The sequence below is a fragment of the Acanthaster planci genome, linkage group LG10, assembly GCF_054643075.1.
Source record: "Acanthaster planci isolate LZ-2023a linkage group LG10, COTS_SCS, whole genome shotgun sequence".
Lineage (NCBI taxonomy): Eukaryota > Metazoa > Echinodermata > Asteroidea > Valvatida > Acanthasteridae > Acanthaster > Acanthaster planci.
The window spans coordinates 8,175,400-8,318,954 of record NC_141786.1 but is presented as its reverse complement, the minus strand read 5'-3'; the positions used below and the strand labels follow the sequence as shown (position 1 = coordinate 8,318,954).

At 42.1% G+C, this 143,555-nt stretch overlaps 9 protein-coding genes across 25 annotated transcripts in view; 6 read left to right on the top strand and 3 right to left on the bottom strand.

Annotated features, from left to right (window-relative positions):
* The window catches only part of LOC147797731 (uncharacterized), a 13,780-nt gene extending 9,503 nt beyond the window's left edge, over window positions 1–4,277 (top strand). Inside the window, exon 4 of the mRNA XM_087142226.1 lies at window positions 915–4,277. Within this exon, the coding sequence (XP_086998352.1) occupies window positions 915–1,195 (281 nt within the window). The 3' untranslated portion in view covers window positions 1,196–4,277. The remainder of the gene's footprint in view (window positions 1–914) is intronic.
* A 26,924-nt stretch (window positions 4,278–31,201) lies between these two features.
* LOC110985963 (retinoschisin-like) lies at window positions 31,202–43,419 on the bottom strand. The gene is made up of 5 exons (XM_022247491.2): window positions 43,115–43,419; window positions 37,273–37,482; window positions 35,913–36,047; window positions 35,306–35,511; window positions 31,202–33,549 (listed from the first exon to the last, which is right to left on the bottom strand). The coding sequence occupies exons 1-5, from the start codon at window positions 43,170–43,172 to the stop codon at window positions 33,406–33,408; spliced, it is 753 nt and encodes a 250-aa protein (XP_022103183.2). The 5' UTR covers window positions 43,173–43,419; the 3' UTR covers window positions 31,202–33,405.
* A 3,088-nt stretch (window positions 43,420–46,507) lies between these two features.
* On the top strand, window positions 46,508–58,383 carry LOC110985967 (acid-sensing ion channel 1C-like). The gene is made up of 8 exons (XM_022247495.2): window positions 46,508–47,130; window positions 48,114–48,672; window positions 51,389–51,487; window positions 52,490–52,640; window positions 53,605–53,661; window positions 54,574–54,724; window positions 55,995–56,086; window positions 57,106–58,383. The coding sequence occupies exons 1-8, from the start codon at window positions 47,021–47,023 to the stop codon at window positions 57,234–57,236; spliced, it is 1,350 nt and encodes a 449-aa protein (XP_022103187.2). The 5' UTR covers window positions 46,508–47,020; the 3' UTR covers window positions 57,237–58,383.
* A 1,185-nt stretch (window positions 58,384–59,568) lies between these two features.
* On the top strand, window positions 59,569–78,556 carry LOC110985965 (protein maelstrom homolog). Of its 7 annotated transcripts, none has more exons than XR_015426820.1 (14): window positions 61,205–61,496; window positions 64,070–64,186; window positions 65,261–65,345; window positions 65,843–66,034; window positions 68,371–68,501; window positions 69,129–69,183; window positions 69,655–69,799; window positions 70,335–70,403; window positions 71,628–71,874; window positions 72,227–72,293; window positions 73,501–73,593; window positions 74,477–74,581; window positions 75,660–77,306; window positions 77,459–78,556. XR_015426820.1 is itself a non-coding variant. In XM_087142512.1 (13 exons), the coding sequence occupies exons 2-13, from the start codon at window positions 64,160–64,162 to the stop codon at window positions 75,761–75,763; spliced, it is 1,320 nt and encodes a 439-aa protein (XP_086998638.1). In that variant the 5' UTR covers window positions 59,569–59,629; window positions 64,070–64,159; the 3' UTR covers window positions 75,764–78,556. The 7 variants fall into 7 exon arrangements, 5 of the variants coding, with proteins under 5 accessions (XP_086998638.1, XP_086998635.1, XP_086998634.1 ...); XR_015426819.1 differs by having other exon boundaries at window positions 75,660–77,414; XM_087142512.1 differs by lacking the exon at window positions 61,205–61,496 and adding an exon at window positions 59,569–59,629 and having other exon boundaries at window positions 75,660–78,556.
* A 3,130-nt stretch (window positions 78,557–81,686) lies between these two features.
* Window positions 81,687–87,232, top strand: LOC110985956 (transmembrane protein 218-like). The gene is made up of 4 exons (XM_087142332.1): window positions 81,687–81,776; window positions 83,136–83,315; window positions 84,310–84,406; window positions 85,782–87,232. Exons 2-4 carry the CDS (start codon window positions 83,209–83,211, stop codon window positions 85,920–85,922), a joined length of 345 nt encoding a protein of 114 aa, XP_086998458.1. The 5' UTR covers window positions 81,687–81,776; window positions 83,136–83,208; the 3' UTR covers window positions 85,923–87,232.
* cfap91 (cilia and flagella associated protein 91) lies at window positions 87,233–106,818 on the bottom strand. 2 transcript variants are annotated; one of them, XM_022247464.2, is made up of 18 exons: window positions 106,602–106,818; window positions 105,083–105,159; window positions 103,992–104,149; window positions 102,944–103,090; window positions 101,819–102,003; window positions 101,110–101,287; window positions 100,674–100,831; window positions 99,746–99,928; window positions 98,258–98,398; window positions 97,019–97,206; window positions 96,170–96,316; window positions 94,753–94,974; window positions 93,695–93,843; window positions 92,857–92,948; window positions 91,866–92,051; window positions 91,060–91,259; window positions 89,771–89,843; window positions 88,674–88,814 (listed from the first exon to the last, which is right to left on the bottom strand). In XM_022247464.2, exons 1-17 carry the CDS (start codon window positions 106,666–106,668, stop codon window positions 89,811–89,813), a joined length of 2,511 nt encoding a protein of 836 aa, XP_022103156.2. In that variant the 5' UTR covers window positions 106,669–106,818; the 3' UTR covers window positions 88,674–88,814; window positions 89,771–89,810. The 2 variants fall into 2 exon arrangements, with proteins under 2 accessions (XP_022103155.2, XP_022103156.2); XM_022247463.2 differs by lacking the exon at window positions 89,771–89,843 and having other exon boundaries at window positions 87,233–88,814.
* A 2,494-nt stretch (window positions 106,819–109,312) lies between these two features.
* On the top strand, window positions 109,313–114,999 carry LOC110985975 (uncharacterized). 2 transcript variants are annotated; one of them, XM_022247517.2, is made up of 2 exons: window positions 109,313–109,512; window positions 110,608–114,999. In XM_022247517.2, exon 2 carries the CDS (start codon window positions 110,645–110,647, stop codon window positions 111,191–111,193), a length of 549 nt encoding a protein of 182 aa, XP_022103209.1. In that variant the 5' UTR covers window positions 109,313–109,512; window positions 110,608–110,644; the 3' UTR covers window positions 111,194–114,999. The 2 variants fall into 2 exon arrangements, with proteins under 2 accessions (XP_022103209.1, XP_022103208.1); XM_022247516.2 differs by having other exon boundaries at window positions 109,315–109,508.
* Window positions 115,000–119,636: 4,637 nt separating this feature from the next.
* LOC110985958 (uncharacterized) lies at window positions 119,637–142,428 on the top strand. Of its 3 annotated transcripts, none has more exons than XM_022247467.2 (4): window positions 119,637–119,839; window positions 123,266–123,345; window positions 125,306–125,402; window positions 129,298–142,428. In XM_022247467.2, the coding sequence occupies exon 4, from the start codon at window positions 129,404–129,406 to the stop codon at window positions 137,747–137,749; it is 8,346 nt and encodes a 2,781-aa protein (XP_022103159.2). In that variant the 5' UTR covers window positions 119,637–119,839; window positions 123,266–123,345; window positions 125,306–125,402; window positions 129,298–129,403; the 3' UTR covers window positions 137,750–142,428. The 3 variants fall into 3 exon arrangements, with proteins under 3 accessions (XP_022103159.2, XP_022103163.2, XP_022103160.2); XM_022247471.2 differs by lacking the exon at window positions 119,637–119,839 and adding an exon at window positions 119,905–120,065; XM_022247468.2 differs by lacking the exon at window positions 119,637–119,839 and adding an exon at window positions 120,114–120,534.
* Window positions 142,429–143,172: 744 nt separating this feature from the next.
* The window catches only part of dnah8 (dynein axonemal heavy chain 8), a 133,200-nt gene continuing 132,817 nt past the window's right edge, over window positions 143,173–143,555 (bottom strand). For all 7 annotated transcript variants that reach the window (XM_087142386.1, XM_087142390.1, XM_087142388.1 and 4 more), the window contains one exon: window positions 143,173–143,555. This exon is cut by the window's right edge and continues 679 nt beyond it. The gene's annotated coding sequence lies outside the window, so the exon portion shown is untranslated.

The window sequence follows — 143,555 nt, the reverse complement described above, 5'->3', positions numbered from 1 at the left end:
TAATTCCTGTTTTTGCCTTTTCGGTTCTTTTTTGAGATCTAACGATCTTATGCTGTTAACCCTCTTCTGTTTTCAAACTAAAAGTGTAATCAAAAGTTGTAAATGGCAAAATTTTGAAAATTGGCTCAAAAAGATGCCAAACTTTGTTACATGTGAGAGTATATGATTTTCGATACTTTAACGGAGATACACAATGGCAAAAAATGGCTTGGAATTTTGGATTTTGAGGAAAAGATTGGCCGCGTGCTTACACCTGCAGTTTTAGAATAGTCAGAATCCTTCCATCTCTGTCCTGAGTGTTGTGTTCTCTGCATATGCATTTAGTATCATAAGGGGGCGTTATAAAGCCCGGCTCACTGCGCACAGACGGTAAACAGGAGAGACCTTGCACTTTGGTATTTTCGTCACCATGGTTCCACAAAGGGACGCCATGTTAAAAGTTGCCTCTTTCTGGTGGTTTGCTTCTTCCTCTTGTTATCTAGCTTTAATATCCTAATTCCTTATAACACTATTCTGCCGTGCTTCCGGGGACCGGCATACCACTGTTTGCATTTGGCGTGTATTTAATGGAAGGGATACGGAAAATGGCTGGAGTAGGATCACAGATATTTTTCCCCTGCAAAAGAAGGGACTCCAACTCTGTTACATCCCCAGCCACACCTGCGTCAACATGGATACACTATTCGTCTGAAAGGGGGGAAAAGTAGGCCAACCGTTTTGACGAAGAGACAGGATTTATTCTTGTTTGCATATGGCGATCCAAAGATGTGTCCCAGTGAAGACAATCAATTAAAATTGAGCTCAGCAAGCGTATCGTAGCAAGGCTGTTTGGATGGGGGACGTAAAAAAGGCAAATCAGCATCCTTGCTGAAATGGCACATTTTAACTTGAATATTTTTCTTCGTCGCAATCAGACAAAGAGAAGACCACAGAGGTGAACGATGTGCTTCGTGGCTGTGATTGGGTGCCGTCTGAAACGCCCGAAAACCAATGCTTCACGGCCAGCGTCGATGGTGTGCCTCTGGATGAAGATTCCTTCACCGTAGGATCGGTCACGGAAACCTTCGACACCTACACGCTTTGCGTCTGTAACCATGACAGCTGTAACGGGGTTGACTTGGTGCGGCCGCCCGTGTGCCTGCTTCCGTTCGTTGTGGCTTCTGCAGCCGTGCTGACTATCGTAGACTCAGTCTAACGTAAAAAAAAATAAAACACTCAAAGGGTCCTGGCGATTACCTTTCCTTACATTATGCATTTTTATGCATCTTTATTCTCCTCTCCGCTGTGTGACATGACATGCCTTTTGGATCACAATCATGTATTGAAAGTGCACTTTTCGTACTTGTGAAATTTGTTCATACTCTTTAACAATCGAGGGACTGTTGTTGTGACATCAAGCATAGAAGACATGGTTGATTTGTCACAGACACAATAAACACTCACACGCAAGTGGGTGTCAGTTCGTGAAAAACACGCTATCCACAACTTCCGTTTTACGAAATAATACCCGGTACTGCGCGCGCAAGTCCTGACACTGACGCAAACTGGAATAAGTTACGTTTTCACGGACTGACACCCAAGCAAGTTGTGGCGGTGAAGTACGGAGAAAAAGCTTTCAACGATGTACTTGTGGCCTTAAACAAAATTTAAGTAGAAACTGTTTTAACCCGTGAAATTAAGATCATTGTTAGTTTATGAAAACCAAAACGTACGGAGAGCCCGCTGGAAGTGTTGCAAAATACGAAAATAACCCGATTGTCTAGATACGAGCACATGCGGCGCACTCTGCTTAACCGGGTGGCTGTTTGTGGCGTCGGTGACGATTTTTGGTTTTCTATTGAAATTATAAAAACCAAACGTTACTCCTTGCAAATATCTCCTTTGTGAATGTGATGCTTATAAGTTTACCGATGTGCCCTAATCATTACATGATAATGAATCAACCAAAAAAGGTAATTTAGTCCTGCAGTTTGAAAACCTTTTAGCATATTTGTGTACGAATCACTGCAGCATCAAAGTTTCCTCCAGGGATGAGGGTCCAGTTTTGGTTATGAAAATATTCATTAACAAAAACACGAACACAAAGGTAGCAAAATGCCTAACAAAACCAAAAGTTGAATTTCAGGTTAATAGACACAGTTATTGAAGGGTCGTGTAAAAACTGAGTGCGTGTTGCAACCTCTAAACGAAGCTAAAGAGAACCCGAAGTCCCAGATATGATCTTGCATTGCTGGTTTTCCATTTTTTGCGGACAAACTATATAAATGTGTAGAAACTTAGTAAAATAGTAGTTGATAGGTACTGCACTTGTGCCCGTTTTCGTGAAGCCGAAGCTGGTTAGAATTTTTGTATTGTTTGTGTAATCTTGCTAACACTCTCTAGAATTGGAAGAAGCTTAACATTCCGTGTTCCAATCTTTAACGCCAGTGTTGAGTGTTCAGTTTTTTCAGCAAGGTTTTGAAACATTTTTTTGTTAAATCATAACGTCAGAGTGGAACGCAAAATTCTTCTTTGAATTTAGTTATTGCTAAGTCGAAATGATAAGTGGTCGATCTCTTCAACACTTCATTCATTTAATTTCTTCAGATTTGAATGGGACTTCATCTCACCCGTGCGTAATGTAAGGACTGGGTTAATATTTGTTCGATTGATTTCAAGAATGTTTCTTTTAAAATTCATACAAACATTTTGTAGGATACGGTCAGCGAAGACAACGACATTCAGGTTGCCAATGACTTCCTATGAATGAAAGCGCAATTGAATGTGTTCGTTAAGTTACGTGGACGAGCGTAAGAGTTTAAGAGACCCCCCACTCTGTATTATTGCTTTTGTTGAATAATAATGAGCCAGCTCGGTATCTCTTAAAAGCAAGGTCATTTGGGAAAATGCACGCGCGGTCTGAACGCATTTAATTTTGGGCATGCGCTGCTGTGATACTGAGCTGGTTCTTTGCAGACGTTATCAAAAGGTCAATACGGTGCATTCACATGTACACCACCATTTGTCTAAAGTAAAGTTCTATACTGTTGTGATTTATCATCAAAACATTATTGCTTGTACAGGTATGTGACATAGCAATAGAAACAGTTTGCCAGGCTTTTGGGCGATAGTTTCGTCGGGGCTACAATGCCTATCCGCCTATCAGAAGTACCCCCTCATCGGTTGAAAGGAGCCACTGTGTTGGTTTGAAGTGTTCATTTTGTTGGTAGTGATGTGACCATAACGCGTTCATTTCACAGTCGTTCGTGAATCAGCGAAGTTCAGTTCCGACCATAGGAGTCTCCATTGCTAAGAAAATCGCTTCATCTATTGGTCCAGCTCCAGGCTTATAGAGATTGCGCATTATACTTTTAAATCGACCGGAATTTGAGTTTGGTTTTCGAAATGGAAAGAGAAACGTATGGTGTGATTTCAGCGCTAGATTTCATCAAACACCGCACCCCATAAAGCCCAACAGTTATATGAAGGAGTGCCAATTGTAGGTGTCGAACAAGCAGGCAAAATTTTGAATGTTCTCTGAACGGGCGCAAGCATTTTGCAATTCACCAGCGCAGGGAGGAAGAGGCCTGTAACCCGCGCGTTTACCACTTGTCTGCGAGCGTTGTGCCGCGCCATTACATTAATTTTGGATGCGATCTTGCAGCTACCTGTAGCCGCTCTCTGTTGCGACCCAGGATACATTACCACGCATACACAATTTTTGTCCTTTTAGGCTTACTGGTTTGATACACCAGCTGCTATTAACAATTGAATATAAATGTCCAACTCACGTGATAAATGCACCTACACCGCAAAATTGCCAGGGATAATATAAATCTGAGGTACATTTCAGATAAAAGCGCCAATCACAAAACAACGAATTTGGTTGTGCCAGCCCGAATGGTTGCTTGGAGGCCTGTTGTTTTTCATAAAAATGAAATTTATTCCACCCCAAACAATCGAGTCGGCTCAAGTTGGTGTCAGGTTTGGTTTTTTGAAGTTTCTCCCTTTCCTTCAGGTAAAACTCTTATTTATCCCCCAAATTAAAACTTGTCTGGTCCCCCAAACGAGTGCCATGTTATTTTTTTCAAAATTTGATGCCGTAAAGGCTGGCACTAATCGAGTTACGAATTACTTACATTTTTCTCTCCATTTCGAATGCTAAGCTATTTGATGGTCATGAACATTTTTAATTTTTTGCTCTAACACATGTGCAGAAATTTAGCAAGCTTCTTAATATCTGTATGTCATGCATAAATAAAACAAGATTGAACAATTGCCAGCATGTCTTAATTGTACTTGGTATGTCTTCGGTCTTATTTTTTTCTGTCCTGTAAAGTGAAAGAGCCTTCCCTTTTTTCCTTGAAGTACACCAATCTCTTTTTGTCACTATTTTTCTTATGTTAGTCTGTTTTCACGAGAAACGAAACAAACAACGTTAGTGGAAGACAAAGGAAGCAACGAAACTGAAAATTGATGGCCATTCATTTAATCGACGAGATGACTCCGGCACAATGGTTTAAAGGTTTCGATGTCACAGAAGATTTTGCAATGCATTGATCTCACCAAAATATAGCGGCTACCACTGCTCGGAGTGGAGTTTACAGAGAACGGCGTGCTGGCCGAGCTTTGAAGATCGCCTTCAGTGGGTTTTTTTTTGGGGGGGGGGCGCTCGAAACGCAATTTTTGCGGCGCACTGCTCCACTTTCTGCAGCCAAAATGAAGTCACTGCAGTGCAGAAAACAAAGATATAATTTTGACGTAATCGACTGCTCAAAACCGTATCTGGGTGTATTTTCAACGCATTGCTCGTTTTTTTCCCTATCAGTGTTCATTTGCAATTTTTCTTTTCTGGAGGCCTTCTTTTCAGTCAAATAGACCGTTTTCGAAGCTCATTTGAATCACACATCTCACAGCTTTTCTTTGAAATTGAACCATCGGTGCCAACACCCTACCTGGGACAGAGGAAGAAAGTTCAATATCGTCGGCTTGTGAACTTAATGGCTGTGTTGCCACGAAAGAGTAACCCACCTCTCTAAGAGTTTACCAGGACGTTCACCACAACTATACGTTTTGAAAATAGAGATTGGGTGGTTGCACTTCATTAACTTATTGCTTAGGTTTAATTCTAACCCAAATGACGGTTTAAAAAGCCATTACCCAAATTGGGATGGTTCAACACTATTTGTGACATTGAAATTTGATTATATTTTGTTTTAATTAAGCATTCTGTTAAGATTCATTCGTTTTGTGATTTAGAATGAACCAGACATTAACTTAATTCTCCATTTTTTTTAAACACAGTCCCTTAAATTTAAAGCAGGCAAGTTTATGGCTTTGCGAGTGCTGTTTATCCCCAATTATGTGCGACAGCAAGGTTTATAGATTAACTTGTCCTCGTCCCCAGTTTTACCTCCAATTTATTTTTAAACACAGTCTCTTAAATTTAAAAATATAGACAAGAATATAATATAAAATCTGTGCTTTGGAATATGTGAAAGTAAATTTGTATTGAACACATAATTGAACTGTAAAAAGAAACAGATATATCTGTACTGTATTTAACTCGAGCCTGTTCTCTACACGCAACGATTTTTTAAAAACTATTTCCAATGGCATCCACGTTCCTTCACATTGTTCAACAGAGCCACTATGATTTCGCAGCGCATTGAGGAATACCTCTCCAAGTAAAGGGCTTCGCGGATAGGTTACTTTTTGGACTGGACCTGTGTAAGCTCGAAGAGTTAAGTTGGTGTCAAATCAAACACTTTCGTGCTTTACCCGACAGTGAACGCGGGCGAGTAATCGATCACACTGTAGTGTAGAGAGCCGCTATCGACGAAAATAGAACATGACGTAAATAACCTCTGCAGTACAGCTATTTGAGAATCAGTGGAATTATATGTGCACATTTTAACATGTCGGTATAATGCACCCGTCCTCTGCAAAGTGACGACAACCATTAAAAAAATCAGAAAAATTTCAATTTTTTTTTAAATTGTGCGGCGACATCAGAAAAAAAAGCAATTCATGCATACAGAAACGTGTAAACAACGGCAAAGCTTCGACCGAATTAAGACCTTTGTCGTAAATGAATCCCTCCAGATTTGGCCAGTTAAAATTGGGGGCCCTCTACTGGGCCTAACGATTTATCAAGACAAATCGATATTTTTGAATCTGTGTGCAGGACTATGCTGAATGGAAATATGACAGCAAACAGAGACGTGTTTTGGTATTTTGGTAAGTGTTAATCTTTGGTCGCTGTTCATGTGGACCTTGTCTCGATATTGGGAAAGCTTCAAGCGAAAGTGACATACATGGTTCTAGCTAGATAGAAGTGAAAAGATCTTATGTACCGTATACACAAATCTACTTGCTGCTTCTCTGAGTTACCTGTTTGAATAATAAAAACTTCCATTTTATTATTATTATTATTATTATTATTAAATTCAATTTATATAGCGCTCATTTTATAAAAAAATGTTCAGGGGTGCTTAGCAATATTTAAAAACAAATACCTATTAGAACAACTATTTACAAAGACCCAAAATAATTAAAATAAACACAATTTAACATTGATTTAAAAGTTTAAACCAAACATGGCTGTCTGGGACAACATTTAATGTTGACGACCATTCTTTCTTTGTATGTGTATTTTGCTACGTGATGCACCATCGTAGCGTTTTAGTCAAGCATACGCAGAAACATTCTGCACAGTAGAGTTAATGGTTTTATACGAACAACGAAAAGCAACTTCTATGAAATGGCCAAATGCTTAAGGTCGCGGTTTTCACATCGTTGGTCGGTGGGTTCGAATCCCACTGGTGGCCTTTTTATTTTCCCGAAGCTTGCTGTCAGTCAGTTGCTATAAGAGACGTTAAATTCACCCCGTCAAATACCTTCAGTACCTTAGCCTACCGGGTAAGCTCTTCTGTTGGGACTGTCCGTGAAGTCCAGGTGAGCGCCTTAGTACAGGTTCGAGACGTATGGCCGACTCGGCGGCCAGGGCTTAGGGGCTTGTCTCGTTTCCTCCCTTGCATGGTCGCTCGAACCCTTTTGGGGGTTAAATGGATGGGCAGGGAGGAAGTGCGGTGGGCCGGGACCCCGAGACCCAGAAGAGTCCTATATGGAAGCCGGTAACTGCGATTCTTGCGAATTTCAGGAGTCCGTGCGCCTGAATGCTTGGTCAACACCGCATAACTTTTGAATTTCCCCCCCCCCCCCACCAAATTTTTTTCCACTTCCCTGGGCGCATAACCGACAAGGCAATTTTCTAGGTTTTTAATACAGTGAGCTAAAGGGTTTATGCTGATTTACTTCATTTATAATCTTAATTTTCTACATTTTCGACAATAAAAGGGATCTCAACCGTGTTTGGGTTTCATTTCTTCTAAGTGGTTATGGTTCAGAAGTAACAGATCCAGGGGTGGCACAGTCGTTTGCAATAAAGTAATAACGTACATATTACGGACAGCTTTGTTTTTGATCGTAATTGCAATCACTCAAGTTGAGAAACCGCTCAGAAGTATCTTTCCTCATGCAGGTTTAATGATTTTAATGAGGAATCTTCTATTTTATTCTAAAAACGTACAAGTATCGATGAAATTCCTTTTTTCCAAGTAAGCGCCATTATTATTATTATTATTAAATTCAATTTATATAGCGCTTATTTCATAAAATATGTTCAGGAGTGCTTAACAATATTAAAACAAATACCTATTAGAACTATTTACAAAGACCCTAAATAAGTAAAATAAACACAATTTAACATTGATTTAAAGGTTTAAACCAAACATGGTGAGACTTCCACACGCGGCCAGCACCAACTCTCCCTCCAACGAGCCATTGTGCGTCCAAGACTCATCCTTGTGCCCGAAAACTGGAAGCAATCTCCAAGAGAACACCCAGATTCTCCCAGACAGGTCCAACAAAATTAAATACGACAAAATTACAATCAAAATTAACAACCACCCAGAGCCTAGAAATTAATAATATGCTTTCTTATAAAGATATGCTTTTAACCTTGATTTAAAAGTAATGACACTGGTAGCACTTCTAATATTACATGGAAGCTTATTCCAGAGATGTGGCGCACAATACTCAAATGCTCGATCTCCGAGGGTAGCCTTAGCCCAACCTGATGGATAATTGAGGAGGACACCATCACTGGAACTACAAAGATGGTAACGGTTCCGAGGCCTTACGGAGACAAGCTGAGTTAAGTATTGAGGAGCTAAATCATGTAAGACTTTGTATGTCATCAACAAAATTTTCAATTCAATTCTATATAAAACCGGAAGCCAATGTAAATCAATAAGGAGAGGAGTAATTTGACAAAATGTCGGTGTCTTGTCGACGAGTCGTGCACAAGCATTCTGTACCCTCTGGAGCTGATTAATATGAGTACTGGGTAAGCCATAAAACAAACTATTACAATAATCCAATCTACTTGAGATAAATGCATGAATCAGTGTCTCAGTACACTGGTCTAGCTACACGCATGAACTCTTTCATAAAAATTGTGTTAATAACACGCCATTTTTTATCTTTTTTGGGGGGCTGTTTCTTTCGTTTTCTTTACTTATACAAAATGATAGCCGAAGGTATAATCAGGACCCCAATAGTTCTGCTAAAACATGTTCTGTGATGTGGTGGATCTGATCTGTGGTGTAGTTCTTCAGACACATTTCAATGCCTTGTGAATGGTGCCTCTTACAGGAAATTCCTTCTCTATAAAGATGTAGTTGAAAAGTGAGCACTTTTCCTGCCAAGTTATAATTCATTTTAAAAACGTGGACCTTAAAGTTGTCGTATTTTCAGTTGTGTGAAATGCTAATGTGAATACATCAGTGCGCTTCTTCCTATCAATACTATCTTGCATCGCGGGTTTCACCAGGGGTAGCAATACAGTTGTGCCCATGAAGATGGAAGTTCTCGTAGCATGAACATAAAAAAGGCAATAAAACACCCTTTGAAAATCCTGACAGTTGACAGAAGTTGACAATAAGGTTAGGTTAGACAGAAAGGTGCTCTTTGACGGTTTACATTAAAAGAAATTGTTGTAGCTATCCTTTAAGGTCCACATTGTAAAAATAAATTACAACTTGACAGGAAAAGTGCTCACTTTTCAACTACATCTTTATAGAGAAGGAATTCCTGTAAGAGGCACCATTCACAAGGCATGGATATGTGTCTGAAGAACTGCACCACAGATCAGGGGTGCTCTGGAGCTGATTAATATGAGTACTGGGTAAGTCATAAAACAAACTATTACAATAATCCAATCTACTTGAGATAAATGCATGAATCAGTGTCTCAGTACATTCCTCGGAGAGATATTTCCGAATGTGCCTAATATTATGCAGATAATAGAATGCGCTACCACAAACCTTAGTAATATGAGTTTTCATAGACATATTAGCATCAAACCAGGTACCTAAGTAACGAGCTGTAGCCAAGAGTGAAATGACAGATTCCCCAACACGAATACCTATGGGAGGGGTGCTATCTGGTGGGCGTGCGCATGAGCAGGCACACTAGGACAGTCTGCGCTCGGATCTCTGCTGGTGTAATTGCTATTTAGATTTCAGCAGTCGACAGGCCAACAGCGGAGGTGACGGCAAACATGATGAATTTAAAGAAAAAGAAACACAACTTAAGTTAATTGTTCCTTCGAGGTGAATGGCAGGAATTATACATGTATAATCTGAATGTATTGAAATGGCACAGTTTGGCCCTAAAATGATGAAATTGGAAATGACTGGAAAAACTCATCCTTCCAAATTGATTAATGGCCAAGAAAATTAAATTCACACTGTGGACTTCCTCCTGATGGAAATAACAAAGAGTTCACCCTATTGTCATTATCCAATTCTAAAATTACACGTATATTGGAATAAAGACTATAAATCAATATCCCTCAAGTACTGGGAAAATTACTCTCTAATTACTGTGTACCTTAGAGATAGAATCTAATATAATTGAAGTCCATTCATTCCAAACAATTTCAAAATTAAAGCAATAATCATCTCCAATAAGCAAGGGATTTACATGTCACTTAATTCTCAAGTAAATGTGCCCGTCTCATTAATTCACATGTCACAATTTGCCCATCATGTGCCTGTACATGTACATGCAAGTAATGTACACTTATGCGAAACCAGTAACTTCCTTCAATTAAATGATCGAAACTACGTAACCCCACATAACTTCTCCACCATAGATCCTACTCATATGTATGTATGTATATGCAAACCACACTTGTCTGAGCACACTGCTATAAGGCCGCCATTGTTTTACCGCCCGAGGATAACAAAACCATTTGCCCAATTTACCCATAAAATAATGTATTTAAACCCTTCCCACGATGTCTAATAATTCCTCCACTCCCCAGGAAACCCATTGGATGATTTACAAGAAGTTTACAAGCCCAAGTAGAGTGAAATTTACCTATTTAAATTTTAGCAGTAGACAGGCCAACAGCGGAGGTGACGGCAAACATGAGGAATGCCCCTGCCACCGCATGATGGCGCTGTTGCTATACACCAGCATACTCACAATTATATGTACGATATGCACGACATCCCTCACTTACCATCCAAAGTTACCTTGGATATTTGTTGACGAGTGCCAATAATGATAAATTCCGTTTTATTGTCATTCAAAAATAATCCATTATTAAACATCCATTGTTTGACATCAAGCCTCCATAGCTAACAGGGCAAATTCCTGACTACCAGTTTCATCTGGACAAAATGATAAATACAACTGAGTAGCGTCAGCATAGCAATGGATTCTTGGGTGATGAGCATTGACGATGTCGAACAACTGACTAGTGTACAAGATAAACAATAAAGGACCTAAACATGACCCTTGAGGAACACCCCATTCAAGATTACGTTTACTAGATGGTTTACCATTGACCAAAAGCCTTTGAGATCTACCACTCAAATATGAGTTCAACAAGATGAGGACTGTGCCAATAATTCCACAACGTGACTGGAGTAAACTCAAAAGAACATCATGATCTAATGTGTCTAAAGCTGCACTCAAATCCAATAACACCAGAAGTGTAACGTGTTTCCTGTTCACGGCCATCAACAAATCTTTTTGATGTAGTAACTTGAGCAAATTTCATTCCCATGTTCAAGCCTGATGAAAGAGGAAACCACCACTGGCTTGCCTGAAAACTATTGGCCAATTCAAATATTTTGACTAGTGGGCCGGCTGTAATGTGGTATTACAAGACAGGAGAGTGATGGGCTGTTTGGCCAAATTTTGAAAGTCAAATTTCTTTTTGGTCCAGCATAGAGTCCGAGTTTCAAAACATGAGTACTGTACTGCGTCCCCTCCCCTTCAAGAGCAAACCCTGTATGCGAGTTTCGAGCCTATAGTTAGCTAAACCTAACCATAATCAACAGAAATGAACCCTATAGTTTGCAGTCGCTAGTCACAAGTGATTATTTCCGGCAGTTGAAGAAGATGGAAATTCACAGACGTTAGCCTCATGGCCAAACTACACAGTTATGCACTATCAGCCCCACCCGAGGTCATAGGCCCATAACCAGGATGAGAGACAACCTTTTCCAATTGCTCACGGTTTTTTTTTTTTTTTTTTTGGAGGGGGTAATAAAGGATGCAGGCCAGTATAAATAGGCCGAAAACTGCTCGCACGGGCCAATTGTTTTATGGCTTACCCAGTACTCATATTAATCAGCTCCAGAGGGTACAGAATGCTTGTGCACGACTCGTCTACAAGACACCAAAATTTTATCGAATTACTCCTCTTCTTATTGATTTACATTGGCTTCCGGTTTTATATAGAATTGAATTTAAAATTTGTTGATGACATACAACGTCTTACATGATGTAGCTCCTCAATACTTAACTCAGCTTGTCTCCGTAAGGCCTCGGAACCGTTACCATCTTCGTAGTTCCAGTGATGGCGTCCTCCTCAATTATCCATCAGGTCGGGCTAAGGCTACCTTCGGAGATCGAGCATTTGAGTATTGAGTATCTCTGGAATAAGCTTCCATGTAATATTAGAACTGCTACCAGTGTCATTACTTTTAAATCAAGGTTAAAAACATATCTTTTTAAGAAAGCATATTATTAATTTCTAGGCTCTGGGTGGTTGTTAATTTTGACTGTAATTTTGTCGTCTTTAATTTTGTTGGACCTGTCTGGGAGAATCTGGGTGTTCTCTTGGAGATTGCTTCCAGTTTTCGGGCACAAGGATGAGTCTTGGACGCACAATGGCTCTTTGGAGGGAGAGTTGGTGCTGGCCGCGTGTGGAAGTCTCACCATGTTTGGTTTAAACCTTTAAATCAATGTTAAATTGTGTTTATTTTACTTATTTAGGGTCTTTGTCAATAGTTGTTCTAATAGGTATTTTTTTAATATTGTTAAGCACTCCTGAACATTTTTTAATGAAATGAGCGCCATATAAATTGAATTTGAAAATAATAATAATATTAATGGCGCTTACTTGGAAAAAAGGAATTTCATCTATACTTGTACGTTTTTAGAATAAAATAGAAGATTCCTCATTAAAATCATTAAACCTGCATGAGGAAAGATACTTCTGAGCGGTTTCTCAACTTGAGTGATTGCCATTACGATCAAAAACAAAGCTGTCCGTTATATGTACGTTATTACTTTATTGCAAACGACTGTGCCACCCCTGGATCTGTTACTTCTGAACCATAACCACTTAGAAGAAATGAAACCCAAACACGGTTGAGATCCCTTTTATTGTCGAAAATGTAGAAAATTAAGATTATAAATGAACTAAATCAGCATAAACCCTTTAGCTCACTGTATTCAAACCTAGAAAATTGCGGTGTGGGTTATGCGCCCAGGGAAGTGAAAAAAATTTGGTGAGGGGGAAAAAAATTCAAAAGTTATGCGGTGTTGACCAAGCATTCAGGCGCACGGACTCCTGAAATTCGCAAGAATCGCAGTTACCGGCTTCCATATAGGACTCTTCTGGGTCTCGGGGTCCCGGCCCACCGCACTTCCTCCCTGCCCATCCATTTAACCCCCAAAAGGGTTCGAGCGACCATGCAAGGGAGGAAACGAGACAAGCCCCTAAGCCCTGGCCGCCGAGTCGGCCATACGTCTCGAACCTGTACTAAGGCGCTCACCTGGACTTCACGGACAGTCCCAACAGAAGAGCTTACCCGGTAGGCTAAGGTACTGAAGGTATTTGACGGGGTGAATTTAACGTCTCTTATAGCAACTGACTGACAGCAAGCTTCGGGAAAATAAAAAGCCACCAGTGGGATTCGAACCCACCGACCAACGACGTGAAAACCGCGACCTTAACCATTTGGCCATTTCATAGACGTTGCTTTTCGCTGTTCGTATAAAACCATTAACTCTACTGTGCAGAATGTTTCTGCGTATGCTTCTTGACTAAAACGCTACGATGGTGCATCACGTAGCAAAATACACATACAAAGAAACAATGGTCGTCAACATGAAATGTTCTCCCTGACTTCTTCTTCTTTAGTAGTTTTGAATGCGCGCATTAATATGGGCAAGTCCCTGGACCACGTCTGGACACCAGTCTAGCTACACGCATGAACTCTTTCATAAAAATTGTGTTAATAACACGCCATTTTTTATCTTTTGGGGGGGGGCTGTTTCTTTCGTTTTCTTTACTTATACAAAATGATAGCCGAAGGTTGAATCAGGACCCCAATAGTTCTGCTAAAACATGTTATGTGATGTGGTGGATCTGATCTGTGGTGTAGTTCTTCAGACACATTTCCCTGCCTTGTGAATGGTGCCTCTTACAGGAAATTCCTTCTCTATAAAGATGTAGTTGAAAAGTGAGCACTTTTCCTGCCAAGTTATAATTCATTTTAAAAACGTGGACCTTAAAGTTGTCGTATTTTCAGTTGTGTGAAATGCTAATGTGAATACATCAGTGCGCTTCTTCCTATCAATACTATCTTGCATCGCGGGTTTCACCAGGGGTAGCAATACAGTTGTGCCCATGAAGATGGAAGTTCTCGTAGCATGAACATAAAAAAGGCAATAAAACACCCTTTGAAAATCCTGACAGTTGACAGAAGTTGACAATAAGGTTAGGTTAGACAGAAAGGTGCTCTTTGACGGTTTACATTAAAAGAAATTGTTGTAGCTATCCTTTAAGGTCCACATTGTAAAAATGAATTACAATTTGACAGGAAAAGTGCTCACTTTTCAACTACATCTTTATAGAGAAGGAATTCCTGTAAGAGGCACCATTCACAAGGCATGGATATGTGTCTGAAGAACTACACCACAGATCAGGGGTGCTCTGGAGCCGATTAATATGAGTACTGGGTAAGTCATAAAACAAACTATTACAATAATCCAATCTACTTGAGATAAATGCATGAATCAGTGTCTCAGTACATTCCTCGGAGAGATATTTCCGAACGTGCCTAATATTATGCAGATAATAGAATGCGTTACCACAAACTTTAGTAATATGAGTTTTCATAGACATATTAACATCAAACCAGGTACCTAAGCTACGAGCTGTAGTCAAGAGTGAAATGACAGATTCCCCAACACGAATACTTGTGGGAGGGGTGCTATCTGGTGGGGGAGCGCATGAGCAGGCACACCAGGACAGTCTGCGCTCGGATCTCTGCTGGTGTTATTGCTATTTAGATTTTAGCAGTAGACAAGCCAACAGCGGAGGTGACGGCAAACATGATGAATTTAAAGAAAAAGAAACACAACTTAAGTTAATTGTTCCTTCTAGGTGAATGGCAGGAATTATACCTGTATAATCTGAATGTATTGAAATGGCATAGTTTGACCCTAAAATGGTGAAATTGGAAATGTCTGGAAAAAGTTTATCTACTCATCCTTCCAAATTGATTAATGGCCAAGAAAATTAAATTCACACTGTGGACTTCCTCCTGATGGAAATAACAAAGAGTTCACCCTATTGTCATTATCCAATTCTAAAATTACACGTACATTGGAATAAAGACTATAAATCAATAATCTCAAGTACTGGGAAAATTACTCTCTACTTACTGTGTACCTTAGAGATAGAATCTAATATAATTGAAGTCCATTCGTTCCAAACAATTTCAAAATTAAAGCAATAATCATCTCCAATAAGCAAGGGATTTACATGTCACTTAATCCTCAAGTACATGTGCCCGTCTCATTAATTTACATGTCACAATTTGCCCATCATGTGCCTGTACATGTACATGCAAGTAATGTACACTTATGCGAAACCAGTAACTTCCTTCAATTAAATGATCGAAACTACATAACCCCACATAATTTCTCCACCATAGATCCTACTCATATGTATGTATGTATATGCAAACCACACTTGTCTGAGCACACTGCTATAAGGCCGCCATTGTTTTACCGCCCGAGGATAACAAAACCATTTGCCCAATTTACCCATAAAATAATGTATTTAAACCCTTCCCACGATGTCTAATAATTCCTCCACTCCCCAGGAAACCCATTGGATGATTTACAAGAAATTTACAAGCCCAAGTAGAGTGAAATTTACCTATTTAAATTTTAGCAGTAGACAGGCCAACAGCGGAGGTGACGGCAAACATGAGGAATGCCCCTGCCACCGCATGATGGCGCTGTTGCTACACACCAGCATACTCACAATTATATGTACGATATGCATGACATCCCTCACTTACCATCCAAAGTTACCTTGGATATTTGTTGACGAGTGCCAATAATGATAAATTCCGTTTTATTGTCATTCAAAAATAATCCATTATTAAACATCCATTGTTTGACATCAAGCCTCCATAGCTAACAGGGCAAATTCCTGACTACCAGTTTCATCTGGACAAAATGATAAATACAACTGAGTAGCGTCAGCATAGCAATGGATTCTTGGGTGATGAGCATTGACGATGTCGAACAACTGACTAGTGTACAAGATAAACAATAAAGGACCTAAACATGACCCTTGAGGAACACCCCATTCAAGATTACGTTTACTAGATGGTTTACCATTGACCAAAAGCCTTTGAGATCTACCACTCAAATATGAGTTCAACAAGATGAGGACAGTGCCAATAATTCCACAACGTGACTGGAGTAAACTCAAAAGAACATCATGATCTAATGTGTCTAAAGCTGCACTCAAATCCAATAACACCAGAAGTGTAACGTGTTTCCTGTTCACGGCCATCAACAAATCTTTTTGATGTAGTAACTTGAGCAAATTTCATTCCCATGTTCAAGCCTGATGAAAGAGGAAACCACCACTGGCTTGCCTGAAAACTATTGGCCAATTCAAATATTTTGACTAGTGGGCCGGCTGTAATGTGGTATTACAACCCAGGAGAGTGATGGGCTGTTTGGCCAAATTTTGAAAGTCAAATTTCTTTTTGGTCCAGCATAGGGTCCGAGTTTCAAAACATGAGTACTGTACTGCGTCCCCTCCCCTTCAAGAGCAAACCCTGTATGCGAGTTTCGAGCCTATAGTTAGCTAAACCTAACCATAATCAACAGAAATGAACCCTATAGTTTGCAGTCGCTAGTAACAAGTGATTATTTCCGGCAGTTGAAGAAGATGGAAATTCACAGACGTTGGCCTCATGGCCAAACTACACAGTTATGCACTATCAGCCCCACCCGAGGTCATAGGCCCATAACCAGGATGAGAGACAACCTTTTCCAATTGCTCACGGTTTTTTTTCTTTTTTTGGAGAGGGTAGTAAAGGATGCAGGCCAGTATAAATAGGCCGAAAACTGCTCGCACGGGCCAATTGTTTTATGGCTTACCCAGTACTCATATTAATCAGCTCCAGAGGGTACAGAATGCTTGTGCACGACTCGTCTACAAGACACCAAAATTTTATCGAATTACTCCTCTTCTTATTGATTTACATTGGCTTCCGGTTTTATATAGAATTGAATTTAAAATTTGTTGATGACATACAACGTCTTACATGATGTAGCTCCTCAATACTTAACTCAGCTTGTCTCCGTAAGGCCTCGGAACCGTTACCATCTTCGTAGTTCCAGTGATGGCGTCCTCCTCAATTATCCATCAGGTTGGGCTAAGGCTACCTTCGGAGATCGAGCATTTGAGTATTGAGTATCTCTGGAATAAGCTTCCATGTAATATTAGAACTGCTACCAGTGTCATTACTTTTAAATCAAGGTTAAAAACATATCTTTTTAAGAAAGCATATTATTAATTTCTAGGCTCTGGGTGGTTGTTAATTTTGACTGTAATTTTGTCGTCTTTAATTTTGTTGGACCTGTCTGGGAGAATCTGGGTGTTCTCTTGGAGATTGCTTCCAGTTTTCGGGCACAAGGATGAGTCTTGGACGCACAATGGCTCGTTGGAGGGAGAGTTGGTGCTGGCCGCGTGTGGAAGTCTCACCATGTTTGGTTTAAACCTTTAAATCAATGTTAAATTGTGTTTATTTTACTTATTTAGGGTCTTTGTAAATAGTTGTTCTAATAGGTATTTTTTTAATATTGTTAAGCACTCCTGAACATTTTTTAATGAAATGAGCGCCATATAAATTGAATTTGAAAATAATAATAATATTAATGGCGCTTACTTGGAAAAAAGGAATTTCATCTATACTTGTACGTTTTTAGAATAAAATAGACGATTCCTCATTAAAATCATTAAACCTGCATGAGGAAAGATACTTCTGAGCGGTTTCTCAACTTGAGTGATTGCCATTACGATCAAAAACAAAGCTGTCCGTTATATGTACGTTATTACTTTATTGCAAACGACTGTGCCACCCCTGGATCTGTTACTTCTGAACCATAACCACTTAGAAGAAATGAAACCCAAACACGGTTGAGATCCCTTTTATTGTCGAAAATGTAGAAAATTAAGATTATAAATGAACTAAATCAGCATAAACCCTTTAGCTCACTGTATTCAAACCTAGAAAATTGCCTTGTGGGTTATGCGCCCAGGGAAGTGGAAAAAAATTTGGTGAGGGGAAAAAAATTCAAAAGTTATGCGGTGTTGACCAAGCATTCAGGCGCACGGACTCCTGAAATTCGCAAGAATCGCAGTTACCGGCTTCCATATAGGACTCTTCTGGGTCTCGGGGTCCCGGCCCACCGCACTTCCTCCCTGCCCATCCATTTAACCCCCAAAAGGGTTCGAGCGACCATGCAAGGGAGGAAACGAGACAAGCCCCTAAGCCCTGGCCGCCGAGTCGGCCATACGTCTCGAACCTGTACTAAGGCGCTCACCTGGACTTCACGGACAGTCCCAACAGAAGAGCTTACCCGGTAGGCTAAGGTACTGAAGGTATTTGACGGGGTGAATTTAACGTCTCTTATAGCAACTGACTGACAGCAAGCTTCGGGAAAATAAAAAGCCACCAGTGGGATTCGAACCCACCGACCAACGACGTGAAAACCGCGACCTTAACCATTTGGCCATTTCATAGACGTTGCTTTTCGCTGTTCGTATAAAACCATTAACTCTACTGTGCAGAATGTTTCTGCGTATGCTTCTTGACTAAAACGCTACGATGGTGCATCACGTAGCAAAATACACATACAAAGAAACAATGGTCGTCAACATGAAATGTTCTCCCTGACTTCTTCTTCTTTAGTAGTTTTGAATGCGCGCATTAATATGGGCAAGTCCCTGGACCACGTCTGGACACCAGTCTAGCTACACGCATGAACTCTTTCATAAAAATTGTGTTAATAACACGCCATTTTTTATCTTTTTGGGGGGCTGTTTCTTTCGTTTTCTTTACTTATACAAAATGATAGCCGAAGGTTGAATCAGGACCCCAATAGTTCTGCTAAACATGTTATGTGATGTGGTGGATCTGATCTGTGGTGTAGTTCTTCAGACACATTTCCCTGCCTTGTGAATGGTGCCTCTTACAGGAAATTCCTTCTCTATAAAGATGTAGTTGAAAAGTGAGCACTTTTCCTGCCAAGTTATAATTCATTTTAAAAACGTGGACCTTAAAGTTGTCGTATTTTCAGTTGTGTGAAATGCTAATGTGAATACATCAGTGCGCTTCTTCCTATCAATACTATCTTGCATCGCGGGTTTCACCAGGGGTAGCAATACAGTTGTGCCCATGAAGATGGAAGTTCTCGTAGCATGAACATAAAAAAGGCAATAAAACACCCTTTGAAAATCCTGACAGTTGACAGAAGTTGACAATAAGGTTAGGTTAGACAGAAAGGTGCTCTTTGACGGTTTACATTAAAAGAAATTGTTGTAGCTATCCTTTAAGGTCCACATTGTAAAAATGAATTACAATTTGACAGGAAAAGTGCTCACTTTTCAACTACATCTTTATAGAGAAGGAATTCCTGTAAGAGGCACCATTCACAAGGCATGGATATGTGTCTGAAGAACTACACCACAGATCAGGGGTGCTCTGGAGCCGATTAATATGAGTACTGGGTAAGTCATAAAACAAACTATTACAATAATCCAATCTACTTGAGATAAATGCATGAATCAGTGTCTCAGTACATTCCTCGGAGAGATATTTCCGAATGTGCCTAATATTATGCAGATAATAGAATGCGTTACCACAAACTTTAGTAATATGAGTTTTCATAGACATATTAACATCAAACCAGGTACCTAAGCTACGAGCTGTAGTCAAGAGTGAAATGACAGATTCCCCAACACGAATACTTGTGGGAGGGGTGCTATCTGGTGGGGGAGCGCATGAGCAGGCACACCAGGACAGTCTGCGCTCGGATCTCTGCTGGTGTTATTGCTATTTAGATTTTAGCAGTAGACAAGCCAACAGCGGAGGTGACGGCAAACATGATGAATTTAAAGAAAAAGAAACACAACTTAAGTTAATTGTTCCTTCTAGGTGAATGGCAGGAATTATACCTGTATAATCTGAATGTATTGAAATGGCATAGTTTGACCCTAAAATGGTGAAATTGGAAATGTCTGGAAAAAGTTTATCTACTCATCCTTCCAAATTGATTAATGGCCAAGAAAATTAAATTCACACTGTGGACTTCCTCCTGATGGAAATAACAAAGAGTTCACCCTATTGTCATTATCCAATTCTAAAATTACACGTACATTGGAATAAAGACTATAAATCAATATCCCTCAAGTACTGGGAAAATTACTCTCTACTTACTGTGTACCTTAGAGATAGAATCTAATATAATTGAAGTCCATTCGTTCCAAACAATTTCAAAATTAAAGCAATAATCATCTCCAATAAGCAAGGGATTTACATGTCACTTAATCCTCAAGTACATGTGCCCGTCTCATTAATTTACATGTCACAATTTGCCCATCATGTGCCTGTACATGTACATGCAAGTAATGTACACTTATGCGAAACCAGTAACTTCCTTCAATTAAATGATCGAAACTACATAACCCCACATAATTTCTCCACCATAGATCCTACTCATATGTATGTATGTATATGCAAACCACACTTGTCTGAGCACACTGCTATAAGGCCGCCATTGTTTTACCGCCCGAGGATAACAAAACCATTTGCCCAATTTACCCATAAAATAATGTATTTAAACCCTTCCCACGATGTCTAATAATTCCTCCACTCCCCAGGAAACCCATTAGATGATTTACAAGAAATTTACAAGCCCAAGTAGAGTGAAATTTACCTATTTAAATTTTAGCAGTAGACAGGCCAACAGCGGAGGTGACGGCAAACATGAGGAATGCCCCTGCCACCGCATGATGGCGCTGTTGCTACACACCAGCATACTCACAATTATATGTACGATATGCATGACATCCCTCACTTACCATCCAAAGTTACCTTGGATATTTGTTGACGAGTGCCAATAATGATAAATTCCGTTTTATTGTCATTCAAAAATAATCCATTATTAAACATCCATTGTTTGACATCAAGCCTCCATAGCTGACAGGGCAAATTCCTGACTACCAGTTTCATCTGGACAAAATGATAAATTCAACTGAGTAGCGTCAGCATAGCAATGGATTCTTGGGTGATGAGCATTGACAAACAACTGACTAGTGTACAAGATAAGCAATAAAGGACCTAAACATGACCCTTGAGGAACACCCCATTCAAGAATACGTTTACTAGATGGTTTACCATTGACCAAAAGCCTTTGAGATCTACCACTCAAATATGAGTTCAACAAGATGAGGGCAGTGCCAATAATTCCACAACGTGACTGGAGTAAACTCAAAAGAACATCATGATCTAATGTGTCTAAAGCTGCACTCAAATCCAATAACACCAGAAGTGTAACGTGTTTCCTGTTCACGGCCATCAACAAATCTTTTTGATGTAGTAACTTGAGCAAATTTTATTCCCATGTTCAAGCCTGATGAAAGGGGAAACCACCACTGGCTTGCCTGAAAACTATTGGCCAATTCAAATATTTTGACTAGTGGGTGTAATGTGGTATTACAAGACAGGAGAGTGATGGGCTGTTTGGCCAAATTTTAAAAGTCAAATTTCTTTTTGGTCCAGCATAGAGTCCGAGTTTCAAAACATGAGTACTGTACTGCGTCCCCTCCCCTTCAAGAGCAAACCCTGTATGCGAGTTTCGAGCCTATAGTTAGCTAAACCTAACCATAATCAACAGAAATGAACCCTATAGTTTGCAGTCGCTAGTCACAAGTGATTATTTCCGGCAGTTGAAGAAGATGGAAATTCACAGACGTTAGCCTCATGGCCAAACTACACAGTTATGCACTATCAGCCCCACCCGAGGTCATAGGCCCATAACCTGGATGAGAGACAACCTTTTCCAATTGCTCACGGTTTTTTTTTTTTTTGGAGGGGGTAATAAAGGATGCAGGCCAGTATAAATAGGCCGAAAACTGCTCGCACGGGCCAATTGTTTTATGGCTTACCCAGTACTCATATTAATCAGCTCCAGAGGGTACAGAATGCTTGTGCACGACTCGTCTACAAGACACCGAAATTTTATCGAATTACTCCTCTTCTTATTGATTTACATTGGCTTCCGGTTTTATATAGAATTGAATTTAAAATTTGTTGATGACATACAAAGTCTTACATGATTTAGCTCCTCAATACTTAACTCAGCTTGTTTTCGTAAGGCCTCGGAACCGTTACCATCTTCGTAGTTCCAGTGATGGCGTCCTCCTCAATTATCCATCAGGTCGGGCTAAGGCTACCTTCGGAGATCGAGCATTTGAGTATTGAGTATCTCTGGAATAAGCTTCCATGTAATATTAGAACTGCTACCAGTGTCATTACTTTTAAATCAAGGTTAAAAACATATCTTTTTAAGAAAGCATATTATTAATTTCTAGGCTCTGGGTGGTTGTTAATTTTGATTGTAATTTTGTCGTCTTTAATTTTGTTGGACCTGTCTGGGAGAATCTGGGTGTTCTCTTGGAGATTGCTTCCAGTTTTCGGGCACAAGGATGAGTCTTGGACGCACAATGGCTCTTTGGAGGGAGAGTTGGTGCTGGCCGCGTGTGGAAGTCTCACCATGTTTGGTTTAAACCTTTAAATCAATGTTAAATTGTGTTTATTTTACTTATTTAGGGTCTTTGTAAATAGTTGTTCTAATAGGTATTTTTTTAATATTGTTAAGCACTCCTGAACATTTTTTAATGAAATGAGCGCCACATAAATTGAATTTGAAAATAATAATAATATTAATGGCGCTTACTTGGAAAAAAGGAATTTCATCTATACGTGTACGTTTTTAGAATAAAATAGACGATTCCTCATTAAAATCATAAAACCTGCATGAGGAAAGATACTTCTGAGCGGTTTCTCAACTTGAGTGATTGCCATTACGATCAAAAACAAAGCTGTCCGTTATATGTACGTTATTACTTTATTGCAAACGACTGTGCCACCCCTGGATCTGTTACTTCTGAACCATAACCACTTTGAAGAAATGAAACCCAAACACGGTTGAGATCCCTTTTATTGTCGAAAATGTAGAAAATTAAGATTATAAATGAACTAAATCAGCATCAACCCTTTAGCTCACTGTATTCAAACCTAGAAAATTGCGGTGTGGGTTATGCGCCCAGGGAAGTGAAAAAAATTTGGTGAGGGGGAAAAAAATTCAAAAGTTATGCGGTGTTGACCAAGCAAGACTGGTTTCCAGACGTGGTCTATGGACTTGCCCATATTAATGCGCACATTCAAAACTACTGAATGAGAAGCTGTCAGGGAGAACATTTAATGTTGACGACCATTGTTTCGTTGTATATGTATTTTGCTACGTGATGCACCATCGTAGCGTTTTAGTCAAGAAGCATACGCAGAAACATTCTGCACAGTAGAGTTAATGGTTTTGTTATCTCCTTAATACGAACAGCGAAAAGCAACGTCTATGAAATGGCCAAATGGTTAATCATATGAAAGGAATTATGGATCATTTAGCGGGAGCTTTTTGCGCGCTTTTTGAATTACGAACAGCTTGTTATCGTTCCTTCAATGAAGCCTTCTTGATGACATTTCGATGGAAATTATTAACCGCCGGATGTAAGTTTTTGGACTTGTTAAAACAACCCCACGTACATTTTGTTTCTTTGAAACTTGTGATCTTGACAGGTAGAATTCTGGCACACTATAAAGGTTCTTACCAAGGCATTGTGTTTTAGATAGTAAATGCAAGCGCATTTGATTGTAAATTTTCAAAATAACTCATTTCGTTACAGTCAATCTTTGATTTCCTGAATTTGGTCTAATAGAAGGAGGCACTCTTGAGACAGTCTCTTGGCAGATCGAAGCATGAAGGACATGCCATAAGGGGCTTTTTGATATTCAACGAAAAGATAATTATTGTCCCTTCCTTCCCAAATCGTGTAAAAAGCTCCAAATGTTTGCCTCATCCTCCAAGGGAAGAGGGAACGACACAAATTACCACATTATATTCCTACGAAAAGACATATCCTCCACAGCATCATCCACCCATGGAAGCAAAAATTACACTATGCAAATAAAACACTGCCTCATGAGATGCAGCATCTTGGCGTGGTTCGGTTTGGTTTGGTTCAGTTTGGGGCGCGTTCCTGTGGTGTAAAATGAAATTATTTCAAGGGCCGCTACGGAGACAGGAAGAGAGTTGAAGTCACGCGAATGCTTCTGCTAATAAATTCACGTTTAGGCGGGGTTTTTTGCTAGTTGCAAGTCGTCGACACCTCTTGTAGAGGGTATTCAAGATGAAATCAGCCCACTCCACCAGTGTTATCAAACTCATGCCACAAAGCAGTCCCAGATACCCGCCCACGTCACCTGTAAAAAAGTTACAAAATATCTCAACTATTCCGAATGGATGAAGGCCGGTGTGGCAAGTGCTTTTCTTGCCTGCTCTATTTATGCGACTTGAAGGACTCAAATCCCGCTAGGTTGGCCAGTAGATTAGGGTTTTCCTCGATTATTAATCTCGGTTTTCTTCCAGCCTCAGGAAATTAGCATTTCTTAATCCTTAATATTCACCTTAGAAAGAACTGGCGCCTTCGCTAATGAGCGATCACGTGGTGTGCCCGTCGTCTACAGTCGATTGTTCTTTTCAGAACCCAACTCGCTCTCAAAACAGAGTTACATATTGCGACCACAAACCGTCAATCCTATTATCTGGTCCACCAAGCTTTTGGTATGTAGAGGAAAAATCGTAAATTCAGGTTTGTAATAATCTAACAACCGACAGTTTAAACTTCTTAATCGCAGACAAGAACATACACGTAAAACCCGGGAGTTAGATAACGAAAAGGCCACGCACTTGAACGAAGAGCCAACCACTGTAGAAACCGGAAAGAGCAAACACAATTAAGGTTGGACAAAACTTGACTTACAAGGCGTACTTACTTTGAACGTTGTCGAATGTGTACGCCATCTTCTGCTCTATTTCCATGTACATTATTTCATCGAAATAAATATACACGTCCATGTAGTTCTTTCTGTAAAAAGTAAAAGTAAACACGTTTCTCTTATGAAGTGCAAACAATAACCGTGTCTATAGCTTCGCCTGGCTACAACACAAAGCCGTCAGCTTCGGGCTCCAAGCACTTTCTGTGAACGAATGCACTGTTTCAAGCCGCAACCAAGTGATCCTCATTGTTTTGGGTCCAGTTAAGACACAATGTTCTGGAGATGAGTCAGGTGAAAGATTTCAAATTGGTTTTCTTTTTTTTTACCAATCATGTTTCTTGTGATATACGCTGTAAGCAATCAATATTTTTTTTATATTGTTGTCTAGATGCTTTATTACTTTCATTATTGTTATTTGTAGGGGTAGTTTTATAACCGAAAATGGGTCATTAGGGAAACATTCCCATAAGAACGTGCACAATTTTTTTCCAACTGTACTGTCCCATAATTCAATATTCCTTAATCCGATCTTAACCAAACTTTGCATGTTTTCATTTTAGACCCTAATCTATTATCTCTCAAAATTTGGACGGTAAAATTCGGCTTCATGAGATGCAAAATGCCAAATTGAATAAATCCATTTAGTCCCCAAACAACTTCTACCAAGAACAGTGCGTGGTACCAGAAAAGTTCAAAAACTATTGTAGTTGGCTGTCGAGGACCAGCCTCTATTGAAACTGGTGCCACTCGGGTTTCAGCAGCTCCGTACAAAGTGAAGAGCTGGAGGTTAGTTTTGGCTCCAAAACTCGATTTGGATTTTGTGTACAAAACCGCAAGGGGCATAAACCGTGCGGAAGCAGGGAGCACCGATAGTGTTGATCTGGCTGAGCACGTGTAGGTGTGTGTGCGTTTGGAACATTTCTTCGAAATCCAGTCATGGGCCTATGGATGTTTTTCACGTGACGTAACATGACGGGCAAAGGCATTTCAGGAAGCATATCTTTTCCGTGGAGGCTCGCACATTTTCGAATCTCTGTTATTCTGTTGGCAATTTTATGTTAATGTTAGAATGTTGAGAGACCCACGGTGCGCTCCTTTTCGCGCACATCTCGGTAAATTGAACGCTTACTGTCAAAATCAAGTGACCGAGGATCCTCTACAGATGACCAAATTGGTGAAATACCGTAAGGATGTGCGTTTGCACTCAGGCACACGTTACGTCACTGATCAATCAATTTGTGAAGCTCGATCAAACTCTTTCCTGCACAAACGTACCTGATAAAATCCTCTGTCACATTGCTGTGGGCTTGCATTTCGGGGGTCGCATGTGCAGCCGGCCAGTAAGCCACCGAAATCTTGCTCTCGTACGTTGAGGAAGCCCAATCGTGGCCCTTTCCAACCGATGAGGGGGTGCTTCTGCTCAACAGAATCTGACGCAACAGCATAATTATTTGAAGCGTCCGTGAAGGTATTTACAGCAGTCGATATAAGCCATTAAAACTACAGCCAAAATGCCCACTAGTCATTGTCTTGAAATCATGTTTTCTTTTGTGTCACCGTAAAATACTGTAGTGTGTCCTGTCTATGGACTCTGACGCTGACAAGAACCACTCAGTCAGGCTCAAATCTCCGTTCCGGGCAAAACTGCTCTGTTTATTTTCACGAAGCCAAAAAAAAGCTGTCTCACACACACACAAGCTCCAGACACGAGGTGTCTAGACGGGGACTGCGCAAGCGCAAGGCGGGAAAGCCGCAGGCCGTTCGCATACCAGCGCGGGCAGCCAGCCAGCTCCATGCGGGTCCGAGCTGGCGCCCCCACCGGCCGAACCCGCCGGAGCTACAATACTTCGTAAGTCATTATCTGAGATTTCACTATATGTTTTGGTAAAAGTCCAATTGATTTAGTCACTTCTATGATTGTAAAATGTCTAACGATATTACTGATTTCCTCACATCCGTTTATGTGCTCATGTACTCAAACATCATGTACTTTCACAGTACTGAAAAAACGGAGTCGGGGAAATTCAAAATGGCCGTTTCCATTTGCCTGACTTTACACTGCTTTGGACCAAAGTGAATATTTCTCAGACTGTAGAACCTACCGGTATGCAAAATTTTACACTTAGAAACGTATTTTTCACGTTTTTCTAGTAGTTACACAAGAAATTCTCCTCTCCAATTCTCAGAAGGTTCAAAGCACATTGTCTTCGCCCTTGTCAGAAGGTATTATATATGAATATTCATGGGATGAAAAAACTATTTTTAAACTATATAACAGGCATATATTTAGCTCATTCACAACTTCTTTCTTTTTTTCAGAATTTAGGAGAGTTTAGCGTTTTCCTTTCTTTTTACTGGGAGTTAAAAATTAAATTTTAGCTTTGGTTCAAAAATAAACAAGATAAACTATTGCTTTTCGGATGGCTGAGACTCTTAGAAGGGCACTTTTCTATTTATCTTTCTTCCCATTGCCTGTAGAAAAACCAAAAATGTAGCCTGATCCCCTAAATCGGCCATAAAAGATTACAAACGAGATTCCAAACTGTTTGCCTCTCACGAAATAAGTTTCTCCCTCCCACGAAGATTTCGTCCTAGATCCCCCTTGCTAGCTACTGGAGGGAGAAAGTTTTGGTTTTTTATTCAATGACTGGAATTCTGTTGACAATTATCTCATTAGGCTCCACAGGAGATACAAATTGCCCCGATTAATTGCTTTCTGTTTTGGTTTTGCCAGCTGTCTTTTGTGTGCAAAAGCTTATAAAGACCGGGTGATATCTAGCCTCAAAATCAGTTCTACATTGGTCATCATCTTGAAGAAGAGGGAACGCGCTCTTGTTTTACCGCTAGCTGTGGCTACTGTCGGTGAGTAGGATGGTTTGTATTCGTTAACATTTAACAAAGTCTACCTTTTAATACAGACTTGGGAATACACGATCACCTCCCCTTTTATTGGAGAAATGAACTTCCCAACTGCAATAGAGTCATTCGTCTGATTTCTGAAGAGAGGAAAGACAGTTTGGCTGTAGTCTTTTCAAGATGAGGGTTCCAAATTTGTTCCCTAGACTCCGTTCACAAAGTAAGGCATTCTGGACGGACATGAACAGGATGGGGAACCCAAGGTAAAACTCTACCTTGAATGGAGTTATTGGGCCAACTGTCAGCACCTTAGCTGAAGTGCACTCTCAGTGCAAAGGAGAGACAGGCTGGTTGTAAAACTGAACTCATGCACGCACACACGAAGACTATGCACCATCCATAAAAACGCGTGTGCGCGAGCTATTGCTGAAAGGCGCCTTTCCATATTCTCGTCAGTACTTGCGCTAAGCGTATCCGTCAAAATCGCTCCCAAGGCTATTTTGATGGCCAAACGCAACACGCACGTGTGCCTTTTTAATGGAGTCGATTTTTGTGTCCGTGAAAGTGAAAGGCATGAACGCATTGCGTATGCAACGCTCCCAAAAACGTACAAATGAAAAGGTGTCTTCAGACGGTTGGGCTAAAGCTGTTAGAGATGGTTTAGAAGGAGAAATAGGATGAAATGAGGATAACAATCAGGAGAAAAGAAAATACAGCATGTTGTCCCAAACTGTTGATGTAAGACTCAATTTCCCCCAGTAAGACTATTCATAACTGCTTAACCTTCTCGTCATAATTTACCACTTGAAGAGTGTCAACACTCTCAAAGAAATTACTTCTTCGTTTGGTCTGCAAACGCAGTTGTTGCTCAACCCGAACAACAGGCTACATGCAACCAAACTGAGCTGAGCTTCACAGATCCATGTACTATTCAGTACATTGTACATACTATCATGTTCCCACAGGTTAAAAATGCTTTCCTTGCAATAACACTGGTTTGTTCTCAGCAGTGCATGCAGCATTTGGTGTCGAGGGCAATTTCCAAAAACGAATGTGGCTTCGAACTCCTTCAACATGATGCTGAGGAAAAAAAAATCAAAAGCCTTACTCACGGTTCCAACATCTGTGCTTTTATTTGCTGGTGTTGGTTTCTTAGTTTTGGTACGAATATTTCAAACGCGTACAAGGGCAAGTGAAAACCTCCATGTTTGACTAGTTTAGAACATTCATTACCATCACTCCACATCGTGGTATATTACTGTTGTGACATCACAGGAAAAAGGTCTATAGGAGCATCCCAGGCGCCGAATATTTAGAGAAGTTTAAAGGTAGCTTTTGGAGAAACATTGTCAGCGTAGACCTTGTCTGATAATAGCGTATCTGAGGAGAATGTAGGCCTATGTGTTAGGCCTATATTTTCAGTTGGAAAACACGCAGCACACCCATGAAACATCTTCTGGACCGTGCAGCATTCTATGTAGTCGACAGCAGGTGGGAGATTGTAAGAGGTGGGTCGGTTGCTGTTTTCCATTCCCAAAACCCTCTCCCCAAAACCTTCTCCCAACGTTGCAAACACGTGTATAGCTAAAACCCTCTTTGCCAACCAGCCTCTGGCATGACATATGTGAAGCTTTTGTCGAGCAGTTAAAGTCCAATGTCCTTGTGTCTCCAGACTGCATGGTCGACTCGCGTTCAATGACAAACTGTTAGAAAGCTCAGACTTTTTGATAGCATCCTTTGTTTGCACAAACACGTACAGTAAGCGCCGCATTCAGTGAGGTGATCGTCTCAACGATTTTTTTTCGCTTACAAAATTTTTAACCCTATTCTCGTGACAAATGGCAGCGCTCAGGTTGAATGCGCGTTGGTCGTGGCATCATATTTATATCGGCCTTTTTGTTGATCTCGTTTGCATTTAGTTTCTGCCAGGACCTGCCCACCCAATCGGAAAGAATTCAATGACAACTGCCACCCCATTCAAACTTTGTTCTTGTCCTGGGCAGACAGTCAGCGTGTGTGCCAACAAATTGGAGCTGGCCTGGCAATTATCAACGACAAAGCAACAAACGTAGGTCAATATCAGTTTGAACATTTTCCTACTCTTTAATTGCTCAAATGAGTTACCTGCGACGAAATCCGCTGTTTTCCCCGCCGCTTTACACGTCATTTCTCGGCATAGTCTTATAACCAGCCGTAAGTTAATGTACACATTTCCGTCAGACGTTGTCCCACGTCGCTTAAAATCCAATGGCATGTGTTCACTGTATTTGTCGTCAACTTGTTGAAATTGATAACGCCAAGAAGAGAGGAATGGTGCTATGAAACATTCTTCCCTTTTTTTAATATAATGTAGGCACGAGCTAGGTGGAACTGCCTATTCACTTGTCAGTTGGATTACGTAATGATGTCTTTATGTGTCGGCCACATTACTGTGCTCGGCACAGTACGACTTATTTCTGTACTATGTTCTTCAAAATGTGAGTTCCGAAGTTAATAAGTTATTTAGACCCGAGTATAATAAGCCACTTGCGAGTTAAATTTGAAAAGAGTCTGATACACAGTGTTGTCTGATTGCACAGAAACGTAACAATTTGAATTTCTCAGACTAAAGACACTGTTGCCATACCTCGTGATTCGGGGCAAACTTTTGCATAGCTACCACCATCTTTGGAAGGGACTGGTTCCTTTATGCCAATCTTATCCATTGAAAACAGTGTATTGTTGCAAGGCGTCTCTTATGTAACTAAGCAAAAGCTTGCCCCGAATCACGAGGTATAGCAACAGCGGTTTTAGTATGGAGAATTCAAGTTATGTTCACGTGAATTTAAAGAACTAAGTGTACCAGATAATTAGCAAATGGCTTATTTTCGTCGAATCTCTTCTTTGTCGTTGCTTTCTCATGATCCCGGAACCCTGGCACGAACGACACAAACACGGGACCTCGGCGTCCGACGTATGTACCACCCCATTCCCAGCCACGCCCGTACGTTATTGCCTTTTTGTAAAGAGTACCCCCTCTCCATGAGTGTCCATGTGTGGCAGGCCAGTAAATAGGCTGCCATAGCCAACACTATTATAAGTTCTTTCACTTTGATTTATCGGGGAAAATACTCAAGCCTCTCAAGTGTTCAAAAGATACACATTAAATTAAAGCCACTTTATCAATCTTTCGTCTTCTTTGCAAATACAGTGGTTTAACTGATGACTTTTGAAAATATTTCACCTCAGGGGTGCCCAACACTGAAACAAAATCATGAAGCTAATTGCCATTTCGAAAATTGATGCCTACACTCCATCACCATGAGCCATGTTTCATATAAATATTACCTATAACAAAATTGCTGATATGGCTTAAGCAGACACTTTTCTACCCTGGCCCACTGGACAATGAACAGACCGAGAGGCTATTAAAAAGAAGGAATACGCGACAATGGCAGACAAGACAGAGCAACGAACAAATTTACAGATGATGTAAATGGAATTGACTTAAACCTGACACAGGTAATTACTTGAAATGGACGTGACATGGAAATGGACGTGGACACCAGAGAGAACAATTGTCTTTACACAGAGATATATTTCAGGTCACTTCAACTGCCGCATAGAACTGACCACTGCTATAAATTACGTTTACAATTAATTAGTGACGATGTATTTCTATGCTACTAGGCGTGACTGCCTCATTGTACGTAACAACCTGTTCAAAATTGAGATGCGTTGGTTCACACGTTGAATTTTTCATTGCAAAAAACGTGTCATTAGTTAAGTACTAAACAGAAACTCCAAAACTGGCTATGATTTTTTTGGGGGCGGGGTTGTAAAGGCAAAACCTATCCCATTCCGCCAAAAAAAGTTCCAAGGGGCTTAAAATCGATACCCTGGTAGCACTGTTTATAAATAACTCTATATATGTAAGGATGTATCTCAAGCAAAAATTTATATCTTATTAATTAAATGATATTGTGGATTTTTTTGCAAGATTGGCCAACATTACCCTCATACTAGTTTGACAAGCAACAAATCTTTTAATGTTTAGGGTTTTTGATAGTCCTTTTCACATCATTTCGTGGTCAAATTTCAAAATGGTAACTTCAGAATTGATTACAACTATTTCCGATTCCATTTTCTTTATCATTTTGCCCATCGCTAATATTTTTCGTTCCACATAAAAACGGTATCCCCGGTGAGCTTGACGTTCCTTTGCTTGGTGATTAATGGACTGAAGAACAATTTATTCGTAACAAGCGCACGGTCACCAAAAATAACTCATCTCAATAAGAAATCACTGATGCATGGATACGGAATACATGTTGTTATTTTCAACAATAACTTCTTTCTCTGTGATTGTACTTCCCAGGCACTGAAGTCATAATTCTGCTTGAACTTGTGCAAGAATAAAGTAAAAAGCCATGAAAAAATTATTAACAAACTGAAAATTGTTCTCTGAATTTTTTATTCAAATTGAATAACCGCTCGACTTATTTGCAGATAAGAATTTTCTCTTTAATAGCACGGAACCAACACCTGTGTCCCATGAGTTATTTGTAGGTCTATTGGTTACAAACATTTGCCAAAGTAAGTCCGGGATCTGCCTGCGGTGGGATAGCGCTGTTTATACTCCCCGGTAAATTGCAAAACAGCTCTCCCTCTTACATACCACCCTTAGTGCAATGCCCTTTACGTGTCGCACCGAATGTCAGAAATTAGCCTTCAGTAAAGCTCTTTTCGATTTAATGGAAGTCGGTGATCCTTTAATCCTGCCCCCTAGAAACTCTTCAAAATGGCCTTGCCAAAGCCGTGACCCGGAAATATGACTGGGTTTGTTTAGCTGTACCGTTCTTTTAAAAATTTATCCTGCCAGAACCAGTAATTCCAATGAGTGTAGCTTTCTTTTCAGTCTTTTTGTTCGTTTCTTTAATTCACATGAAAGCGACTGGTGGAATATTGTGAAAATTTCCACAACAGGATATTCCGCAGAGAGTCATGGTCTATGTTTTAATCGCTTGACATTGTCTAATGAGAGAACATTTTCGGTGTTGTGTTGTCGTTATACCTCTAATTATGTTGTTATTGGATCGGTTCCTTTATTCCCCTCTTTTCCATTGAACAGTGTATTGATGCAAGGCGTCTCTTAATGTGTAACTAAGCAAAAGCTTGTCTCGAATCACGAAGTATAGCAACGGCGTTTCAGTATGGAGAATTCAAATTGTTATGTTCAGATGAATTTAAAGAACCCAGTGTACCAGATTTTATTGAAATTTAACTCACAAAAGGCTTATTGTACATCAGGTATGGACAAGTAAACTGAAGTCGGTAATAGTTCGAAATGTAGGCAAACATGACAGAACAATTAATTACCATGACAAAAGTTGGGCACAAATTTACTCTTTTTTTCCAATATGAAGGAAAGGAAGGGAAATTCAGGAACTCTGGATGATTTCTGTAAACATTAATTTGATAAGCAGTGAACCAAAGCTTCAAAGGGATTCAGTCCCGTAACTACTATTACAATATGCTTAAGTAATTTAATCTGGGAATTTTTACTGATCAAGCAGAAGGGTCAGTGTGGTCAAATGCCAAGTCTCTAGCTGAAAGAAGAAGTTGGGAAATCTTAGCCATGTTTTAAAATATATTAAGCGGTTTTCTCAATCACATACATTATCTGCTTATTGGTACCCAAGTTCTGTTTTTGACGTGAATGATGGGCACTGGTGCCGAGCTGTATCATGACCGCCAAAACACATGTGCTTAAATTCTGAACTCAGTCCTGATAACAGCCAATTACATCAAACCTTATGCAGCAATACGAGTGCCATCCAGTGGGCAGTATGCGCAGAAGTCTTGTGCGCAAGGGTTTCGGGAGTCGAGTTGCAACATGCGTGTTCTGATCGGTGTTACCTGGAAACTGCAAAGACAAACAAGGGATGAAAAGCGGAGGTAACACGTACTTTTTCGAGCCAAGGTTGTCGTCTTGGCTCAGAGATACGATATTGAAGTTTGACTTCGAGATAACAGCCACAGTACAGTAAAATAAAAGAACCTTCTGGGAAGACTAGTGAAAACAATGCAAGAATATTACCAAAGGCATTTGTGAGCCAATAATCCTCTCTTATACGTACAAATGATCCGTGAGTGCGCATGGTTCGTGAATCGCGTACTTGTCGGGTACCTAGACGTCACCAAGTACGGTCAGGGGTCATCTTGTTTTTTTTTCTGTTTTGTTTTAATTTTGCTATAGACAAGTCCGACGAAACGTCATTCCGAGAGGCCATTTACACTCACGCTGCTGTCTTAACCTGAGCTCTCGCACGCAAGCACTTCGGCAATTGACTATTGCCTATTGGTCAAGGAGGAATTTCACGCTCGCGCACCGCCTGCGTGCGAGCAGTATGGCCCAGCTTCTAGTTTTGGTCATCAGATTTGTCTTTACGAGTATACCGACCATCTGTCGGGGGATTGGTTTCGATACCTGGTTTCAAAATTATAAAAATCCTCATTTTCCCAGTGGTGTGTGCGTTCGAAGGGCAAAAGTTTAAAAGAAAAAAAGCATTCTTCGGAAGTAACTGAGCATGACAAATAATGTCCGTTCCTTTGAAATGTCCACATTCAATTCATCTACGAAACTGAGAAGTCGCCTAGAAATCGATTTTTGTCACTCATCGCCACAAAGAGCATAATCCAGCAAGAACTCCCGTGAAGTCAATGTAGTCAACTTAGACAGTCTCATTTTAACTGCCTGGTCCGCTGAAAGAAGGAAAAGCACTCAACTGCTATTTCAAACTGTTGAAGTGCGTCTACAATGGCTCTGTGCGCTTATACAACAAACCTGGGCTCCAGTTGAGATCAGATTGCATAAATTCCATCCTTTGTTATCATCACGTAATATTTCCAAAAATCAGTAGCGTTACGGTTTTGCTATCAGGGATAATGTATAATAAATTCGCTCTGAAAGTGTTTGTTGAAATATTCAGCAGTGCTGGTGTGTCAAATAAATTTTAAGTACAGACGTAGTTGTAGCCAATAGAGGCTTTGCACGGTCGCCATCTCGCAGGGCAGCTCTTTTGGGCTGCATGGAAACCTCATAAGGAACAAAAACAGGGGCCTGCAAGATGCCAGCCGTGTAAATCCTCTATAGCTTATGAGTAGACATATTTGGTCATGTCGTCACCCAATGAAACTACCACCCCAGTGATAAACGAGGCATTGAGCAAACAGAAAAAGAACAAAGTGTGTCCTGTTTGAGCTGGCTAGTTGGGTAGTGTACCGAGTACAGGAAATTATTATTGAAGATGCCAGTGGTCGAGTCATTTCTGTCTTTCATGGTTTGTTTCCTCTTGGAAAGAATTTAATTTTGAAGCGTTCCCGTAATTTCTTTCCTAAATTTACAGCCAAGAGTTTCAACAGGTCAATGTGGAACCTCCCTTATTAGCGTGGTACTCATATTACATAATAAAATAGTGCATTTCTTCTATGTTCCGAATGTTGGAATTTTGCTGCAAAACCCTCTTCTGTACACAGTGGTGGGTAATTGGATCATCTGCACCGTACATATAGAAAAGTCCATATTAACGAGAAGACAAATTGCAGCTGTTGCTGGTTCACATTATCATAATGCCAACATTAGTCGGTAAACGAGGGTAGCAAAGTTACCCATATCATACCTTGACTGGTGACCCAACTGCATCAGTCACGTGATTCAAAGCATGCTTATCGTCGCGGTAAGCCACTTGGTACTCCGTCACCCACGCCTCGTAATCACTCCGACCTTGGGTTACGAGGCCAGAGACGGTGACTCTGCTGCTGAAGTCGACCTGTATCCACGGATGGCTATCACTTTTATCATCGTAACACCAGGCACCAGCCCAACCTGTTCGTCCCAACATCAGAAACAACGATTGATATCAACTCATCCTTGGCATTTTAGTACAACACCGTGTTGTTGAACGGAATAATTGATCGATTCACATGTCGGCCATGTTGAATTGAAAGCGAGATTATCTTTTTTATGGGAGCCAAGGATTGAAACTTAAATGAATGAAAAAAGGTTTATTACAGATCAACTTCATGTACAGTGATTAATAATTTAGACTTCATGATTTACTATATCTAAATGTTTAAGCGACATTTTAAGAAATTAAAGTGAGGCTTGGAGCCCAAATTAGTCTGTAACCACCCCATTTAACAGATGACATTGAGTAAGATAGATTAAAAGAACATGAACCAAAAATGGTCGACATGATTATGAATAAATTCTATTTTGTTACTTACCCTGTGTCCCCAGCCTCGCTCTCTGTGGTGCGTAATTGGCCAAATTCTTGCGAACCGAGGAGGCGGTTATGCGGTCATCCGGGATGAGGCCGTCCTCCATCCCCAGGCGTTCCTCCAGCGAGCAACCAGAGACGTCTACAAGGTCGAAATAGAATAGTGCTGAAATCTTAGACCACTTGCCCCACCGAGGGGCGTTTAGGTGGTTAACAAAATCTTGTTCCGGGAAATGCAGACATATAGCAAAGCACTATCAGTGCTTTGGTACAAGGACCATTTTTATTGCAGCAAAGTACGCGATACAATGACTAACACACCAGGTGTTTTATGCAGGGATTGAGCCAGTCAAACCTAGATTCAAAATCTTCTCAATATTTCTCAATTGCCTGCTTACCAACTTACCGATAAATATACAATGATAAGTGTAAGAGAAATACTTTATGGTGTACAAGTAGCTTAGAAGTAAAAAAAATCGCCTTTAATGTCTTTTTATAGGCCGCGGTTCTCTAAGCCGAAAAATGAGTGTTGTAATGAATAAGTTATGCTTAAGTGTTGGTAAGAAAATATCTCAAGTTTCTGGGAACATAGCCTAAGATTATAGTAACTTCTAGAAATAATGAAAACCTAGATGAATACAGACAGGAGGACTTTAAAAATTTTGACTGCAACGAGACTCTGGAGCTTGATCTGTTTGTAAAGACCATGTTTAGCTTTGGGGGGCTGCCAGTTTTTGCAGGAGTCAGCTTGCGTTCCCGGCTGTTTCGTCTATTCCCGGCCATTTGGTGGAGGTGAACTCGCCACGCCATTTTCACCGCCCTCCCCTCCTCCAAATGTTTTGCCGCCCACGTAGTTGTTCTTCGTTCCAGAGCCTGACTGATTCATCTCCCGTATATCGTATTTACATCATACGAGATCATTTTTTACACTCAATCATTTTACCTATTCATAACACACTTTTGCATCTCAGTGAATTCGCTTAAGGTTTATTTTTTATTAATTTACACTAAACTGACAGTTTGAAGATTGGGGGATCATAACGGTGGGGAAGAGGAGATTGTTTAAAAATGTAATAAAAAGTGGAAGCCATAATTCCCAGTTAACGGGGAAACACGTAATGCACGTTGGATGTACAAACACTCAATACCCAAGACAAATCATTTCTTCGCTGCTACAAAGAATGGGAAAGTAGTGGCCTCTCAGAGGTCACTTCTGGAAGGAAAGCTGGAAATGTAGTAACCGCTGGGGACGAGGTTTTGTCGTACACAGCTGCATTGTGTGAAAATAATTGACTCACACGGGCCGCCCACGTGCCATGCCTGCAGTCGATTGGAATAAATGAAGTGATTTTACCACTTCGGCTTACCTGGACAGGTCAGCCAGCGTTGTATCTCCTGTTTATCGCTGCTGATTAGGAAAGTATCGTAATATGTCATCTTGGTGGAATGGAGCGCTGAGTCGGTCACAAGGCCGCCCATTCCGATAGTTGTGCATTGGCAGGGGTCCTCGCCCCGAATCAGCCAGCGGAACCGATGCGTTCCTGGGTCGAGCTGCTGTTCAATGATGCATTGCATGGCTTTGAAGAAACATCCGTTGTAATTAGTGGGAGTAGATTCAGTGTAAAATGTTTATGAGAAAGAAGGCCACTTTTTTTAAATACAGTTCGCCCTAGGCAATGCCACCATTGACCTCTGAAGGTGAGGGCTCCGGGGAAAAATAGAAAGAATATTGGGAGAAAAAGCATATCAGGGAAAAGGAAAGGTGTGTCATGTGCCAATGTGAACGATTCTTATTCACACAGCAACTGAGCTGGGAAATGTGGCATCTGGAAACGGAAGACGATAAAGAATTCTACAGCAAAGCAGTTCGTGAAAACAAACCGACTATGCCTGTACATATATGTACATGTATATGTACATATTATGTTATGTGTATGTAAATATATGTTATGTCCGTGGTCGAAGCGTTTTGAGTTTCTCATTAATTTTCTGTAGGCTTATTTTGCACCGATATCGTCATTCGCAGTGTAGGCCATTTCCAGCATTGAAGTTGAAAGAACTCCTTACCAACTGTCACTGCTAACTCGGGTGGGTTGTCTCCTTTTGATATTACACGTTAAGAGCTAGTAAAGCTAAACATTTTTGACACTTGAGCCCTAATCCATAGCAGAGCAACATCGAAATTGTATGTGTTTCTTTCACTGAACATGATTCATAGCCTCTATACTTGTTGCCAAACTTTCGTCAGGTTTTGTAGCATATGGGAATGAAATGAAACGTGACAATATACTAATAGCAATGATATTTGAAACTTTATAAAGAGTAGCCCCAGTAAAGTTTTCTTAGACACAATTTTGTGCAACTTTTTACTGTTCCTCAGTAATATATATTATTATACTCCCATTCGGTTAAATGCACTTAAAAGTGCACTTTTTAAAACCCTTAATATTATCCGTGCTCTCCTGGACAAGGACGCTGTTTCTGGGAAGTCATCCGGGAAAGACATGGTTCATTGCATACGTTTTCCTGTTAAAATTGAGAACCAAGAATTAACTTACTGCAACTATTTATGAAAAAAACAGGTGCTCACTTTTTGTTGTGCATGTAACAATGAATCGGCAAAGAAGAGCAAATAAGTCCAAAAAGATCTACAAATATGTGTACAATATGTGTACAAACGAATGTAACGTGGACATTTTCTTCCAGGGATGACATCACAGTTTTGCCCAAGAATATGGCAAAAACCTGCAAAATACCCTTAGTAAAGTGCAGCAAGGTTAGCTGAGACCAAAAGGTGCATTTTAATGATTTGTATTAAAACAAATTGATTGCAGCTACCATTTAAAATAATGGGAATCTCCTATTTCAGTAAGTAAATATCGACATAAAAACACTGTGCGGTGAGGGTTCTTCCGTATAATTACCAAGGGTGTAAATCAGGGTTGGCCGATTTAAATCACATTGATTATGGTGATTTGAATGCAATGAATTTTGTTACTCAATTATATCAATCAGCATTTAAAGCGAATGTGGAAATGATAAAAACGTGGCATTTTTTCAGTTTTCAGTCATATTTGACCCAGAAAGGGTCGAAACAGGTCATGTCAAAACAGGTCATAATTTGACCCGGAAAAGGGTCAGGCCCCATGGGACCCAGATTCCAGGTCAGTCTGACCAAAGTGTTTTTAGAGGGAGATAACGTTTCCGTGAACAACTATGCAATAGAGTACAACCACTGGTTTCATCAACTGAGGTTTTTTCCTCCATTTTATTTGAATTACAAATGCTGGTCATTACGCATTGAAACAGTCCAGTAGCAACATGCTCTTGGTATAATGCATTTCAAGCAGGCCATCACTCTATTAATCCCCAAAGAGCTGGATCACAAGCAATCCTTCATATGGGCTTCCTCCTGAAGTTGTTCAAAGGTACCCGGGCAGTCCCTACTCAGATTGCTAGGACTTTCAAACTGTGGAGAGGACTTCAGAGCGAAGAGACTTTAGCAGTATGAATGTTATGTACCCATGGACGTACAGCATTTCTCAGACAGACTTTTGCATGGTCAGGTTCACATTCAAAAAGCTACCTCCCTCGAAAATGAGGTGGTCATGATGGTGCGTGTCAGCTGAGAAATTTAACCATGAGAGAGAAATACGCCTCAGAAGATTTACTGGAGGAACCGGTTGTACTTGGAACAGGGTTTTATGACAAATACATTTTGAAAAGCACTGTTTTCCATAGCACCTTTTACAGACAGACAAAACGAGTGAATTACTGTGTTCAGCTAACCAGTGGGGAATCAGCTGTAATAGAGCACTTTAAGTGTTTCAACAGAATCAGGAGAGCAGAAATCTCTCATATTCATCCGATACATAGAATTTGAACAAAGTTATATTGCTGGAAAGGATAGACAATCAGGTGCCTGTGCAAGGCACATTTAACTGTTCGAAGATTCAACGATGTTGTCAGAGCAGTAACTAATGAGGCGATAATTGGAAAATATGCCCTAATCGCAAGTGGAAATGGGCAGTCGGGTAGAACAATTGCAGCTTTGCCAAATCTAATTAAACGAGATTAACGCTAACATGAGCCTGTTCTTTTTCTCTCACCTACTCACGGCCGGGTGCATCATGTCAGCAACAGAGTAAGCCTATATTTTTTTATCGAACTGTCTTCGAAAAACTGGCTTTGTAGGGGAACGGTATTTTACTAAGTAGTTGTGAAAATAGCTGAAAAAATGTTGAAAAGCTACTGAAACCTCATAATTACAGAAAAATGTCTTGGGGCTAGTTCTTCTAAGGCTAATTTGTGCTGAACAACATGTAGTTGCTGATTTGTTCGAATCCTACAATGTACAGACAAATTGAATTCTCCATTGGGTTAATTTGATTGAAAAGTGAATTTTCCCGAATATGTCGAACTGCCCTTGCTCTTCCAAACAAGTTGATGCTGCTTCTATTTTAATTTGTTCATTTAGGTGTTTTTTGTCTATTTTAACCAGTTACTTCTTAGCTATTATTTTCATACAAAGGGCTTCAAATACCTCTGCAAACAGCAAAATGGATATTGACTCAAAACAACATTTTTGAACACGAAGTTGAGTTTTCAAGGTCACTGCAGTATTTACCGACTGCCTTTAAAACAGGGCTATAGTGTCTAATACAGCATACCTTTATGGGGCCTGCACATATTGTATCTTATTTTGTTCATCGGAAAGATTCTGAAATATTCATGTTTTTTTCTTGATGAACTGCAGTGCGTATATTAAAAGCATATGTCAAACATTCAGTGCAAAGTCGTCATTGTAAACCATTAACGGTGTGTTTTCTTATTATTCAGTTCCAGAAGACATCTATTCCTGCTCTGAAAAATATGTCCACAGTTACAAAACGCAACACACACAAAACGAACTACATGAAAATAAAGAGTAAAAAGCATATCCTTTATTTTCTCCATATTATGCTTGAAACGTTGGGATGTGATCACTATTTATAATATCAAAGATTGAATCAAACGTCTATTATCATACTGAGCTTGGGAATATGGTCATGATTGGAAGATATATAGTCCCAGTTTTCAACACGATTGAGGCTGCAAAATCCACAATGATTTCTAGGTGTGTTTACAGTGTGACAGTTCACACTGTGGAATGGCCACAAAGTGCTCACACTGTGTTCTCAGAGTGAACGGATCATTATGGACAATCCACAGTGATCTCACATTGTGTTCACTGTGTGGAATTTTACGGTGTGGAGTCTCCAGTGTGTTCACAGTGTGGTCTCTGTGTGAACACTGTGATCACACAGAGAACACACGGTGGTAACACGGGGGAATTTTCCTAAGGGTGAGGTAATAACATAAAAACAACTAGTCCTAAATTGTGAAAATACACTTGTCAAGGGTAAAAAAGTAAGCATTTCCTTACAGCAGGGAGCCGTCCTGTCATGGTCAGCTCTTCGGTCATCCCAAATTCTGTGTCCAAAACTGCTTCATACAAATGAAGGTTTTCTTGGCTAATTTCGGAAAATGTGTAAATAAATCAGTAAAAGCAGCATTCGTTTTCGAGCGAAATAGAACGAACATTCAAATCCCCGTTCAATTACAAACTCTATTTTAAGGAGTGTGCATTCAGTCGTATAGAGTCAGCGTTCGATTTCCTGATATTGCACTAGTTAAGTATGTTGACATTCATTTTTGCGTGAAATAGAATGCACCTCAGTAATCTTGCATTCATCTCAGTTTGAAGTCAAGCTATTTTGGAAAATGTGCTGACGATTTCGCGTGAAGCGTTACCCAACGTATACGTGGTTAAGGATTAGAAATCGTTTGTGTGCCAATAGCAGTTACATTCTTAGAAGTGTTTAGTTGATTGGTTAAGTGTTTGAATATTCATGATTGACATAAACCATTTTGTTGTCATTGGAAACTACCGACTATTGTAGGAAATCTATTTAAAAAAAACACCGGCGCTGAAAAAACCGTCCTTCTTGTGCTGCGTTTCAATCAGAGAAACCTTAATTTTTTTTTCAGTTTGATAACAAACACACTATAAATGAGTAATATGACATTATATCAAAGTGGTGTTATGATTTGTGTAACCTTTGTGTATATTCTGATCACATTTAACGTATATTTTGCAATTTCAAATTACAGCAAGTGAATTGAATACTCATTTCCAAGAGGTTACGGTAAAAGACATTTTCACTGAAAAAGAATGCACATTTGTGGTAATTGGCAAGGAATACGTCAATCGGAATCCCAGTCACATATTTTAAAGTCCGTAATAAAAAGTAATGCGCATTCATTGATTTTAGGGAAGTAAAACGAAGTCGAATGCTTGTTATTGCGGAAACGAAACTGGGTCTTAAGTCGTTTTCAAAATCTACGCTGAATTAAAATTTTATTTTAATTAGTTAAAAATTATATCGCGCATTTTCCGAAATTGGCCGAGAAAACTTACATTAGAGACCGTTAAAATACCACCTATTCTTATTTAGCATGTACATTTTACAGTGAGCAAATGTACATGTGTTGCTATCATTTTTTTCACTCACAGTCCAGGATTACATGTTGTAGCTCCCAGTTTAGCAAATCCTGGGACCTCTATTTTTGACAAGATTTACAGAATTGGTTAGGGCCTTTACCATTGGCTCCTATACTGCTCTACAGACACAAGTTGGTACTACACTACCTGTGTTTCGTATTAGCTTAGACAATATTTGAACCTAAAATGTTACCAGAAGTTCACGTGGTCTCCACCTACCTCTCTTATAAACTAAGTGGTGTGCATGCAACTACAATATTGCCAAATTAAAAGGGTCGCCCCTTAATCTGGTGAATCATCCAGTAAATTAGCATTGATTCGGTGTGTTATTATTACACTATCTATTTGGTTCTCAGTGAGAACTTAAAAATATGTTGAAGTTCGTGGCTGATCCGCCTGTGAGGCTGCTGGGGTGCCTAGTACGATAACGATCGAGGTTTTTCAACGAGTACAGATGATTTCTCATCGTGTAGAGCCATTTTTCGAGCAAATAAAGAAAAGGGTGTTCTTAACCCCCCTTCCCTCAAGCTGCTGCTTCCATCAGAATTCAGTTTTGCGCTTTGCAAAAGAAGATTAATTTTTTTTTTTTACTTCGGATAGATTTCATTTCCCTTAACCGTACCGTAGGCGTACGCCTTACACAGCTTGAAAAGATATAAGCTTACCTTGACTTCTGCTCGCGAGAAAGACAAACAATGCAAAAATGTTCACGAAATTTACCATTCTGTGTACCGAAGGCGAACGAAATTAACAACACTCGTATGGTGGACTGATCCAGCTCCTTTCCCGTCCAGTACACTGAATGATGAGTTTTCACCGGAACTGTCGCAAGTCTGGTTTCTATGGCAGTGCTTGTGGTGACGTGTATCAATTTTAAACACGCAGCGTTAATGCGCAGAGAGAAGCCCTCAGTGAATTATTTTACTCACGTGTTCATGGTAAAAAAAAATCGTCCCCATTGTTTTAAACTTTCATTTTGTGTTTCCTTGATTATGTATCAAAAACGCGTAAATAATCTGAATTGTCTGGGCCAAGAGCATTTTCAATACAGTTTAAGCTTGGAAAGCTTCCCCTTTAATAACTTAAGCATTACGCTGCATTGGACTGTACTAGTGGACAGTATAACACGTGCTGGCTATTACAAGGGTGGACAAGAGGGGGTGATTTCCATAGGTGATAAACGATATTTCCACATGATTCGTGACGTCTAAAAGCACATGTAACCCGATCCGACAAACAAAATCCTTTAATAGCGGTAAGTATTGTGACACTGAGAGCTATTACACGGAGCTGCTGTTCCATGGCACTAGTTTTACACCCAACCTCACACATTGCTTTCCACCACTGAAGGGGGACATCAGGAACAATGTCCAACGAAACTGTCAGTGGATGCCTCCATAGAGGCGTTGCAGCAATCTTGGAGGTGAGTTGTTTTGTCCCACAGGGGAACCTGCATACCCTGTTGAACAAAAACACTGGCCTGCCAGATGGCAACCATGCAAGCCCTCTATAAGCCTGCGTGAGCGTGCTCATAAAAGCAAAGCTACATGGCATGCTCTGCCGCTTTGCACCAATGAGGCCCGGGTTCGAGTCCCGGCTTGGCACAGGCTTTAAGTGCATTTGGTTTCCAGTCCATACTCGCTCCGCGCAGGTTTACTCCGGGTACTCCGGTTTCCTCCTGCATCTAAAATTGGACCTTCTTCCTTACTCCGTAATGTGATGCTGATCAATAAAGGTTATAAACAAACGTAGAGTTATTGCTAGCCTGAGTAGCTGAAAGCACCATTAAAATAAAACCCTGTGTGTCAGGTCTTCTTCCGGCAAATACGGAGATTAGGTCATTTTAAACCCTAAGGTATTTTTCATGGAACAAAGCAGATGATACCTCGCACTAGTGGACACCAAATCCATGCTTCATTTGCCAAGCGGTAAAGTTTGAGCGATATCCATTGGGGGGACAGTTGAAAAGTGACAGACATCAAAATTAGTAAACAAGATATCTCGAGGGGAAAAGCCTAGTTACACTTGAAATAAATCTTCTTTAATCAAATGATCTGGAACTGCCGGTGATGCGGAACTGTCCCACTCATCACACGTTCCACTTTTGCAAACACGCATGCGGTGACCAGTTTTTGGACCCGTCTGTACTCCCAAGCTCCGTGCGTGACTTACCCTACATGGAATTGCAAACGAAAACATTTTTTATGCCTATTCCACAAGCATAGCAACATTGTGTCTCTGAAATTCATGATGGTCTACAATTCAAAAAGACAATGGATAACCGAGTGAGTACTGGAAACCCAGGTCATGTCCAAAATCCAGGGCGTTCCAAGTTAGCGAACAACTTACAAGCGGGGTCCGCCTGCAGATGAAAAGGCGTGACAGGTGCTCTTGCCCTTTTAAAAGACCAATTTGTACGACAAATAATAAGTAAATTTACTCTGAAGTAATACGCCTCTTCAAATATATAACGTTGTGGATTCATTGGGAAAACTTCAGCAGTAAAGTTCTACTTATGGTCGACACATCATGGACATGAGTCGACTCGTGTCCATGACGTTAAACAATCTTTTATATCCTCAGTGTGCAATCTGTGACAAACGCCCCCAACTCTGTCATGTACACGCCTTGAACCGTCTATAGTTGTCTTAACATCGAAAGTGACGGAGCGGAATCCACCCGGCTGCATCTATATCTATTGTCTAGAGCTAGGTCTACGTCTTCGCTCCATTGGAAATGTGTGGAGACGCGTAGACAGTAGACCAAGCCGTAGCTCTGGTAGCCCGTTTCCGACACAATCATCGTCTCAGCACCTCTTTCAAAAGCTGAACCGGGAGGAGTTTCAGAGTAAGTCCCTGCTGTAACTTTGACACCAATTTTGTGAAAACGAATACGCCATTACGGCGCAACGCCCAGTTTTCCGAGACAGGTCAGCCAAAAGTGTATTTTTGTCATTCTGCTTCCTAATGCACGCACGCTGGCGCGCATATAGCCTTGAACTTTAAGTGACCATAACAACAAAACCAAACGTTCTGTTGAGTTCAAACTTCAGATTTATAATGAAAATGAGAATTGTTGCATGTATGCCTACTTTATGGGGGCGTAGTCCACCCCACCAAGCTGTGAGAGGGTGTCCCACCGGTCGAGTTGTCTCAACGGGTCCCAGTCAAGTTGGCAAACGGTCGAATTGTACAACATTTCCCGGAACGGCCGCCATGTTGGGGTTTGAACCATACCATTATGCTCCTGGGTGAAAGTAGGATAACAACATTTTTGCGTTAAGAAAATCCCTTTGAAACGAAGCGAATTCCTACACACCGGCCGAAGCAACTGATCATCGGTGAAGAGAATAAAATTTCTGTTTCTCGCAAAATACAGCATTCGGGGTAGAAATAATTGACAGATTAACTGAGGCTGTTAATTGCTTCTATTCAAGTTAGACATGTAAGCATTACAAGTATTCGGCAGTCAACTTTTGTGATTTGACCAATAGTGTAATATACCTTTAAGAAAAACACGCTTTGGGTGTTATCTGATAACCAAACCAAAATGTGTCATATATAGTTTATTGATTCTGATGTTATTTTCCAAACTAACATATGCAATAATGCACTGGATGGTGTTAAAAGTAACACTGTCGGTTTTGAAATAACACTGACACAAATTAACACAGATGACAAGTGTTAGCATGGTCGTCTGATTACACCGGAAGTGCTCAATTTAACACCCAATTTGCGCAGCGTTCCAAAAAGGGACACAAGGGAACCCACATTAAATTCCTATCTGAGGGCTCCTGTTTCCGACAGTATCGACGATTAATCACACTCAGTCACATGACCAATAGTGGGTATCAATCATTAACAACCATGGCGTAAAGTGTGTCATAAATGCCATTTCCAACAAATAAAGCCGATGGTTGTAATTACTCAGACTACTAAACCGAATATCGCTTAATATTTTCGTAACACTTAAACACACTTTGCTGCGGGGGGACACTGTGGTTGTTGTTTGATCACCACTCTAGGTCACGTGACATAGTGGGCCTAATTGGTCTTTTGCTTGGCAGTAAAAGCAAACGGGTTCACTGAGGTTAATTCTCTATTCCGAAAACTATATTTGGGTCAGATAATCCGCCAGTTTTTTTAACAAATAGAATGTACAGATCACCGTCACAAAGCGTGACGAGTGAAGCCAGCTCGCCCCTACCCGTACTTTGTCAGCTTTTCCATTAGCTCTCTCAAGCGGCGCGGCACAAACATGACGATAATACGGGTAGTTTTAATTGGATTGTCACGTGGGATTTCGATTGCCCTGAAGTTCTGCCCGTACTGGCTGTCCTAATTCCCCCTTTGAAAGCTGATTCCTTAATGCCATAAAACCTCTGAACCCATAAATTGAATGAATCACAATTATGTTATCCTGTTACTTTCGTAACTGCTGCTGCCGAGGATTGTTGTGCAGCGCAAGCGGTTATTTCTATCTGAAACAAGCCGTCTGGTATGTATTCTCTCATTACATTCAGTAAAGACATTCTGTCACGTTGACTGGGGAGGAAACGCTGCGGATTATTCATGGAGGGCAACAGGAGTAAACTTGTGGCCGACTTCAAGAAGTTTGGGGACCAGACCACCTTCCATGGTCTCCGCTATGTCACCAACAACACGTATCACAGTGTGCGCAGGTAGGTGGGAGTTCAAGTAATGACATTCGGGGATTATTTCAGACCTTGTATCGACACTGAAGTCTGATCGTTAACAATGTTAGGCATTTGTCCTCCATGAGGCTGGCATCGATCCCGCAAAAGAATATAAACTGCAATGAAGATGGATCGCAAGAAATGTTGAAAAACAAGTTTAAGTGGCCACAGAATAATCACAGACTTTGCACAGGCAATAGATCACACTCTTTCCCAACTAAAAACTGCATTATAAGTCAACTCAGTGTATATGAGATCGTGACATAGTGATTACTACTATCAGGTTACTAAATTATTATAAGAAATTAGACTGACTTTGAACTCAACAGGGCAAATCCGAAGGCACGCTATCTTGTTAGGACTTCAGCAGTGACCCTGAGCTTATATTAATCTGCATGGCACAAAGGGATTTTTGTATCAGTCCTGCGGGGTTTCAATTTGGAGTAAACCTATGCTGTCCTGACCTGTAAGTTAACTAAATGTAGACCCTGCAATGCATGGATGATGTTACATTAGTGGCAGGGCAGCACTTCAGGTACCTGTGTTAAAGAGCGCATCTAAGGAAAACACCTTTTATCGGATTTTATCTGTACATTTTGGGAGCCCTATAGCATAACTCTGAGCATTAAATCTTGTCTTATAAGAATGTTTTTCAGAAAAGGCTTTGAACTTGTTTTAAATATTAATATTTTCTACTCCTTTTATTGAAGAACACTTTTGATACAATTTCCATCATATCCCCGGCTTTAACTTTGTGTTTTTACTTCACCAGATGCTTCCAATAGTGTTTCATGTTATTTAATTTCTTTACTTCCATTGCTGCAGTGTACTGAGGTTTACCAATTGTTTTTAAAGGGTAGTGGATTTTTCCATGGTTTTTGTAAATAACCTATTCCGTGACCCATAAATTTGACTCAAAATGGATTCCAAAATAATATAACAATCTGCCAATGGGTTTTATATTCCAGATTGATATGGCTAGCGGTAGTCCTTGGCATGACAACTTGGCTAGTCATCAACATTATAAGAGCCGTCGTATACATGTTCCAGTATCCTGAGACTAGCTCCATCTCCGTCAACTACGTGCCCAACATCACCTTTCCCGCGGTAACCCTCTGCAACTTCAACCAGTACCGGAAGGACGCCTTGGACGCCCGTGCCATCAAAATACTCGCCAAAGTCTTTGGCAATCCGGCCCTGAGGGAGAGCATCGACCTCGACGTCAGCGACGTGAAACTCTTCCCTACCACCAACCAGGCGAATGTGACCGCGACGACAGTGCAGGCCACGCACCAGATCGAGGACATGCTGGTGGATTGCCACTGGAGGACCGAGCCCTGCTCCCACCTGAATTTCACCCAACGTTTGACGGACTACGGAGTTTGTTACACGTTCAACGACGACCTTGCTGGCCTGGGGGATGTGCTGACGATACAGAACCCTGGGGCAAGCAATGGGCTTCACCTGCGGTTGAATATCCAGCAGGATCTCTATACTTTTGGAGAGAGCACGGCAGCGGGGATGAAGGTGAAGACAGATCACCTGTTCGGTATTACAAAGTCAAGGTCATTCGAAAACAAACAAAGCTCGCGAGTTAGCGTATGGCCCTGAAGCAGTGCAGACCTTGCGTGCGGACTACTGGTATACAAATACATGTACGGCATTCGCCTCGGGTAGTCAAGCTGATCTACATGTATATCGAGGCACCAGTAATTCCCACTACTTCACAGAGATTAATATTTCTTTTACTACACCTCATAAATATTCATGAGCAAATCGATAACATGATAAATTCAAGGTAATTAAAACATTTAATTTCACATTTTATTCCCATGAAATACAAACAAAGAAACAGTAGTCATTTGAAGGCAATTAACAAAGACAAACATTGGCAGTTGAGGGCCTGTGGCATTCACGTCTACGTTGTACATGTTCACTACTGTGAAATTAAAACTGGCACGTCTACGAGAAACTCCAACCTAACTGTTGCTGTTAGCACCTTGTAGAGAATGGGTGAGATCTTGAAGAATCTCGTCCTCTTGAGAAAGAGTAAGTAGCTGAGACGACGGTGATGAAGGAAATGTTTTACTGCATACTGGGTGGGAAGGTCCACTTTCAATGTCATTAGATTGTACATGTTCACTACCCATTGCTAACAGGCAAGATAAAGCGACTTATTTTTCGCCTGAGAGGTTTTGGAGTGGCTGCGAATATTGGCTTCGGAACGGTGACCAGAAATGTCATGGGCTCCAGCTCTGTCCAGTGTAGAAATATTCGTTGCGCTCAGCCAATGGTTCGAATACACTTCAGGGTAGCCAGACTCAACAAAGATTTCATTTTGCTTTGTCGAACCGTACGTTTTTCCGACAGCTACACCCGCATACCACGCTGTATCATTTTCAGTAATTTCGCTTGCATCCTTAGGACGTTGATAGAATGCCTCAGATCAATTTGAGAAATACGCAGGGCAATGCACTTTTTAAATGGTACTGGGCAGGTTGCAGGTTTATCCGCTGTTACATACATTAGGCCGCATTGACTTTGTTCATAGTCGTCCTCCCGGTGATTTTCTGTCAGTGTGTCCTTGACGTTTTTTGCATATAACTTTCGCCATTTTGCACCAGTGGCCACCTCAAAGTCGTGTTTGATCATTTCACAAGGGTTTTCTCTCTCTCTAGTGCGAAAATGAAGCATAAGGTCGATGGGAAATTTGTTGTGTAGGTCCCTTGCAATGCTCTAATCCAGCGCTGTCGACTGGTGCATTTTCTGCAAATTGCTGGCTGAAATAGGGTCATTGTGTTCAACGGTACCCTTTTCCGCATGCTTATACTGTATTTTGAAACCGCACCTTTAAGTCTTTGAGATTCATTTCACTTTCTTGTGCTATGCCCACCCTCTTTCGTTCGGAAAGTAACGACGTAATCCATAGAGAGTTTGCATTGATTTCTTGGCGTACAGTTCTCCGTTCTGTCGTCAAATTTCGGCGAAGCACTGACACAGGAATTTATTCAATTCTGTCCATCTGTTTGTCTTGACGGTATGTTTTCCGCCATCTCAGCCGATTTAGTACATTTGCATTTTTATTCAGCACAATTTATATAAGTTCTTCACCAGTCAACGATGGAAATCTGCTCGTACTTGGAGACACCATTGATTCTGAGGTGCAGGGCTCCGTGTGTCTTGGCCACAGGACTGAACTAGTCTGGTGCCGACACCCTTTAATGTGTCTTTACTGAATTAGTCACAAGGACCACAGCCAACAAAACAGACTATTTCCGTAAATATTTCATGCCACAGGCTACATGTCAACGAGGCTGGTTCCAGAGGGAAATTTTTAGTGCTACCAGAAAAACTACCACGCTGCATCAAGGTGGATACTAACTGGTATGACGTCACCAAAACACGTATAAGTTCTGCTTCCCAGACGCACGGCGGAATCTTCCAATGACGCGCTCCAGTTTGGTCATAAATATTTATGAGGTGTAGTAATTGCTGTTTCCGAATGACCTGGGACGTGCTTCATTTTGGGGCAAGCGCCTTTGGGACAACAAACTGGCTCATTAAATGATTCAGGAATCTTCGTCATATCCCCCCTCCGAAATTCTACAAAGGTCTATGTACTCTGAAGTTACAGATTTTCTGCAGCAAAACCAACCTTTATCCGGTTCGTAAGTGACTTCATCATACACGCCGACGCGCCATTATTTGCAGGCTCCCATTGGATGATCGCTGAAGTTGTGCGTCAACTTCCGGTTCCGTGGTTCCATGCAAACGGCAATCATTGCATGTAATTTTATGTGCAGTGCATGTGCAGTGGGCGTGGTTTAAACTGAAGTAACGTCACACTTACGAACTGGATACCAACGTTACTGCATGTACATACATAAACAGTTTTTCTAGAGGAACCATATTCCTTAGTCAAATCGTAAGCCAGAAATTAGTGATGTTTTATCAAGGCGTGGCTATTTGAAGGAAGTTTGGATCGTGCCACATTTCAAGTATTCAAGGTAACCGTCCACTTCATACGTAGTTTGTGAACACCTGCTTAATTCCTCAAAGGTCAAACATAAGGAATTTCAAAATCAAGGTTTTGTGTGAATGCTACTTTAGGGTCCTGTAAGTTCTCTGCCTGAGCTCTCATGGACTCGCAGGACCCTCAGCAGTTCTGCATTGTACTCTCTACAGATTGGTTGATATGAGATAAGATAGTTGCCTTTTCAAGCATTCTTTGCGTATCTGCCAGGTATTACTGCATCCCCAAGGCGAGTTCCCCATCATGAAAGAATTTGCATTCTCTCTTTCGCCTGGTTTTGAGACATCTGTTGCGGTTAGAAAAGAGACGGTAAGTACTACATCCATAAGAACTTTAAATCTTTGAGGATAATTTTCTTAACCCTAAATGTTCAAAAAATTCAACTTCATTATATTTTAACTTCTATGAAAATTGGACTGTTTCGGTTCTAAACTTTTAATGACAACTTGTCTTTCGAGCTGTCAAAAAGACTCAATTTATTAATGGATTCGGTTTGGTTTGGTCCAGTCCAGTCCAATACGATCTTATTTGATCTATTCATTTTCTTATTTGAAGTTTTAATTAAAAAAAAAAAAGATAAATAGTGGAGGGAGATTGAAGCAATGTGCCAATTTATAATGCCAAAATAATGGCAATGAGTATGTATCAACTACTTCACTTAAAATATTTACCTTTTGAGGGTATGGTAATATCAAAATACAGCATGGTTTGAGGGGAAGTAGTGGGAATTACTGGTCCTGAGGTGTGGGTCAGCTTGACTACCTCCTGACACGAGGGGCCAGTAATTCCTACTATTTTCCCGAAATAAACCATGCTGTATTTCTTTTACTACACTTCATAAATATTCAAACAAAAATCTCACGTTACTTGTACTCACAGACACCATTGTTGTTTCTCAGCTGCTAAATTTCCATGATATGACAGTGGAGTGCAGATGTGCATAGAAACAGGGCTTCAATAGTCTGGTGCTGACATACGGTTTTGGTCTTTACTGTAATAGTTATTAGGATACAACTCCAGACTGGTTCCGTAAAGATTACATGACACAGACCATATATTTACGCGGCGGGTTCCAGAGGGATTTTTTATGCTACCAAAAAAAACTACCGCACGGCAGCGAGGTGGATACTCACCGCTATGACGTCACCTGGTTGTGTATCATGTCTACATTTCGGCCAATGGTGGAGTAATACAAATTATTACACTACGAGAACATAGTGACAATTTTTTCAGTACCCTTCAACAAGTTTTGACATGTTTTGGACCTTCGAGATTTAATCATATGTCTTCTCTGTAAACGTTGGTTCCTAGGTAACAAGCCTTAAGGCACCATACAAGTCAGACTGCATAGACGGCTCGTTGAAAGAATTCCCCTACAAGTATTCCGTTGCAGCTTGTCAACTGGAGTGCAGGGCGCTTTACGTCATCGATAAGTGTGGCTGTCGAGACATCAGGTGGCCAGGTAAAGGACAGTGGCTACGTCCAAAAGTCTTGGCTGCGGTTGCTAGCAACACGCGTGTCTACGGGAAATAGCATGAGCCGCAAAATCAGTTACTTCCGTGAGCTCATCTGTTATTGGCCTCGGTAACCAAAGCACACTGACGCAGCCGCCGACCGACTTTGAACGTCGGAGTCATTCAGAGAAGGCCCAGAGGTGGCCTTGATGAAACATGTGCTGCGTCAAATTTAACTAGTGAAATTAAACTCGTAACAAAAAAAGAAGTGGCAGAACAGCTCTTTATGGCACCATTTGATTATGAGAAGAAATTCCAAGAAATACTTTAACAAATTTCATGAAATACCGTACCAGGATAATATTGAGTACCAACGTGAATACATAACACGCACGATTGTGTGTAAAAGGCATTAACGTGACAACCAGCGAGTTAACCAACATATGCCCGTACTCCATTCGTATGTGCGGAATTTACTGGTTCTAAATGATGTCACACTTACATACTCTATAATGTTCTGCAACGACTCTGGGTGTTTCTTAGAGGCCACCACAGGCTCACCTACGTGATCTCGTAGTCGTAAATATCAGCCCAAAGCATGGGCTTTGTGAAAGTAGCAAGAAGAGTTCGCCCCCCCCCGAAAAAAAGATAATAAGATAACTAAATAAATAAATCAAATAAAAATAAAATATCAACTTAGCATAAATGCCAAAAGAGGAATAAGTAAAGTCATGAAAGGCGATTGAAATCACCTATTTACCTGAAAATACCTCAGAATTTGCCCCTTTTCTCCGTTAATCGTTTATCAGTTGCCTGATGTCAAATACTTTGCTCCCGCCCCCAGAAATGGGTCCCTTGAAAAAGAAAAGAATTGGCTCTCCTTAAGTAAGACTGCTGGTGTTTTTGCAAACTTATGCCCACAGCAAAGAGAAAAATAAACAGACTAAAGACGTATTCATTACATCTTTGCAGCTTCTGCCGAAATCTGCACCATTTCACAGATGGCATCGTGCGTCCATGACTATGAAGGTAAGGCACGTAGACAGTACGAATTCCTGTTTTTGTTTTGTGTTGTTCGTTTGCTGGGCAGAGTCAGGTTTGAGGAGAGTAGACAGGTTGCAGAGTGTGGACAATCGCAAGCTGTCTCTATCGAGCAGGAAAAGCTTCTTTTTTTTTTGGTGCTTGTGAAAAACTGGTAATGTTTAACATTTACAATGATCATTACACCCTGTACATTTGGGAGGATGCAAAATGCAGTTCAACACCCCTTAAATTGACTAAACAGAGTGGAATTATTTACTGAGAAAAGTATATATGTCAATAAAGTCGTTATTTTGAACTTTAGATATGTAACATTTTATGCACTTGTTTGCACATCAGATAAATAAAGCTGATTTTTTTTCAGACACTTTCCGCGTGATTTAAAAAAACCTGTGCAATTAAAAGTTTGAAAAATGCACATGCCATCTTGTCAAAGTTTCCTTTTCCAAAATGGCTGATTTCAGTTGCCTCCAAATCAAATAATATCAATCGAATATCTCAATCTTGACTCACAGGTATTTCTGTATTCCAGTGCCACTCAGATTTGTCATGTGTTTAACCTGGACAGCCGATTTCATTATTCCCAATTTTTATTTCGTTCAGGTTTTGCAGTAACAATATCGCACTTCCGTTCAAAAGCTTAAGAATGACACATAACGAGATGTGTAGCCTTGCTGACGTTTAGTTTGTTCCTTAATCAGCATTTGAGCACATGAGCAGCATCTCTACTTCAGACACGTTAACGTTATTATGTGCGAATACAGCAAATTAAAATTGCCTGTTCCGGGCGTTATGTTTGGCGCTGGAAAATAATCAGATCTAGCTTCTGTCGACACTTCTGCGGTTTATTTTGCGTTAACGATTGTGAAATCATGTCCTCTTCTTGCTTTGGTTGAGAAGAGGAGTTTCTTTCACGTGGCGAGCGATGCCACTGCCCCATGGCCTGCGAGACAACTACCTACCAGAGTAAGCTTTCTCTAGCCTATTGGCCAGCTGGATATCTAACTGCCGAATTGCAAGCTAAAAGAAACCTGACAGAGGATTTCATCAGGTACGTTTGTGAGGAAAAAGTTCAATCAAGCTTCAAAGATTGGGGCAAGTTCTGGCGCGAACTACAGTTCGACCTGTAGTCAATTGCTTTTTAACAATACGCATGCGCAATTAAGTTACACTCGAACGACCCTAGTCGGTCAATTTTTTTAAAATCTCATCGTTACTCACATTACCCCGTTGGCTAAGATTCTCGCAGCGTACATGGCCATTGAAATCTCGTACAGTTATTTTCATGTGAAAGGTTTCCTCTGTAATGATAAATGAAATTGGCTATTGGTAACCAGCGGTGCGACCATTACCCTGGGCCTGGTCCCAAATGGTCAACTAGATAGTTCAAACCATCCATGCATCTTTCGGGTGGTGTTAGTCGAGTACAGTTAACTATAGCGGTCGCTCGAACTTGCCCTTGATAGATCAGTGACGTAACTTGTGCCCGCGTACAGTACAGTGCAAAATGCTCGCACCCGTACTCTACCAGTGTAATGCTACCGGCACCATCTGTCTCCCGGGGGCCCATTTCCAAGGTACCCGTGCACGCGTTTTTAAATCCAATCTTGGGACAAAACTATAATCTCCGGCTGTATGCTGTATGTGCAACACCATCCTCGGTAGGTTACCGGAGCCCTTTAAAGTCAACTACAAGAAGTTCAATCATCGTCGATTAGTGAGCACTCCGTCAGCTGTTGCTGAATGTGGTTCTTTGTGGAAGTCGTTTACAGACTTAATGGATTTCGCCAATTTTGGTACATATCACATCGAGCTCTCGCTGTGCATATGTTAATTTTTTCTAGGGCTATGAGATAAGTGCTAAATTGCTAACTGACTTTGTATTCTAGAATTAATAATAGTTTAATAGTTAGTTTACTTACAAGAACATTTTTTTAATTTGGTTAGCCTGTAGAATACATCGTACTTCTTGTACTTCAGTATCGTTGACACTCTATACAATTTCGTTTGGTGGGTTGCTTATCCGTTTTGGAAGCAATACAGTCAGGTTTGGCTAACTTGCTAGAACCTTGCCAAAGGGCTGCTGTTCTAGCCCGTCTAGTCGTGTTTCTCTAATTTGCTATCTCAGAATCACTTGGCTACGGCCGGAGAAGTGCAATCGTTTACGGAAAATACCTGAAACCCCCAACCAACGGCTTCCAAATAGGGTGCGTGTTACATCCAGCCGCATGGCGAATAATTCGAGCATGGCTGGTGTGGGTGTATAGCTTTAGTCTTCGTTAAAGAAGCAAGACTGCATGTTTATATCTTTATTTGTACAGGAAAAACTACATAGATGTGTACATATATTTCGAGGAAATAATGTACATGGCAATAGAGCAGAAGATGGCCTACACAATCGACAACGTCCAAAGTAAGTAGACAATATAATTTAATCTTTGTTCAAACTCCCTGAAGTGTTTCTGTTACTTCTAATTAATGCAGCGCACTTGCTCCCCGTTATCTGGATACTGTTGAAAGAGGCTTGTTTGTTAGAAGTGTTCATTATGTCGGTAACGACGTGACCGTAACGAGTGCATTTCATAGTGGTTTGTGCACCAGCGAGGTGTAGTTCCCACCAAAGGTTCCTCCATTGCTTGGAAAATTGCGCCCTCTCATGGTCCACCTCGGGGCTCAAGGTGCGTTGTCTTTCCCTGGCTTTCTTCTCGTACGTGCACGCTCTTTTCTGCGATTTACGAGTTCAAATTAAGGTTTAAATTAATTCGCTTGTTAGATTGTTGCTACTTATAAAGAGTCTATTTGTTTCACACCGAGATCGTGGTCGTAAATCCATAAATATGCTGTTTTGCATATGCAGCAAGGTATGAGACGGCTTTGTGTTGGTCATTGTCTCACAGGAATCTGGGGAATTCCTTTCAGACATCTTGGGGGATGTGTTAAGTAACAATAGTCTGGCATGTGTATAGGGATTGGACATTTTGGGGGGTACCCCTCGGTCTGATTTCTTGCTGGGTATACTGTTTTGATGTCAGATTCTGCATGAATGTAATACATTCTAAAGTGTTCATCTGTACCATGAGCATGCTCCCCCATACAGTGTCATGCTGCGTCAGCAACCCCCGTCAAACACAGATTTACGCCACTGATCGCTATCAACAAATTGAACATTCCCGACGACCACACCTCTTTTCAACCAATGAGGAGATGCTTCTGCTCAAGGCGGATAAGATGCGGGAGGCAAACCTTGGACGAATCTTCCCTGGGAAATAAAATACCGCCAAATCTCGGGAGGTGACTGCAGCCCATTCACTTTGCCAATAGAGTGGGATTCGAGCCCAAGGGCGATAATCAAAGCCACTATTACAGCAACCTAAGTTCACTCAGATAAGTAACAGTTCTGATTAATGACTGACTGTTGAATATTTCTTGCAGGTGACATAGGCGGGTATCTGGGACTGCTTTGTGGCATGAGTTTGATAACACTGGTGGAGTGGGCTGATTTCATCTTGATTACCCTCTACAAGAGGTGTCGACGACTGGCATCGAGAAGGATCTCCACCTAGGTGTGGATTTTCTGTTAGAGCATGCAGTTATTTTATTACTGTTGTTTTTAAGGTCTCTACTTTATCTCCGGCTTTGCTCTGGCATGTGCAATAATTAAGTATTTACCCTTGGAAATGAAAGATTTTCCAAGAAAGAGCTTTTTATCTGGAAGTGTGTCATTTCTGCAGAATAAATGGCTGCTTCTCAGCCAGTGCCGGTGCTCGGTTATACTACTAATTGGGCGTTGCACAATAGTGTGCGTCCAACAGTTTCCACAGCTTTGACCAATCACATTGCACGAAATCTGTCTACCCAATGCGCGTAACGAAAGCGGGGGTGTTAGGTAACAATAGTCTAGAGTGTGTATGGGATTGGACACGTAAGGGGGTACTGCTCCGTCCTATATCTTGCCTGGTATAAGCTTAGGAAACACAACCCAGACACCACTTGACGATTCGCATGCAGAATTTGCGGTTGATTGGTTTGATAGTTAACATTGGCGGCTACATACACTGCAGTGCAATACATTTGTGAAGGTTACCATTGTCAATAAAATAAGGTTTATCATGGGGTCACCGTCTGTCAAGAAACGTCCAGTTGAACTATAGTCTTTGTACAGTTTCTGAAAGATGTATAATTGTTGTTTCGGTCATCCAAAACAATTTTGATACTTACATTAAACAATGACTTAAAATATTTCGGCCAATGAAAATGGTTACAGCCTAACAGAAAATATTGTTGTATATTTTCTTGGTCTTAGAATTTACTTGCTACAAATGTATTAAATAATTATGTGTCAGTTATCATTTACTCGTCAAGGTTGGCGGTTTGATTTCCACAAATCTGTCAAAATTTTTAAAAAGGAACGTAAATATGTTATAAAGACATTCAGTTGTATACTAAAGTAGAACGAAACCATTTGGGGTAACATTCTCCGTGCCTTCGTGTGTTGCCTTTTGCCATTTTTGTTTCTAATCGCTCAGTGCATTTTCATGCATAATACCTCCACCCACTTTAAAGGCATTCAGACATGTAATAAATGGTAACAGTCTGGACAATGCCAATTTCAAAGACTGCAAAAATCTTTTTAAGCATTTTTCTTCTTCGTTGAGAACATGTTCTGTTACCTTAAACAAAAGATAGTTATGAAATTTTGGGGTACGGACGTGACGCAATAACAAAAATGTTTACATTGAGATTTATGTCATAACGGCGTTTTTTTTGGTGTCAAGAGTGTTCAGAAAAGGCCCAAATTTAGATTTGAAAGGTCCGACGTAACGTTCTCACAATTTCAAGCTCCGTACAGCGGTTCCTATTATAAATGCATGTATGTATCTCATCTCTTCAATTTCCTCTTTGATTTCGCAAGTACATTGCCGAAACAAAGATTTCTAGTGAAGCCCTCTTCAATGAGAGTTATCTGCATGGTTAAGATATGCGTGTGCTAACATCAGTTTACAACCCGGAGATGTATGGAAATATTTTGCTGTTGCAAATGAATTGGGGGTTAAATAAGAGAGGCTGATACCTGGTAAAGTGACAGGCCGCTTGGTTACAGGTAACCCTAAAAAGACAGCCACCATCACTGGTCTTGTGAGACCAAACTGATCGCTACACTCAAGAGACAGGATATCAACAATGGCCTACGCCAATTACATCGCCAGTCGTCACGTGATTGGTCACCAGCCAAGGTATGCCGTGCAGGGCTTTCTCTTGTCATCCACTTTAAACACAAAATGACACTAACTTGTGTGGTACGGCGTTTCCTTCGTGGTCGAAGCCATTTTGGTGTTCCTGAAAGTTTTTTATTTTGGTTTTTGGAATAGATTTTGGCCTAAGGGCTGTTTACAAATTGGCACTTTTTGTTAGCCTTTACAAAACAAAAAGAAATGATTACTCAAAATAAGAACCACAATGTCTGTCCGTTTATATATAAAATAAAAGAAATAGGGACACACAATAATGACAAATTCCTATCAAAACAAATCCCCCTTATGCCAACCTACCCACCCATCCAACCCTTTCAAACAATGCACCCAGATTCGTGGATAAAATCTTATCCACTGGAATCGTTTTTAATTAACGGTTGATGAAAATGATGGTCTGGAGTTTGTGAACGGCTTGGCTCTCTATAGAGTACCGAAGTGAATACGTCACGCACACATTTAGTGTGTAAAAGGCATGAGCGCGAGAACTAACGCGTGAACCAACATACGCGCGCGTACTCCATTCGTTTGCGCTGCACTTTCTCATGTTCTGGTTCACAGTCATGTCCAAAGATTGTATAGCGCTGCGCGGCGCTATACAATCTTTGGTCATGTCATACTTTGGTACTCTATTATGGACCAACATCAGAGGCAACACAATCTGAGTTTTGTTTTCATCATCCAACTCCGTCCTTGTTTCAATCCTGGTGAGGTCACAGTTCGTGTTTTGCGCAGGAATTACCATTGTCAATACCATTTGTAGCACCTGTGACCTTTAGGGCGTTCTTGTTTTCATGGTCTAAGGTCGTTTTTTGGCTAAATGTGACAACAGTATTTTAAAGAGTGAGAATCTTCGAAAGAAGCCACGGCACAACATACTCGGAAAATCATATATATATGATATCCACAGAAAAAAACACAATACATCTGTTATCGGGTAGTCTTGAACTTGAGCATCAAACTCATAGGCATATTTGATATCGCTCCACCACTGTCAGGACATGTCATTGTCAGATTGTTTAGCCGATGAGTTACGCAACTAAAGGGCTTTCCAGTTTTAGTTACGCGTGCGATCAAACTTAATTGTAAATGGCGTACTCTGGAACTAACTATACAGGGTGGTTAAAAAAGTAAATCCGCGTTTGAGGTGAATTTTCACCCACATCCTGCAATCCCGAGAATATGTAGTGTATTCACCTAGTGTTTGGATGAGTAGGGTATTTAGCTATAATCCTGAAGAAGGTAGGTATCGCTTTGTTGGATCTCATGATTGCACCCATTACAGATGTCATGTACATCCGGGTACCTTAACAAAAGCTGTAAGGCCTCTGGAAAATTCGTAGGTGTAGCATACAATTCATAACAAACACCAACATTGACATACACAAAGAAAAGTTTCATCGTTTCGCTCTGAATTTTTAATTTCAGGAAAGTTGCGAACTACTTTCTGAATAGTTTATATTGTCCGGCTTCAAACAACATCAACACAAAATGCGCAAATCGACAATAGGACAGATCGCGAGTAGGACCCATACTGAGCACTGATACTCCAGGCCTACAATACACTTAATCCGGCCCTGAGTGGGGCCTAGACGCTAATAGCAAGGCTAACCGAATGCCAAGCCATCCACGATTTCCTCCCTCTGCGTCCCCATTTCAGTCGTTAGAGGTCAACTTTGGTAATTTCAAACACACTGTTTTGTCTCTTCGGGATCATTTACACCACCTGCCTTTCTACGTCCAGGCCAGATTTCTGTAAGACGTCGTCGTTGCTATTACACTATGTACAGAATAGTACTTTGGAAAACAGAACCTCTTCTAAGATGTCATGGTAAGAACAGGTATTCCTGTAAAACCCTGACGAGGAGGTGAGTGATCCTGTCCGGGAACAGTGTGCTTGAGTCATGTTCGCTCCGTTCGAGTCAGTGGCGTAATTATACGGGGGGCACGTGCCCCCTGGGTGCCCCCCCCCCTTTGAAACTTTGAAATGGACAAAAAAATATATAACTGGCTTTCCAAATCAGTTCAATTATTTTCAGTGCCCCTTGGAAAAAAAGCTGTGCACCCCCTGATGCCCCCTCAGCTGTAGCACCCCAGTTACGCCACTGGTTCGAGCGCGAGAACAAGAAACCCGTGTCAAGAAAGGCCTCCCGAACTCAGCCCGTGTGTATACGTCACCAGTCAGTAATAAGTGGACACAAGAGGGCGCGAAGCGAGCGGTCTCGATCATAGTCTCGATCACAGATAATAATGTCTGTGGTCTGAATGTAACCAAAGCATAAACGTAGACGTCACAGAGATCCCGCCTTGAGTCAAGTCTAGGCTTTTTACTGTTTTCTATTATGCGATACGAGACGTTGTCGAATTTCTTGACACAGTCGTGTGCTTGTCGTATCGGTAGTTGTTATAAACAAAAGCTCCAAATTTGTCTCCAAAATGCCTCCCAAAAAGAAGAACAAGAAACAGAACGGCTTTTACATGTACATGATTGACAAGAAACGAAACTTTGAGATAGAACTGAACAGGAATTTGACAATGGCCGACTTGGTACCACTTGCTCACCCGGGATGGAAGGTACCGTGTAGGGGCCAATGTGTGTGTGCATGTACAAGATGCAGGTCACTGTCAGTGTCATGACACTGTGTGCACGTGGAGTTCTACAATGTGCGTCATACAGCTGTTATTGCTACATGTACTTGGCAAAAGGATATCACTTCCAAGTACATGTAGCAGTGACAATGAAAGCGCATGTAACTTGGGAAACTTGCACACTAGGGGGAGCTCGAGTTGCTTCATCGTAGGAGAGGGTCTACTTAGACTACCCCAGAACTGGGGGATTGTTTATTTGGGGACCCTCTTCCTGTAATAGGGGAACTTTGGAATTGACCTTGGTAAATGACTGTGACATGTATGACATCATGCTTAATAACTGTAGGGTTAATGTTGTTAAAAAAGGGTAGGGTTTGAGTTTTAAGGGGAAACTATGAGTGTTTTAACACATGACACATGGTGAATGAATTCAAATTTACATGGTTAGTTTATCCATGGTTTATCAGTAAAAAGTTCCACACCAACAGCTACCATCATGGTCATATCTTGCAGGCCCGAAGCACGCACATAGTTTTTTCCCAGACTTGTGACATGCGTGTATATCTTCTATTGGCAGTAATAATCACCAGCCATTTTTAGAAAGGATACAACGGACGGCAACACGACGGTGCCATGACATGATGGCACGATGCAAAGCAATTTTGTTGGCTACAGAACACCATACTATTTACATACAGTGTTGTAGTCGAGTCACCAATGTCGAGTCCCGAGTCCAAGTCTCGAGACACAAACCTGGATTTTGAGTCTCAAGTCACAAACCTCGAGTCCAAGTCACAAGTCGTGATCAAGTTGTTCAGCCAATTATTCTCTAAGTATATCAAGCCATGGAGGAACATCCATGATCAAAGTTGTAAGCTATCTCTTTTGTTTATGCTGATAAATTACACCCATTGCAAAAGCTATGGGTACTCTTTTGCTTATGAGAATCATCCACCATTTAATTTTTAAATTCCAGTGTCTTCGTTTATTTCTATATTTAGGGAATGAGGTGCTGGCCCAGTTTTAAAGTACATTAAAGACGGGCTCAGGAGAATGTGTGGGCCAAATATGAGGGTATTTAGAAACCTTTGACAGTCACGCCCAGCGCAGGCCATGCATTTTTATTCGCACGCGAGCCTGGCCATTTCACTAAAAGTGTTCATATTCACAACTTTTTCTGGAGACTGAATGTGTACGTCCTTACTCACGTGTGAATAGCAAATGTACGCTCAGCACGTAGTCTGATTACCACACGCACAGTTTGTGGACACGTCGGAATATGACATGTCTGGTTGACTTATCAGTGGATATTTTATAGCCGTACATAAATAGGCGACAACGCTCCACGCTTGCAAACCAGTGATAGCACAGGTGCATACAAATTAATTTTTGACGGCGTACAGTATATACAAGTATATGGTAAATATGTTTAATGAAAATACATGACTCGAGTCACGAGTCACCAAGCTCAAGTCTGAGTCATTGTTGTCAAGTCTGAGTCATTATCCAGTGTGACTTGAGTCAAGTGCGAGTCATAAAAAATGTAACTCGAGTCCGAGTCCTGGACCCGAGTCACACAACACTGATGGCAGATGAACACTGTGCAATAATAACACGGCATGTTGCGGGTTGTGCCACGGTACATACATGTAGTTAGGCATTGGCTTTGCACTTACAAAGTACTTATCAGCATATCATGACGTGACGTGATAATATCAGCTGCATGCATGCATGCTAATCCAGCCACGTTTGAAAAGACGCCACTCGCATTCAGTGGGGACAAAAGAAAGTACACAACACCTCACAATTCTTGGCTCTCTTTACAGGCCGGCAGGCCTGGCTGAAATATTCAGGAGTCAATGAAGGTTGCCTGTCAGCTTAGAGTAGCCACCAAACTGTTATTCGTGTGGGTGTAAACGTCCATTAAATGAAATTATGAATTTTTGAAGAATTTTGAAAACCGAGAATCTTGAAAATCTCCGTAGGTGTGCACTACATTTTAAAAGCACCCGGCAGCAAGTGGTTATGCCACCTGTTACAGTGAGCAAGAGATCTAGGGTTTAAATCCTACCAGGGTAAGCTTGTGGATATTTTCTCACAAGTCCCTTGGACAACATTGAATATACAGAAATGAGTATACACCGGTGAGAGGCAAAATTGCCCAAAAGTCCCAAAATAAAACTTACTCGTCACTGCCGACACTGCAGTCTCTGAAGGGGAAAACAGGGATGCACTACCAAAAAACACATGGGGATCGTACCAACACGCACTCAAGTTAGATTTACCAAAAGGGGAACTACTCCTATTTTCATTCACTTAAAATAAAAAAGATTTTAAGATTCAAAGAAGTGGATTTTGTAGATTTTAGTCTGAAGTAGAGACGTTCAGGGACCAGTTTTTGTAGGTTTTTTTTTTTTTTGTAGATTTTTTGGGCTCACATGTACTCATGTTTGATGTCTTGCTTTTAACCACTCGAAAGACTAAAGAAACAAAGTTTTATAACACTTATTTTGTTTGATGCAATCACAATCTTCGATTATTATTACCTTCATTTGCAGGAGCTTTCAGATGAAGAGAAGCTCAGGTATACTTCCCGTGCCAAGACATACAGTGAGGAGCAGAAATACGCAGACCCGGACACTGGCAAGATGGACTGCACTGGACAGCTGATCAGTGTAAGTCGGCACCAGAGTCGAGTGGAGACCTCTTAAGACTATCACAAGACCATGACAAGACTATCACAAGACCATCATAAGACCAACACAAGACTATCACAAGACCAACACAAGACCAGCACGAGACCATTACGAGACCAACACAAGACAATACAAGACCATCAGAAGACCAACACAAGACCATCACAAGACCATCACAGTACCACCACAAGACCTGCACAATACCAACACAAGACTATCACAAGACCACCACAAGACCAACTTAAGGCCATCACAATACCAACACAAGACCACCACAAGAACTTCAGTCTGAATTCAAGTCACAAGCTATGAAAATGAACTACAACAAAAGCATTCCTTGGTCATTGTTCCCACTGTTACTTGTGACAAGTCCTATGAATAGTCATGTGTCTGGTTTTGTGATGGTCTTGACTGTAGTCAAATTTATCCATAGACCTCCTGTATATGCCAGACATGTCAAATTGCTAGGGCCCCAAGTCGCTTTATAAAGTGAAACCTGTTTGGCACGTCCATATTTGTGCATAACCATGTGGACAACTTGAAATCATGTAGTGCAGATTTGCATGTAAGTATATCTCTGTGCGAATCCAAAAGCAACGTGACACGTCATCAAACCCCATACACTGGACGCCTGAATGATCGATCAGTAAATGAGCATTTGGATAGCGTTCCAACGTCAGGGACTCAAAGTGACTCCAATTTGAATTCAGCTGGACTCTGCTTGACCTCGCATTGTAGATGGAAAAGGAGGATACATTGAACCGCATGCATCATATGCACTTCTTTCTATCAAAACCATCACATTTAAATTGAAGAGAAATGACACGGGAAAATAAAAATAAACAGCTCTTATAGAATAAAGTATAAATGTGCGGGATATGCCTATAACGCATGTTATTCTACATGTCCTCTTTCTCTATCTACCGACCACACACTAGGACTTGACTCGACTTTGACGTAATGGTTACCATATTGTTTAGGAACTCGCTATCAAGGACAAGATGTACTGAGTACTGTTACATGTCTTTGTTTTGTTTGTCATTGCGGATGCAGGAGCGGGTGGATCGTATGGCCCTGAACGAGACCAGGCGATCCAAAGAGCGGAGACAAATGATTGAGAAATGGCCATCAGGGCATTGTAAGTACTGAACAGTGGACCAATCCCCAACAGTTCTTTGTCAAGTAGACATAGAACCCAGGTTGATAGAAGCCCCCCGCACACCTGTCTGATTGACGGGGTTCCCACGGCCATGGAGGGTAATGGAAGATCCTGAGAGAAAAAGTTGTCACAGGAAGTCATGGAAAAGCCGTGGCAAACGAGGAAAAAAAGGATGTCGTGGAATCCTATTCTGAGAGGAAAACAAGTCATGGACAAGGCCCGGAAATCAAGATCATGGAAGGGTTATTTTTGATGGGCCACTTTGGATGTGATCACAGAGCAATGATAAGCTGAGAGGCTACATATATATCTTTGTAGAAGGCAGAATGTTTCAACACAAATATGTGGCATATGGAATAGTTTGGATTGTGACATATTTAATGGGGGTCTGGCTTAATCCCTAAATGCATCGTGCATCATTGGGTATTTATCAACATATATTAAGTAATCGATATATGTGACCTTTGCCACTGTAGCTGTTTGCATGGAGACATTCTACATGCTGGCCTTTGAGACGCTGTGCGAGCTACCTGATGACCTGGGCTACCTGCCGTGCGAGGTCGCCTGCGTGTCGTACAGCCTGTACTCGGGCATCATCGATGTTTTTCACAAGTTCATTGAGCCAGGCAGGCTGCCGGTTGGATATCGCTACCAGTGTCAGCGCAAGAGTGAGTCAGCATAAGGCCAGGAAAGAAAAAGCTAGGCTTCCTATTTCACAACCCTGTCCTCTTTCGTGCTTCGCCCGTCGTGCGTCGCCCGCCAGACTCTGGGGGTAGAGGAATTTGCAGGAAATATGAAATGGGAAAAAGAAAGTGTCTGTTGTATTTTTAGTGTATAACTATGAACATCTATCCGCCTTGAAAATTCTTTAACACACCATGTTGCTATGAAATTAATTCCCAGGGGCTTCTTCACAAATATTCACCGGGGGTTCCAGGACAAATCCTGTCAGGGAGTTTTCATGGATTTTTGAGGCTCTGAACCCCCCCCCCATTACAGTGAGGAGGCCAAATGACACCCTGACATAGGGATCAAACAGTCATCTGTTTTTCACAGATCACTCGGTGAAGGAAGTTTTTCTGAAGCATTTCACAAAGTCGTGCTCAAATCCATAAAGATAAAAGGTCCAGGAAAAGTCCAGGCAAAATGGTACATGAAGGGATTCTCCAGGGGAGGTGATGTTCGTGTGTGGTGCAGAAGGGTTCAACAGACTTATTTGTGGATGGCCCCCTTTAAATGTGGTTCATTTCATTTAAAATAGATGCAGCCTTGCTTCTCGTGCTCCTACCTTGACCAGTTAACACTCAGCTGAACTCTGAATCCGTGTTTAAAAAAGTGTCACCATATTAATAAAATTTCCAACCCTTTCACACTGTGTTCTGATGCTATTTACTAATAAGAATTCATTGTAAACAGAACACTGAATGATATTTGCTATAATGCCTGGCTAAATACATGTACCACAGCCACTTGAGGGCGCCACACACACATTCAACTCAGAACCATGTATAGAGAGAGTTGCGACATGAATGTCACCATTGTTGGAAACAAACTGGCAGGTGTATGCACCACTGCGCTTGCTGCATGCTTTGCTGTTCCCATAATGAACAGCCATTTGTTTCCAAAATTTGAAGTTGGTGCTACTCTCTCTATATACAGCTCTGACTCAACTCTGCAGACTAGACTAAGCCTCTTTGGGCTAGTTGGAGCGACGACTATATTTTACCATAGTTCCACTAACTCTCATTGAACTCGTACTAGGCAACGATGATTGGACTAGTCTAGTCAACTATTTGCAGCCAGCTTGTCAAATTAGATGCATCACTGGTGGCCATAAACGGCTTTTAATAGTACAGTGCAGAGAGGACCAGTTAAAAGAAAAATCCTGGAAAAACAGTGTGCCACTAGTAAACGACTTTTTCTCTGTAATGTTTGCTATTTTGCCTTTTCCTGTGACCACCTTTTCTCCCCTTCAACCTAATGACCGGACAACAGTTGACAGGGGTCGCTCACACTAGGGACGTCAACAACCAACCACAAGTTAACCAGTGGTGCTTAATCGAACTTGCTCCCAGACTCAACTCTGCAGACTAGACTCAGCCTTGGTGTATGTAGACAGACACTGTGGGAGACTCTGCAGACTAGACTCAGCCTGGGTGTATGTAGACAGACACTGTGGGAGACTCTGCAGACTAGACTCAGCCTGGGTGTATGTAGACAGACACCGTGGGAGACTCTGCAGACTAGACTCAGCCTGGGTGTATGTATACAGACACTGTGGGAGACTGCAGACTAGACTAAGCCTTGGTGTATGTATACAGACACCGTGGGAGACTCTGCAGACTAGACTAAGCCTTGGTGTATGTATACAGACACTGACACTGTGCATGTATACAGACACTGACACTGTGTATGTATACAGACACTGTGGGAGACTCTGCAGACTAGACTAAGCCTTGGTGTATGTATACAGACACTGACACTGTGTATGTATACAGACACTGTGGGAGACTCTGCAGACTAGACTAAGCCTTGGTGTATGTATACAGACACTGTGGGAGACTCTGCAGACTAGACTAAGCCTTGGTGTATGTATACAGACACTGACACTGTGTATGTATACAGACACTGTGGGAGACTCTGCAGACTAGACTAAGCCTTGGTGTATGTATACAGACACTGACACTGTGTATGTATACAGACACTGTGGGAGACTCTGCAGACTAGACTAAGCCTTGGTGTATGTATACAGAAACTGACACTGTGTATGTATACAGACACTGTGGGAGACTCGGCAGACTAGACTCAGCCTTGGTGTATGTATACAGACACCGTGGGAGTCACTCAAGCTTATGAACAAACATCACCTGCAACAGCTCACAGAATTTGGTCTATTTCATCAAACAGTTCAAGGCAAAGGGGTGCTTGCCGGTCAAATTGAAGAGGCCACCCAGAAACACCTGATTCTGAACACCGCACTGTATTATCACGTTTTTACTCAAAGGCGACAACACGCACAAGATTCCACTGGACAACTTTGAGCTGGCGACAGACAACTATCGTCAGGTGTGGATGGAACTGTGTGACTTTGTGAACCCCCAGCGCCAGCCCGTCTTTCCCGCAGTGTTCTGTCAGGTTCGCTCTTCAGATTTCCTTGTAAAAATAAAACCCAACTGTTCAGGACGGACCATTTGTGAAAATTCCCAATGAAATGTTTTGCTGGAGGTAGTTTTTCTTCAGGATACAATCAGAGTTGCATTTCAATATTTTCTGAGTACCATGTTCACCGCCAGATAGTACTTGATACTGATTGATGTAATTGATTGTAACTGATGTGTGTAAAGCTGCACAGTATAGATAAGCATCAAACAGTTAATTCTCACCAAAAGAAATGAAAGACTTCCAATCATCAGGATCTTGTAGGAACTAACGTCTGTGGAAAGGACTCACAGAGTGCTCTTCCAGTAACTCTGATTCAAAGTTTCTTTCTTGCCGATCCTACTTTATGTGGAAATTTGGTATTTGGACAAACGGAAAGCGTACAATGGAACAATATTATTACAAGGTCCTAGGGACTTCACCAACTACCTTGTTATGATAGTTACCTTGCATTATCAGTCATGGAAAACAAAGGCGTGGGACCTACAATTGCCCTTGGTGTAAATGTGACCATGTATGAGCAGTGCTCTTCTTATCTGTGTTCAGCTGTATGTCGTCGAAAATGGAATAGAGCCATAACGTGTCCCATGATCCTATTTGCAGTTACAGAGACGAAACGAAGTAGAAGGGTGCTTGCGATGGCTCTCTGATCGAGCAGGTACATACCACACAGTAGATTAAAAGGTATTTAAATGAGCCCACTACATTTAAAATATTATGTGGTGATGCCTGACCTCAGGAAGGAGTACGACCGGTTGGCAGGTCTGCAGGTAAGATGAAGAAAAGCAGCGATAAGTTTGTGGGGGAGAAATGAGTTGACTCGGGTGGGATGTGAACCCCACAACCCCTGGATGATCACACGTGGGCCTCACCTTAAAATCTTGATTTCTAAATTCACAGCAAGTCTGTGAATTTTGCTCACAGGTCTGAGACATAAATTGGTTGCATGATGCTTGTAAAAAAAACACATAACCTCAGTTCGGGATGCCCAACTCAGCACGAAGGCGTACCTTTCCCCGCGATGCAGTGTTCTACCAGCAGTCTCTAATCAGCCTTCCTTTTTTTTTTATTTCGTTTTAAAGTCAGTGTGTGTTTTTGTCTTTTTTTTTCTTTGGTGCATTTTGGGTAGGTGTCCCCAACAGGCTGGGCAAGGTCTACGAAATGGAGGTCTTGCTCTGTGAGTTGTTCGTCCATGGGGGCGCCAAACCACCATCCCACTCGGGCTGCACAAACCTGCTGACGACTTCCACCTTTGACTATGAAGCAGATACACGGTAGGCTGTTGCCCTGAGGCGTACAGCCCAGTTTGGTATTTCAAAAACCTGATATATGGCTGTGCTGATAGGACAGACTGTCGCGCGGTCGTGTAGCTGTTCCCAAACAGCCTCAGACTGGGCATGCCTGTTGGAATACAGTAAATGTAACGCGCATCAGATACTGCTAAAATCCGATTGGAAAAGTCATGGCAGAAATATCTGCAGTGCATACACGCAGGCATTTGCGTTGTTTACGCAGAGCAAAATGAAACCCTCATTTCCTTATTGTGCATTAATTTTTTTGCACATCGGCTTTGTTGACATATCGTTTCAGAATACAGATGCAGATATGCAAATAGCCATACAAAAGCAATACAAAGAGGAATAGCTAGGCTAGGAATGGATCAAGTCTTCAACCTAGAAATTACATGCTTACAGTGCAAATGTGTAAACAGTACATCGTCCATACAGGTCAACTTTCTACATGTACTGGTCATAGTTCTCGTGGCAGAGCTTTGATGGTGATCGCTCACTGGTTGATTTGTTACTCCAGATGCAAGTACCACGAAGAAAATGAAGTGACAGTAGACAACTGTGCTTTGGGAAAAGCCAAGAAGAACTGGTAAGTATCAAAAAGTGGAGGTTGTATCAAAGATTGACTTTCTTTGAACAGGATTCCTGCAACAAAAGTTTCTCATTACATGTTCCTTTGAACTTTGTTGGGATTTGTGGGATTCTTTTTAGAGGATCTGTGGATCATGGAATCTTATGGTCCATGGAGGACGAAAAGATTCTACCTTTTGGTCCGATAGCTGCCACAGTCACGTGATGAGAGGGATTCCTCCTGTTTCCGAAAATTTCTGAAACTGTCGAACTCACTTCATTAATTTTTCACATACTGTCATCAAAGTTCACAAATGAATCAAATCTTGACAAGTCGAAGCCGTTAAGTCAAAACTCCGTTTACCTCGACGTCTTTCTGTATTTCCGACAAAAGAATGGGCCTTTATGTACAATAAACTATCCGTAACTAAAAAAGTCAATACCACTAAAGCCACTTATCTCGAAGTTTTGGCAGGCCAATTAAAAAAAAACACTGAAAAATGATGAGTAAAAAGTGATGAAAGAACATTTGCCTTCATGATGAGTCATTACTGTCACGCGCTTGGCTTTTCTTTGATGAGCCGAGCATGTTTAAACGGGCTGCCATTGTCACGTCGACAAGCACTGGGTGGGCATTAACCAAAACTGTAAAATAAATCAGGCACGAATGATGCGCCCTCAAGTGCTTTGTACATGTATCATGTGACCCAGCCCGGAAACCCTAACCGACTGGCCAGCGCGCTGCGTTATGCGATAACAGCCTGATCAAGCAAAGCAAATGAATGAAGTCTCAAGATGTAGACACAGGTACCGGTACATAACTTCATTGGTTTATTGTTAATTAATGTACCACATAAAAACATGTTTAATGATGATGTTTGGGGAAAACTTGCACAGTAGGGATAGCCTAAAATCTAGGATGCTGATAGAATGGCATTTCTTGGAAAATTACAAAAAATACAAAAACTGCTGCAAACTGATTATTGACTATGTTGTCCAAGGTATGTAGTTAGAGGGCCAGATTTTGGGATCTTAGTAGAATCTTTCTCAAGAGCAAAAACACTTGATTTTCCAGGATTGAGAAGCAAGGCTTTCAAACCTTATGAGATATTTAAAATAAATGAATGTAGAATTGGACAGAATGTGACCACTTGCCTCTTTCCAGTGCACTTTGGGTGACCAACTTACTGGCAGTATGTGTCATTTAGCAATTTCTCTTTTTTTGTTTTTTGAATGTGTTTAGCTTCTGTTTGAGTGATGCCCTGGCCTCAATCTACAACATAGAGCTGACGTCCAGCCACCTCCCTGAACGCCAGGATGTCTCCACGTACCTGGTGATCCCGCCCCCCGTCTACGGCATCCAGTTCTCCAACGCCAAGCCCAAGCCCAAACCGCCCCAGAACCCATCCACCAGAGGCAGAGGCCTGGAGGTGGACCACAGGCGCAGGGAGCCGGCGGTCGGTGCCCATCCCACGGACCGTTCAGACGAGGTCAGTAGTTGGAAAGTGTTTTGGGATCAGCCCTGATGAATGCCCTGCCAACCCATGAGCGCCTGTGGTACATGGCATTTATTCACTGGGCAATAAAGAGCAATGCGTATTTTGCACTTTTGAGCAGCATGGGAAGTATTGGGAGAGAGGGGAATATTAAACGGGCTCTAACTTGGGGTTTTGTCCCAGGGACCCCCCCAAAAAACTCTAAAACCTTAAGGCAGCCTTCCATTAACCGCATGTTATTTTTGGATAGTCAACCCTGACAGGTCAGGCTTGGGGTGGCAGAGTGACCAATCAGGTGAGCCACAAACATTATGTTGTACATTTACATCTCTGTGCCGTTTGTTAGCGTTTACAGAAACCTGTGCACAAGCCAGTCATCCAGGAAGAACCAGTGAGGAGACCAACATCCTTAGGTCAGTCCAAGTACTCAGTGGCGTGTCCAGGTCTTGGGGGCAGGAGGAAGCCAATTGAGCCAAATTTTTCTCGTCCAAAACAATCCCAACTTTCTTCAGCGTCAAGAATTGATGCTGAGACTGTTTGGTCCCTTGCATGTGACGGTAGTGATGGCAGGGACTTGGATGAAGGGTCCTTTTTATACTTGAACGGGTGAGGGCGTGAAGCGGTCGTCCTACTGGAACACAAGAATTCCCACCCTTTGATGCATTCCCACCCTTTGATTGTTTAAAGACTGGACTTTTTTCACGTGAAATTTGCTCATTACAAGTCATGTATTTTATTTGAGTTTTGCTTTCAAGAATGTGCCACCAGGCTTCCTTTGTGAGACGAAATTCTCCAAAAATCCCACATTTTGGCCAGCACAAATATTTTTTCTTGTCAATCTATGCCCGGTGCGGTGCCTGCACCTTTGCATTAACGTCCACTGCACAGGCGTATCGCTTGCCTAAATGGCACCCAGGCAATTTCAACCAGTTACTCTTATTCACGGTGAAGTTCTCCATCTTCCGTTCAAGCGCTGGTTCTCGCACTGGTGCCATGACACACATAATTGTGCGCATGATGTATTCACTTCAGTGCTTTATACTCCCATTCAGATTGAGATTATAATGCTATTTACCCGCTGGTCATAAGTTCTCCTACCATTTATCAGCTCAGGGACTTGTTTTAGTGACCCCTAAACCAGAAACGTGTCTGGGACATCAAAGCAATGACCAGGGGCATGTTTAAGGCGGTCCACAAAAACAAAGAAGCAGAAACGTTACATCATCCAACAGAGACAAAATTAAACAGACAATATCTGGCATGTTTGTCACTGATGCTTCTCTCTATTTTCACCATATATAAGAAAGTTGCTCATTTGATTCACTGCTCATAATAACAACCTTAAAATGTGTCATTTTCTTACGTGAGAGACAATGAAAAATCATTTGTTTTCCGCCATTTTAAATTGACACTGAACCAACTCCATTTTTCAGTTCTTAGTGTTTGGTCAGATTAATGACGTCACATAGGCATAACTAAAGTCGCAGTAATGTCCAATGCAGAAATGGATTTCTGGTCAGGGTCGCAAAAACACACCCCCTGGAGTGTTTTCGTATTAATGAAGTAAATCCTTGTAGCACAGCCAGTGAGTTGCTCAGATTGCTTCAACTCTTGTCACAGGTGTGAGTGGTGGCATGCTGGCCGCCAAGCAGGTGCAGCCCATGAAGGACCGAGAGATGGGAACCAAAATGGCAATGCTGCAACCGAGGGCTGGTGAGTGTCCACAAACAGGTAGATAAGGGGACCAACAAACAAGCACTGCTCAGTCGCTCTGTACTCAGTCGCTTTAACGGATAGATTGCCACAATTCTGATCCGGTTGAACATTCTTTAAAAGACATCTCCACATCTGACAAAAATAGCAAATTTCACCTGTCAGTTCCAGAGGCCCTCTGCTTCATAGAACTCCCCCTCTTTCATTCCAATCGTAGTCCAATCACCACAGTATTTGATTTCAATTCTAATGTCCCCACATAAACATAATTTCTCTGGGATTGGTTGCTTCGGCTATTAAAACAGTATTTCATTACAATCTGCCATCAAACCATTCTTCCTAGTTGACTTTGGAAGACAGAGATCTTCAAAAGGCTATATCTGACCTGTCACCATTTTTTTACCTCTATTTAAAGGCACGGTATGATGAAAACATGGAAATGCCTGATGGTAGTTGTAAACATACTGGGGATGCTCGCTGTTTTCAAGGCTAGGCTCACTGCTCCATGTTGAGTTTGTGACCAGGTTTCAAAAATATCTCAACTGATACAAATTTTTGAAAACCCCTCTCCAGAAGAGCTTTTGGCTTTGTTGGTCATTGCCAAAAAAAAGAGCATTGGTGAATAATTAAAGATCTCCTAGCAAAGTAGTCAAACTTGGCCCAGGGGACAGGGCCACAGAACTGTTAAGCACAAAAGTTGTGTGCTTAGCAGACAGGTCACCAGCCAATGTGTTATACAGAGTATATTTCTCGTGATTTGACCCCAGCTAAATTTGTGTCTAGCACATATATACATGTAACATTTGCTAAGCAACATTTTGGCTGAGCATTCCCATGAAATGTTTTAATATCAGACAAGCCATAGTTGTTTTTGCCCCATCAGGTGCTCCATCAAAGTTTGCTCTTCCAGCATCTGCCCCTCCTCCCTCCTCTCTACCTCTCCCTGGGGCATCGTGGCAGGGCTCAGCAAAAGTATTCTCTGGCCCAGGTCAGCTTATAACACATTTTCTACCCAACAGACCCTCCCAGGCTCTTCAAATCTTTCTGGTCAGGGAATGACTTGATTTTGTTGAAATTGCTTTGAAATTATTGATCTTTTTAAGGAATGTTGAAACGTCTACATTCTTTCCCATAAAGGCTGGTTCGTGCTCCGGTGAATTTTAAAGCAAACCAAATTTGACCTCCAAAACACGTGCAGGAGAATTGGCTTGAATGTTAATTTTGACTTCACCCTTCGCAAGTTCGTCAGGCAAGTAGCTGATCAGACATCGCAGTTCCACATTTTTGTTCCCTTTAGCATCAAATATGAACGGCCGTCCCCGTCTCACTTGGCTTAAGCAGGTTGCCGACGCCACTGTGCAGCTGTCGCCAAATAAGGGCGGTCCCTTGCTCTTGATGGGTATCTGGAGGTCGCTGCGGCCCTCTTGATGGTCAGCTGCAGAATGATGATGATGTACAGGCATTTAAACTTGATGATGTTTGACTTGATTGAAGACCAACTGTTGCAATTTGTTCCTTAAGTGCTAAAAGAGTTTCAAAGTGACATACATGTAGACATTTGCTTCCATAAGCCAATTTGGTATTCCAGTTGAATGCGCATGAAATGCAAATGCTTCATACGTTATTTGGATGATATGTAGACACGCGCATGATAGGTCCTAATCGTCTTATCACGGCAGCTGTGCCCTGACTTCCGTGTACTGAATTCGTTCAAGGTGGCGGATCGTGAGTTGTTTATATATCTCGAATGGCCTTGCTTAACTAAAATAAGAGAGAGCATTAGACATGGCACGGATGGAGGGTACATATGCGGCTCAGGAAAAACTGGGTGGGTGTATCACCGGGTTATGCAGTTAATTCAAAAACTCACATGTGTATACATGAACAGATGAATGTGAAGTGGACCCTGCTTAGTGTGCCGGATAAAATTACCGAGTAAAGCTTATGACTTGACCTCCCATATTATAGCCGCATACGTTTTTCCTGTACGCGTACCATTGCTAATGGTCTCTTGTCAATGGCTTACAATTACACACAACTTTACCCTTTTCCGTTTCTACCTACAGATGATCTCTCCAGTGATATGACGAACAGGTGTCAAGTGCCGCCCCCTTTTAGCTTGGGACGGGGACTAGGGCGGAGTCTGGGACGTGGGAAGCCCTTGTCATAAACCCACTCTGGCTGCCGGGAGGGGAGACTGGAAGACCCTATGGGCCCCTCCTGTTATCTGAGGAGGAAGGGTGGCTATGTGATTTATTCACGATAGCCATGAGGGACCAAGGACATTCGGCTGGCAGTTGTGCCAGCCGGTCCCCACCTGACTTCAACCGATGGACAGTGCCGATAACAATCTCAGCTACTCCTAGTGCCTCCACTGCTCCCCGTTTACGCACTGTGGAACAAAGAACTGTTCCTTTCTTATTCTGTTCTTAATTCTTTGCATGTGTAAAGCCCATAACCTTGGGAGTCAGTAAGTCTATTTGGACTGGTTACATGTCCGAAAGAGAAGAAATGAGTTTATAAAGTAGCCCATTTTTAGAAGTGTTTAGATTTTTTAGTATATGATTAAGCCTGTTCTTTAGAAAACGTGTTATCTGTGATGTGGTAGAACCTAAATATGCCCTTCCCGTTAAACTCATATAGTATTTGCATATTTTGATATATTTTGTAAGAATCACACATTGCTGCAATGTTAGTACACGCCACGGAGTGTGCCATAAAGTATGACCCATGAGCTGGAACAAGAGAGGGCGCAATTTTCCTAGCAACGGAGGCTCCTTCGGCGGGAACTGCACTTCGCTGGTTCATAAATGACTGTGAAATGCACGCGTGACAGTCGCACCGCTACCAAGAAAATGAATACTCCGACTAACATGGCTCTTTTCAACCGATGAGGGAGTGCTTCTGCTCAAAGTGGATAGGATGTAGCAATATTGCAGGGGCACTATCAATTCCCAAGAACTTGCTCCAAGTTTTTTTTTCCAAAGTGCCAGTTCAAGTACCCAAGATGAAAGTGAATGCAAGCGCAAACATATCTCAGCTGGTCTAGGTGCTAGGGATTTTCCATTGCGTTCAGCTGTATTAGATTTGACTGGAACTACTCAGTGCCGCCAAGTTTACATATCGTGTTTGGATTCAAGTCAAGTGAGAACCAGTCTTTCCCGTAAAAGCCAAATTAAGGCTTCCTATGTTTGAACAGGTGCTGAAGTGGAGTCAATCACAAGTCCCTTCAAGTCCATCACTAATCCTTTAGTTTCAAGGCACGGCTCGGTCTCATGGCTCTAACCAACAGCCGATTTTTGTGCCAGCAGAGCCTCCATTGAGCAGCGAGGGCAGCAAACAGCAAGCTTAGCCCCAGAGGTAACATCAGAAATCTGCACGCGCATCCAACAATGTTAGCCCACCCTCAGCATGAGATAATGCTCGAGTAGCTGGTAAAATTAGTGTTGTGTTTGAGACCCTCACAAGAGCAGACGCAAGACCATACGCGAGACCATGCATAAGACCTGTCACAGGTAAAGGGGTGAAAAGTGTCAAAGGAATGCTTTTGTTTTACTTCATTTAAATAGCTTGCGACTTGAATTCAAACGGGAGGTCTTGTGGGGTCTTGTGATGGTCTTGTGAAGGTCTTGTGTTGGTCCTCTGATGGTCTTCTGATGGTCTTGTGAAGGTCTTGTGTTGGTCTTGTGGGGTCTTGTGATGGTCTTGTTAAGGTCTTCTGATGGTCTTCTGATGGTCTTCTGATGGTCTTGTGAAGGTCTTGTGTTGATCTTGTGGGGTCTTGTGATGGTCTTGTTAAGGCCTTCTGATGGTCTTGTGGGGTCTTGTGATGGTCTTGTCAAGGTCTTGTGTTGGTCTTGTTAAGGTCTTCTGATGGTCTTGTGGGGTCTTGTGATGGTCTTGTGAAGGTCTTGTGTTGGTCTTCTGATGGTCTTGTGATGGTCTTTTGGGGTCTTGTGATGGTTTTTTTTTGGGGGGGGGGGTCGACTACAACACTGCTTAATTTCGACAAGAACCCTTCAAGGACCAAGGGACTTGTGACTTGAGTGGTGATGGACCTGACTACCCACCCTACGTTGAAGTGCACCCTGATCACCGGCAAAGGCAAGAGGCTAACAGGAAGCTTTCCACCCAGGCCCGAACCTTGACATGTATGGCGCACGCTCGAACACCGTAAATTCAGATTGAACTTGGTCGTACTTTCGTGGGCTTTTTTGTTCAAAACTTTATCAGAGATATGGTGAAAAGTTGCAGTCTCGTATCCCGCTTAAATATTCACAAGTTGTGTTTGAGATATTGGGATGAAAGCCTAGGGTGTTTGTTCTCCACAAATCTGGATCAGGATCCCTGAAAAAAAAACAGAGCCTTTCTCGGGTGTCCTACGCCAAATGAAAAGATCTGCTGTCAAAACACGCCCTGTCTTGGTCTCACTCGGAGCCAGCATCACTGAATTGAAATTCAACTAGTCTTTTTGCATGATTTGTACAGAGTTTCGAACGGAGCACAATTTCCAACCAAGAACCCGTTTGTTTGTTTTTTGTTTTGTTTGTTTTCTTTCTACGCACATGCATGAGGATCAATACAAAGCATTTTGTCTAGTATTAAGGAATCACTTTCATGTAATTTTACTCTAGCACTTTCTTCAATTCCTTTAACCTTGATTACTTAACTTCTTGAAATGTCCGTGACTTTGTAGTCAGGTCCCCTATTTCGTTACATACCGTGAAAACTAATCAGACTGTACAATAGGTGATGAAATTAGGGACCTGGCGAGTATACAGTCACGGACGTTATAGTCATGATTACACATACGTGTTCATTTCCTTGTATTTATGCATGTCACCAATTATAAGGTATAGATATGTTGAAATAGTGCAAAGAAAACAACAGGCATTTCTGTTGTTGGAAGCGTTTTTTATTACACTACAAAAAGGTTATTAAATTTTTCAAGACGTAAACCAGAGTGGTAGTGTTGTTCAAATCCATTATTACGTTTTTGTGGAAGTAACCAATCTTTAGTATCGAGTGTGTGAAGGATGTCCTGGGTGTGGCTAGCTGTGGCCACACCTTTCTTTGAGGGCTCCTCACACACAGTACGGTGACATATACCTGTCCATAGTATGGAACCTGACCGTCCTCTGCGTGTACTGTGTATGCGTATTACGTAGGAGGGTTTTTTACGCTCCCGAGATATACAGGGTGTCCCAGAAAAACAAACCCTGAGGAAAGAGGTTAATGTGCCCAAACCATGAGATATGATTATCATGTATAAGGATCTCCGAAAAGTAGAAGCAGTATTCTTTCTAATGATACCTCGATGGTATCCCTCCTGTCATGCATGACTGAACACCATTGTCTTGAAAATGGGGCATCCGAACTCAGTTGTAACACTTTAGACAAACTAGCGAATGAACTTATCCTCTGTCATGCTTGTCCTGGATAAGATATCTGGGGCAAACCGATTATTTACACATTACGTAATTCACAGTTATGCACCGATACCTCTCGCGTGTCCACCTTCCCTTTCAATGCAGAGTTCACAACGGCGGTGCATGTCAGCCACAGCTCGTCTCACCAATGCAGGGTCATGTCGTAAGATGTCGACCTCCTGTTGAATGCGACCTCGTAAGTCACACATTTCTACCCAAACGGTGACCTCACGACTTGCGTTGGTTTCAAAGTTAATTAAAATTTGGTGGGTGCCCCTTCGGTGCGTATTCGACGTTGTTGTGGGTATTAACTTTCATCCCAAATGCTGCCTTATCCCCGATTGTCAACCATTCAAGAAACCTTTCATTGGCCTGACAGCGTTCCAGGAGCCATTGAGCAAACTCCCGTCTCCTCCGACGGTCCCCACGCAAAGGTTGGTGGCGGATGTGCATTTGATATGGATGGAACTGCAGGTCTAACTGCGTTATGCAAGTCCATTCTTCCTGCAACTGGTTCCGCTTGGCTGTTCGACAAGTTGCTGTCGAACTGCAGCAATGTTTTCAGGAGTTCGCACTGTGCGCCTCCTTCCCGAATGACCCTTATTCAAATTAAGGCTTGTCCCATGTTCTCAGTATTTGTGCACATTTTCCCAGATGGTCGACTTTGCCGGTGGATCCCTATCAGGGAAGGCTTCCCTAAATGCAGCTTGGGTGGCTTGAAAGCTCTTGTTTTCAAGAAATTTCGTAACCACAGACGCTCTTTGCTCTTTAAGTTACACCATGTTGCAGACTTGCTGTCCTGCATCGATCACTTTTCAACACTGCACTGCCCTACCTAAACCAGATTATTGCATAACTTGAAAGTGACAAAAGGCAATCATCTCTCATTAACATGACCTTTTGTTGTCACTTTAAACCAGGACAAGCATGACAGAGGACAACCTCATTCACTGGTTTATCCAAAGTGTTGCAACTGAGTTCGGATGCCCCATTTTCAAGACAATGGTGTTCAGTCATGCATGACAGGAAGGATACCATCAAGGTATCATCAGAAAGAATACTGCTTCTACTTTTCGGAGATCCTTATACATTATAATCATATCTCATGGTTTGGGCATATTAACCCCTTTCCTCAGGGTTTGGGTTTTCTGGGACACCCTGTAGATGTCGATTGGTCGAATACTGAGCGCCCCAAACTCACACCTGTTTGGTATATCCCGTTAGAGTAACTATTGTCCTACTGCATGCGTAGCCTACCCAACCGTTATGGGCGTCTTCTACTACCGGTATTCTGTTCATTCCATTTCAAGTTTCACTTGATTTTCATCCCCAGACTTTGAAGCTGTTGGCTCAACAGTGGGTCAGGGAGTGCCACTAGGGCACTGAACTACACAGTCTAAAAACCACCAGGTCAGATTGACCCAGAAGTTGAGTCCCATTCGGCGTGACCCTTTTCTGGGTCAAAATATGACCCCTTTTGGGTCATATATGACCCTTTGGGTCATATTTGACCCGTTCTGGGTCATGCTGAATGGGACCCAATTCTTGGTCAATCTGATCCGGGAGTTTTAGAGTGCAGTACTTGCAACTATGGACGCAAGTTATTCAAGTAAAGTGGTACCTTTTGATTATTTCATGATATCTCGAAATGGACATTAAGATATCAGTAAATCGTTTTTGAGATATCTTGAAATCCATTTTAAAATATCTTAAATTCATTTGGAGATATCTTGAAAATAAGTTCAAGATATCTTGAAATTGATTTTAAGATATCTTTGGAATCAATTTAAAGATATCTCAAAAACCTTAATCAAAGGCTTCAAGTGTCTCGAGTTTTTCAAGATATCTTGAAATAATTAGAGATATCTTTAGATAAATGAAGATATCTTGAAATATTTAAAAGGGACCGCTTTAACTTTAATAAACGTATGCGCGCCATATGCAACTGAGCCAAGAACTTTAACTGAAGAAGTTATACCATATTTAATTTGAAAAATGAAGGCCAGCATCCGCGGATTGGCGGTGAGCCGCTGCCAGCAACAGAGACTTAGCCGAGTATTGGAAAGGATTCAAAAATTCTTCGCCAAATGAATCCCATCTCGCCGACACTGCCAACAAGGACTTCTTGACGCGGCGTGTTTTGGGACTAACATGTTAAAGTCAGCTAATGTCTTGGACTGTTTCATTCTATTTAAAGCGGTATCGAAAATATCCAAGCGAAGCCTGGTTTAAGTGATCATGAGGTTTTAATTCGCTAATGCCAGTGTGCGAATGTGAGAGAAATACACAGTTCTATGGTTTACCAGGCTATGATCCAGTGTGACCGATTATCGATGAGAATATAATATCAAATCAATGCTCTGAAATAATGTGATTGCCGAGCTTTTGGTAACCGCGTACCTTCTTCAGGGCAAGCAGAGGGAACTGAATATGCTTGAAGAAGGTACTCAGTTACCGAAAGCTCGGCAATCACATATTTCAGAGCACTGGTTTGATATTATATTGTCGTCGATATTCTGATCAAGGTGCTACGCAGCCCTTCCATATTTCTAGTGACCGATTATGATGTCTAACATGGGATGTGATCGGCAACAAGACCCGGCTCCGCGCCTAGTTTGAACATGACTGAAGTGTGAGCGAATGGTGGCGCTGTTGCAATTGTTTCGCTGCTCTGGGTTGCGAAGAACGCTGTGTTTTGGTAGCGCCGGGAAGTCAAACAAGATTCTCTCATCATATTGCGTCAAAATTACCTGTGTGAGTAACATTATTTTTATTTTTGAAGTCACATGGTCGTAAAGATGTCGTAAGAACCGTTTTGGTATAAATTTGGATTCCATCGGACTCGCAAAGGAAAATCGATTTGAAGTGGGGATGTTTTGAGATATGCTTTTTGTACACGTGTAATGCAGAGCAAACTGTGATTATTTAGTACACGAAAGTGAGTCAGGATTTTAACTGAAAACCTCAAAATTCATATTTTGGTAAAACTTTCACTTCATATTTCAAAAATTTTAAAAATTGGAAATTAAATGGAGCTACAGCATGCAAAAAACAAGATGAATCGTAATCACTAATTTCCTATGTAAGAAAATAAGTTTCCAAATAAACAGCGCCCTCACTCATTTATGCATGTCCTACCATGCCATGGCATGGGCATAATCATGATGGAGGACTTAAACTAGGCCTAACGTAGTCCGAGTAGGCCTTCTAACTCTACGAATCGGCTCTTTTAACATTTGGACGTGGTTAGTAGAGTAGAGTAGAGTCTACCCTTGACAGGCCTTCCCTTCCATCAATCGGTTCTCTCAAAAATAGCTTGCGCAGTGTTGTAGGCTACCTTGACATGCCTGAATCAAAGTCCTCAGATATGTCAGAATTCACCTCTAAAACGGTCCTTAAACCATGTAAACTATTTAAGGTCATGTCTCACACGTCTAATGCAGGCAATGTCATGACTGTACGATTCAGCAGGAATCGGAAATCCCAGTCATGATGGTATAAAGATTTACTCATATGGGAAGAAGAGAAATTTCCTGTTCAAACTGGAAACGTTCCTATTGGCCAAGCTCAAAGTCGCCATCTTTGTCACGTGGCAATTCAACAGCATGCTAATAATGGGGCCTGTAGCTAGAGACAACGCCATGACACCCCAGCTGAGCTAGCTATTTACAGTACACGTAAGCATGCAGTGTCTGCACATGCATGCCAATGACTATTTCCTGAGTGATGCAACATCCAGTGTACAACTCGGTGCGGTCATAGCTACGAGTTATTTTGAATGAAATCAATTAACTACACTACATGTACAGGTGTACATGTTTCCCTCACTCTGAAAGGGAGATTTTCCAGATTTAGTAAAATGGTAATGTTGCCATGCCGACTGTACATTTTCAAAAAGGTTTCCTTGCAAGTGGTAAATCAGCCATTGGAAAGCTACAGCATAATTACACATGTCAAATGTCAAATATAAAAGTAGTTACTTACAAAATACAATTGATCAGACTAGGGTTTGTTTACAAGGTGTCAAGTAATGTCCATGTGTAGAACTCTTTTCAAAGGAAAAAAATGCACAAGCAACCAATTAATAAAACATTCACTCTGTTTGTCTCACAGAGTATAATGATGAAGTACCACCGTGGCCACATGGAGTGCCTTCCTGCATTGTGAACCTTGATCACCCTTCACCATGGCTCTCGTCTTCGGCATCGGTGCTGGCCTGTTCACCCTAGCCATCATATGGGGCTTCTCTCTACTGATGTCCATCATCTTGTCCAGGGCTTCCGGGGGTGCCAAGTAAGTAGCAGCTGTACCACAGTACTGCTTAGCAGGGAAATCTGTCACAGAATATTGCTTTATATTGTCAGTCAGGTCATGTACTCTTGGGGTCTAATTTAATCATGTTAATGGCACTGCTCTAACAGCCAATTTTGTGCTGAGGCTGTCGCTGAATTTCTTGGCTATGGGTTGATACACAGGAGTCTATGATTGTGGTTTCAGCCTCTGTCCATAGAGTTGAGTGTAATTTTAAGCCACAGCTAACATGAACCTACAACATGTGGGAAGTGGATTCACAAGCGATGCAGTGGCATGAAGGGTAGTCTTCAGGCCACCTGTGCCACGTTGTCTTGTAAGAGATGTTGGTGTGTTGGTCTGAGTGGGTCTGAGATGGTTTGGGGAATGTTCCGTTGTTGTACGCCCAATGTGCAGGGGTAATGATAATACATGTACATGTATGTAGCGCCGTGAGTGCTTGGTATCTGGTGGGTTTGTGCACTGTTTTGTTATCATTATTACTATTAGCAAATGTTGGTAAAATTGCAGCATCACAACGGCAGAAACTGACCTCTGGGCCAAAATTCACAGAGTCTGTGAAGCAGCAAATGTCACTCAGTAGTCAGTGATGTGCTGTGCTTTGCCCGTACACACTTGTGTGCATATTACAAGCTGACTTCAAGTACTGACCCACCGACGGACCTGACGGATTGAATCCTGGCTGACTGTGCTCTAAGATGGTGCCCCGTTGTGAGGAAGATTTCTGTCCTTAGGATAAATTTTGATTGGTTGTGGAGGCACTCAAGCGTCCCCGTGACATCTTGGTCGCTGCAGTAGCGAAGTGTGATTTACTGAAGTTTTCAGATCTCCACAACAGCTGTGCGTGACTATAAAGGGAAGCAGGTACCCCGAGGCCTGCTGTACTATGAAATCTGGACAGTTCTGAATCCTGCCATTTCATTGGTTGTGGTTAAAATTGCTGTAAAACTTGCCCATTTTTTTTTGGTTCACACAGGTATGGAGGCATTGCTTTGGTAGTGCTGGCCGGTTTGATTACGGTCATCCTAATCATCTACCCCAAAGAAGGAGTCAACCCTGAGCCAGACACACGGGTAAATGGCAGAAAACCCACCAAAATATCAGCATACAACCGGGCTGGCATATGAGTGATGCTATGCCACACATGCTTGCTGCGAATTTGCAGAAATTGAAGCCGTTTCAACCTCTCCAAAGTATTCTAAAATGTTGTCAAAATCAAATCACATCAAAAGTGCTTGGTATTTGCATCCGGGTAATTCCAGGGGTCCATTGTTGTGTGCCTGTTACATCTGACTGTTGTTATTTGACATGGAAATATCACCGGAACTGATTTGAAACTATTACTATTTTGTTTGGCAGGTAATTTGCATAAACTCATGACTCTTGGAAATAAGAAACTGTGTTCTGAATTTAGAAAAATCCTGTCACACGTGACAGGGACACACAAAAAAATGGACCCCCAATTTCTGGAATTACCCATCCAGCATGAACAAGCGGCCATGCACGTCACACTACTTGAAGCAGTTCACTTCCAAGATCATTGCCACTAACAATGAGAATTGTAGCACTGTTGACTTGACAAAAGTGAAAATGTAAAGTGAAGTGGGGCCGTGTTGATTATTCAAATATTCAGATATTGCATATCAAGTGTTCGAATAATTATCTTCAAAAAGGCGAAAATCTGTGCAGTAAATGGAATTATTTGATTACAAAATTACACTCTTAAAGGTGTTAGGAGAGCACCTACATTTATATACATGTCAGGTATCTGATGCATGTATCCAAAAGTAAGGCCCCTTTTCCTTGTACATTTTCCTTTTTACACATTTTGTCATGTGCAATCTACTCATGATTGTAGTTTAACACGAATTGAATTTTTTTTGGAAATGTTCTCACTGGTTACGAGGGGTATGATTTCCGTGTACCAGCAGTTTTGGTTGTAAATAAACGAAGTGGGAGGAACAAACCACATTGCGTGGGAAAACAAAGAAGCTGAGAATGAACTAAATGGGTGTTGCAAAAAGGCAGGGTTATTCGACAGCAAAGCACACATGCGAGTTGGCGTATGGCCGTGCTGACAGGGAACATACACTCACATTGTTGTCCTTGAGTGACCTCAGATGTGCTTCAGTACGTGCTTTTGGATCATTGATTTGCTCATTATGTTATTACATAGTGCTTTTTTATGTGTGGAGAGTCAACAGTCTTCTTGGCCGTAGCAGTTTTTACTAGTGCTTGTACAAGTCCATACGCTTAAGGCAAATTACTAAGAATAACTGCCGTTTTTGCTTTGGAGAACGATTCTGCTAGGATCGAAATTTTAGGCCCTCTAAGTTCCTCATTTTGCATATTATTTTTAGGTGACTGTACCAAAAAGCAGTTTGCTGCAGTTCTGTTATTTTATGACACTTAAAAAAGCTTGAATTTTGTTTATTTTGCATTTTCCAGATAACAGACCGAATGTTTTGGCCGAGAATCATCATTTTGACAGTCATCAGTATATTTGCCCTGCTCTGCCTTGTCTTCATGTTCATATTTCATTGGACGGAACCCATCTATGCCAAGCCCATCAAGAGCCGAAGATTCTGAGCCTGTCAACCTGACTCAGACTGGCAGTAAAGTGCGACTCAGCATCAAATCAACACCTCATGAATTTGTAGAGAGACAGGTTTTTATCTGCTACATACTTGCACAAGTTCTGTGAATGTTAACAGTGTGAGTGTACTGTCATGATGAGGCATAGACCTCTCGGAAGTGACTCCAGTTATGTCTTGAAAGCAGCTTTTTGGGAGACGAAGAGACGAGTATTGCTGAGGTGACATCGTATTACCGATGGCAGTTTAAAGCTGCCTGCACTCGTCATCCGTCATGGGTGTAGGGAGTATTGTTGTACAGCTATGGAGCCCTGGATCATAAACCTTATAATTACAGCCGGCCCAATCTGGGCTTGAATGGATTCCCTCAAGGAGGACTTGAAATATCCTACCATCACGTCATTCACCTGTTCTAATCGGAGGTGCTGCTGTTGAAAGCTACCCAAGAACATCAAAGCCCAATGCAGAGAACTGACACGTATGTGACAAGCAACAAGTGGCTTGGAAACAAAAGTGGACTTTGTGCACAAAGTGGCCATTTGAGATCCTGCTTCCTGAATCCTCTTGACTTATTGAGCCCTCAGTAATGGGAAGGTGCCTATTGTACTGTGACTCCAGGGTTTGCCTCACTTTGAACAATTGTTTTCATTTCAGCCACTACTCAACTACTTTTAACAGAACTTTGCTGTTCCTACAAACCTTTTTTAATGTATTCAAATTGCATTGTAACCATTCCTGCAGTATGAGCTACTGTTATGCGTACATATAGTTTCAGCAATTGTGGAAACAGCCAAATTTCTGTTAGTGATGAGTAGGATCGTCAGCTTGGGGTAAGCACAGGAACTTTCATTTCTACATATTATGAGAGTTCAACTTCTGGCTGGGGGAACTCGGTGTGGTCTTGATATGCGTGGTTAGGATAGGAAAGTGACCCTTCAGAGACAGAGTTCTAATGACCTTCCCCCACACTAAACACAAATGTTTACTTACAATGAAGAATTTTGTACAAGGAAAATTGCTTTCCAAAGTATTTTGTAAATTATGCCCCGCCCTGGCAAAAAAAAGGTTCCAGTGTTAGAGATTCGGTGCTTGACGTACATGTATTCAACAAAAAAACATGTGCCCTGGGATGGGTAACTTGTAGCAGCATGATCCGTTTAATAACCCTCTCTCCAGCATTCTACACAAGTCAATCGATTTTGTGAGAGGACTTTTCAATCCGAATCATAGGTGGGCTATAGTGATAAATTCACCTAAAATACTTACGAGATTAAACCAAAAAAAGCAGCAGTTCAGGTCACCAGATTTGCATCTACATATATTCAGTTTATTATGTACAGAACATTGAAACAAGTGGGGTTTTCCAAAGCTAAAACCAGTTCCCCAAATCGTGGGTCCGTTTTTGAACCCATTACAAATCTTTGCTCACTTTGTACACCCTAACTTTTTCAACGAAAATGCCTCCAAACAAACTATTGTGGCTATTGTAAACAAAAACCAATGAAAAACATACGAACACTGTACGTGTGTGTTCACTACCAAAAACTTCCATGCTAGTACAACACGTACATGCAACAAGTATCATACAAGTTAGCCAATTTACAAGGAATAAACTCTTTTAATCAAGGTGTTAGGTGATGACATGCTTGAATGATTGCTTCGTCAAAGACTCAATGCAACCATCCAATGCAGAAAAATACTCAAAACTTATGGAATAATGGAAGATTTACTCAATAAACAAAAAGCACCGCGTATTTGATATATACACCACAAGGTGAACCAAACTTCAAACCAGCCGCAAAATATCCACCTTGAAAATTATTTGACATGAACCTTGGTTTGCCTCTTGAATGCTATTCTAAATGCTTTTGAAGCGTCAGCGGGAAGCAGGCGTGTTGAACCCTTGGCAAAGTGACAACTTGCGAATGGCTTCTAACATAATTGACAACTATTAATGTCCTTGAATTGGTAAAAGTTACGTGAACTCTTGCAGTCAGCCAGTGAAACTATTAAGCACACGTAGGATCCTAGACTGACAAAATATTGAAAATCGTTATACTGTACATATATACACCTTTAGATTAAGCCATAGATATTGTCTTTATGTACATGTACACAGTGATCTGGACGGATGGTTAAATACGTTGCTATGATCACATTTATATGAATCTTGTACTTGCTCAAAAAGCCAAAAGTTGCAAAACCCAAATGACTGACCGTCTAAAATTCGGACAATAGGAGGGTAGTATCTAGATTGTGTAGGGTAACTCCTGATTCAAGAGGTGTCTTCTCCTGGTGGCTTTTTCTCATCCTGGACCTGTCCCGTTGTTATGGTTATGCTAGCATCCTCCTGAGTTGCCGAGTCCGCCGTCTGCTTGCCGCTCTTGTTGGACTGGCCAGACGTTGGGGCTTGCGGATCCCCCAGCTGGGAGGACTGACTGGACTGAGGGGGTAGGAGGTCCTGAGCTAGGGCAGGGGTAGGGTCAGCGGGGGCTTCTGCAGCAGAGGTGTCTTGTTCGGGTGCATCCTCTTTGGGCGTGGTCTCACCAATCTCAGTCTTCTCTGTGGGCTCTTTGGCGATGGGGTCTTGTTCCTTCTCTGGGCCTGGCTCAGTTTGGTCAAGCGAAGGCTCGGTCTGCTCTACCCCACCGGGGACTAATGGGGGTGAGGCGTCAGGGGGCGGGGCGTCATCTGCATCAGGGGCCTGGATGCTGGACGGTTCAACTGCTGCAACGGTATCCTGGGTTGTGTCTTTCTCGACAGGGGGCGGTGGAGTTTGGACGGATGGTTGCTCCTGGATGGGTGAGCGCGGTGTTTCCGTGACCGGCTGGGGTGATGATGTAGATTGCTGGGGGACTGGGGAAGATCTAGGTGATTGCTTTGAAACCTGTGAGGCACAAATAAAAGGGGTCACAAAAAAGGTTGGATAAGCAAGTTTGACGCCAAACAGAGGTTACGTATGTGACAACAGAAGTTAGTACCATCAGAGGCAGAAAAACTTTTGAGCAGATGAAAACTTCTTAATTACTATTACACACTGCAAACTGTCAGTACATCAGCTGGGTGAAATCCTTCCAGCTCCCAAGATGTCCGCTGCTTTGTGAATTGACTGTTCTCCCTTAGAGTGTCATCAGAACAGAGTCTGAACGTGAGAATCTACACGACATACAGGCACTTGTACATCTATGTACACCACGCATGCACAGTGAAAGGGAAAGCCAGCACCCCTCTTTCTGTGAAATTTGAAAACAACCAACATGGTTTGTGGGCATGGTCCCCACAAACTTTGTTTTAACGAAAGACATCTGTGTATCTAATTTCAGATTTATGCAACATGGAAAAATGTACGATAAGCCCATCACGGAATACAGTTACCTGCACAATGAAGGCAAACATTTATTACAAGCACCTACATGACAGTGTTGTAGACAAGACTTCTTCAGAGCAACACAAGACCAATACAGTACCTCCAGTCAGAACTCAAGACAGTCAGAAGTTATTCACCTTAACTGTATTAACAAAAGCATTCCTTTGTCCTTGTTAACACTGTTGCTTGTGTCAGGCTGGTCTTGTGTCTGGTCTTATGATGGTCTTGTGACTGGTCTTTGTCTGGTCTTGTGTCTGGCCTTATGACTGGTTTTGTGACTGGTCTTGTGCATGGGCTTGTGTCTGATCTTATGCATGGTCTTGTGATGGTGTCGTTACTGGGCTTGTGATGGTCTTGTGCATGGTCTTGTGCATGGTCTTGTGCATGGTCTTGTGATAGCCTCGACTACAACACTGCTACATGAAAATGAACCACTGTTTGCGACAAGCAAAACCCTAAAAGTGGTTGTCACTTACACTGCAAGCATGGAAAGGGCAGAGGAAATCAAGTGGGAAGTTATTGAGTGACTTGAGTGGCACTGCTGACAACCTGCCGGAAGAAGCAGAAGGATGGAAACACACAGGGTGATAGACAGGCAGACAGATGGCAGGACAGATACTGTGAAAGGCATGGTGAAGGTGTGACATTAGAGGGAAGTGTTCCAACAATATGAATGCAAAATTACGTTTTCGTTTTCCAAGAATAAAACTGAAGGGAAGCTCTATACTTAAACACCAGATGGACCCAACATTTCAGAATTGATATCGATCCAGTTGAAAAATCTTACAATTTGTCACTCTGTGCGTAATTACAGTGTGGGAAGATGTATTCATATCAATTTTCAGTTGACAATCACTGTACAAAAATATAGTGAAGATGCAATGTAACATTTTTTTAAAGCCTCCTGTTGAAACAGGATTGTGAAGAGCAGACAAACAGACAAGGAAAATCAAAACCCCCATGGGGATGCAACTTGAAGATTGCGAACAGAAAGTCTCCAGCTGTGCTAGCATGTAACATAACTACACGAATTGTGTGTACAAACTGAAAGCAGCCAAAATATAAGTACGTGAAAGGGTATGGGCGGTTTGCACTCAATGTCATGGCTCCTGCTTACGCCATCTTGGTGGAATGAGCTGAACAGAGTTCTTAAATGAACAAAAAGGAAAAAAAGATGCGATGATCCCACAACCCACCCCAGCTACCAATAAGGTCCAAATCAATCCAGTCTGCCACACTGCATGGGATATTGCACAGGTTGGGTTCATTCCGAGATGGAAATAACAAAGAGCATGCGAACGTGAAGATCCGAGACTTAACCGCAAACACCTGCTGAGATGTGCATCCTCCAAACAACCCAGTGTGTTCTAAATGTAGAATTTGTACCTTGGGTACGAAGGGACTTTACCATATTAGCACCCTACCGTACCATTTAGCATACTGCAATTACGTTGAGTTGGAAAGATCAGAATGGCAAATACACTGGAAGCCGCTGGCTACAAGTGACATCCATGTGCCACAGGCAGGAGGGACAACTTGAGTTTATACCCCTTGTTAAACCTCAGAAAGCCTCAAGGTTAACCTTTAGTCACCTCATGTTAGAATTTACACTCTTTCCCAATTAAGATGTGGTCTTTGTTGAGTTTACATCCATGAAGCTGTGCATCATGTAAACGGGTGCGAGTTTCCACAGCAAACAATGAGTTAATACTCTGCTACCCCAGTTCAACACTGGCCAATTGTGAAACACATTCTGAGTGTGTACCTTGGGCGAGGCTGATCTTGACCCTGCGGCCGATCCGTCCGACCTCCTACGGCCACTGCCGGGTCTGGGCTTAGGGGAGCCGGTGCCTTCGGGGGCAGGGGAGCCACGGGTCGTGCCGCTAGGGGGTCTGGAGGTGACGGGCGTGGCAGGTGCCCCGGCTGTGGGAGTTGGCGTCCGTCTGGTGGACTTGGCAGCAGATCCTGTAAGTCATTGGATCATGGAATACCGGGTTAGAACCCTCCAAAACGATCATTCTTAACCACACACCTATGGGATGCTTACAAATCTAACAGGTGATTTGGGAGACTTTTGGAGGATTGACCTCCCATGACCTGCTAACTAGTACAGTCCTCTTACCACTCGACCACCAAGCTTGGCATGGTATGGCTGACTAGTTTAGAGTCAAGAAACCTGGTACCATGTAAAACATTTTGCATATTGGTTTTTTTCCACAAGCCCTTGGACAATACTGAGTACAAAGTGATGTATTAAAATAGACTTGGTGCAAGGTAAAAATAACCAAAATATAAATAAAAACGGACCATCACGATTCATCCAGTCTTGAGGCAAGTCACAAGCTATTCAAATTTGACAAAAACTATCCTTTTTTTTGTTCGGCCTGCTAATTGTGATAAGGCTTGTGGCTGGACTTACGAAATGCATCAGCAACTAATCGTTAATCGATTCGTCCACAGTTCCTTACTTAAAGAGAAGGGCATGTCTTAAATATTGATTTCGAGTTTCGGCCCGGAGAGAAAGATGTTTGTGCTTTCAATGGTCTCGCTCCACAAAGCCACTTCACTCACCCGGCCTCGATGTCTTTGTGGGGGTGGACCGACCCTCCTTGGCTGAGCCCGGCTTGGGTGACCCAACAGTTCGACCCTGTGACCCCTGAGCTTTGGCTGGCGTGGGATGCTGGGTGATGACCTCCTCTGTCTCCTTGTGGACTATTTTATGAGCAGCTAGCAGGTGCTTCCTCTGCTGCAGTTTGACTAGCGGGGAACAGTTACGAGCAGAGAATGTCATGAGTTCTAGTTGGAAAACTTCCTCCAGAGGCTTTTTGAGTGCTAACTTTGAATCCCAAGTAACATTTACCCTCAAATTTTGAATGTACCACAGGTCAGGTTGGCGTAGTGTTTCTTTCCTCGCCTTCTACCTCTGGGGGCCTGGGTTCGAATCTGGCTCAGTCCACGTGTGGATTGGGTTTTCCATCCCTACCCCGAGTCCGTGGGTTTCCCCTAAACATTTATCCTAGGTTTTCCTCCCACTTCTGAAACTGAACATTTCTTCACTGTGTTCTTCCCTCATTATTATCCTGTAATTGGCACTAAATGTGCTGTTGGATGAACAGATTATAAACTGCTGCTGGCCACGCAATTGCAACCAGCATCAAGTCAGCAACCGCCAACCCTGAAAGGGTCCCATGCTCTGGTACCACGCTCAAACAATACAATCAATCTAGCTTACACAGGTACATAGAGTTCCCTCTGAATCATGTGATATACCATGAGTGTCTGTAGTCTGGAGAATTGATAGAAATCTGCTCAGATGTTTGGAACTAATTTGTGTCAGAATGTAATTTCCACAGGACTTTATGATGAAACTGCGAGGTTGGAAGCAGACTTTCTGATGGAACGTTCGTTCAGAAAATGTAAACATTGATTATCGAGCAGTGGGACCAAATGTTTGAGTGGCTAGTCTATTATAGTAGGCATGGCTTCTCATTTCTGAAGCCAGAGTGATTCAAGTCAGGATGGAGGCAGGGTTGCAAGTCTTACAGCATTACTGATGGCTTACCCTTCTCTCGGACGGTGATCTTCTGGACTTCAGGTAGCAGGAACGTGGAGACCAGCTCAGCAACGATCTCCTCTGATTCCAGCTCCGTTTTCCTGCAACAAGGAGAAAAAAATGACATGATCCTCACAAACCAATAGCAATGTTTTTGGTGATTTATTCTAAAGCCCTGTCTTCATCAGAACCAATCATCCTTAATCGCTTCTGGAATCGAAATGTAGTGGAGCACCTGGGAAATTATGACAAGGTATAGCACAAATGAAAGGCCTTTCAAGGAAAGGTTTATAAACACGACGATCTCAAGACCAGAAACAAGACTACACACAAGTAACAGGCTGAATGCGAAAAATGAAAACAGAATGAATGCTTTTTTGGTCTTGTGGGGTCTTGACCACAGCACTTCTGTGAAGCAGTGATACAAGTGTACATAGATTGGTAGGTTCAAATTTTTGTTAATGAGGTAGGAATAAACCTCACGGGTGGCCAACATCGGACTGCTGTCCTCCACGTCGTATCCGAAATAAACAGCCTCTTATCATGCTTGAGAGAAAAAAAATGCAATGTGACTGAAGCAGTTCAGGAACTGAGGAATGCAAATTCAAACGAGGTAAAACTTGAAATTTACCTTGAGGTTTAAAATGTTTTAGGGTTTCGTGGGATACTCCAAGTGCAACTGTGAGTTACCTCTTGTTGAATTCCAATTTCTTCCCTTATAATAACTGGTTCCACCCTTTGGAGGCCGCTGCGGGGGCCCGTACTTAGCAAAGACTTTATATCACTTCCACATTTTTCAAAGACTGGCACTTTTGCTGCACCCTCAGACTAAATACACCAGCTATACCTGTCTTCCATGCCGTAAGCCACTTCATTGATGCGCTGTGCCATCATCTGGATTTCCTCCCTGGCCTGCTTGTCTGCCGTGTTGTCCATGGACGACAGGATGATGTCTTCCAGGTACGTGTCCACTGAGTTCTGATGTACCTTGACAACCTGCCAGAGGGGGTAGGTACAGTCACTGTAATTGCTAACAACTTATTCCTTACAGGTCAGTGCCTTTTTACAATTGGCAACTGTGAACTTCAAAACTGCACACTCTTTACTTAAGTTCTTGGCTTAACAATTATGGCGAACAAATGCCAAGGTTGAAATGAACTCCAAAGGACGTGGACGTAATGATTATTTAAGGTTATAGTATTCACTTACGGACTTTTTTCACTAATCCAAACCTCATATCCCTTCCTAAGTGAAATGTGCCAATGTGTGACCTACATGTTAGAACTGACCTACATGATCAGAATTAATTGACAGCTTACTTCCTACATTCATTATCATGTGTGTGTCTTGTTACTGACACCCATCAACAAAAGCACCCTGACTTCACTTGTCATGTGTTCCTTTTTTACTTATGTTTCACAAGATAAATGGTTTTTGTGTGGAGAGGTGTTTATTTTTGTACTTTTCCCAGAGTCTCATCAGTGTTGTCAGAGAGCCTGTGAAAGACATTTGCAATCCTGCTCAGGTGGGACTCGAACCCATGGCCTCCTACTTACTAGCGTAAGCATCTTAACCATGTTAACCAATCGAGCACTGGGTTTGTGGGTGCCAGCTGACTGGTTTGAGTCAGACAGCCAGTGTGTGCCATAAGCAAACATTTTTATCAAGCAAAACATAAAGGGTAACTGACTAGGTGCTTACAAACTAATTATAAAGATGAATAAAGAAACTGACTGGAGCGGGATTCTAACCTGTGACCTCTGCAGCGCTCTACCGGTGCTCAACAGGCTGAACTACCCAGCCCTATGTTGGTGGTACTTCCTTTGTTCCGAGGCACCAGTCAGAAGCCGTGAATATTTTGAACTGGTAAATCTTTGGCATCGAGGAGGCGTCCATCGTGCCTACCTGTTTGAAGATCTCGTCCTCCTCCCGCCTCCGTCTCTCCTCCACCTGTCTCCGCCCAGACTCCTCGGCCTCCCGGATGCGGCGCTGCCTCTCGGCCAGCATGGCGTAGGCGTGGATGCGCCGCTCCTCCTGCAGGCGAATCAGCTCCTTGCTGAGGAAGTCCAGCATGTCCCCGGCCGACTCGCCTTCCAGCTGGGACATGGCCTCGTCCACAAAGGATTCCTGAAAGGTGGGTGGGATCGTTACCAATTAACATGGCTACTTCTGCTCCTATCCTATATAAAGTCTGCTTTTCCCTACCTTCCGCCTCAAGCAGAAGAACCCCACCATCAGTTGAAAAGAACCGTGTTGGTTGGGAGCACTCATATTGTTGGTAGCAACGCGACTGCAGTGCTAGCATTTCCTCATCGTTCATGAACCGGCGATGAGCAGTTAGTGCCAAAGGAGTCTCTGTTGCTAAAAGAAAATAGCGCCCTCTCATGGTCCAGCTCGGGGCCCAAAGAGGAGTGGGACTCTATACTGGTCATGTCTGCATTTTTTTTTTTACACTTCTCAATTTTATGCAGTTTAATGCCAGGGTGGCACTGATCTGCGATATTTAATTCTGAACACAGTGTTGTACTCCAGTGCTGTGTTTATCACTAGCTTTCTCTTCCACCTGGCCAAATACTTCTTCATGTCGCTATTATTGAGCAGAACAATGACTGTGGAAAGTCTCTCGTTATGGTTAGCACTATGACTGAGGTACTTATAATGTACTTGTGAAGTAACTTCCAGTGGTGGTGAAATGTTTCTAAGATGTACATCGTGACACGACTGAGAAAAAACCCACACAAACGTCTGAGACAATCCCATGCTTTTATGCCAATTCAGTCTGAATGAAAAGATATTTGTTGGTAAAAGAAAGGCACAGTTTCAATGCAAAGTGGGTTAACAGAAAAACAATTGCTCGTGCATAACAGATATTGGTTACAATTCGTCTAAATTTGATTTATCAGTTGCAGAGAAAAATAAAATAATATGATCGGTCTTGAAACTTGCAGTTGGATCACTCTATAAATTTTGGGTCTAATTTTTCCCCCCTGTCCCTGCGATATCTGGCGCATGATTTTGCAAGTTGACAGCACATTCTTTTGTCTCCAAGAGTAATTAAGTTATGCAAATTACCTGCCCAACGAACCAAAATAGTTTGAAGCCACTTCCAATGACATATCCCTTGTCCAAGTACACAGGTCAGGTGTAATAGGGACAGCCACATATACGACCCTGAATTTATAGAATCACCCAATTTATATGGTTCCATTGTATGCAAGCTTTTGTCTACAACTGAACCAACTCGGGTGTCTAGTCTTCTCATGAGCAGACCATACCATGCTATGCACGGAGCCAGCACAGCAGCGCTACTATACACTCCTACCTTGTGCTGGTGCAATCTGCGTTGTCGCTGCAGGTTGAGGGTGGACTGTTTCTCCTGTTTCTTCATCTGCTGCTCGGCTGACTGCAGGGCGTGGGTGCTGCGCAGCTCGTTGATCAGCTCCTGCCGCTTCTCCTTGCCCTCAAACATCTGATGGAAAACAGAACCTCACGTTAAGGTTACTACTGAAACAAGACGTGTCAATTGCATCGAGGGGGGGTGCTAGTCACAACAGCTGAAATCAGTGCCTTCCTTCCTTGCCTTCAAAATAAATTGCTTTCTTGAGTTTCCAAGTCCTAAATGATCCCATTCCCACAACGGTTAGCTTTGGAGCGCCCTCGACAGTGCATGAGCAAAGTCATTAGAGTGCCACCACCGATGCATGCATGCAGCCAATAAAGTGCCCTCGGGAGTACACCCACGGAGGCAATCGTGTAATCTTTACGGCACAAGCACAGAGCCAACCGAAAGTGCACTTGCAGAGCTATCACTAAAAGAAACCAGAACAGTACGTGAAGAACCAAAAAGGCACCCTACTGCAGTGCCTCCACGGAACCACAGAACCAACAGTTCCTGTAAAGCGCTAATGATATGCCCTCAGCAGTGCATGCACAGAGCTAATGAAGCCGCCTCAATGGTACCCACACAGAGCCAATAAAAGCAGTCTCAAAGTCCATGCAGAGCGATTCAAGTGACCTTAACAATGCCTACACAGGGCCAACAAAAACACACCTTCCACTGGCCCGCAGAGCCACTAAAGTGCCCTCAACAGTGCACGCACAGAGCCAATTAATTAAAAGCAGCCCCCCAAGAAGAGCGAGCAACCAGGCAAAAATCACACCCGGATCTCACCATGTTCTGTATGGCCCTGCCACGGATGACCTGCTGCAGGAAGATGATAGCCAGTTCCCTCTCCTCTTCCACCAGGTCAGGCACCTCGACGGAGGGCGTGGGCGGCCGGGGGATGGGCTTCTCGATCTTCTGCAGGAAGCGCAGAGGCTTGGGAGCCTCCTTACCCTTGGTCTTTATGTCCTTGATTCCTGTGCATCAGAAAGCCCAGTGTGCTATATTAGTTGAAAGACTGCTAACATCCTGACATGAAAATCACTAATCCCAGAATTTCCTTTTTTAATAATCAGCTTTTCAAACATCAGGTAACGTGGGGTTAATTCTGAAAACCTGATGAACCGTGCTGCTCCCCCATGTATGTGGGCATCAATCACAAGACGTATATTTTAACACACTGAGTTATTTTTATACACTGAGTACACAGCGTTAAAATACAGGTCGGGCAGGGCAAAAATCCAAAAATGAATGATCTTTTTGAACTGTTTTAATTTGGATGAATGTATTCCAGTCTAGGAAATTTGCCTCTGGGGTTTATGTCCTTCAAAAGTATGGGCTTATGAGGAGTACACACTGCTCTGACAGCTTGTGGGTAAGAACTTTACAAGTTTAATGGATGGGATTCGAATGGAAACTTTCAAATAAGTGACGCAAACCAGAGGCAATTGGATTTCTATTTGACCAATGTGTTACCAGGGGCAAACCAGAGGCAATCAGATTCCTATTTGACCAATGTGTTACAAGGTACCAAGGGACAAACATCAAGAACCCTTTTCTGTAAATGAACAACCATAATTGTCATTACAATCTCAAATGCTCATACTGTTTCTCGTCACTTCTTGAAATCCTGGTGTTAAACAAACACTGTGTGCATTATGAACACTGATGGGTTACAGATATGACTGGTTTTCACAAACGGACACACAACCATGCTGTGGAAAAAAATTTTAGAGAAACACGCTGACAGTGTTTTACGTGAGTTTACTCGATCCATTTGCAAGGTTTAGAAAAACTGGCACCGGAAATCTTTTAACTTGGGAAATTCAGAAAAGTTTCAGTCTCTGAAAATAAAAATGCGTAGAGTGTGTGGATGCGGTGCTTGCTATACAGTTTGTGGCGACGAAAATGGCACAGGTCTGGAACTTCTTTGCAAGCGGAGCACAGTCAAGTACCATCATTTGACTGTTTGTGGTGTCAGCGACGAGCTACTGAAGCCTTACGGGGGGAATGACAGGTCCTCTTTACCTTTGTAGATTTCATCCAGCTCGTTCTGTCGGCGCTGGGCTCGTTTGATGAAGCCCGTCTTGCCCTGCGACTTGGGTCTGGGAGCCACCACCCTGGGCTGGGTCACAAAGTCCGGCAAGGTGTGCTCCAGCTCCAACAACCCTGGAAAAATGAAGATCAAATCTTGAAGGTTTGCAGCCAACCGTTGTCTTTCACACAGAAAGTAGCATAAACAGAAGATACCACCTCTCATGTAGAAAAAGACTTTCCATGTGCAAGCAAATTTGGGGATACCGTCTAAATTTGCTATCTGACAATTGTAAAGACGGATTAAAGCCCTGCAATTGCAGGCTAAATGGTAAACAGTGAGTGCAACGTTATAAGCCCCAAGCTGGACCAAGAAAGAGAGCCTTTTCCTACCAATGGAAGGTCCTTTGTTTGGAACTGTACTTTGCTGGTTCACAAACGACTATGAAATGCTTGTGTTACAGTCGCATCACTACCAGCAAAATGAACACTGCACACCAACATGGCTCTTTTCAACCAATGAGGGGGTGCTTCTGCCTTTTTCAACCAATGAGGGGGTGCTTCTGCTCTTTTCAACCAATGAGGGGGTGCTTCTGCTCTTTTCAACCAATGAGGGGAGTGCTTCTGCTCTTTTCAACCAATGAGGGGGTGCTTCTGCTCTTTTCAACCAATGAGGGGGTGCTTCTGCCTTTTTCAACCAATGAGGGGGTGCTTCTGCTCTTTTCAACCAATGAGGGGGTGCTTCTGCCTTTTTCAACCAATGAGGGGGTGCTTCTGCTCTTTTCAACCAATGAGGGGGTGCTTCTGCTCTTTTCAACCAATGAGGGGGTGCTTCTGCCTTTTTCAACCAATGAGGGGAGTGCTTCTGCTCTTTTCAACCAATGAGGGGGTGCTTCTGCTCTTTTCAACCAATGAGGGGGTGCTTCTGCCTTTTTCAACCAATGAGGGGAGTGCTTCTGCTCTTTTCAACCAATGAGGGGGTGCTTCTGCCTTTTTCAACCAATGAGGGGAGTGCTTCTGCTCTTTTCAACCAATGAGGGGGTGCTTCTGCTCTTTTCAACCAATGAGGGGAGTGCTTCTGCTCTTTTCAAGCAATGAGGGGTACTTCTACTCAACGCAGATCCACGAGGCACTGTAGTTGTCCGTTAAAGTGAAATTACAGGAGAATCACAGGTATGGAGTGCTGTGAACTTTAGAAAGCTTTAACCATCACATGAGTTTTGTAGCGTTGCATTTTTGCCCTAAGAATTCATTTCAGTTTAATGCTGTGGGTCAGTTAACCAACCTCTGTCCTCCTTCAACAATCATCTCGTAATGATGATGGTGCAAGTTTTTCAAAGTAGGCATATATTGGGACCTTTATTGCTAAGGGAGCACATCCATGACACCACTGCAACCCTCTTTTGCATCACTCCTCTGCGACTCTCTGCACATTCCCACTCAATCAGGTGGGCCCTTAGCCACCAGAGATTCGGCGCTCACCTTGGTAAGTGTCCAGGTATTTGCTCTTGACCACGTACTGCTCCGATCCCTTGTCCAGGAAGACGCCGTGCCGCGTCCGAGGACCGTACACCTCCGACTCGTACTTGGCATATTCCTGGGTGATGTCTCGCCGCTCCAAGTTCCCTTCCACCTGGCTGCGTTTCAGGGTCAGCTTCCGGATCGCTGTTAACAATCATTCCACCCGAAAAAAAATAATTGAATTGTACAATATGTGACTTTCAAAGTAAAAAGCTAATAAAGACAAACCAATTCCTGGTGCTTACACTAAATAACTCCTTCAGTTGAGGTCGACAGTCTGTATTTACTAACAGGACTGAAGGTGTTTGACAACTTTGGAAAGTCAAATTTCGGGGCAATCATTCTTCTTTACAGAGCTGATCGGCCAGCGCATGCAGTTAATCTATTCAAATCTGAAAACAAGGTTTTGAAAGTACAGTAAATGTTCTGATTGCCCAGCTATAGAAGAGGAATGGTTGCCAGGAACAGATCGAGTCTGCAAACCTGTAAACACTTACAAGCCATGTGTTTATAAACGTTAGACCACAACTGCAAGTGAAATGTGGAGCTTTCCTAAACTTTGAACATCAACTGCATACACAATTACTCCAGCTGGTGTCCAACAGCAGTCCTCTTTTCTTATTCACAATTCTGCACAGAACTCAATTTGTGACAGAGAACCAGTTTTCAAGCACCACCCGTTTCCGGAATTTTTCGTTCACACTGGTAGCGCCTGCCTGACGTGTGTGGGCAGTTTTCCCTTCCGTCACCCAGATTTCTCTCTTCTCTGGTATGCAATCTCTGACATTCCTTGCATTTTTTTTGGGAACAATCTTCTTCAACTTTGTGCCATCCGTCCCTGCTGTGGAAGACACTGGTGAAGCTGACCATCTTTCTTGCCTGGACTCACCCTTGATGTGTTCCTTGCGTATCCAGTTCACCTTCCTATCCCGCTCTTTCTGTTTCTTGCTCCAGAGTTTGTCCAGCCGCTTGCTGTTCAGCTCCACGTGGTTCTCTTCTCTCTCCCGCAGGATTTTGGTCAGCAGTTCCAACCTCGCTTCCTGCAGCCTGGGGAAAAACAATGAGGGTCTCGATAGTCAGTGGCAGAGCTTACTTGAGTCCCATCAGAGCGTTAAGCTTGTGAATTTTTTTGGTCGAAAGCTCTTGGACAAACACTGAGTAAACAGTGATATACGTTGGTTTAAAGCAGAAAACCTGTTATCAAAAATTAACATCTCCCTGATGCAAAGTACGTCTTCAAGTAAACAAATAAATGTCACAATAAAACAAGGCTTCATGAACTTTGCTTTTGCAGGACAAAGTAAAAAAAACAAGGAATGCTGTACTTTTCAATTTCCTGCTCCCTGAGAGCCCACTCCTTCCGCTCCATCTCGTCCATCATCCGCTTCCTCTTCTCCAGCTGTGAGACGTCATTGAGGGAGGGCAGGGTGGCCTCCCAGGCACGCTTGGCCCGAGCCCTCTCGATCATCTCCACCTCGGCCAGACCCGCAGGCAGACCGTGACCTGAAACAAACAGCAAAACAATTATCGGGGAGTTCAGAATACATCCATTGAGAAGTAACAGCAATGTGAAGCCTCTCAGCAGACACTCTAATTCTGGAAGTGTCTTCAAACAGTCCAGTTCATTTCCATGACTGGCAGCTACCAGTCCTGGTAAAAAGTTTGCATTCATTAAAAGTGTTTAATTTTTTAAGACTGCACCGATTTCACAAAATTTCCATTGGAAATACAAAGGAGCCTTCTGATAAAAGACATAACCACAGCTCTCGAAGCCCATTCTCAAAACGGCTCGAGTTTTCTAATTTTGTCATGATAAGGTCAAAAGTCACATTATAGACACACAAGCCATGTCTAAATTGGGCTGTCACACCTAGTTATTGCTGGTGCAGATATTTGCACCCACAGAAGACCTAGACCTAGCCTTTAATAGTTCAAGATATGTCTCAGGCGAGGCTTTGCATGAAAACACTTCCTCGTAATTCTCAGATCTTTTGAAAACTGAACTTGTCAGACATTGAAGACCCCCGAGCATACCGTATGACAGAGTGGCCAGCGTGAGCAGCTCCGGCTGGGAGCCCGGCCGCACCACGTACTCTGGCGTATAGGGGTCCGTCTGTGTCTCACTCTCCCGGTAATCTGTCTGCACGTCCACCGTTCTAGTTAGGGGTGTTGGGGACCGTTCCATCATGACTTGCTCCTGCTGGCCAAATGGATCTAGCCTGTACGAGAAAAGAATCGACCAAATAAACGATTGAATCCTGACTTTGTGCGGAGATGAGAGCGGTAACACTTCTTCCCCCTCAACCATTTCACGCCGGACGGTTTGTGAACATAATCTGGCTACCTGCATACACGAGCACAGCTGATGGGTTGAAATATCCAGCACACTATGACTCAAACGGCGGCTGACATCTGAACATGCTAATCTCCCATTTGTTTTGTAGACCCACTATGTTTGAGACGACTGTGGAGGCAGGCTATGCGTTTACTTGAACTTGACTGCTGTGCACGACCTTCTGTGTTTAGCAACTATTGCTGCATGGGCACCCCCCACCAACGTCATGTCCAAGCACTTTTTTACTCAAGGCAGTAAAAAAGTGAACTTGAAGCTACTCTCTAATAGACAACATTTTTATGCTGTACAATAATTTGCTTTTTTACTTATTCCTTTTATTTTTTTTTTCATGATTCGTGATCTGGTGCTTTTGTTTTTAACTAATTACTGTATCAATAGATTGAGAGTTTTGCTGGTCATCTTTTATTCTTCACTCATGTGGTTAATTTGTTTTTGTTTTTTTTACATCGTGTTTTTATTCTTTGGATTACTTAAACTTGCCTTTATGATTTTAATTACAATTTGTTATTAGATTTCTTTATACAAATTTTTATTTTCATATTCATTTATACTATTTTCTTTTTTGGGAGGGGGACTGTCACATCACTGATGTCAGTTTGTTCAAACTTTTATCTAGACCAGAACATCTTTTCTCTTCAATAGATTTTTCAAGTTTTGTCCTACGATATAAAATAAAGGGAGAGAAATCGATAATAAACTTAGCAATTACACCAGGGTGAATTTATCAGAAACTTCAGCCCCCTGAGCGGGTCAGCGATCAAAATCGTTCACCTCGCAGCAACATCTGCGGAATCTCAACTTACTTTGAGGTGTGCAGAACGACCTCGGGAGGCACCTGCTGCAAGAAAGGGATGATGGGACGACGGAAGAACTTGTACCGATCCTGACCCCCGACATCATGCTGGGCAAACTGGACGGGAGGGAGCTTGACATCAGGTGCGTAGTTAAATCTGCGGCAAGAACATCACAGGCTGTTAAGTTATGAACACAATACATGTACACGTGTAGGGAGTCGTGGTGGTTATGAAGGCTTGTAATTTGTAACCAGAGGGTCTGGGGTTGGAATCCAGTCGGTGATCATATGTTGCATCCAACTGTCTCTCTCAATCCAGGAGTGAAAATAGGTATTGGTATTAACTGGGAAGCAACCTGCTGTGGACGGGCATACCATCCCTGGTGGAAAGAAGGGAACCATTTCACTTTAAGGTAATTTGTAGATAAAAACTGAGCCTGGTGAGTGAAATTGACTTGAAACAGATCTGCTTTGTGGCTTTTGGGGGGGGGGAGGCGGGAGGTATTTGAAGGGGCTCCCTGATGCCCATAGTTGCTGAATACAGAAACAACCTGCTTAGGCCAAACAAAAAATTAGTTGTGCTTCCTATTACACTGAAAAATAAATGAGAGTGGTCGGTTGGTTGGTTGGTTAAAATATTTTTTTTACTCTCGACTTTTTATAGCCAAAAAAATTAAGGTCCGATGATGATCTGTTTTTTTTTAAGGGGGGGCGAGAATATGTGTAACAGGTACTACAATGAGTCAGTGTCAGATTCATACTTTAAATGTGCATGTCAATATTACACATCAGCCCTGTGATTGAGTAGTAATATGAACACACAAGAGCCGTCCATCTCATGCAAAGCAAAAAAAAAAAGTTGAAACAATACGATGTACAGGACAATGTACACAAAATTAGGCTCGGGGCAAGGCACCATAAGTTTTTATATTTCATTGATTTGTCGAATAAAAGGATATAGGCTCAGCGTGATTTTCTAGGCTGGGTCTGGTAACCGGAAACACAGCTGTTTTTTTGTTTGGCCTCAGCCAAGCTTCTGGAAGTGATGTGACACTTACGTCTTGTATCGAACCAAGGCCTCTCTGGCTTGAGTGGAGTAGCCCCGCCACTGACGGGAGATGAACCTCGGAACGGGATCCGTTGTGTCCAGTCGCATTTGGAACCGTGGGTGGTGGCGCAGTGCACTGAACATGGTCTTGTACAGGGGAACTTTTTTCTGCCGAGAAAGAGTGACAAGTTCAGTTTCGAAAGTTTTCCCGCAAGACCGAAGGCTGTCTCTTTTCAACCAATTTATGTTATTCTGAATTTTTATTGGCTGACCATGGAAAATGTCTTCTGAACTTTTGCTTCAATAGATCTCTTGGGCTAGCCTTTGATTTCAAAGACATTCTTTTTCTAAAACCAAACTAAAACAATCAGATAACTTTAATAACTGGTTGTTGAGTGTTTCCAACTTCATAAATTGTCTTTGCCAGTGCAGTAATGGCTGGGCCTCCTTTATTCTCATACTGTTTGAGGACAGCCAATCACACTGAGTTCATGACAAATATGCACTAGGAGTTATACATGTAGAGTCGCTCAAGGCAATATCGGTGCTGTAGTCAAGACCTCTTAAGACCATCACAAACCATACAAGGCCATCACAAGAATTCAACACAAGACCTCCAGTCCGAAATCAAGTCACAAGCAGGGTTCTAGCCGCAGTGGGCGGCGCCGGGCGGCACCACCCGGTACTGCAAATTTCCGCCCGGCACTCAGGGTTGAAATTGGCAGTGCCACCCAGCACGGATTTTCCAAAAAAATGAACTGAAATATTACTGAAAATTTAAATGTACCAATTGGATCGTATTTCAAGCATCAGAAAGCATTAAGAACTGCGCTCACTGTGCTTTGTAATCCAAAAATTTACCCGGCACTAAAATGGTCCTAGCTAGAACACTGGTCACACGCTATTCAAATGAACTGCAACAAAAGCATTCCTTGGTCATTGTTCACACTGTTACTTGCGTCTGGTCCTGAGATGGTCTTGACTACAACACTGGGCAAAATATTCATTACCTAAAATTAGGAGCACTGCTTTGGCAAAAACACCAATTTTAAGCAACAATTAACAGTCTAGGAAACACACAAACTTTTTTTTCCAACTTACAACCCTGTCCAAGCTCGTGTGGGCCTTGAACATATGCCGAGCATGGTCCCTCTCACTCGACAGTGTGTGCACATTGTCTGTAAAATACAAAACAAACTCATGTAAACTGACTGGATAGTCCTCGAAACTGTACTTTTGTGACTTTCCTCAAGGTATTTTGCAAGGTCATTCCACTGTTTGGCGCCATCTTGAGTTTTGCTCAAGTTTACTGTACTCCATCCAGAGTTAATTTGACTTTGAATGAAATCCATTCGTAGGATAATCGACTCAGGAGGGAGTCAAAATTGCACTGAGCATCACTACCCCTTAACGGGGCTCAGACAACTCAACTGTTTGCCAACTCAATTCAGGACAACTTGGCCAATGAAACAACTCAACCGAAGGGACAAGTTGACTGTCTGTGCCTTAAATGGACAGACAACTCGACCATTCAAAAACTCGACTGACATAAGTTGGCTCATGAGTGTGCATGCACTTCACGGTCACGTCACCCACGTTTTTATTCCAAATTTTAAAAAAAGGGAAAGGATAAGGGGATAGATCTTCTGTCCCCCACCCCAGCAGACGAGCAACTGATCATCGGTATGATGCTACCAAGGCACCTGCGCACCCATGCCGACTATGCACAGCACTACCTTGCATGCTGCATTGCTTTCGCAGACACGCATTGTGCCGGTGGGGGTGGCTGACACGCTGTCCAGTGGTCCAGTGCATGCTGCATCATCAGGTTCCTATGCACACCATGCCTGGTGAGTCGAGTTGCAATGCAAATCTGCCCAAACACATGATCTCCAATCTGTGTTAAACACGCCAAACTCTGTCATATACAGGCCTCCAACGCTCAAGTTGTCTTAACGGACAAGTTGTCACACATACATGTACGCAACACAACGGCACACATACATGTACATGTACTTGTATGTATCATACTAAAATGGTACAATTTGGCACACGAGTTGGTCGGCGTATGAGCTAGCGCATACGAGTTGGCATGTGTACGAGTTGACCAGCATTCCATTACTAGCCCAGGCCAATCACTGTTCAATGATTTTCAAGTTACAATGTAATATTTGAGATAACAAAATTCATCATTATCACGTGACCTGATAAAAATGATATCATCGCCGCTTGAACTAACGACATAAGCAGAACTAGGTACGTCGCTAGATTGTAGTTTGGTCCCCGACCTGCTAATGTCTTTTTGACAGTAGGCCTACATGTCACTGCACTGACTGCGTTTCATGTGTTTGTTGACACTGGACTGGTTGACCATTGATCATTGATACACGAAGGGTAAGGAACCCCTGCTGAATCAAACAAGAAGGGTAACGAACCCATTCTGAATCAAACAACATCCCCCATTAATGCTGGAATATAAAATGGCATCCCAAATGATCGATGGAATAGCGCAACGGGTTTTGACATATTAATGTTATTGTTACAGCCGAACTAGCATCACTACTCAGGACCGTCTGCAGTGGTCTAGCTGACTTACTGAGTGTTTACTCCAGAAACTCACCGTAAAGATAATCGTGAGTCCTTGTCTGCTGCACCCTGGGTGCACGCATCGTCTGCCCCATCGACATTCTGGCAAATTGTTGATCTCTCTCCTAGTATTTTTTTACAACAGGTTTTCCTTATCGAAACAAATTTTAAAGCTCAAAATTGCTTCCATCTGGATTCCCAGACGGGTAAACCGCGTATCGTGTGTACTATGCATGTAATAATGATATGCTTATTCCACTGTAGTCATGACGACACAGCCTCGTACGAATAAATATTTAAAAGAAATTGCATGAAACATTGCATTGTGTTACAAATCACTCCAGTATAAAAATTAAAGTCGATATGTATCAAAAGCTGTGCTTTCAATTTTAGATGTAATTATTATTTTTTCTTATGATAATGTTTTTTTGTACGTGTTCGATAAAAACTATAAGAAACGTGTAGTTCGTACTGAAATGCGTGTGGAACGTACGGTGGGCGGATCCATCAATTGACGTAAGCCGGCAGACAAAAGTAGGGCCACAAGTTCTGTGACTCTTAATCTGTGTAGCTTGCTGTGCAAACGCCTGATGTTAGCTGTCCCGTACAGTTGGCGCTACGCAACTTGAAGGAGTCGGCTGGCGAACAATAACCACACCGGTGACCATTTCAGAAAATATGTGGCAAATTGTTTTTAAATGAAATTAGAAGAAATGTGGGATCAGTGTTATTACTTTGCTAAACAACTTGAAAATTAATGGTGCAGGTGGAGACAACTAGGCAGGTGGGCCTGGGTGGGCGCGCCCCGGCTCAGGCTGTGTACATGCAGACATCGCGAGCTGACCGCCGATTTTGGATGGAAAACTTGCCCTGTGATCCTCCACATGATGTGAGACATATCATCATCACTCTGCACCGGCAGGAATTTTAAAAGGGTTATGCGATCCTGGGTGATTTAGCAATTCCCTAAGTCTTCTGAACTTGAGTCCGGCAAAATCTTTTTGAGATTTATCTGGTCAACGACCACGGTCTGGCGTGAGTGGCACACAGGGCCCGGGATTTGTCGGGGGAGGGGGGGGGCTCAGACCATGCTCAAAATGAGGAGGCTCTCTTAATTGGAATCCCCCCCCCCCAGTTTCGCCACGGGGGACTAGGATACGGCACCGTTATATCTGAGCTATGTTAATTGTACACTGTTAGAAATTTTCCACTGTAGTTGATGGCATTGTTAACAGAAACCTTCGAGAACTTGATGATGTTAAGTGTGGAAGTAATTCATAGAACAAGTGATAGAAAGTGGACATTTCAGTGGCGCCGGAACGATTTTCAAAGGGGGCAATTTATTAGACCATCAGGCATCAGCTATTAATGGGCCAATCTATTAAGCCCCCAAACCATTACAGGCTCTGCAAAAAGGGGGGCCACCACCCCCCCGTCGAAAAAATTCCCCGCCCTCCATAAGTCCAACATGAACCGATATTGTCGCAAAATTCCCAGAGATTTGTTTGTTTCAATATATCAGCAACAAAAATAATTGAAGAGTTCACAAAAAGAACTGAGCATCAAATATACGCTCTATCTTCGTTCTCCAGAAATACAAAAAATGAAACGGTGGGGCCAATCAAGCCCCCGCCCTCTTCCCCCGCCTTGGTCCGGTGCCGACGGTAGGCCAAGCTACTCCTTCGGCTACTGAGCACATATGGCGACCGGATTTGGTCCATATAATTATAAATGTGCTCAGCATGGAAACTGGAAACAGGACGAGAAAAGGTTATTTCCGGCAAGGGGCAACTTGCACTGGCAAACTATACAAACCATCAAATTGGAAGGGGGTAAGTTCCGAGTCCGATCCGAGAAACCATGCAATCAGCGACTCATTTTTTCACACAGCTAATTAAAGTGATTTGGATATTTCTTTTTTTTTTCATTTCCTTCTTTTTTTAAGTGTTGTTCATTTTTCGATCCATTTTTTCCAGGGGTTGGAGGTGGGGTGGGGAAGAAACTCCTTATCTGAGGAAAGTTACCCGAGATCTGATGAATTTATTATCTATCAGAAAATTGGGTTTTAGTATCCAGTCCCGTCGACAGCTCTGAGCTCGATTATTTCTGTTTGAACTCAGTTTTACAGTCAATGGTTATAACATCTGCTGGTCCGTAATGTTGTCCTTTAAAAACAGTCATAAACACGTTTTTTGTCGTTTCATGTCTGTAGTTATATTTTTGTTTCAGTTTAATCCTGCTAATATAAAGCGTTTTCCTATCAGAAATGAACTGCCATCAGGGGTGGATCCAGGACTTTCCAAGAGGGCGTGATCCCTAATTTCCAAAGGGGGAAAACGAAAAAAGCAATATTACAACGCCTACGAGCGCGTATAGCTCGAAGCCAAGCTCAGGGCTTACGGCTAGGGGTCTGGGGCCGCTGATTTTTGGAAGTTCTGGGCGATCTGCTGTGCAATTTCAGGCAGTGAATATGATGACACCTCTTTTTTTTCTTCTAGCTCCTTCCCTCTTTTTCTTCTTTTTTATTTTTCTACTTCATTTTTTTGGTGGAAGAAAAAGGAGCTTGCGCCCTGGATCTGTCCCTGGCCTTAATTAATGTCCTCCTCAAAATTCAAAGTTACACAAACTACGGAGACAGAGTACTAACTACGCGGTCGAATATTTTACGAAGCAAAACCGCAGTCTTGTTCCTGTCTCATCCTCACAAGTATAATGTTCACACGTGTGCTGGAATGTAACAGACTACAATTGAAAGTGTTGGTAATGTATTTAGCAACGCAGTTATTCAGTCAAAATGATGACGCACCGGAAAAGGTGATTCCCTTTCGATTAATGCTTGTGCGAGTTGTGGTTAGGAGGTTGATTCGAAAGACTAACGTGAGGGATCGGCGCTGAACCAGTCAAGTTTGTCAGTGTCAAGTGGGGTACATGTACATTTGATGTAAGTAAGTTTGATCCTACTTATTTGAGGACTAGGCCTATCTAGCATTTTGAATTTCGGTTTAATTTTCCAAGGCATAGGCCTACAAATAGGTGCTCCATGGCCATCATGTCAGCGTTAACATATAACAAACATCTGACATGTCTGAACAGGGTGATCAACGTAATGTTTATGTGTGTCTTGGAAAAAGAGTTCATTTCAAGTGTTATGTAAACACTTGCGTAAATCTCCATCATCTGAAAAGGACTTCATTTCACATTTTACTTTTTCATTCACAGTATTCACACTAAAGTCTTTAAAGAAGGGATATTCAGCGGCGTGGCTGTAAAGGGGGGGGGAGTTGCATGCCCCCATGAGATATCGTCTCTTTAAGTAATTAAACTGGTAGTGACTTAAAATGCAAATGTTTGAATGAGCCAAATCGTGGCCCGAATGAATTTGCCAAAAGCTTACAACGGAGAAAGAATATTGCAACAAATCAAATTCACAACATTTCAACTTGAAAGCTTGATCCAAACTGTTCAATATGAACCACAGAAGCAAAGGTCATGGGTTTACTGTAAGACCATGTACAATATCTCTTTCGAGAGTACATGTATATGTGGCTTTGATAAGAATCATCATATGGGAGGGACTTCCATCATACCGGGTAATTGTAAGGCGCAGTTTATAAAAAAAAATGTTTTGCATCCCCGCCCTTTGGAGGGCACCTCAACTATTCATGTTTTTTTCTTTTTGGAGAAGTTGGTGAAAAACAGCAAAAATGTCAACTGATCGATTTGAAAATGAAATACTTGCGAGCTATAACTTTTAAACTAATGTGGGAATCTGTTGGGGACCATGGGATCTCCAGATCAAACGTGTCTTTTAATGCCCGCAAATGGCTGTAGCCACAAATTGTACACTCACGGAAGTGGTGGCTATCTTGAAAGGGAAGAACAAAATCAAATGCCCCGCCTCCTCCCTATTTTTCAAAACCCGGATGCTAAACACTTTTACTTGGCCCAATCTGTCTCAGCATATATGTATTTCTTGCCGTGTAAGTTGTGATTCAGTTGAGTACAAACCACTGATTATTTTTTCTTTTTGTTACACCAAGATACGTGTAGTCAACAAATAACAGTAGTTTAGTCGGAATGGATGCACGTAGTAGGGAGAAGCTGTGCTACCACTACGATGCTATTGCTGCAGAGCTGAACACGGAGGATGTCCTGCTCTACTTGAACGGGACAGTCCTCTCCACTTTCGAGTGTGACAAGATCTCAGCCTGCCGGATCAAGAAGGATCGAGCCAAGGCCTTACTGGACATCCTGGTGACCCGGGGCCCGCTGGCCTACCAGCACTTCCGCTACGCACTGAAGGAGTGCTACCCACACCTGGTAGCGAAACTGGACACAGAGTGCGCCGTCCCAGAGGAGGACAGCAGCCAGCACCCCAAGAAGATTGCCTTCAGGCGACGAGACTCGCTCATCCTGAACCTGAAAACTGACGACATCCTGGCCATCTTGGAGAAAGGTGGCACCCTCAGCAAGGAAGATTGCAATCAGGTCCGAGCGGGAATGACCAAGGAGGACAAGGCCAGAGTGCTGGTCAACATGATCCCGGAGCGCGGACCAGCAGCATACAGGCAGTTCAAGCTGGCAGTCAAGGCGCACCAACCCAAGCTTGCAGATTTATTGGAGTGAGCCGATTATAGGAGGGCATGCTTCTAAGCTTGTGAAACCCCTCGATGCATTTTTCTTTGTGTTTGACATTTAGTATCAAATGCATTCATTGTCACAGGTCTAACTCTTGAAAATACATATCAAATTTTCAGTGTTAAGTTCCAGCTGGCAAGTTTTATACAGTACCGGTAGCCAAAGTTTTGGTGAAATGCACTCAATTGCAGCCAGTCACATTTTTATGCAGTCAGTGATAAAAGGAGTTTACAAGTTTGTAAACATTCATGATTTGGCACGAGTGGAAACTGGAGGCTGGAACTCCAAGTCTGTTAGCCTAGCTCAGCTACCCCTTCAGTCCATCAAAAACCCATCAGGAGGAAGGTTTTACCGTGAACTTTAGCATGGTTAGGACATCCTGTTGGCTGTTCTGGATACCAGATTTTGGTAAATAAATGCATGTGAAAGTTGGAAACTCCAGTGACTTGGGTGCCTATTCCTTAGTTCACAGGGGTTTGGCACTCTGTATTCTGATGTCATCTAAAGCCTTGAACAGGAGACTGTAGGGATGCTGCAGGACTGAGGAAGTTTCATTCTGGGCGATCCAGAAGACAACTTCCCAGTACAGATTCGTTGGTAAGGGAGAACCAAGAACACTCTCAGACTTAGAACTTTTGCCAGTTGATCCTTCACTCTGTTTCAAAATAAATACATGCATAATTTTCTTATCCTGTTCTCATTTTGAATACAAGGATTCGTCCGAGGGTTTCGCAGCATCATACAAAATCATTACATTTTCAAAAAGCATTCAAAAAAATATATAACCATGCAAAGCACAGCACAAGCAAAAATGAAATTAGCATATGTCTACCAAACTCAATTTTAATATTATATTTTTTTTTTTTAAATAAAACATCGAATTTCTACTTCTGTCCTGATACTTGGCATGTTTTGTGTGTGAATGAATTGCTAATCTGTCAAATTTGCTTTTACCAAAAAACTTTTAAGTTTCAAGAATGAAGTTTCTAATTCAAATATATACTTACTTTTACATTCTTGCATACATGTAGTTTTCATTTTACTTGAACATTCCTCTAAGTCATGTGTGAAACAGGGAGAACACAGATTCAAGCTTTTAAAATGACACTTAAACTAGAAATCAGCACTTAAAGTAAGAAATGTACTGAGGAGTTTGTATTTCTAGATTACGTACAAATCGCTATCAATGTCTTTGTTTTAAAGCTTTTGTAAATTACATGTACGTGGGTAAGAAGGTACATGTATTGAAATGGCTCCCAGAAATGTTGTGGGAGTAACCTTCATGTCAAAGGTTGTTGTAAACACAAGGAATATTGACTTGTGAAATTCAGAATGTACAGATAAGCTACAACTAAACATTTTTGAGGCTGTTTTTCATGTACAAGTACATGTACTTAAAAGTGCTTTTTAAAATTTGTTGTATCTGGCAGTGCCTGGCCATTATCTTACGAGTACAATGAGTTCCTCTGAGCAGCTCTTGTGTAAAGAGTGTACCATTGCAATGTACATGTACAAAGTGGCTGGTGCCTTTATTGTTCCAAGTGGCAAGGCAGTCGTTGACCTTTTTATGTCAAAAAGGAGTTTTCGGAGGAAACCCTCAAGCGTTTGGAGTACCGTTTTATTCTAGTGCCTTCATTGTTGGAAGTTCAGTCATTGAACTGATCTTGAAAGAGGTTGTGCTTTGGAGTTGTTCAGGAGATCCTTCCAAAGTATTTTGAGTAACAGTTTTATTCAACTTTAGAAAAAACCTACCTGTTCGGTTTTGCTGTGCGTTAACGAAGCTGTGCCTTGACTGTATGTGTTTATATTTTCGCCATTTTGTTAATATAAATGCTACAAGTGTGTTCTAAAATGTAAACAGAATGGACTGTTTTAAATCTTAATTTGACACTGTGATGTATATTTAAAACCTTTAAAATTTGTAATGGGTGACAACCGTGACATACTCTCTTATTTTATTGTGGTATGGTATAGTGGTAGTAGTATTGAAATATTTGAACTGCCACAGGTGGCGCTTTCCATCCTTTTTCCAAATGTTGTAGGTCTTCTGGTTTATTTATTAATGACTATCTGTAACTTCTATTGAATGGTATATCAAAACTATACATGAATTCTTCGAGAGGGTTGAGCACTTCTGGATCAGGGTATAATTTATTTTTCAACTGACCGTTTCACTTATTTCCCAAATATTTGCCACTGAGAATACTATTTTGTATACTGCACATACCACACTATAGTATTCAGTGATACATGAATATCAGAATACATCTACATCTACCTGTTCTTGTTTGCAACACTATAGCGTTCAGGTACATGTATCTGTTCTTAGGTTACCATAAATGGTTATTCCCTGCCCCGTGACTCGTACATTGACAAGAGGTGGTGTCCATAGTGAAATTTGTTGATACTATTGTGATGGTCATGCGTGAGTGATTTCTTTTAACCGCGTTTGTCTGACGGTGGGTTTATACCATAAAAGAGGCTCGTTATTTATCAGTATAGATTGGTGTTCACTGTGCAGCCTCTGTGATAATAACTTTTAGAGCTAAATTTCCTATATAGGCCGTATCCGAAACACTTGACTGTGGCTAAAGTACGCCTGAGTCTTCGGTTGTGGCTGCAGCCATTTCCCCTGAGTTGTGTGTTATTTCAAGCCATGGCCAAGTACTTCGGACGCAGCCAGCCTTAGCAGGTCTATAAAATTAGGTCCTGGTTAAAGTTGACTTTTGAGCTGCCTTCTCTTGTCACTTTCAAGACAGAGCAATTTTTTTTCGTACAGCAGGGTATAATTTTCTGAAGATACTAAGCACCTGGATATTTTTAAGCACAGAAACAGTGAGCTGAGCTGAATCAAATTGCATGATACCTGACAAAATGCCATGCTGCTCTTTGCTATAGTGTAAGTTCCCAACTTATGCTTTGTTCATACTTGGCGCGAAAGCGAACCACGCACCGTGAAATTCTGACGTCAGATTAAATATTCATGGTGTTAGTTCGCAAAATTTTAACACTTTTCAACGTTTTCTGAAGTACGAACTGGTCTTAACTTATATAAAATGTAATAAGCCACATTCCCTGGGGAACCTGTGTAAAATTTTCCTTGGGATTTTTTCTGACGTGCGCACAGACCAAGAAGAAATTTAACACTAAGTGGCACCATTAACTGGCTATCTGTTTCTTTGTATTTATATTATGGACTGTGGATTTAAAGTAAATCTATAGTCCTGTGTATTCTCATATAATCTGGTTACAAACTTCAAATTGGTTTATATCCGTGTGTAAGTTCGTCACCTTTTAGTGCAGTCCTATTCTTAAACAAGATATATACAAGATATATTCCTATGCCTGATGCATTATACTGTACAGCTGAATACTTGCATGTAATTGGAAATTACACAGATATTCCTTGTTTGAAATTTCTAGCGAATATGATAAAATGCAGTGTGGTCATATTACCAATGCAGCTGCTGGCGTATGTTTGTGAACATGTACCTATCTAAAGCGTTCCTTTAAAGTTTACCCAGATTGAAGAATATTGCCCGAGTATTTCGAGTCTATTACATGTATGTGCTAGTATGATGCTGCCTGTTGAAAATAACATTTAGGTCAGGTTTACTAGTAGGCCCTAGTGCGTGTGTGCTTTATTTTCTCATTTCTAAATTTAGAACATGGATTGAAATGTTGACGCCTTTTTTCTGGACTCGATACCGTAGCATATTTAAGCTCATTTTTCCTCAAAAAATGTGTGTTGGATAATAATAAAACGATCTACACAGATAAATTTGACCAATGAAGTAATTTCGTCGTACAGTTTTTTAATGTGTGTGGAATTGACTGTTTTCACGACCGCAGGTTGTTATGGAAACTGAGCATGTCACGTTAACTTTTATGCAGTGGTAAGAATAAAATGCAGAGACATAGAATGTTCCGTTCCACTCGGTTTCCCTTTGCCCCCCCCCCGAATGTCAGATTTATTTTCCGAGTGCAAGGATAAGGATGATTTCATTCCTTGACGGTGCTACCTGCACAACCAAAAGTTATTTTAAGCGGACTCAGATTACAGATTATCCTGTAGTGAAGTGTTGTGCTGTGTGTTTGGACGAACCTCCATGACACCACCCACAAGCAATCGAACAATCAGAGGATGCGCGTTTACAATTCAGATGTAATTTGATACAGCACAGTAATAGATGTTAAGTGCGCAACTTACGCAATAAAGTGTGGCGTAAGTGGAGTTACGCCTTCGCGTAAAGTTTCGTGAAATCTGCTGCAGGTGAATACGGGCGATGCGTCCGAGTCCAAGAGTTTGCAACGCGTTGACCAATCACCGCGAGCGAAATCGGTCGACTTAATGCGCGTTTGGAAGCGGGTCGACAGATTTTGAGCACTGTGATTGGTCAACGCCTTGCAAACTTTTGGAGGCGCACTGTTGTGAATCGACTGTTTATCGACAGTACTGTCGATCATGTGGCCTGAATTATTCGCCCCGGATGTGGCGCAGACGCGTCACTCTTCGCGCCAATAGTCTTTGACTGTTGTATTTGGGTGCGTTTGATTAGCTCACACGGGGGCAACCATCACCTGGGGATGGCCGGTGTCCTGTGTCAAACAAGCGAGACGGTGGGGGACGATGTTAAACACGAGACAACTTTTTAAAGCTAATCGAACCACGCAATATTATCGACCCATCGCTATACGATCGCAGAGAATGAGCTAGCTACGCCCCTCTGAGCCCATACGAAATTTGTACGATGAGTTATAATTATATCAAGGTGCATTCCACTACGACAGGTCAGATATTAAAATAACTGACACCAAGACCCCCGTCTTTTAAATGGTTCCTCTTTTAGAATGGTTTTCACTCTTTTGGATTCCTTAATTATTTTTTATTCCTGTGGAGTGGTTCCCCCTTTTTTTGGAGTGGATTTATGACGGACTCACTCTTTTAGAGAGTGAGTTTTTCATCCTTTTGCCTTTAGGGAATGCAGATGTACATCTGTATCACGATTTCATATCAGGACTTTATGTTTGATCTCCCTTTTTAGTACTATTGCCAATGTGCGGAAGCGTGTAAGGGCCACTTGCAATCGTTTTCAAGTTACTGTCTCGCCGCGGCGAGTTTTAAGCTCCTTGTCGCTACGGTAAGTTGGTACATCGAAACAAATTGGGGGCATCTAGTCCTTATACGCTTCCGTGCTAATGAATTCATTTTCGTCGTTGTGAAGTTCGAAAAATTCTTTACAATCTACCTGATGATTTTTTTTATCTCACCCTGGAAAAAGGGGTGGGTGATTCGATAGCCCCCCCCGTGTCAAAAAGTTAGGAAGGGGGGGGCTATATATCCCATCCCGTGGGATTTACGCCAATGTTCCCATGGTTGAATAGCTGACCCTCAACAATGTTGAGCCGCTGACCAAAATCTACAGAGAAAGTTTTGTCCTGATTCGTTTTGCTTGGAAAGCACATCATAATCATGGCGGCGACCCCGACGGATGCGCAAACGCAGGGAGTGTAGATGCAGCGGAGTATGCCAGTTGTATAAAACAAATACAAACCTTCAAAATGTACCTTTACACCCTTCAATTTTTGTCTCACTATTCCAAAGGATTTTTTGCTGCCTTTATGGTTTTTATGCTAATGATATTTCCATATTCATAGGCAAAACTGTGATGTCATCCTGCAGGAAAGGAATCTCAATGTTGCATCGGTTTGTGCACAATAACTGCTGAATTCTACTGGCCTCATTTTTTTCTTGGGTGATTCATTGTTGTTTAAGTACATAGCAATAAGCATATATGGAACTCTTTCTTAAAAATGTTTTTATTGAGTTGATTTGGGGTTAAAAATGTGAACAGAAAAACCCATGCACTGAACTTGTCTTCCCTGGATGGCGTAGCAGAGCAATAGCGCAGTCAGTTGTCCGGGAAAGTAATAGTAATTTTTAATGTTTTGAACATGGCGCTTTTTAACGCATTAAAGCAAGGGTGTCAGGTAATTTTTATTCTTTGAAGAGTATAAAGTTGTAGAAAAATTGGGTAATATTTTGTATAATGATTCATGTTTGTGAGTGACATAGGCCTAATAACAATATGCTCCTTATCTAGAGCCTACACTCTGGCGAACTGGGAAGGGCATGGCGTATTTTGTTGAGCACTGGTCCCGTTGAACGAGAGAGCATGAAAGTTGACCCCTGACGGCGTGCTTCCGGGGGTCCTTGGGTAAGAAAAATGATGTGCAAAATATTAGAATTTGCGATTTTTCGTTCGTTTGCTTCTGTACACAATCACCTCAGGACCAGACAAGACTAATTTGTAGAAACGGATAAATCACCTGACCTGAAAGAAAACATCCTAGCAAAAACTGACGTAAAGACCAGCGCAATTCGGTTTTCTCGCACGCAGATGAACTGTTACGGAATAACATTTTATGGTCTTTTGTTTAAGAGCAGGTAACATAATTTAATCATTTTACGATTTATAAGGGAAATAAACTTAAGGCACCTTTCCTTAATTTTATTTTATTTTTTTTTGGGGGGGGATGCGTTTTACAAGAGTAGACTCCATTAACATCAAACTAGTTAAGTTGTGCGCGTTCGGCTGTCCAAATCGCCTGGAAGTGATTATTACGGCTAGGCCCTACGCAACAACAGTAGACACCAGTATTGACGCACAATTATTATGGAAAGGCGCCTTTAGGGTTGCGCTACACCAAATACGCGCCCATAGAAAACAGTGCAAAATCGGACCGAAATATAGCGCCGCCTGTTGGCTGTCGTGAAGAGGTTGGCCTACGTTTTTTTTACTGGCCACTGAGAAAAGCCCAAGAACTTCTCAGGTCCCATCAAAATGTAATACAATGTAAAGGACTTCCGGTCAAAAGGGCGTGGCTTTGAAGTCTGTACGCTCATACCTACCGGTGCATTGATCTCGTGCCACGGACCGGTAGGTCGGATTTCATATTCACATCAAAAGAAATTACATATCTCACTGGGGAATCCCCGGACCCCTACATTATTGTAAAAACCCCTGGAATCACAAAATATTAATGAGCTCGTGCGCAGAAATACGACTTGGTGGAATGCACCCTTAGAGGAATTATCTCACCATTTATGAAAGATTATAATGTTTAAGCTAACCTTGAGTGGCCGCTGAAGAACTACATGCGTCCGGTCAACTCGACTGAATCTAGGAACCATTGACTGCAGACTGCGCTGACCTTTATTATACTGTATCTCGTTTTCAAGCAAGCTCATGAAGTGAAAACAATCGTGCATGAACAAGGAAACCTAGGATCGAACGATGGTGCCGGAAGTGAAAGGTCGTTAATGAAATTCACCCTTTACCCACCTCCAGGTGTCCTTTCCAAAACAGTGCTTGAGGAACACAAAGGTAAAATTCTGACATGAGTGTTTCTTTGGTTAAAAAAAAAAGAAGAAAAAAAGATAGCAACAAGTGCATTAAAATTTGATCAAACAGTACGGTGCACACAATCGGTCTGTTGAAGGCTGTAACGAATAACAATTTTCACACACTGATTGTAATAATTTATGCCTTTTTTCACCGACTAATGAAGAAATTTCTGAACTCGTATGCTTTGCTGACGTTTCTTATATACACAAATCAATGTATATTTCCACCGTTCAGAGGAATTTTGGGAACGTCTGAAAAAGTAATATAACTGATGCGGAATTGTGGGTAAACTGCATGGATAGTATGCCGAAGTTTTACCATGGGCAACTTAGTGTAAGTTACAAATAATTATAAATAAATGAAAAGGATTCATTCAGGCATGGTTGCATGAAACAGGCTTTTAAAAATGTTTCCCATTCTTGAATTCATTTGTGGATCCAAGGGAAGCCAGTCGGGTCGTGCCTGCCTTTTGAATGTGGGATTTTGAAATAATTTGAAAGGCATTCATTTCTAAAGCGTACAAAAGTCCCCCAAATTAAGTCTTACAACTCGACAGGCCGTAAAAGAAATTCCAATATATTTGCCCCCCCTGGATCCACCTTTGCATGAAGTGGAAAGAATGATTTCCTGAGGTAAAAGCAGGAATGTTTTTCTGCCGCAGGGCGAAGTGGAACATTTCGTCTATCGCCTCATGAAAATTATGACTGCTGCATTGCACGAATGTCTGAGGCCTGCACGCAGCAACCTCCACGATATTGCACTTAGAACATCGACCACGACCACAAACTGTTAAGCTGCCAGAAAATGTGGTTTGCTGACGAAACTGCCTCGCCATTTTTATGAAAACAAAAATAAATCAGGTCAATGTTTGTCTTTTCTGGGCCACCACAGTATTGGCACGTTTATCGTGCGCAGGTACGTACGTGCACGTCGCAGTGGTCCCGCGAAAAGCTAGAACACAGTCTGCGGCCGGCCGTACGTGGATGCGTGCGTGACCATATTCAACTCTCTGCATATGGCGTGAGCTGGCAATGTACTGTACTGTACATGCGGACAATGCTGCCTGGCCAGTCCGCGGCATCGGCAAATAATCCCGTGCTATCATCCACTTCAGTCTGCACGCAGACACTACTCCGTAACTACTGAGAAGAAGGAGAAGGCCTAGCAGGCATTTTTTCACGTTTTAGACAGATTCTAATGGATAGTCTCTGTGGTCTTGACCATGGTGAGGCCTTAACCCGTTAAGTGTATCATGTTTATTGCATCGACGAACATTTATCCATTATGTAGGCCAAGGCAACGTACACGTACGTGATACTGATAGTGGATACAGACCTGCCTCTGCAAAGTTCGAGCTGTAAAGCCCCTACTTTCTTTTCTTTTCTGCGTTGTTTTTCCTTCCTGACCAGGAAGTTTATTGATTTGTGAAGGTATAAGGTGTGTCTTTGCAGGTAAATTGCTGTTCTGCGAGCTTTTTTTCTGCCATGTGCAAATATTACAATAAATCCCCAGGCTTGCCATCACACTACACACGAAGCAGTTTTCATGGATCATTCCATTTGGCGGAAGATAGGGGTGTCACCTATTGCAAGACCGTTCGTCGGTCTTCGTTTTTCGCCCTGCTATGGTTGTACCAGTTTTTGTATTGTTCGCTGGAAAAACTCTATTGTGGTAATTAAGTTAAAGCCTTAGACCTCTATTCTGCTTTATTTTGACTAAATATTCATTTGAAAAGTATATTATTAAAAGAATAAATGCAGGGATCCTTTTAAGCAGTATTTCACTTTTTTTTACACCTTAGCCAATGCAGTAGGCATGCTTAGTTAAATTTTGCACCTGATGATGGCCATACCTATTTTGCAAAGTGGAATATTCCACTTTGCCTTTTGCTTAGAAAATGGCTGCCACAGCTCAGCAAAGGTTATTGTGTATTGGATTTTGTGATTTTTTGGCATGTTTGGGAGAAATGTATTACAACAGTCTTTTTAATTCATTGTACATTCAGTATGCCTATTACTTAGTATGGGTTAGATATTGTGTAGATGAAAATCCAGCATAAGGCACATCTACAAAAGTAGGCCTACAAGAAACTGCTTGCATTTTTCATTTTTTTGTAACGAAGCATATTTTGTTGTCATTGGTTTCACTTCTTTAAATTGGATGTATGTTGGTATTGAACTGAGAGAATAGCTTAATTCACCTGTCATGACTTAGCGACAATGTACGGTTGAGTGGTTGAAGCATGTGGTTTAACCATGGACATGACACTTTTGAAGACAGTAGGGTCTGGGTTCTAGACCCATTGTTACCCCAGAACTGTGGGGTTCGTCGTCCACCATGCCTGAAGTGGCGGACAAACCCCACAGTTCTGAGGGTAGACCCATTGTGGACATTCTTTAATTTCTGTTTAAGTTTTTTCCAACCCCAGAAAGTTGATAGGTTATAAATCCTTTCAAGCTTTACATTAACTAACATGTACCTGCATGTTATGGTGGTTGTAGGATTTTATTTTCAAGGGAAATAATTTCTGGAATTGCAGTACATACATACATTTACATGTAGGTCTGAATTCCATCTTATATATACATGTATGAATTTGCAAAGACAATGTAAGCATGGATCCTGATGAAGAGTTGCCATGGTAAAATGATTAAACCTCCCAGACATGTAGAGTACATGATGTTCAGCTGCTGTGCTGGTACCAGATGAAGATTTTTTTGTGGTAACATTTCAAAGTCACCAAGGACACACATTGAGCATGTTCAGTTGCCGCGCTGGCATAGCAGGGAAAGTATGTGTGAACCAGTCAAATATCTGTGGACAGAAACTTGCAAAGTTGCATGCATGATGTAGTGGCTAGTATTCATTAGTGACAAGATATCAGGGAAGTTGTCTTGGAAACAGAAACCAGACCAATCTGTTATGCAGGTGCACTGGATTAAGGCAAGCTGTACCTTTGGTAGTCCAGCCCTAATGCTCGTGATCTGTGGAAAGTGGTAAATTTCCGGAATGTCGTTTGAGCATTGTGACAGGAGTTTCTCAAGCTAGGCAAGCCACAGCTAATGCAGTGGCTGTACGATGGCTGTGTAGTTAAAGAAACCCTAACACAGCATGAAGGTTCTATACCGTGTACATGTACATGTATGGTACATGTGGTGAAGTGTTTGTACAGTAAGCCATGCCAATCTATACAGGGTGTCTTTTAAAAAAAGAGAAAGTGAGATTAATTTGTTTGTTTCTTGAATGTGACTAATTATTTGGTAAATGGTAACCAGCATCGGTTTCATTATGATGCCCTCTTTCATATGACACCAAAAATCCACATTTCTGTCACAGATGACTGAGCATGAAGTGGTTTAATGGACCAAGTCAGAAATTTGGCTCTGCACCAAAAACAGTAGCTGTTCTGGTGTTGAATGCATACTGTTCAGAGATAGCTTTTTTGTGAGAATTACGAAATGTTTGCTGGAATCTCCAAAATGCGTATAAACCATATAAAGCAATAAGAACAAGAGGCAGAACTCTGCATTGAAAGAAATTGGGGGAAATGTTGAAGGGCACTGGGATTAGGTTGTGGCAAGCAGAAGCCCCAGCTGTGGTTGTCTGTGAATTAATAATTTTGGCAGTGTACTTAATGCTTCACGCTGTGCAAACCTGTGATGCAACTGGTGCGAAGACATTTCTGACACGGTCCATTAAACCACTTTGCGCTCACTCATGTGTGATAGAAATGTGGATTTCTCGGTGTCACATGAAGAAGACAACGTACTCTAACAGATTATATTGACCAGTTTCAAAAATAATTAGTCACATTCAAGAAACAGATTAATTAATCTCGGTGTCCCTTTTTTTAGGCCACCCTGTATAAGGTCTTGGACTTTTTATGTCTGATGCCAGATGCCAGATGCCAGCTCCTATAGCTCATTCTGTATGCACATTGTTCAGCAAGCATGTGAACACTGGTTTTGATCTGCATGACAATGAACAATTTTTTTTCCTTTTTTTCCCGTTCAATCTCTTCTTTATATTTTCTGACACCATAAGATTTACTTTCCATAGACATGTTTCTCTTCATATTTTGTAGATTCATATCTCTAGAGGATTTTTAAAAGGAAATAAAGTCCAATATCCATTTGTTGGCCTTTACAGACTGGTCTTGTTCCTGTTTCCAGTGGTATAGATTGGTGTAATAGAAGACAACAGTAGCCAGTCCAAAATGCCGTAACTACAGTACATGTGTAGGCAAATGCATTTATAATGCCGAACCTTTCACATTTGGAAATAGTGCTATGGTTGATTCACTGTATTGTTTCTTAAACTTATTTCGTCATCATTTGAAAATTTTATATCAAACCTTTTGAGCCTATGCGACCCATTGAAAGCTACTGAAACTCTTGGTTTTTGGTTTTACTTTGGGAATTTTACACTCTAAGCACTCTGCTCTGTGACTGACTGTGAGATAAGTGTTTGACACGGATCTGGTTCGTGATCAGCAATCCGATTTGATTCACTAACACCGGAACCTGCCTAATGGACAGCCAGAACCGGCTTTGGGATTCACTGTTCGACATCCCGAGACGTGTCAAACTTTTGTTAACATTGTAAACCACACAAATTTTCAGGCTTTTTTGTGTGTTTTCATTTTTGGCAGATCTATCCGTGTTGAGCTGGAGGAACCTACATTCGCACCATCATTCTGTTGTTCAACAAGTTAACGTTCATTTTTTCCAGGTAGCTTGTGGATTTCATACATCTTGTTTTTTGAGGGGGAGGTAAAATTGATGGAATTTTGAAGTACACATCAGTGTTGTTTTTGAGTCCATCAAAAGTCCCTTCACAAGGTCAGTCACAAATCCCCTCGCAAGGCCAGTCACAAGTCCCTTCGTGAGACCAGTCATAAGTAACGCGGTGAACAATGACAAAGGAATGCTTTTGTCACAGCTCATTTTAATAGCTTGTGAATTGGCTTAACCACTTGCTGCCGGGTGCTTTTAACCACTTGCTGCTGGGTGACTTTCTCAAGATTTTCAGTTTTCAAAATTCTTCAAAAAATCATCAGTTCAATAAATGGACGTTTACACCCACACAAATTACTGTCTGATGACCACTCCAGTCTGAAAGACAAAATCTATTGACGCCCGAGTATCTCAGCCAGGCTTGCATCCTTGTAAAAAGAGCCCAGATTGTGCGGTGTTATGTAACTTTCTTTTGTTCACGAACCTGGCACAGTGCGCTGCTGACCTCTTTTCAATAGGGGACAGATTAGCGTGCAACGGTGCTGTGTGACTCATCGTTGCAGTGGTGGAGCGCTTTTGTCCCCAGTGGTAATCCGCTCGCTCTAAATGCCCCAAACCGTGGTATGTATACTGTTTCAAAACAAGGCTGGATTATCTCTACGATTGAGAGTGAAAATTGTCGGTAATGCCCAGCAGCCTGGTCTTTTGTTACAAGGCCCAGTTCCCTTTGTCCAATTTTGGAGACCCCGGCCACGTGTTTAAACACATGGTGCTCGAAATGGGAGTCCCCGAAACCGAAGTCCCCAGTGGCAAGTGGTTAAAATGCAGTGCACACATAAGGGAGATTTTCCAGATTTTCAGTTTTAAAAATTCTCCAAAAATTCATCATTTCATTTAATGGATGTTTACACCCACACGAATGACTGTTTGATGGCTACTCTAAGCTGACAGGCAACCTTCATTGACTCAGTATTTCAGCCAGGGTTGCCGCCCTGTAAAGAGAGCCCAGAATTGTGAGCTGTTGCATAATTTCCATTGTCCCCGAGTGAGTGCAAGTGGCGCCTTTTCAAACGCGGCTGGATTAGCATGCAGTGGTGCTGTGTCGCTCATCAATGGGGCCCTGGAACACTTTTGTCCGTGGTCTCATCCGCAGGCGTACTATGCCCTAAACAGTGGTATACTGTTTAAAAACAGTGACAGATTACCTTCGAAAAATGCCAGCCGAAAAATGATGGCAATTTCCATCAGCAGGTGTTATGTTCCGAGTACGGTCTTTTGTTACATTGACCAGCTCTTTTGTCCAATTTTGGACACCCAGGCTCTGCGTATAAACCCATGGTGCTCGAAACGGGGTTCCCTGGCAGCAAGTGGTTAAGACATGAATGACTTTTGATGCACTTGTGATGGTTTTACAAGGACTTGCAGGGACTTGTGATGGACTCGAATACAACGCTGGCACACATGCAAAGGAACCAATCTCGTGCATGCTGCGCGTGATTTCTCCACAGCGAGAACTTTCCAAGTTGCATCTGTGGCCTGCCAGATGCGATACAGGGGAAATTGGTCACAGGTAGCTTCTGTCGCACAGCTGCTTATTTCGTTATGGGCTCCTGCGATGGTGGTACCAATTTCTGATTTTTCAGTGTTGGAGGGCATGCTCAAGGCCTCACTGATGTATTAGGAATGAGAAAAAATCCCTATTGTGTAATTTAGGGTTCCTTATTTTGTGGGGTTCAATCAGTTTTCAGATTTGTTTGTTGATTTTGAATTGTTTTTTGTTTTCAAATATGTGTCACCTGATGATGTAATTTTACAATGAATGGTCTATCCCTCTGCCATCCATAAGAAATAACGGAATGCTAGTTTAGCCATGGTTCATAATTATTTTCGTGGTTTTGTTTTATTTTCAATTCTCTAATTTGTTACTTTTGCATTGAAATTTTTGGTTTTGGCAGGTCTCTTTAGGTTGGATGCCAAGAATAGTGTTCTGCAGTGTCAGTCTAGTTCCCGTACTTACCAAAGCTGTTGCCATGACTGCTGTGAACATGTGAGGTAAGTGTACATATTTATGTCTGTAATAACTTCAGCAGTAGACATTTACACACACAAATGTACCAGTAGCTTGGGGAAAAAACCTGTTTGGTGTGATGTACACTCTAACGTGACTGTAATGATTCTGTCTTTCTTCCAACATGGCATTGGTTGCTGAAAGCAGAAATTCCAGTAGTGATAAGCCATGAGCCTTGGATTGTGTGCCACCCAACTGACTATGGCTGTCAGTAACAGCTATGCCTACAGGGAGTAGCTGTAGCCGCAATTGTTTTTTCCAGCTCTTTGGACATTGCTTAGTGCAGCGCCACTGTAGTGTGGAAGCCTGTTTTAGATAATACAAACATGGAATGATTGTTGATGAATTGGTAGAAATAATTTCACGAGGGGACATGTATGTGGAATATTCCACTGCACAAATGTGAAACACTTGTGTTATGGAGTGCCTGAATAAATGACTGCCTAAAAATGCCTTGGATCCTACTTGAGAAATTTCTTGTGACTGTGGAACCGTGGAATACATGGGTAGTAACGTTGGTGTAGTGGCTCATTCCTTGCCTTACACCTTTGCGACCCGGGTTCGAATCCCACCTACATGTAGGTCAGCATGTGGGTTGAGTTTTCAGTCTCTGTCTGACTCTGTAGCTTTTCCCAGAAATACTCATTTAGGGGTTTTCTCTGACCTCTAAAACTGAACATTTCTTTACTGTCTTTTTAATTATCACTTCATGTAATTGGTGCTAAATGCACTGCTCGATGAACAGAAATAAGTAATAAAATAAATGTAGGAACTTCCTTTTAGAGTTGATTGGAACTTTGAATGTGTCAATGTAGGCTTGCCATGCAGAAGGGCCCATTACACATTGGCAGTGAGGAAATGTCACAGGATATAAAATGTAGAATACCAGGATTTACCAGGAGACCGCTTTCACTGAAAATAGACAAATTGCTGGGATGAGCGATAACTGCTGCATTTAGAAACCCAGGCGACTTTGCAAAGAAACCACGCTGAGACAGTGCATTCTGGCCAATCCGCAGTCTTGGAAGATACCGTATGACATCATAGACTGGAAGACTGTCAGAACAAGAGCGGGTGTTACGTTGTCAGACCTTCAAGTTTTCCAGTGGGCCACCATTGTTTTTGTGCAAGGTCATTCGCATAATAGATTTACATACTGAACAGTATCCACCCTGTGTAAAGTATGCAGTACATCACTGGGCATGCATCCTCTTATGCTTGTCTAATTACCAGTGGCGAAGCCACACAGGAGCGGGGGGGGGGTGGCATGTGTCCCCTTTCCCAGTGCCCCCCCACTAAAACACTGATAAATAGATATTGAATAAGTCTAACAAAAACATGCCCCCAAAACCCACACCACTGAAAGCTGGTGCCTCCCATAAGATGCTGGCGCCTCCCACCAGTAAAATCCTAGCGACATGTATGCCATCACTACCTGTAAGTAGCTCCAACATGTACAAAGAGGAATTCAGTGACAAGCAATCAACTACCCACCAATCAGACGACAAGGATTTATTCAGCCATAGCACTGTACCGGTACGACATTGCTAAGCATTTTCAGACATTATCAGTGCCTTGTACTAAGAGTACTTACATTATCTACAAGTAGAAGAGGTCCTTGGGTGGAAATATTTGTTTACTCTCTTTTTTTGTGTGTTTCTGAGCTGTGCCTGAACAATATGTTTGTCTACCTGTACACTTCCTGTCCTAGCAAAGCGTTACTTCTTGTAATAGGATGCTGGTGCTCTTGTACAGTGTATGCCTTTTTCATTAACCCTAACCTTCCTCAACCACACAGAATTAAACAGTAGTAAAGTGTTTAATTCTGTGGGGATAGGTCTGGTAGGCTCATAACAGCTGGCTTTTGCATTGGGTTTGGCATACCTCAGAAAAACAAAGTCCAACATCCTCTGTGCAGTCCCATATGGGTGTTTAACTTTGTGTGAATGGGGACAGTTAGGGCCAGCAACCCTTTGGGGGGGGGTTAGGGTTAATTCAGATTGTTATTATTAATTGTTTCTGGTAATGACACCAAGGATTCCTCCAAAGCACCATGGGCACTGTAGCTCACAAGCCTCAAGAAACCTATATAGAGAGGAGACAGTGAGAAGCAGTTACAGTTTTTAGAGGTGCAAGGAAAACTCCAGGGGAATATTCAGGGTAAAAACCCATGGAATCAGGTAGGGACTGAGCCTGGAATCGAACCCGGACCCCAGAGGTGGAAGATTGCATACAAGTATTATGAAAATATTCAAGTCAAATCTATTGCTGAATGGTGTAAATGGGTCATTCTGGAAATTAGGTGTCCCTTTTTTCATGTCCCTGTCACATGTGGCATGTGATTTTTTTAAGTTCAGAACACATTTCCTAATTTCCAAGAGTGATGAATTAATGTAAAGTACCTGTCGGACAAGTAAAAATAGTTTGGAATCAATTCCGTCGATATTTCCATGTCAAATAACAAAGGTCAGATGTAACATTGACACGAAAATGTCACACTTTTGGACCCCTAATTTCTTGAATTACCCACATAAAACGGACATGTACACGTACACATTTACCTGTATATTCACCAGTACCTTGGAAGGATACTGAGCTACTTAGAGTTTCATTGATTGCATTTTACTAATATGGTATCAATACACGTACACTGTGTGTACTGGTCTGTTGTAGCTCTATAGAAAACAATCTTAAACTTAAGTCTCAGTACTTGCACCCAGGGCAGTATGGTCCACAACACACTCTGATGTTTATATGTACATGTGTGAGACAAATAAGAACTGTCATAACACATGTTTATTCATGTGGTGATCTTTACTTTCAAAGGTTTTTGATGAACAACTTTGTAACCCTACTTTCTGAAATGACCCCCCCATAGAAAAATCAACATTGCTGCACAACAAAGAGCGATTAAATTACAGTTGGCTGCTGCAAACCGAATCGGAGTGTATTGATGAAATGATGTGATGGGGTCACTTAATGTGGTTGTATTGATACTAGCATTCATCCTCCATGCTCCTTGTGCAGATACTTGGCCTTGTGCCTGACCTACTGGCCTTGGTGCCATGTATAATTCTGCTTTAATCAAGGCCAGTGTGACCTCACCCTAAAAATTACCAAATTCAAGGGCCGCATAGTTGTTTTATCTCCGACTCGGAGTTATTCATTTAACGTTTAGTGAATTCAAGAAACGTGTTATGGCCAATTCCTACAGTATCTTGGTCCTATTCTTCCCTCAGGCATGAAGTTATTTCTTCTCCAACTTATCAACAATTCATAGCATTGCCAACTTTACAAGTTGGATCCAATTTTACAAGGATCCAATTTTACAAGTAAACAAATTGCCTAAAACTTTTGGAATTGCAAGTTACGAAAGGTGCAACACATTTGTGTTTCCATTCGTCATAAGCAATGTAGACAGATTACAAGGTTTCAAACGACATCATGAAAGTATTCCTTCTTTCTTTCATTGGTACCATGTACCGTACCTCAGTAACAGAAAGGTAGTGTTACGGCAAATGTACGGTTTTCAGTACACAGTTTTAAAAAGCTGTTACTAGCTAGTATATCATTGAATTCCACAACACAAACAATACAAGAAACAAGATGGCTTGATACGCTGATAAGAGTGTTGACTGATGTACATTCCTAATACATTTATAGTCTGCTGTGTTAGTTGCCTTACCCCTGTAAAATAATGTATTGCATAGCATGCACACTTTGACCCCCCACGACTATGACTCACACACGATATTAAGTGCAGAATTTTTTGTTCTTAATTATTGTGATGCAAAGCAAAGTGGCAGAGCTGTTCGAGGAATCATTCCACATCAGGCAGGAGAAGTAGGTGATAAATTCATTTTTGTTTCATTAACACAGGCACAGATTGTTTTTTGGAAGTCTGGGGCCCTGCCATGTTTCTACAGCCATGAGTCATCCCTTGCAAGGATTTCCATCGTGAGAGCTTGGACAAAACAGATCTACAATGGAGGCAGATTCTACCTGTGAGAGGACACCGGAAGACTTTGCCAAAACCCCAGGTGACAGTGTCTGTGCAACAACCTATGTATCAAACAGTTGCTTAGACGGCACTGAGGCAGATGAAGAAGAGGATCAGCCTGCTGACATTGGCAACGATGGTAGAGCTACAGTGTCAGGCAGTAGTGGGTCGAATTCTGAAGCCATGTGCACTATTGATCGCAATCAACGAGCCATGCAGTTCTCAGCATTAGATTCTCTCGTTGATTCATCATGCAGTGAAGCCACAAACGAGGCTGATACTGCCTCAGCCCGGGAACCAAGTGAAGATATCATTTTTACCTCAGATGAAACTGAGAACAGTGTGGAAACCCATGCTTCATCCAAGTGCCTCCTGAAAGATGACATCAGCATTGCCTTGACAGATGTGTCAGTCTTGGAGCCTCACAAGCAGTCAGGAAAAGGAGGAAATCGAGCAATGGTCCTTTCCCAAAAGATAGAGGGTTCCCAAGCTAAAGGAGAGTGCCAAACCTCTGAAGGTACATTGTCAGGAAGAGAGTTACCCACTTCAGAAGGTTCCCAAACAACAGAGAATCTTAGAACTTCACGAGATAACCAAGCTGTGGAATGCTCCCAAGCTGCAGAAGGTACAGAAGCCATCACAAACTCCCCAGCTATGGATTGTGCCCATGCTACTGAAGAGAGTCAATTTACCAGAGACCAAAACTCTAAAGTAGGTTCTCAAGAATCAAAAGATTCACAAGCTACACAGGATGCCTGCGGTTTAGATGTCACAAAGAAATTTCAAGCTCACAGGAGCTCTCAGGCTACAGGTGGTTCCCAAGCTGTGGAGAGTTCTGAAGCTACAGAAGGTTCCCAAGCTGTAGAAGACATCCATGCAGGAGAATTTTCACAAGATGCAGAAGGATTTCAAGCTGGAAGAGGATCCCATCTCGCAGAAAATTCTCAAGCTACATGTATAAAATGCCCCAATAATACAGAAGACCTTCAGGCTTCAGTTGATCCATCATTGCATTCACTTTACTGTGTTTCAACAGAAAAGGGGCACACACCTTTCATTGTTGATATGACCACAACGCCAGCCACCGAAATGCCCATTGACACTCCAGATTGCCTGAAAGGAATCCCACATGACTCAATAACAGATGTGAATGCATCGGCCGAGCTTGTGGATGAAGAAGACGACCTTTATTCTGAGATCATTGCAACAACTACCAAAGTAAAAATTCTGAAGAAGTATTATGGGGATGTGACAAGACCTGGTATATGCCATCGGCCACATCCTAAGAGATACTACGGGTCCTTTGAGTGCGAGGAGTGCCTCCGTTCATTCTCCTATTTACCATCTTTGTTGTTCCATAGGAATAGACATGGCAAGAGGTGCCATGTGTACAGCTGTTCCAAGTGTACCTACAAATCCGTCCTCCCAGGTGCCTTCACGCGGCATGAGCTCCTGTGTCACTCAGACCAGCTCTTCCGATGCCATGTCTGCGATATCACATTTCTGCAGAAAAGCACACTGCGCAGACATAAGTCAGCCAGTCATGGTCTCCAACATGCTGCTGTGCCAGGCCAGGGGCATCCAGTTAATTATGCGTGTAATCTTTGTAAAGGCGTGTTCTCCAGTCAGGTTGCAGTGAAGAACCACTTGCAGCTTCAGCATGAGATTGCTGCATGCCCTGGCTTAATCAACAGCCACTCAGCCACCCAAGCAGATGATCCTGTGTCTAGATACTACCACGAAGTTCCCTGTTGCCCCGCCAAATCTAGCCAGCTTTTCCAGGCGATAGATGAAATACGGTGCAAGAAGTGCAAGCTTGTGTTTCCTAAGCAGGGTATGGCTTTCGTTCAGCATCGCCAAGCAAGTGATGCATTGGCTAAGACACACTGTAAGTGGTGTAAGTACAAAGGTACTTCTCCTTGCCAGCTTGCACGCCACAAAAGAGTGGTCCATTTCTGGTGCTTGCTCTGTGATTGCCGGCTTGCAAACAAAGAGCTGTTAAAACTACACACTAAGCTTGTTCACCATGGATTTAAGAAAAGGGAAGGCTTTGCCAAAGGAGCCATGTCACCAAAGGGATCAAAGGATCAGCGTCATGCATCATGCCAGCATGAACATCAGTGTCTGAAATGCCTGAGAACATTTTCCTCAAGCAAGCATTTTAAGCGGCACATGAAAGAACTCCATGAGGAAGATGGGAATTCACAAGTTGCAGCAGATGCAGAAGTTGTACATCACTGGTACTGTACTACATGCAATGTAATATTTCCAACCAAGAGACTGCTCGAGCTGCACGTCAAGCTCAATCACCGGCCAATGAAGAGGGCAGAAGCCAGCCCACTCCAGCGGCTTGGTCTATCCAAGAAAGATCAGGAATGGCGCTGTCTACTCTGCAACACCTTGCACCCGACACTCCAGGACTGTGACAAGCACCTGATTATGCATCACCCTGATGAATATGAATACTGCTGCCGAGAGGAGATTGCTGAACCCACCCTACCTCTCCCTTCATCCACATTGTCAGAATTAGGTCCCCCATACACTTGTAACATGTGTGACTGCAAGGTGACGTCTGTGGAAGCCCTGCACAAGCACAAGGAACAGTTTCACAAGCTGGCATACAGCATATCGATCAGTGACGAACTATATGCCAAGAAACGAATGCATAAATGCAGGTATGGGTGTGGCTTTACAGATAGAATGTACAGAAATGTCACTCAGCATCAGCTTGGCTGCAAGTTAAGGCCAGTACGCAAGTGCAAAGATACAAGCCAATCACCTACAGTGTTAGATCCAAGCTCAGGAAAGGTGATGTCTGATGGCACTGCCGTCTCTTGCATTGAAGAGACCCCCAAGCAGCTGTCAAGAGAACATGAAGCAGACAACACTTGTGTCAAAGAGTTGACTGGTTTTGAAGGAGCTCCTGAACTGGTTTGTATCAACCAGGATGTGAATATGGCAGCCTGTTCTGACAACATTGCCACTCCAGGTGTTGCAGAGAGGCAGGAAGAGATAGTCATTCCTGTATCAACCAATCAACACCCTGCCTTTTCTGCACCAGTGTCATCTGTAGAGTCTGGACTGAATAAACCTAGGTGGTCAGCAACTTCGGGGTCTGACTCTACCTCAGGTGCCAGCCAGAAGGTCACCCAGTTTAATGTCATACGTCCACTGAGTAGGACTGAGCATCCACAGAGTGTCAAACTGCCTGTTTATGGCAAGCACGATCCAATCAGCAGCAGCAGTGACAATGAAAGTGATTGCAGCTGGCTAGACAAGAGCAGCAGTTCAGAGGAGTTAGAGGAGGCATCTCCAAGTGCAGACTCAGCTGCTGAGGTAGAGGCCATATCAAGCGAAGAGGAAGATGAACAGGCAGGGTCTGTCCGGGAACCATCAGTGTTGTCCTCTCAGAGTCAGGCTGCAGGACTTGTAGGGCAGGGTGTCCAAGGCAAAGCTGCTGGAATTCCCTCAAATCCATGTCCACCATTGCTACAGCCAAATGTGCTCATGAGGTTCTTCCAGGCTATTGACATGTCCGATCTCTATCGCCTCGCACTTCAGATGATCACTGGTTCCCCTCAACCACATACCTTACCTGCTTCAGACCCAGCTATGGTAAGTTCGAAGACAGCAAAGTTCAAGTACAAGATTCCCCTCGGCTTCAGTCACCCAGAATTCAAAGAGATGCCACTCTTTCCATCCTCGAAAGAAGTAAAGCGACTGGACTACCTGCAGACACTGCCATCCTCACTTATTTCTAAACACTACAAAGGCGTGCTAGCTAAGCCTTACCGCTCACACCTGTCCTCACTAGTTGACTCTGCAGTCCTCAACCATTTGAGTGAGAATACCATTAAAGTTGTGGAGCGCTATGTGAGGAAGCAACGGGTTGATGATCGTAAAGACATCACCTTGAACTTGTCACAGTACATTGTCTCTCAATATTTCAAGAATCAGCAGAAGAAAATTGCTGTCACCCAGCCCAACTCTTCCAATCTTACTTCGGAGAACAGTCCTGGCGCAGGGCCTAGTGGGGCTCAAACAAAATCCCCTACAATTCGCCTGATGATCACAAAAACAACACGTAATCCAGCCACAGCTCCAGTCCTCACTGTCAAAAGTGTTGCTATACAACCGTCTGTTTCTAATGCTGGCTCTTCTCCAGTGGAAACAAATCTTGTGGTTAACCGTACACTTCCTTTAACCAAGGAAATGTTGAACAGAGGATCTCCCACCTCTGTTGATGGTAATACCAATATTCCAGTTACAGCAACAGATACAAATGTGTCAGGTGTAGGCCAGACTAAGTCTGATGACACTGCAGTGAGTGAGAAAAGTAGCCTGTTGTCTGAAGGAAAAAAAGATGAATTGACTCCGGGTTCTAAGGTCAAAAAGAGCGCAGCAGCACATGAAATCACTACAAATAAACCAGCCCTTTACAATGTGCCTGTAAGGAGATCAACAAGATTACTCAAGGGCACAGGAAATGAACAGTCTTCATCAATAGCTGCCAATGGTCTCATTGACTTGGAAAAGTCTGACATTTCACAAAATCAAGAAGCCCAACCAAAGGGAAAGAAAGCAGATTCAGTGATGGATGATGAAGCAAACTGTTACACGTCAGAAGAAACAGATGCTGATCAAAGTGACCCAAAACAGGGCAAAAAACCATCAAGTGAAGGTCAGTGTAAAAACAGCTTTTCGCAACTGACGAATGATAAGTCAGATGATATAAACCCCAAGTCAAGGCCTAGGTCTCCAGAATCACGGCCACAATTAGGTTTCACAGGCATCACAGACATGTCAAGGGAGAGGCCATCGGCTGAGAGTCAACCTCAGGAGGCCCCCACCAGTACAGTACTGCATAACATGCACAATACCATGCTCCAGATGGCACCAGATGTAAGGTTCCCTCTGGTTCCGTTTGGTAACAAATTGCTTGCTGACAGAATTCTCAGTGATACCATTGAGAGAGATGGCATCCTACAGACCAGGATGGCAGGACACCCTCTCCATGGTGGCAATGGTGGCACCATGCCAAGACCCATCATCTCAAACACAGGCTGTGTCACTGGGCTTGGGATTGTTCTTAATGGCAAGATGCACGTCATGCAGACAGAACCTGCCATCAAAGAGATGAGCAGTCCTTGTGGGCAGTCCATGTTACTTCGTAATCTGTTACTGAAAGGTGTTAAGGATGAAGACTGCAAACAGAGTCTGGCAAGCACAGAGTTAGGTCCTTTGGATGATCCTCTTCTGCAACAAGATACTGACTCAGCTGCAAGCCATGTACCTCGTGGGTATGGTCATTTGGCCAAAAGTGGCGTCTGCAGTTCGGCCATCAGCTCTCTACTAAACAAGATGCATTTGACCCCGAGAGACACTTCAACCAATCCACAGGTCCCTGCTACTGACCCGGGAAATTCTGTCCGGCACAAGTGGAAGAAGGTATTAAGTAAGCACGATGCCTTGGCAGTGGTGACTAAGAAAAAATCTTCAAGGTTTGCGCCATATAAGAAAATACTTCAAAAGATTCTGCTGCGGAAAGATGGTAGGACTTCGATAGCGACCATAGATGAGCTGCAGACTAGTGACTCTGATGGATTGCATAAAGAGAAAGCTATCTTAGACTCTGAAGAGGAGAGTCAGGTAGAACATGTCTGTACACTTAGCAAATCTGCCAGTGCAGGCAGCAGTCCTCATGGCCATCTGAGATGCACACATCAGACTAAGAAACACAGTGATCACACTTACAGCTTTAGTAAAATCAGTGGTAAGAATGACAGGGATACAAAATTTAGTACTTCCTTGGGAACAACAAAACGACAGGCTACCCCAGAACCTGCTGACATACCACAGAAGAAAATGCGGGGATCAGAGAGTTACTGTTGCACTGAGGAAACTCTGCCCAGTGGATCTCTCAGTGCTCATCCTGTACCTGGTGAACAGGATGTACTGGCTGAGTCAAGTGGCGTTATTTTGTCAAACCAGAGCATACCTCAGTCCATAGCAAATACTGCACCTACAGATGTTCAGTTAAAGTCCATGAAAGAAGCACAGAAAGTAGTGAAATCAACTCAGGAGATGGTTGTACAAGGCCCTGCTTCACGAGATTCTAAGAATGGCAAATTCAGCTCAGAAGCCACAGATGGAGGCAAGGGATCTGTGGACATGCCCACTCCAGATGCCACAGAAGAAACAAAAATAACAAGGAGGTCACTGCGTCTGCAGGAAGCAGGAAAGAAGATGGAACTTGAGATGTATTACAAACCAAAATTCAGTGATAAAAACTGGAGGCAGGAATTTCTTCAACGACTCAGTAAAACACCAGTGATGTCAAAAGGAGCCCAGAAAGGAAGCATTGGAAGTAACAAGACCAAGAGGGGCAGACTCCTATTCCAACGCACGCGTCATTACATGGGTGGCAACTTTCAAAGGAACAGTCCCCGAATAAAAGCCATGCACCGGGTGGACTATGCTTGCTGCTGGAAACTTCATGATGGCATGAAACAAAATCAAACTACCAGGGCAGAGGTTGTGCGAAGCAGTTCTCGAATTCAAGCCATGCCGAAGGTGGACTATTCTTACTGCTGGACAATGCAAGATGGGATAAAAGGAAACAAAGCCCCTGATAAAAGAAATGGGTCCAGGCAAGACTCAATCCCCAGGGCAGAGAGCATACCTGAGAGAAGCAGCTCTGAAATCCAGGCTATACCCAATGTGGACTGTATTTCCTTCAGAACAGCGCAAGATGGAATAAAAGGAAATCAAGTCTGTTATGCTGGAAACAACCCTTCCCCTGGACTGAGGAATGGGAGCATACCTCAAGGAAGCAGTTCCCAAGTCCAGTCCATGCCCAAGGTGGATTCTACTTGCTGCAGGAAAACTGAAAACGAAGTGAAAGGAAATAGAGTCCCTTGTGTAGGAAGCCAAAAGGATCTAGCGCCTGACGAAGGCATGTCCAGTGAAGATGAGAAACTAATGAGAGACAAAGATCGGAAGGGCAATTCTGAAAGCCATCCTCAAAGTGAAAGTCAGTCTTACACCACATTCCCAAAGCCACTTCAAGAACAGATAGCAGCTATGGGCCGCTGCTTTGTCAGATTAAGTCCTGTCAGTGTTGACAAGGACCGCTGCCATAACAAACAAACGCCAGTCAGTCTTGACAAGAGCTGCATGGACCGATGCTCTGTTAGACTCACTCCAATCAACCTTGACAAGGACCTTTGCAATGTTAGACAAATGCCAGTCATTGTTGAGAAGTGTGTAGATCGCTGCTTTGTCAGACTCGCTCCAATCAACCTTGACAAGAACTACCAGGACCTCTGCTCTTTAGAAGACATTAATAAGAGCCACAAGGACCTCTGTTCCTCAGATAACATTAGTATGGACGTAGATCCTTGCACTTTGGAAGACATTGACAAGAACCACAAGGACATCTGTTCTTCAGAAGGCATTGATGAGAATTGTAAGCACCTCTGCCCCTTGGAGGATATTGATAAGGACAAGGATCCTTGCTCATTGGAAGACATTGACAAGAACTACAAGGACTTCTGCTCTTCAGAAGGCGTTAATAAGAACCATAAGGACCTCTGCTCCTCAGAAGACATTGATAAGGATAAGGATCTTTGCTCATTAAAAGACATTGACAAGAGCCAAAAGGACATCTGCTCTTCGGAAAATATTGACAAGAACCACCTTTACTCTTCAAAAGACATTGATGAGAGCCACAAGGAGCTCTGCTCCCAAGAAAACATTGATAAAAACGAGGCTCCTTGCTCTTCAGAAGACAATGACAAAACCCACAAGGACTTCTCCTCTGCAGAAGACATTGACGAGAACCGCAAGAATCTCTGCCCCTTAGAAGACGTTGATGAGAACCACAAGGATATCTGCTCCCAAGAAAACGTTGATAAGGACGAGGCTCCTCGCTCTTCAGAAGACAATGACAAAACCCATAAGGACTTCTCCTCTTCAGAAGACATTGACGAGAACCGCAAGAATCTCTGCCCCTTAGAAGAGGCTGATGAGAACCACAAGAATCTTTGCTCCCAAGAAAACATTGATAAGGACGAGGCTCCTTGCTCTTCAGAAGACAATGACAAAACCCACAAGGACTTCTCCACTTCAGAAGACATTGACGAGAACCGCAAGAACCTCTGCCCCTTAGAAGACGTTGATGAGAACCACAAGGATCTCTGCTCCTCAGAAGACATTGATAAAAACGATGTGGACTTCTGCTCTTCAAAAGATGACAACAATAAGGACCTCTGCATGACGGAAGACATTGACGAAAACCCCATCTGCCCTTCAGGAGACAGTGACAGTTAACGCTAGGATCCCTGCTCTTCAGGAGACATAAAGGACCTCTACTCTTAAGAGGTCATTGACAAGAACAAGGACCTGTGTGCTTCAGAATACATTGACAAGAACTACAAAGGCTTCTGCACTTCAAAAGACAACCCCAAAGGAGAGAGACAGGTGGCACAAGCACATACCTGAACCATCTTCAGGTGTCATACAAGCACAAGTTTGATAGCAGAATTCCAGTGGTGATCTTTAATCTTTTTGTCAGCTCATCAAAGGATAGTTTGAAGCCCACATGTGGAGCCTTAGAGAGAAATGGCTCTGCCAAGTTGATGTTGAACATTCTTTTGGAGGTTTTGATATGTGATACTTCCTTTCAGTAAGTTTTGGGTTTGCAAATTAATTGTGGGGAGCCGGCCATATAGACTATGCTTCTCCTGGCTCACATGTGTTCCACACAGAGCATTCAAGAGATACAGAACAGTAAATGTGTTTTGACTGGAGCCTTTGGCGTTTATTTAGTCATAACAGAAAGAAGCTGTCAGAGGCATCAAGTTGCCAGTGTTGTAATTGAGAGCATCTCAAGACCCCACAGGACCATTACAAGAGCAACACAAGACTCCTAGTCTGAATTCAAAAGGAACAACAAAAGCATCAGTGTGAAATTATTCATCCATTCACTTTGTACTTGCGATTGGTCGTGTGACAGGTCTTGGGACTGGTCTTGTGTCTGGTCTTGAGATGGTGTCAACTGCAACACTGTAAGTTGCGAAAATGCACTGTACAGATTTATGTATACCTGTAGATTCACAGATTCTTTGTGAGAGCTACTGATGTGCTCTTTTGTTTTTATTATTGAAAATGGTAAAAAAAATGAATTACTAAACGGAATCAAGTTGGTTTGAGATATACATTATAATGATTTTGTATAATATTTTGAATAATAAAGAACAGTTAATTTTTCCATCAAAGCAGCAATTGCAAATTTAACATTTTATTTTGCGATCCACAAATGCAAATGATAAATTATCAACTGTATTCTACTAGTCCACCAGGGATGGACCAATATTGTTCAGATGCTCATAGAGGGGTAAAATTAGCACATGATATTTTTGGTGGTGTTCTATTCTGTTGTGCTCTCTCAACTGTGCAAGTCAGGCGTCGTTTCTGTCAATAGTTTTTGTAAATTATTACTCTGTGTCTACAGAAAAATAATGTAACTAGCTACTGTAATTGAAATATTAGTGGAGAAACGCAGAAGTTATTGGAAACATTTCATACTTCAGCAGATGCCACTAAGCCCTTCTGTTGGACGTCTTGTAGTGGAGTAAGAACGTGGCGACTTTCAAAAGTTTTGAGAGTACAAAGTGGCGTGAATGAAAGGAAAAGTAGATTGTAGTGTGATTGTAAGATTGTTGTCTCTGAGCATGGTCACAAGCTATTCAAATGAACTGTGACAGTAGCATTCCGTTGGCAGTGTTCACCCTGGGAATTGTGACTGGTCTTGTGAGAGAACTTGTGAGGGAAAAAGGCATACACCATACCTGCCAACATTGACAAGTCAGAAATCGGACCATCCATTGTAGGAGCCCATAGCAAGCTGCGTGACGGAAGCTATTTTACAGGAACATGTACATAATACATGCATTAAGTACATGTCTGTGTAAAAACGGCCATTGTAGTATAGCAGATAGCACCAGGGCTTTTTATGGAAATCAGAAGGTTCTACGTTCTGATTTTAGGCCTTTGACAATTTGAAAAATAAGAACAGTTCCAATTAAATTGTAAGAGTTGGCGAGTATGCTACATGTATGAACTTTTGAAAGTCGCACTTTGTTTAAGCATGCTGGAATGGGGCCAGCAGGAAAGTATACAGGTCTTTTGTGAAACGATCTTACCATGGCCTACAAAATGTTTACTCTCATGGCATTCCACTCTGCTCTGCTTGAAATCGTCTGTTGATTTCAACTGCTAAGTTGTTTCCTAATGGTTCTAGGGCAAGTTCAAAGTGATTGTTAATAACAGCTACACTTTATTTTCAATATCAACTTTTTTTTGTTCATTGGACAGTTGTCCTCAGTCTATTGAGTTAAAGTGGCATTTATGTCGGAATGCATACATTGTTTGAGTTTCAAGTGGACTGCGCTCTTTGAGCAAGCTTTGTAGTTTTAGTAGCTGATATATCTGTAATCATAGGTTGACGGGAGTGTGAAGGAGCCTCACTCCGGAAGGTTTGTAAATTCACTGTTCTCACAAGGTCTTGGAATGCACTGAGTGGTTGATGGTCAAAACCTGATTAGGGAAGGACATGATTACAGTACATGGGTAATTCCAGAAATTAGGGGTCCATTTTTTTCCTGTCCCTGTCACATCTGACATGATTTTGTTCAGAACACATTTCCAAATTTCCAAGAGTGATGAATTAATGCAACATACCTGCCAAACAAATAGTAATAGTTTAAAATCAATTCTGGTGATATTTCCATGTGAAATAACAAAGATCAGATGTAACAGGGACACCAAAATGTCACTCTTGGACCCCTAATTTCTGGAATTACAAGCAAGTGATGACTGCTAATCAAGAAGGCTGCATTTCCAAGGCAGGGCTGAATTTTGTGGGTGGTATCTAGCGCTGTGTACGTGTTAGTCTTGGCCTTATTAGGTTGTTGCAAGTTTATATGTGGGTACATACATGCCAACAGCCTATTTTTTTGGTGGGGGGAACAATGCATCCCTAATCTTTTGGGATTTCTGCCCGTGACCCATGTGCTCTGCAGTGCAGATGTTTGGACCTTTTATTAAGCACCATGACCAGTCTACAGTATTTACCACGTATGTTTTAGAACATGTAGTTTGTGTTTGTTTTCAGGTTTTTTGAACAGCCAATCAAATTTTTGCAATTGAAATGTTTTATTATTGTCTTTGTTCCATATGCGGCAATGTTTAAGCAAAGCTCCCCTTAATATGGAAATACCCATACAATATTTTGCAGGCTGCTAGAACAAGCCTTGTGATTGGTCAGATTGCACAAGATTTGTGACCTAATAGGCTGTCCAAATAGGGCAATATTGATGACTGACAAGTTCAACTGTGAAGCAGCAGTTGCAGACCTGGTGAAGGGTGAGCCAAGTTAAACAGACCAGCGTCTCCTGAATGCTGCTGCATTGTGAGAGGCCATCCAAACTCAACTGCATCTTGAAACGTATGTACAAATCTGTGACGAATAAAAATGGTATTTGAATCACCTCCTATTGTATGATGTTTTGTATTTACTGTTCAATGCAGCATTTGTTTTTGGAACTTTAATGCATGCCATTGTTAGGTGTTTTAGTTTTCCTAGTAAAGAATTCTAAATTCAATTTCCTGCCAAGGATTTCTTCTTGCTTCGTAGGCCAGTTGAATGGCCAAGTGGTTAGCGTCTGTGGTTTCCAATCGTAGGGTTGGAGGTTCGAATCCAGCTGTTGGCTGTATGTTGAGGCCCTTGGCACAAGCCACTTCATCCCTGCTTGCCTCTCGCCACCCAGGAGCATAAATGGGTACCAGCATTAGCTGGGGAAGCAACCTGCGATGGACTGGCATCCCATCCAGGGGGGAATAGAAATATTCTCAGTCGTTTCATGCCAAGGAAACCTGACGAACTAAACTGGCTTAGACCAGACTTGCTAGAATGTTTTTCTCAGTTATCTAATACATGTACCTAATTTTATAGCTAACACGTACATGCATGTTAATTAGGACAACACCTTTGTGTTTAATTTTGAAGACAGTATTCAGCTACATGTAAATTTAATGTCATTATTAATTGAGACCTTTGAGAGTGTTTTTCACATTTTACTATATTGTGAGAGGATACAGTGAAATTAATGGGATACAATTCAGTTATTCCAAACAGGAAGATAAAATAGAATTCATGTTGATTGTAGTTAACCTCACTGTAAACTCGCATGCAAGAAACTTGTGTAGGACTCGCCAATGATGGACTTGTCACACAAGTCACATCCTTGGTGGTGACGATGAGAAACAAGGTAGTTTGTGGCTGTTTCCATATCAATTGGCTATGGCTTGTAGATGTAGTTGCACAAAGGTCTATGGACAGTGTCTTCAGCCACAAGCCAGTGGCTTTCATAGGCTTATGTGCTGTTTTGCAGCCGTAGCCAGAACTTTCAGGCCTGTCCAAGACACTCTCTTGTTACCTGGTGAGCCTTAACATTGGGTTTACATTCCCCTCATTCCAGTAGCCTGTCTGAGGGTCTGGGTAACAGGTGAATTTTTCTTTGAGTTCACTCGAGAGGAAACTCACTGTCCTGGATTGACAACAGCAAATGGCCAGGGCCCAATTTCACACAGCTGTTAGCCACAAATTAGCTAAGCACCAAAAGCATGTGTTGAGTTTAGCAAAATCCAGGTTGCCAGTGATAGATGCTGTATGCTTGATGTGACTGGTTCCCTGCTGAAATATGCTTAGAATCTCTGTATCTTGCTCATTCTGTATAGCAAGGTGTAAATTATTTATTGCATGATATGTGTAAAAGTCAATCTTACGCACAACCAGTGTTCTTGCTTGCATCAAAGACTGTCGCTGGCAAGTGCCGAGTTGATAAGACTTTTATGGATTCTTTGGTCATTTGATGTATTTTTTCCCCGCTTCCTCAACTTGTTACGTGCATTTAAATAAAAAGCAAACTTTGATATTCCAACTTCAACACACTGCCTGCAGGCTTTCTCAGTTGGGTTTTCCTTTCGGTTCATCGCATGCTGGCTGTATGTACATGTATGTTAACTTGTTGCACTGTCTTTTCAACCAGAGTGTCAAGTCTTGTTCTTTTTTTTATTCTTAAATATTTTCTTTTAGGGAAAATGGTTTAACTCGTAAGGGTCTGACCTAATATCCCAGACACTCACTTTTTATCACACTCTCAGAGACAGAAAAACAAGATAAAATGCTAGTACTTCCTTTGAAGTGCTTTTTTAACTAGAATACTCAATTTTAAGCTCCCTTGCAGTTAAAAAAACAAAGAATGCTGGGGTTTTCATTTTGGTAATTTTGATGAAAATGAAACTTGAGAAGTTGACAGTGCTGGAAATCGGTTTGTTAGCTGTGAACTAAGCTGGTTCTCGCTCATAAAAAGATCGTCTTGTAGTCCACATTGTTTTTATATCACAGTTACTATCCCAATTCGACCATGCGTTTATTTTACTGTGGCTTTTATTTTCTGAACTACCGACAAGTGAAATGGTCATCACCCCTACCTTGCCCTGTTGTATTCTAAGCAGTAAAACATCAAAAAAATAAAAACCAAACCTGCTTGAACCAACTCCACAAAGATGGTTAACGCATTTCCAAGCTTCAAATAAACGTTCAGTCTTTCCTGTTAAGTGACTGTAAAGAATATTGTAAAGTGTGATTACAAATCCAGAATAAATCACCACACAATAACCTCACATCATTTATGAACGTTATCTCCGCAGACCTCCACAGAAATTTTAATATTTCAACACTTTCAACAAACAAGAAAGAATTGTGAAAGGAATCACCATACCACATTCGAAACCAACTCCAACTTTTCAACAAAGAAACTTTGCTGCACAAAAAATGCTTGTACAGCATGCATATTCCTGAGGGAGCAAACTCAAACAACCAGTTCTTGCGTGAAGCAGATCTGTGAGGCAAGTCGTCGTGCAGTCATGCGTTTTGTGGCAAGAAGAATGCACCAAAATGGCACATGGAAACCAACTCGTGAGGTGCAACTTTGCCAATTAATAACCTTTTTAAGCTCTGCCTTTACGTCCTCAAAAAAAACTTTTAGCATATTAAAATCAAACACCCAGT

Bases quoted from the DNA above. Each gene is read 5' to 3' on its own strand.
- LOC110985975 (XM_022247517.2), top strand. From the start codon at position 110,645: ATGGATGCACGTAGTAGGGAGAAGCTGTGCTACCACTACGATGCTATT.
- LOC110985963 (XM_022247491.2), bottom strand. From the start codon at position 43,172: ATGGTAAATTTCGTGAACATTTTTGCATTGTTTGTCTTTCTCGCGAGC. The intron at 37,483-43,114 runs GTAAGCTTATAT...GTTTCTTCAAAG, and splicing joins TCTCGCGAGCAGAAGTCAAG to CCATGCAATGCATCATTGAA. The intron at 36,048-37,272 runs GTAAGCCGAAGT...TCGACCTTGTAG, and splicing joins ACGCTGGCTGACCTGTCCAG to ACGTCTCTGGTTGCTCGCTG.
- LOC110985965 (XM_087142508.1), top strand. From the start codon at position 61,359: ATGCCTCCCAAAAAGAAGAACAAGAAACAGAACGGCTTTTACATGTAC. The intron at 73,594-74,476 runs GTGAGTGTCCAC...TTGCCCCATCAG, and splicing joins AATGCTGCAACCGAGGGCTG to GTGCTCCATCAAAGTTTGCT. The intron at 74,582-75,659 runs GTCAGCTTATAA...TTCTACCTACAG, and splicing joins AAAAGTATTCTCTGGCCCAG to ATGATCTCTCCAGTGATATG.
- LOC110985958 (XM_022247467.2), top strand. From the start codon at position 129,404: ATGGAGGCAGATTCTACCTGTGAGAGGACACCGGAAGACTTTGCCAAA.
- LOC110985956 (XM_087142332.1), top strand. From the start codon at position 83,209: ATGGCTCTCGTCTTCGGCATCGGTGCTGGCCTGTTCACCCTAGCCATC. The intron at 83,316-84,309 runs GTAAGTAGCAGC...TGGTTCACACAG, and splicing joins AGGGCTTCCGGGGGTGCCAA to GTATGGAGGCATTGCTTTGG. The intron at 84,407-85,781 runs GTAAATGGCAGA...TGCATTTTCCAG, and splicing joins ACCCTGAGCCAGACACACGG to ATAACAGACCGAATGTTTTG.
- cfap91 (XM_022247463.2), bottom strand. From the start codon at position 106,668: ATGTCGATGGGGCAGACGATGCGTGCACCCAGGGTGCAGCAGACAAGG. The intron at 102,004-102,943 runs GTAAGTTGAGAT...TTTCTCGTACAG, and splicing joins GTCGTTCTGCACACCTCAAA to GCTAGATCCATTTGGCCAGC. The intron at 101,288-101,818 runs GTATGCTCGGGG...TGTTTGTTTCAG, and splicing joins GCTGGCCACTCTGTCATACG to GTCACGGTCTGCCTGCGGGT.
- LOC110985967 (XM_022247495.2), top strand. From the start codon at position 47,021: ATGGAGGGCAACAGGAGTAAACTTGTGGCCGACTTCAAGAAGTTTGGG. The intron at 53,662-54,573 runs GTAAGGCACGTA...TTGGTTGAGAAG, and splicing joins GTGCGTCCATGACTATGAAG to AGGAGTTTCTTTCACGTGGC. The intron at 54,725-55,994 runs GTACGTTTGTGA...TTATTTGTACAG, and splicing joins CTGACAGAGGATTTCATCAG to GAAAAACTACATAGATGTGT.